This window comes from Mustelus asterias, chromosome 19 (genome assembly GCF_964213995.1).
Source record: "Mustelus asterias chromosome 19, sMusAst1.hap1.1, whole genome shotgun sequence".
Classification (NCBI taxonomy): domain Eukaryota; kingdom Metazoa; phylum Chordata; class Chondrichthyes; order Carcharhiniformes; family Triakidae; genus Mustelus; species Mustelus asterias.
This window is the reverse complement of record NC_135819.1, coordinates 64262147-64378914: the sequence shown is the minus strand read 5'-3', so window position 1 is coordinate 64378914 and position 116768 is coordinate 64262147. Positions and strand designations below refer to the sequence as shown.

The following is a 116768-nucleotide window of genomic DNA, read 5'->3' as shown; positions in this document are numbered from 1 at the left end:
AGAGATTTATTCAAATCAGAGGGCTGTGAATCTTTGAAATTTTCTAACCCACAGGGTAGTAGTGGTTGCTCAGTTGAAGTATATTCAATAAATAATTAAAGACTTGCATTTATAGAGTGCTTTTGACAACCACTGAACGATTTAAGATGCTTTACAGCCAATTAAATATTTTTTGAAGAGTAGCAAGTGTTGTAGGAAAGGAAGCAGCCAAATTCTACACACCAAGATTCCCCAAGCAGTGATGTGGTAATGACCAGATAATCTGTTTCTGTGATGTAGATTTAGGATAAATATTTACCAAACACTTGGGAGAACGGGGCGTTCAGTGGCAGACTGAACGCTCCTCTTCAGATTTCTGCCACTGAATCTTTTACGTCTAGCTGAGAGGGCAGACAGGGCCTTGTTTTAACATCTGAGCTGAAAGACAGCACTTCTGTCAATGCAGCATTCCCATAGTATTGCAATGGTCTTTTATTTTTGTGCTTGTGTCCTGGATGGGAATTGAACACAGAACCTTCTAACTCTGAGAAAAGCCCCAACTATGGCAAGTGACTCAGATCAATGGATGCTTATGCATTAAAAAAATAAAGAGATATGGGGCTAGGCAGGAAATGGAGTTGATGTAGAAGTAATGTTATGGACAGGCGAGAGAAAAATCTGAACTCCTTTACTTGCTACCTGTCCGTAAGCAGAGATATTTTTTGTTTTAAAATGGGCTGTAGCACTTATTCTAAAAACCCTTTATGAAATGAATTTTTAAAGTGCCTTGCAGCAAAACCTCTCGGGATTAAACTGAAGTTTAATTTATTCACACATTCAAACCTGGGGGATGATTGCAACTTCAGTCACACATCCGTGGATATAGTAAGGGGATAGGAAAAAGGGTTTTACAATTATGAATGACCTCACAGTAAAAAGGGCAGCAAGATGGCACAGTGGTTAGCACTGCTGCTCCACAGTGCCAGAAACTTGGATTCAATTCCAGTCTTGGGCGCCTGTCTGTGTGGAGTTTGCACGTTCTCCCTGTGTCTGTGTGTTTCCTCCAGGTGCTCTGGTTTCCTCTCATTGCAATACAATGGGAATGTTGCATTGTCAGAAGTGCTGTCTTTCAGCTGAGATGTTAAACCAAGTCCAAAGATGTGCTGGAGTTAGGCTGATTGGCTGCTTAGTGGTTACGGGCATTCAGCCTCTGATCTTCGGGTCAGCGTTCTCCAAGGTGGCCTTCACGACACATGACAGCGCAGAGTCGCTGAGCAGAAACTGATAGCCAAGTTCCGCACACATGAGGACGGCCTAAACCGGGATCTTGGGTTTATGTCACACTATCAGTAACCCCCACAGCTTGCCTCCTGGACTTGCAGAATCTCACTGGCTGTCCTGTCTGGAGACAATACACATCTCTTTAACCTGTGCTTAATGCTGTCTCCACTCACATTGTCTGTATCTTTAAGACCTGGTTGGTTGTAGAGATTCGCATTCTAATCCGTATTCTGTAACTTGGTTTTGTGTCTCTGTATGCCCTGTTTGAGAGCAGATATCCACTCCATCTGATGAAGGAGCAGCGCTCCGAAAGCTAATGGCATTTGCTACCAAATAAACCTGTTGGACTTTAACCTGGTGTTGTTAAAACTCTTACTGTGTTTACTCCAGTCCAACGCTGGCATCTCCACATCATGGCTGCTTAGTGTCAGGGAGATTAGCAGTGTAAATACGTGTGGTTAGGGGAATAGGGCCTGGGTGAGATTGTTGTCGGTGCAGGTTCGATGGGCTAAATGGCCTGCTTTTGCATTGTAGAAATTCTATGATTCTATGAAAAAGAACCACAAAAATCAACATCAGTTCACGTGGTTGCCAGAGGTCCAAATCCAGAGGGTGCTACCTCATGGAAAGGTTTGAATTCAGGTAGGTTCCTGGCTGAAGGCAGAAGTGCAGAGTTCCTTTGAAAATGACAGCGAACCAGTGAGATGAGGTTGATATTCAGAGATTTGCTCTGCTTGGCAGAGGCTTCCAGATAAACAGGCTGAGGAGGACTTGTTGCAGGCAGTTTGGTCAGCTTGGAGTACTGCTGTCAGATATTGGCAGGTTGGAGTTAAATCAACAGACTGCTCTGCTTCAGAGTTCTCAATTGTAATAGAGATTTCAAATTGGTCACTCAAGTTATGTGATGTCCTTCCTGCACAATTATTTCATAAAGGGATGTTTATCTGGTGTCTGATCTGGCATTTGTTTAGTGGCTTATAATGCCCTAGTTATTAGCCTCTGAAAGAGTCATTATCCATATTGATGATCCTGTTCCGGATAGCTATTTTAGTAGACTCTTGAACTCTGCTGGAGGGGTAAGCTTATAAAGATACAAATGACATACATTTCCTTTCAATAGTTCCTTTTTTAATAGACCTTGACAGTCCCAGGTATAAGATTCCATGGGCAACATGCCAGGGCATGTCTCCAGTGCAATCTATATAATGCCTTAGTAGTCACCTTACAATTTCAGACAGCAGGTGACTTGTGGTGGCCATCCTTTGCTTTTAAAAAAAATAATTTTGCTGAACCAAAGAATAAAGTTTATTTCCATACTTTATGAATACTTCATGTTTTAGTGACATATCAACAATCATGATCTTATTAAAAGGTTGTAATGTCTGAACTTGCTCCTATTTCTAATGTTCTTAACTTTGATCACACTGACCAGTCAACTTAGTTTTTTTCTGGTGCAGGTTGAGGGAGGAATGTGGGCCTTGACAATGAGATAACTCACTGTGATTCTTGTCATGATCTTTAAATTCCACCGGGACTATCACAGAATTTTATAGCACAGAAACAGGCCATTTGGTAAAATCCTTAAACCCTCGGGTCTGAACACATAATTCAAGACGAGGTCTGCATTGTACCACAGCAGTAAACTGAACAACTTGGTCAAAGAAACACAGGGATGGCCTATTTGAGAATTGTAAAAATCACACTATGGCTGCATTGGTGGGTACTGCAGCTTGCGTTCAGAAAGAATACATAGAATGTCATTCTGAATCTAATTGTATAGGAGCTAAGTTGGAAGGTTTTTGTACTGGCACTGTTCCGTTCTCCAGTGCTAATATCTTTCAGCTTGATGATATAAACCCACTAACATCTGAAAAGGAGCCACATGGAAGAAATTAAACCTATACATGTACATATATATGGAGGCAAGGAGTCACACTAATTTATTTTCTTCCAATTCTTTCTCTGCCCTTTTTCCTTTTCATGCTCATTTGCCATTTTTAATGACGTTATTCCAGTAGCTATTTGTGAGCTTAGGCAGTGAGTAGCAGGTTACACAACAGCCAAATCCCAGCATGATCTAACTCTTGCTTCATATAAGTATGTTTTCTAGCAGGAGTCACTAGCTTTTTTCCCTTCCCTAGCACCAGGACACATAGATCAATCTTACTGTCCTACCATGGATATCATAAACCAGCGTAGCATGGGATCCCATGCTACACTGGTTTATGATATCCGTGGTAGGACCTGACACCTTTCTGGGGTGCATGCTCAGTTCCACACTAAACAATCACTCTTACCTATGGAGTTATGAAAATGCGTTAAACCCTCAAGTATGACAAAATATTTACGGCACAAAAACAGGCAATGTTTGACTCAACAGGTTCATGCTGGTGTTTATGTTCCAGTCTCCCCAATATTTCTCATCTAACCCCATTAATGTATGCTTCCATTGGCCTTTGTTGCAAGAGGGTTGGAGTACAAAAGTAAGGAAGCCTTGCTGCAATTGCACAGAACGTTGGTGAGATCATATCTAAAGACTATTGGCTACAGTTTTGACCTATATCTAATGTGATTTGCCCAAGGGCAGCTCATCTGTTCATTTCTCTGCATCTCGTGGTCCTGCACTTTCCTCTTCTAGTGCTCATTGGAGCCTTCCAGTTTTAATTTCAGTGAGTACTATGACTAAGAAAAAGACAGTACAATGTATCTAGATACGATGTATCTAGTGTATAGCATCGGTTGAAGGTCCTGTGCGGTGAAGAAGTCTTATTTGAACCTGTGCACGAAGATGTTGGCATATTGAGGTGCGAATTTGGTCCCCATGGCTGTTCCGTGTGTCTGGATGAAGAACTGGTTGTTGAAGGTGAAGACATTGTGGTCCAGGATGAAGCGGATGAGTTGTAAAATTGCATCTGGAATACATCGATGACATTTTCTTCCTTTGGACTCATGGTGAACAATCACTGAAACAACTATATGATGACATCAACAAGTTCCAACCCACCATCAGACTCACCATGGACTACTCTCCGGAATCGATTGCATTCTTGGACACACGCATCTCCATTAAGGACGGTCACCTCAGCACCTCACTATACCGCAAGCCCACGGATAACCTCACGATGCTCCACTTCTCCAGCTTCCACCCTAAACACGTTAAAGAAGCCAACCCCTACGGACCAGCCCTCCATATACACAGGATCTGCTCGGATGAGGAGGATCGCAACAGACACCTCCAGACACTGAAAGATGCCCTCATAAGAACAGGATATGGCGCTCGACTCATCGATCGACAGTTCCGACACGCCACAGCGAAAAACCGCACCGACCTCCTCAGAAGACAAACGCGGGACTCGGTGGACAGAGTACCCTTCATCGTCCAGTACTTCCCCGGAGCGGAGAAGCTACGGCATCTCCTCCGGAGCCTTCAACATGTCATTGATGAAGACGAACATCTCGCCAAGGCCATCGCCACACCCCCACTTCTTGCCTTCAAACAACCGCACAACCTCAAACAGACCATTGTCCACAGCGAACTACCCAGCCTTCAGGAGAACAGTGACCACGACACCACACAACCCTGCCACAGCAACCGCTGCAAGACGTGCCAGATCATCAACACAGATGCCATCATCTCACGTGAGAACACCATCCACCAGGTACATGGTACCTACTCTTGCAACTCGGCCAACGTTGTCTACCTGATACGCTGCAGGAAAGGATGTCCCGAGGCATGGTACATTGGGGAAACCATGCAGACGCTGTGACAACGGATGAATGAACATCGCTCGACAATCACCAGGCAAGACTGTTCTCTTCCTGTTGGGGAGCACTTCAGCGGTCACGGGCATTCGGCCTCTGATATTTGGGTAAACGTTCTCCAAGGCGGCCTTCACGACACACGACGGCGCAGAGTCGCTGAGCAGAAACTGATAGCCAAGTTCCGTGCACACATGAGGGCGGCCTCAACCGGGATATTGGGTTCATGTCACACTATCTGTAACCCCCACAGCTTGCCTGGACCTGCAGAGTCTCACTGGCTGTCCTGTCTGGAGACAATACACATCTCTTTAACCTGTCTTAATGCTCACTCCACTCACATTGTTTGTATCTTAAAGACTTGATTAGCTGTAAGTATTCGCATTCCAACCATTATTTTGTAAATTGAGTTTGTGTCTTTATATGCCCTGTTTGTGAACAGAATTCCCACTCACCTGAAGAAGGGGCTTAAGGCTCCGAAAGCCTGTGGCTTTTGCTACCAAATAAACCTGTTGGACTTTAACCTGGTGTTGTTAAACTTCTTAATGTGTTTACCCCAGTCCAATGCCGGCATCTCCACATTAAGAAAAAGACCACGAGTGATTTCTCATTTCCTTCCTTATGTGTGATTTCTTAAGGTTGTGAGTTTCACATTCTAGGCACTTACTGAGTGAAGAAATTTCTCCTGAATGACTATCTTCTGGTTATGGTCTCAAGTCTTGGGGCTGAATAAAGTGGCGGGTTTCAGTGGGTAGGACTCTCATCCAGAAGTGGGTAGATTGCAGACTCCCACTCACTGATGTAGCATGCCATATAAATGGCAATAATCCAATTAACGACGGCAGGGTGGGTTCAGCTCATAACATCACTGCATTGTCATTCCCCCATCCAATTGGAAATGGAGGGCAGAACATCCAGCGGCCGGAATCAAAGGCCTGAAAGGATGTCACGGCCACTCATTTCAAGGGGCACCTGACAGAGTACAGTGTCAGGTGCCCAGCGATTTATCCAAAACCAGAATTTTTTTTTATTTTCAGCAAGATTCCAGGTACTGTCTGAAATATTATTATTCTGAAAAATATTTCAAATTCTGCGGAGACTTAGAATTAGCAGCAGCTTAGTTCTAATTTGTTTTCCTCCGTAGATGGCCGAGAGAAAGGAGCGATAGGAGAGTCATGGAAGAAGGTCCTGAACTTCTCCACATTTCGATCATGATTTCCTCTGCACCCTTCTCCAGGCTGTGTCCACCAGGCATGAGATCCTGATGCCAGCAGATGGAAGAAGACCTCGTGCAATCACCCAACCTGTCTGGACAGAGGCAGCTGTTCAGGTCAGGAGTGTTGGTATGGTGCCTTGAAATTGGAAGCAATGCAGGAAGAGGCTAAATGACCTCTTGAGAGCCACACGGTTAAGTACATCCTCCATGGAAGATACAGGGAAGGCTTGATAATGCTCAAGACTTGCGAGTACATCAGAATTCCAAGGCAGCATTATGCACCAATGTCACTGCTTGTGGAGGCATTGTTGTGGTTCTGGGAATGGATAGTCTTAGTCTTAACATAGGTACACACATATTGACTGCCAATCATTGTGCAGGCATTACTCACAAGAGCTTAAATTTGTGGAGAATAAACATCACAGCAACGTCAACTTTATTTCAGGCAAAGTGGGCCCACAATGTCCAGGAGTATAAACAGGACTGGAGGTGATGTATCCGATTTGGGAATCCTCACACCGCTGGAGGAGGACGTTCTGCTGTTGTCCTTCACATAATGTGTTGTAAGGTTGTATGTTGTCTCATGAAGAAGTTTGGAGGCTTGTATGGTCATTTATTAATTACACAACAGTAAAAATATATATAGGATACAGTCCTGCTCTCATCATGCTGATTTCTACTAGATTCATTATGACTCCTGGGTGACTCTACATCATAATGTGGGCGGTGCTGTTTCCCCAGAGTCACGTTAACCCTACAGTTCCAAACATCCTAATATTATATGTTTCCCCAAGTCTTTGCCCAAATGTATTTGACAGTAATAAATAAACTTTAAATTTAAACTATTTACAATGATATTTACATGCTTCCCCTTCTCCCTCCAAAGTTTCTGACTTTATAGATTCAGATCATCTGGAAGCTTTTTATGACTTTTCCAGATCTTGTTTTCGTATTTGGAGGAGCGGTAGTCTCAACAGCTTTGGGTTGACTTTGTTGGTCTGGTGTTGAAGTTATATATTTAATGTTGCAATTATTTAGGTTTCTACATCTGGGGCACTCGAATGTATAATAGGAAGTTCGCCATGGGGAATGAAAAGACGTTTCCAGTTCAATTGATTGTGCCTTCTCCTGTGCACATGTTACTGCGAGGATCTTTATTTCAATAACTGCATATCGCATCTCTATGTCTGACAGTCTCCTAGACACATTTTGTACTGGCTGGCAACCTCCATTGAAGTGCTGTTGGAACAGAACTGCCCTAATCTGATTGATGAGGATAGGGATAGGTCTGAGATACTGAGTTAGGATATCTGGCGAGAGCAGCATGTCTTTGATCTGAGAAAATTCTGGCTCTTGGTTTGTATCCAAATGCCATGCTTGCACCTTTTTGAGAAGGTGTCGCAGAGGCTCTATGACTTGCGCCAGGTTGGGCTTCATGTTCCTCAACATTCACACTGTGGACAAGGATATCATCCACATGGCAGATGACTCCTTTCAGGCCTTGTAAAGTGGCTGACATCATGCACAGTAAAATCGCAAGTGCCAAGGTAATGCCGAAGGGCAAACAATTGAAGCAGAATCTGCCAAATGGGGAGATAAAAGTTGTCAGCAACTTAGATTTCTTGTCTAATGGAACCTACTGGAAGCTACTGTTGCCATCAAGTTTCGAGAACACAGTGCTTTTTCAGAGTCTTATCAAGCTGCCATCCACTGATGATATTGGTTGGATTTCCCTCGCCACTGCCTTGTGAAATTGTGTCAGGTCAACACAGACACAAATGGACTCATTTGGCTTCAGAACTGAGACCAACCCTGAACACCGTTCTGTTGGCTGAGTGATGGGGGAGGTGACCCCCCCACCTTAGCCTTCTCATCAAGTTGCTGTTGTACTTGCTTCATAAGCGGGTGCGGTATCTTCCATGGTGTAAAGGAGCACGTGACTTTGGCATTGTTTCTCAGTGTTATACTGAAAGTAGTATTCAGTTGCCCCAGCCCAGTGAAAAGTTTTGGAAAATCTTTCTTAAAATCGGAACCAGATTCTCGCTGCTAATCTTCATTTACTTTTTAGATGAGGTTGTGGTCAATTCAGCTTTCCTGCTCAGGAGGGAAAACTCTTTGCCCTGCGCGTCTCCATTTTTGATTGTTTTCATATTGCTTGAAACAGATCTTGATGCCTTCTGGTCCATTATAGCTGTGTTGTAGGTGGCTTCAGGCATTATTTCACTACCCATGGTTCCTTATCCAACAGGGCAATCACACTGACTCCTGTGTTTAATGGAAAATTTGTGAGGTGATCATGTACAGAGATGTCAGCATTCCAAAATGTGAATGTGGAATCCATAATTTCTCCCAAGAAACATTGTTGGACGATTGTTGGCGGCACGGTAGCACAGTGGTTAGCACTGCTGCTTCACAGCTCCAGGGTCCTGGGTTCGATTCCCGGCTCAGGTCACTGTCTGTGTGGAGTTTGCACATTCTCCTCGTGTCTGCGTGGGTTTCCTCCGGGTGCTCCGGTTTCCTCCCACAGTCCAAAGATGTGCAGGTTAGGTTGATTGGCCAGGTTAAAAATTGCCCCTTAGAGTCCTGAGATGCATAGGTTAGTGGGATTAGCGGGTAAATATGTGGGGGTAGGGCCTGGGTGGGATTGTGGTCGGTGCAGACTCGATGGGCCGAATGGCCTCCTTCTGCACTGTAGGATTTCTATGATTTCTATGATGACTTCTTAGTGTAGCTCACCCATCTATGGATTCTTCTGGAATCCTCCACAGGTATCAAAGTCTTGGACTTGCACATCTTCTCAAAGTGCCCCAGGTGGTTGCAGTGAAAGCACTGCACTCTGATTGCTGGACACTACTTGTGCCTATGAGGTCTTTTGATGCCACAGCACTGATATGGTCTGGCTACCATCTTGTGTTTTGCTTGGGTATTGCTTTTCTTGCCCTGAAATCTCCTTGCCCTTTTATTGCTTTATGGGTTGTACCATGGTTTAACTTTGCCATGCCAAATAAATTAGTTTTGCTGTTGGACTTCCAATTGTCTGATGATTTTACATGGCTTTTTCCAAAGTTAGATCATCTTTAGATTGGAGTATTTTCAAAAGAGTAGCATCGGCCACTTGCACTACTCTTCAATCTCTTATGAGCTCTAACTTAACGTCACCATAGTCACAACCTTCAGCCAATTGGTGTAACTATTTTATAATGGAGTCTATGGGTACCCTGGTATTTTGGACTTTCTTGTTAAATTTTGCTTGCTCCAAAATGTTATTGCTTCTTAGGTTAAAAAGTGTATGGGGTGTCAGGGAGGGGTAGTACCTCTGGTGGGCGAACATGTCACGTCCTTTTTAGGGCGGTTCGTCCACCTTTGGTCCCCACCTGGCACTCAGCTCTCACCTCTGGCTCCCCGTAGCTGTTTGCATGCGACAGCGGCCACACCCCGAGCAACGGCTACGACAAGCCGGCTAAATCAGGTGAGGGTAGCCGATGGGTCTCAACCCTCGGTGAGATTGGGAGATGTCTATCCCAGCATATGAAGTCAGACTCCGGCGGATCGAGCGGACGAGACCAATGGAAGGTCCAACGGTCAAGAAGGCGGTCTCTGCAAGCGTCGTGGAACGCGAAGAGCAGGACAAGACACAGCAGACGTCCTGGTCACCCACTGCGCCTAGTCCCATTTCCAGCCGTCTCGACTCTTGTCTTGCCACTGGATCCAGATGGGAATTTGGAAGAGAGAGTGAGGCTGACACTGCGCAACTCTCCCTCACTTTAATCCAAATCACGCGCTAGTCTCGACACCATCATCATCATTATCATCACCGTCCTGTTCAACCTTTGAAGTCCTGTGGCGATGGGCGAGTGACGAAGCAGCAGGTGTGGATACACTGGGAGCTGTAGTCACGGACCTGCACACAGGCGGCTCAGGTCTAATGGTCGTTTTCCGCTGACTGAAGCAGCAGTGAAACTCGGCGTCTACCTGGGTGAATGAGCAGCCCTCTTCAGGAATGCACTGCTCACCTCCGAAGAATGAGGGAGGGGCTAGAGAAGGTGCCCTAAACATTGCCTGCTTCACTACACCCTGGCCAGTTTACCGCGGCTGGCGGGGATCCCATCTTGCGGTCGAACAAACAAAATAAAACACAAGGTGACACCGCTTACCATTGGCACTTGGAACGTGCGCACGCTTCTGGGCTGAAGCACAACTTAAGTGCGAGCTGCACAAGTCCAGAGCCACCAGCGCAACAACTACAGCGCCTACACAAGTTTGCCCAATATGTGCCAGGACATTCCGTGCCCGAATTGGCCTGATCAGTCATCTTCGGACACATCGCATCCAGCCTCATAATGACTAATGGTGTCGAGGTCCTCATCGACGACGATGGACGAACAACAACAACAACATCAACAGGTTAAAATAGGTGTCAAAGGACTTCATAGCCTCTTCAAAGTTATTGGAAGATTTATTTATTCTTTGTCTGGTATTATATTGTCAGTTATTGGACCTACTGAATATAATAGTGTATTCACGTACTCAGGATTTGTTTTCATACTCAAGTATAATGTTTGATTTGATTTATTATTATCACATGTATTAACATACAGTAAAAAGTATTGTTTCTTGCGCGCTACACAGACAAAACATATCGTTCATAGAGAAGGAAATGAGGGAGTGCAGAATGTAGTATTACAGTCATAGCTATGGTGCAGAGAAAGATCAACTTAATGCAAGGTAGGTCCATTCAAAAGTCTGACAGCAGCAGGAAAGAAGCTGTTCTTGAGTTGGTTGGTACGTGACCTCAGACTTTTGGTATCTTTTTCCCGAAGGAAGAAGGTGGAAGAGAGAATGTCCGGGGTGCTTGGGGTCCTGGTTGCTGGTTGCTTTGCCGAAGCAGCGGGAAGTGTAGACAGAATCAATGGATGGGAGGCTGGTTTGCGTGATGGATTGGCTACATTCACAATCTTTTGTAGTTCCTTGTGGTCTTGGGCAGAGCAGGAGCCATACCAAGCTGTGATACAACCAGAAAGAATGCTTTCTATGGTGCAACTGTAAAAGTTGGCAAGAGTCGTAGCTGACATGCCAAATTTCCTTAATCTTCTGAGAAAGTAGAGGCGTTGGTGGGCTTTCTTAACTATAGTGTCAGCATGAGGGGGGGGGGGGGTTACCAGGACAGGTGGTTGGTGATCTAGACACCTAAAAACGTGAAGCTCTTGACCCTTTCTCCTTCATCCCCATTGATGTAGACAGGGGCATGTTTTCCTTTACCTTTCCTGAAGTCGATGATCACCTCCTTTGTTTTGTTGACATTGAGGGAGAGATTATTGTTGCCGCACCAGTTCACCAGATTCTCTATCTCATTCCTGTACTCTGTCTCGTCATTGTTTGAGATCAGACCCACTACGGTGGTGTCTTCAGCAAACTTGAAAATCAAATTGGAGGGGAATTTGGCCGCACAGTCATAGGTGTATAAGGAGTATCGTAGGGGGCTGAGAACACAGCCTTGTGGGGCACCAGTGTTGAGGATGATCGTGAAGGAGGTGTTGTTGCCTATCCTTACTGATTGTGGTCTGTGAGTTAGGAAGTTCAGGATCCAGTCGCAGAGGGAGGAGCCGAGGCCCAGTTTGGAGATGAGTTTCGTGGGAATAATAGTGTTGAAGACTGAGCTATAGTCAATAAATAGGAGTCTGACATAGGTGTTCTTGTTATCTAGGTATTCCAGGGTTGAGTGCAAGGCCAGGGAAATGGACCTGCTGTGGCGGTAGGCAAACTGTAGTGGATCCAGGCAGTCCAGGAGGCTGGAATTGATTCGTGCCATGACTAACCTTTCAAAGCACTTCATAATGATGGACGTCAGCGCCACCGGCTGATAGTCATTAAGGCACGCTGTTTGGTTTTTCTTAGCTACCGGGATGATGGTCGTCTTCTTGAACCAGATAGGGACCTCAGATTGTTGTAAAGACAGGTTGAGCGTTTCTGTGAATACCTCCGCCAGCTGATCCGCGCAGGATCTGAGTGCACGTCCGGTGTTATAATGTTACCATATATCTTTAAAATATTCTTATCCATAATGCCCGGTTTTGTACCTGGTCTGGCCCTGATACCTGCAATGTTGATTTATCATCAATGGCTGTTTCCAGCATAGAGAAATACTGCTTTCAGTTTTTTTCTTCCCTCCCACTCTTGTTGGGCTCCCATTGTGGTTATGGAGTCATTTTAAACTTGTGATTCTGCAGAAAATCTTTTGAACTAATCATTTTGGTCAGCTAATTGTTTTCTTGAGCTTGGATAATGGAACTGAAGCCAATTTTTCAGTCTGACTTACCTTTAAAATTATTTTTCTCATTCGAATGCAGTTGCCATATGTTCTGGCATCAACTCTGGATCTGGGTTGCAGCATTCTTCAAGCCACACTTGTTAAACAATCAGTCTGCCAGTGCTGTCTGATTATTGCATTAAATTGAATAGCTTATTTCTGACTTTGCTTTGGAGTTTGTTTACTTACCTTGTTCACCCTTTTGAGACCTGGTAGATTCTTTGACTCTACTTTCAATTGGGTCTGGCAACAGACCTCCACATGCTCTGGTGGAGTACTTTTACACTGCACAGTGGATCTTTCTTCTACTATTCAGCCCCCATGCCTGTAATGGAGTTTCTTGGAAATTCAAAGGACGCAAAGCTTCCTGGTAGAACCTCAGTGCGTCCTTTGCAGGTGTACCTTTGTCTATTGACCTTACCAGTTCCGAGGGACTGAGTCACTGAAGAGAAAGAGGAAGCCTTGGAGGGTAGACCTTCACATTCTCTCCCTACACTAAGCACCAATGCAGATACTGGCACTCGGCAGGAATTTAGAGTGGTGGGACAAGGGGAAGAACAATGTGGTGAGGTCACTTTACATTCACACATGTTGATGCCAGAGTGTGGTGGAGCAGGTCATGAGCAGTTGGAGGAGTGTTCAAGATAATCTAGAGGTTGAGTTTGATGATGAGCTGCTGGGGCTGTCTGTGAGGTGCAGATGTTGGACATCTAGTACAAGGTGCATGGAGATTTGGCACTTATACCAGAGGGGTTGGGTGCTCTGGCCTGGACTGCAGAGGTGTCCATCCAGACCATTCATGACTCCCAGCAAAATACATCACGATGAGGAGCAAACACTACAGTGGGAGGAAGAAACTATCATCGTTAACCAAGGAAGTTAAGGGGGATATCAAGTTGAAAGCAGAAACATATAAGATAGCAAAGGTTAGTGATAGGCCAGAAGCGTCAGATGGATTCAGAATGCAGCAAAGGTGGACTAAAAAAATAATCAGTAAGGAGAAAATAAACCATGAGGGCAAGCATAAAACAGACAATAAGACCTTTCTTAAGTACACTAAAAGGAAGAGAGAAGTAAAAGAAAGCATTGGACCCTTAGAGATGAAATTTGGGGAGTAATTATGGGGAACAAGGAAATGGCAGAGGAGTTAAATAGATATTTTGCATCTGTCTTTACTGTAGAGAATATTACAAACATCCCAGGAAAAGTAAAAAAATACAGAGCAGGTATTAAATACAGTCACCATCACCAGAGAATTAGTTTTAGGCAAACTAATGGGGTTAAAGGCTGACAAGTCCCCTGGACCTGATGGCTTGCACCCCAGGATCTTAAAGGAGATAACTACAGAGATTGTGGATGCATTGGCAGTAATTTTCCAAAAATGTTTGGATTCTGGAACTGTGCCAAAGAATTGGAAAACTGCCAATGTGGTACCCTTGTTCAAAAAGGGAAGGGGGTAAAAATGCAGGAAACTACAACCCAGTTAGTCTAACTTCAGTTATTAGAAAAATATTCGAATTTTTATTAAAGAGCGAATAGCAGTGCATTTGGAAAGTCATAATCTGATCAGGTTGAGTCAACATGGTTTCATGAAGGGGAAATCATGTCTGACAAATTTACTAGATTTCTTTGAGGAGGTATCAGCCAGAGTAGATAGAGGAGAGACAGTCAGTGTTGTATATTTGGATTTTCAGAAGGCATTTGATAAGATGCCACACAACAGGCTACTACTGTACACAAGAAAGGAGCTCATGGTGTTTGAGATAATATTCTGGCATGGATAGAGGATTGGCTAACTAACAGGAAGTAAAGTAGCGAGAAGGGATCTTTCTTAGGTTGGAGGGCAGTAACCAGTGCAGTGCCACAGGAATCACTGCTGAGACTGCAGTTTTTCACAATCTATATTATAATTTGGAGAAAGGAACATGGAGGAAGGAACAGAGTGCACTGTGGCCAAGTTTGCGGATGATATAAATGTAGGAGGGAAGGCAGGTTGTAATGAGGATATAAATAGTTTACAGTGCGATATTGACAGATTAAGTGAGTGGGCAGGAAAATTGGCAAATGGAATTCAATGTGGGAAAATGTGAGATTGTTCATTTTGCAAGAAAGAATGAGAAGGTGGATTATTATTTAAAAGGGGAAAGACTGCAGAAAGCTGCAAGACAAATGGACTCGAAGGTTTTTGTTCATGAAACCCAGAAAGCCAGCATAGAGGTACAGAAGGTAATAGGGAAGGCAATTTAAAAAAAAAAAAATACTTTTCCAATTCAATCAAATCAAATCCAATTCAGAGTCTCAACAAGTTGAGACATTTCAGATCCAGGCTGACAAGACAGGGTGAGCGACCAAACCACCCTGTCCTGGGCCTGATCTACATGAGCCAAGCTGATTGGAGAAGGGGGAGGTTCCTCCTCCAAGACCTGAGCTCATTTGCATCTTAGCCAAAAGGCCGAGATGCCGCTTTAAAAAATTGCTTCATATGAAACATATGAAGCTTCAGTGCAACCTAATGACCTCAACCAAGTGCGGCCGACCATGGGCTGCCGACCATACTACACTTGATCTTAGCCAAAAGGCCGAGAAGCGAATAGGGAAGGCAAATGGGATACTGGCTTTTATTTCAAGGGGGCTAGAGTATAAAAGTAAAGAGCTGCTGCTGCATCTAAATAAGGTACTAGTGAGATCACATTTAGGAAACTGTGTACAGTTTTAGTTCCCTTATTTAATGCCATGTCCCTGCTTGTGGGTAGCACATATGTAAAGCCCGCCTGGTGAGGTTCCTGCTGGCGTGCCGGGTGAATGGTGGGAGGCTGGTGAATGGGCCGAACATACTAATGACATTCAAATTAGTAATTTGCGTAATTAATGGGTTGCCGCCCACTCTGGGTGGGAATCGGATTGGGGCCGGCGGGGTGGGTTGGCTGAATCCCGATAGCCCTCACGCCTGTTGGGAATCCTAAAGTTTGGCTGATCCCCATTCATCGGGGCATCGGGATTCCCGTCGGCCCTCTGAAGAGGTAGGAGAATTGAACCCATAATCTCTGTTCTAGTACATCATGTTGAACCTTCTCAAGTACCTCCATCTCCTTTTCACTATACAGACACTAGAACTGTGAACACAGAAGAAAAAAGACTGCCTACTGTCTTCTACATTCACTTGTGTCTAATTTTTTTGTATTAATTACACTGGCTCTATGTTAGTCGTTTGCAGCTGTTGGGGTGCTTTGTACAAGGGTGCTTCTTTTGAGTCCTTCCTTAACTAAGTTCCATGTTTTAGATTTGCTTCTTCTTATTCCTTGCCATGGTTTTTTTCTTGGGCGTTTTCTGTCATCCAGTTTGTTCTTCCTCATCCTCAATCAAAGCAGTTCCTTTTTCTTCTCCTTTTCTTTTGGCTTTATTATTGACAGTTCTGGAATTCCCCCTCAGCTACCAGTGGTGGGGAAAGGCAAAGACTTCATGAGATGACATAAGAGTCTTCCTTAGGTTTTCGTGTAGAGAATTGCACTCAAATTGTACCTTACGACAGCAATATAAAAAAGGGAAAATTTTGAAAAGTGCAAATGTTGAACTTTTTAACAAGAACAAAAGAAAATTCTAGAAATTAGAACTTTGAGGTTTATATTAGTATTCTTTATTCAAGCAATGACAGTGCTGCTGGATATTTTCAGAATTTTCTTTATTTTTGAAAATAATTTTTCTTTGGATGTTTTCATTTTTCATAAACAAAACAACACACCCTTAAAATTTGTACAATATAATAATTTCACCAAATATATATATAGATATTATATATCAGTTGGTTCATCTAACTCACATTTCACATAAAAGAAAACAAGTAACAGGATGGGGAGAATAAAGACAAATGCTACAAAGAAATGGAAAAGAGCCACACACCCTCACGTATGCTATGTTAGAGAGAGTGCGGTATGCTCTACAGACTATGCTCTATATATTTAAAATAGGGGGCCCCATACTTTTTGGAATGAGTTTGACATTGATGGGGAGCAGAGAAGAAGGTGAACTCTTTGCCCTTAAGAGTGTTTGCCAAACATCGAAGTAGCCCAATTCCACGTATACAGAACTAATGCCTTTGCCTGTTGAGTGGGTGAATTCCTAATTATGGGAAACTTGTCCATCAAAGGATTTAGATGGCAGATGAAGTCCTGGCCTGGTCTCTTCTTTCTTTGGTTGGTTGGTTGCCCACCCTCCTCATCCCTGGTCTGGAGTTTGAGAGTCACCCCTTTGCTCCCCTTGATGGATGTTGGCCAGCGCATTATCTTGGTTCTTGTCACTGGCTGACACCCCGATGTAAGGTCGATGACCTCATTGTTGTCTCAGGCTGCCGGGCCCAAATGTCAGAAACTGGCTGCTGCTTTACTGATGGAAAGCTCAGAAACTTCAGACCAGACAATCAGGAGATCCGTCTGGACTGCTGCAAGTCACACCATCTCTCAACGTCTGGGACAGTGTTTTCCCACTCTAACGGGACTCCACCAAATGTTCTTCTGCAATGACTACTGCTTATCAGCAAATTCAGAGCTACCAGACTCTGAGTGGTGCTTCCACAGCTATCTCTCAGTACGGGGACCCACACTGTTCGGGGCCCCTCACTGCAGCGCTGTATGTTTCACTGCAAGTCTGCCTCTGGCTGAACCTGTAGTCACCTTCAACCTAAGATTCTGGAATTCTCACCTCTGTCCTTTTTTCACATGTTCCTTAAAAACCAGAGTACTCCTTGAACAAGCGTTTAGTTACCTGTCCTAATATCAGTTGTACGAATGGCCTACTCCTGCTTTTAGTTTCTATGATATGTAGGCACAGTGGCAGCATTTCTACTTCTGGACTAGAAGCTCTGGGTTTGAGTCCAACTCTAAGACTTCTTGATCATGGAAGGAACATTCAATGGATTGGTAATCAGCTCGGGAATCTTTCCACCACTCACTCCCCCACTATTCTCCAAAGGGTTTAAAGAAGTCATATTGGACTTGAAGCATTAACATTGTTTCTCTCTCCACAGATGCTGCCAGCCCTGCTGAGTTTATCCAGCAGTTCCTGTTTTTATTTAATATGATCTTCTTGGGCTTGGTGTCAATTTTTGCTTGATTTACTCCTGGTAAGTGCTTGGGAACATGTTAAAAGTACGATCTAAGTGCCAATCTCTGTCCTATAAGGGTGACCCCTAATTTTAAAATTGTGTCCCCTAGTTCTGGAATCATCCATAGTGATTGTTGTAGGAGCTAATGTATGCACAGCGAGATCCCACAAAGTGTGATAATGATTAGATAAGTGGTTTTAGATTTTGGTTGAGAAATAACTATTGGGCCCAGGGCACTGGGGAGAAAACCTTGCCCTTATTCAAATAATAGGATCTTTAACATCCATCTGAGAGGGCAAATGTGGAATCAACTCACGCCTCATCCAAGAGATGGTACCTTCAACAGAACAGCGCTTCTTCACTGGAATGTGAGGCTAGATTTTGTGCTCAAGTCCCTGAAGTGGAACCTTCATCCACAACCATCTAACTCAGAGGCAAGAGTGTTACCACTGAGGCATAGTTGATGTTTACCTCCAGGTTTTAAATTTAGTCTCTTCTAATCTTCATACTTTAGTATGTGTTGTGGACAAAATTTATATTCAGTTATTTATCTCCTTGCTTGACTCCAAATATATTATTTTACCTGAGAAACTATCCTGCATATTCATTGCACTGTTACTCTATGAAGGTAAAAAAAAATGCATACCTGTATTGTCTCATACATGTTAAATTCTTGCTTTATTCATACTGTCTTGGCCATGTACTGGAATCTACCACAACAAAACCAGTAACTAAACTCAGTGAATGAGTTTATTCTACATTCAGACACATGACCATCAAAGATGTTTTCACCTCAAAAGGTGCAAGTCAGTTCATTCGAAGCAGCAATGTAACTGTATACAAGACCTAACATGCCTTTATTGGATGGTTGCCTTTTTAATCATTCCTGCAGGTTTCAACAAAACAAAATCAGCAGTTTGTACAACTTGCCTGGAGAGATGTTTTCCAACAAAAAAGAAGTTTGCTCCCTCCAATATTACAGAAAGATAAGGGACTTAGGGGTAGAAATTGGTCTTGGGCTGTGGCGCAAAATAGATCAGCACCCATTACACACAGTGCCAGACACTTAATTCCATTGACTGCAATGAACTGAATATCAGGTGCTGATCTGAAACCAAGAATTTTCTGCCGCAGGCCAAAGTGAATTTCTATCCATCAGAAGCACTCATACACTTCACTATTTCTCACAAATAAGTTCTGCAACAAGAACTCATTCTTTCCAAGATTTCCTGTTTCCAACATGTACAATCCATTTTAAAACCCAAGTTTTCACCACTTAGTGATTTACTCTTTAATTTATGCAACTGATAGAGATTGATAGCTATAATTAATCAACAATTCCATTATTGTTTTAACTTATAAACAAGACAGTAGAAAGCAAACTAGATGTCCTTAGTCTTTCTTGGGCTTGCAATTTCTATGTAGTGTCCTGGACAAAGGCCCTTTACATCTCACCAAAAAATAAAACCTGCAGCAAACTTGACGAATTAAATTTTTGGCAAAAGTTATTTGGAAACCTATCTTTTACCAGGAGAAACCTTGAAACATAGAACATAGGAGCAGAGTAGGCCATTCGGCCCTTTGACACTGTTCCACCATTCAACATGGTCATGACTGATCCTCTATCTCAACACCATATTCCAACACTCTCCCCAGTATGTGGGCAACTTTTAGAGTCTAGAAATGTATCTATATCTTTCTTAAATATATTCAGTGATTTGGCCTCCACAACCTTATCTGGTAGAGAATTCCAAGGGTTCCCCACCCTCTGGGTGAAGAAATTTCTCCTCATCTCTTCCTAAATGGCCTACCCCATATCCTGAGATTCTGACTCCTTGTTCTAGACTCTCCAGCCAAAGGAAACAACAACATTGCATCCAGTGAAACATGAGGAACCGCTGAAATTGTGACTGGCCATCAAAGTCAGACCGTTGCCCACATACTGAACTCCTACCCGGAGAAACCTATTCCTGATGGCACCAAAACCATTAATCAGCATGAGTCATTTAATCGATTGTTAACCTCAGCATCAAACTATAACTGCTTCCCCAGTCATACAAATGATATATATATATATAGATGCATAGTGTTAGTAGATGCATGATTGTTTTAAGAGTCAGTCACATAATTTGATGGTGATGTCATTAGAGTGTTGCAGGTTGCTTTTAGCTTCAGTTTGTACTCAGTACAGGGAAGACCTCCACGAATGAATCTGTTGTTAGTTTGAATCTACACGTGCAAACCATATCTTTTCTTTTTATTTAAAACCCACAATCCCCAAAATAGTTAGGACATTATAAAAAGAAAAGTATGAGAAAGCATACAAGGATGTCAAAGATGCTTTGCAGAAGTCTGAAGTATTGATTCGTTTTAACCTAAAGCTACAATTGCTGCTTGCTTGTGACACTTCACCTTATGGAGTAGGGGCAGTAGTTTCACATATTAGGCCTTCAGGAGATGAACAACCAATAGCTTTTGTTTTGCATACTCTGACAAGTGGTGAAACTTACTATGCTGAGCTAGAAAAAAAAGCATTGAGTATAATTTTTAGCATATGATAGTTTCATTACATGGTCGTCATTTCACATTATTGACTGATCATTAACCCTTTACTAACTTTGAGCCATATAAAGGCATACCTTCATGAGCTTAATATATGATAGGGCCATTCAAAAGTCTGATGGCAGCAGAGAAGAAACTGTTCTTAGAATTATAGAATTCTTACACCCCAAAAGGAGACCATTTGGACTATTGATCTGCATGACCACAATCCCACTCAGGCCCAAGAATGTACCCTGCTAGTTTCCCTGACACTAAGGGGCAATTTATCATGGCCAATCAACCTAACCCACACATCTTTGGACTGAGAGGGGAAACCGGAGCACCTGGAGGAAACCCATACAGACAAGGGGAGAACGTGCAAACTCCACACAGTCACCCAAGGCCTGAATTGAGCTGTGAGGCAGCAGTGCTAACCATTGGGACAGCATGGTGGCACAATCCTTCAGTCAGTTGATACGTGTTTTCAGACTTTTTGTATCTTTTTTCTAATGGAAGAAGGTGGAAGAGAGTACGTCCGGGGTGCGTGGGGTCCTTGATTATGCTGGCTGCTTACCTGAGGCGGCAGGAAGTGTAGACGGAGTCAATGGATGGGAGGCTGGTTTGTGCAATGGACTGGGCTATGTTCACAACTTTTGTAGTTTCTTGCAGTCTTGGTCAGAGTAGAAGCCATATCAAGCTGTGATACATCCAGAAAGGACGCTTTCTGTGGTGCATCAATAAAAATTGGTGAGAGTTGTAGTGGACATGCCGAATTTCCTGAGCCTCCTGAGAAATTAGAGGCATAGGTGGGCTTTCTTAATTATAGCATCAGCATGGACGGGCCAGGACAGATTGTTGGTGATCTGAACACCTAGAAACTTGAAGCTCTAAACCATCTCTACTTCATCACAGTTGATGTAGACAGGGGCATGTCCTCCACTATGTTTCCTGAAGTCAATGACTATCTCCTTTGTTTTCCTGAATTGAGGGAGAGATTATTGTCATCGCACCATTTCACCAGATTCTCTATCTCTTTCATGTGCTCCGTCTCATCATTGTTTGAGATCCGACCCACTACAGTGGTGTCATCAGCAAACTTGAAAATGGAATTGGAGTGGAATTTGGCCACATAGTCACAAGTGCATAAGGTGTATAGTGTGACTCAGTCATCAGTGTATAAAGGAGTATATGGGGAGGCAGTAGCCTAGTGGAATTATCGCTAGACCTTTAATCCAGAAACTCAGCTAATGTTCAGGGGACCCAGGTTCGAATCCCGCCACAGCAGATGGTGGAATTATAATTCAATATAAAAAAAAATCTGAAATTAAGAATCTACTGATGACCATGAAACCATTGTCAATTGTCAGAAAAACCCATCTGGTTCACTAATATCCTTTAGGGAAGGAAATCTGCCGTCCTTACCTGGTCTGGCCCACATGCAACTCCAGGGCCACAGCAATGTGGTTGACTCTCAACTGCCCTCAGGCAACTAGGGATGGACAATAAACGCTGGTCAGACAACGACGCCCATGTCCCACGAAATAATTTTTTAAAAAGTAAGGGGCTGAGGATACAGTCTTGCGGGGCACCAGTGTTGGGGATAATCGTGGAGAAGGTGTCGTTACCTGTCCCTGCTGATTGCTGTCTGTGGGTTAGGAAGTTGAGGATCCAGTCACAGAGGCTGGAGCCGAGCTCTAGGCCACGGAGGTTGAAGATGAGTTTTGTTGGGATAATGGTCATAGAGTTATAGAGGTTTACAGCATGGATACAGGCCCTTCAGCCCAACTTGTCCATGCCGCGCTTTTTAAAAAAACCCCTAAGCTAATCCCAATTGCCCACATTTGGCCCATATCCCTCTATACCCATCGTACCCATGTAACTATCTAAATGCTTTTTAAAAGACAAAATTGTACCCGCCTCTACTACTACCTCTCGCAGCTTGTTCCAGACACTCACCACCCTGTGTGTGAAACAATTGCCCCTCTGGACACTTTTGTATCTCTCCCCTCTCACCTTAAACCTATGCCCTCTAGTTTTAGACTTCCCTACCTTTGAGAAAAGGTATTGACTATCTAGCTGATCTGTGCCCCTCATTATTTTATAGACCTCTGTAAGATCACCCCTCAGCCTCCTACACTCCAGAGAAAAAAGGCCCAGTCTATCCAGCCTCTCCTTATAACTCAATTCATCAAGTCCTGGTAGCATCCTAGTAAATCTTTCCCGTACTCTTTCTAGTTTAATAATATCCTTTCTATAATAGGGTGACCAGAATTGCACACAGTATTCCAAGTGTGGCCTTACCAATGTCTTGTACAACTTCAACAAGACATTCCAACTCCTGTATTCAAAGTTCTGACCAATGAAACCAAGCATGCCGAATGCCTTCATCACCACTCTTTCCACCTGTGACTCCACTTTCAAGGAGCCATGAACATGTACCCCTAGATCTTTGTTCTGTAACTCTCCCCAATGCCCTACCATTAACTGAGTAAGTCCTGCCCTGGTTCAATATACCAAAATGCATTACCTCACATTTGTCTGAATTAAACTCCATCTGCCATTCGTCAGTCCACTGGCCCAATTGATCAAGATCCCGTTGCAATTGGAGATAACTTTCTTTACTGTCCACTATGCCACCAATCTCGGTGTCATCTGCAAACTTACGAACCATATTCTTATCCAAATCATAAAAAAAGCATTGGAGAGAGTGCAAAGGAGATTTACCAGGATGCTGCCTGGTTTGGAGGGTAGGTCTTATGAGGAAAGGTTGAGGGAGCTAGGGCTTTTCTCTTTAGAGCGGAGGAGGTTGAGAGGCGATTTAATAGTGGTTTATAAGATGATGAAGGAGATAGATAGAGTGGACGTTCAGAGACTATTTCCTCGGGTGGATGTAGCTGTTACTAGGGGGCATAACTATAAGGTTCATGGTGGGAGATATAGGAGGGATGTCCGAGGTAGGTTCTTTACTTAGAGAATGGTTGGGATGTGGAATGGACTGCCTGCTGTGATAGTGGAGTTGGACTCTTTAGGAACTTTCAAGCAGTTATTGGATAGGCACATGGAACACACTAGAATGATAGGGAGTGGGATAGCTTGATCTTGGTTTCGGACAAAGCTCGGCACAACATCGAGGGCCGAAGGGCCTGTACTGTGCTGTACTGTTCTATGTTCTATGCCTCCTATATTCTCATCCAAATCATTAATATAAATGACAAATAACAGTGGACCCAGCACTGGTCCCTGATGGTGTTGAAGGCTGAGCTGTACTCAATAATAGAAGTATGATACAAGTGTCCTTGTTATCCAGATGTTCCAGGGTTGAGCGTAGGGCCAGGGAGATGGCGTCTACTGTGGACATGTTGCAGTGAAAGGCAAACTGTAGTGGATCCAGGCAATCTAGGTGACCGGAGTTGATGTGTGCCGTGACTAATCTTTCAAAGCACTTCATAATGATGGATGTCCGAGCCACCGGGCGTTAGTCATTAAGGCACGCTGCCTGGCTTTTCCTTGGTACTGGGATGATGGTCATCTTCCTGAAGCAGATAGGAATCTCAGATCAGAGAAAGGAGGGGTTAAAGATGTCTGCGAATACCCTCACCAGCTGGTCCATGCAGGATTATAGTGCTTGTCTGGGTACCCCATCCGGACTAGTCACTTTACTTGGGTTAGCTTTCAAGAAGGTGGATCTGACATCTGCAATGGTGACCTCAGATACCGGTACGATTGAGGCTTCCAGAATGGATTACGTCCTCTCGCTGACCTCTTGCTCAAACCTAGCATGGAATGCATTGAGCTCATCGGGGAGGAGTGCATTGTTGCCAGTGATTCTACTCTTCTTCACTTTGTAGCCTGTTATGTCATGTAGACCTTGCCATAATCAGTGGATATTCGTGTGGCTCGCCTGGGTCTTTAGCTTGGTTAGGTATTGTCTCTTAGCATCTTTGATGGTTCTCTTTAGATCGTATCTGGATTTCTTGTAGAGGTCAGGATCACCCAATTTGAATGTCTCAGATCTGGACTTCAGTCAGCAGTGGATGTCTCTGTGCCTCCATGGTTTCCGGTTGGGAAACACTTGGATTAGCTTCTTTTGGCAAAAATTGCAAAGATTGTCACTGATCTTAACTGTACATGCACATCATATCACAACACTAATGGTTGAATGAGGGACAAACCAGGTCATGACATTATAGATTGCGGTGAAATACAATTCTGGTAATAGCCTTCAATGCCTCGTGGATGCCCAATTTGACCTGATCTGTTCTGAATCTATCCTATTTAGCACAGTGGTAGTGCCACATAACATGTCTTGGACATCTTCACCTTACCTAGATTTGTGAGGGCACGTTCAAGTATGTTTTACCCTTTACTCCTCTTATGGTGCAGGGGAGATATTATTCTTTTGTTAAAACTCAAGAAAACGTAAGTTTAAAGTTTATTTATTAGTGTCACAAGTAGGCTTACATTAACACTGCAAAGAAGTTACTGTGAAAATCCTCTAGTCGCCACGCTCCGGCGCCTGTTCGGGTACACTGAGGGAGAATTCAGCATGGCCAATGCACATCTTTCGGTCTGTGGGAGGAAACCCGAGCACCCGGAGGAAACCCGCGCAAGCATGGGGAGAATGTACAGATGCCGCACAGTGACACAAGCTGGGTCCCTGGAGCTGTGAGGCAGCAGCACTGACCATTGTGCCACCCACAAGGAAGATCACTGGCCAGTACAAGGACAGAGAGTCAGCAAAGAGCAGGTTGCCTGAATATTATTTTAGTTTAAAATAAAAAGGCACCTGGTTTCAGGGAAGTCAATGGTGAGGTGTCTTTAACCAACAATTTAAAGTACCTTGTCTTTCCCAGCAGATCGGTAGTGCAATTTGCCTGAGCGATCACTGTACACGAATACAATATCCAACTTAATTAATGGAAGATGAATCAGTGTGGAGGATGTCAGAAAGCTGCACCTGAGCTCAGAGCAGCAACTCCTGGACCAAGCAGAGTCTCCGCCTCCCCAGCCGCCGCCGCCCCCCCCCCCCGAGTCCTGATAGGCTAGCTAGGCTCCATGTGACCTCAAAGCGCTAACTCCATTGGTCATTTTGTCCAGTGATGCTGGGTGTGGGGGAGGCGCGAGCGTTTCCCTGGGCAACGGGGCAAAAGAGGCCAACGGAAGAAATAGGTTTCGAAGCGAATTGATGTCAACTTGTTGAACTCTTACACATTTTACAGTTGTAAGTAATTTATGACAGAAACGCGTCGTGTTTTAACGTTTATTATAATCGAAACGACCCTATCTTGGGAAAGAGAGACTGAGCAAAGTATAGCCAGCAACGGATGGAGACCAATTTTACTCCTCATCTGTTATTTTTAACTTAAAGTTATTTTTTTGGAGTCGGTGGTCCTTATTCCCAGACTTACTCCAGTTTGCTGTAGCCTTTCAATCAACTAAACCCGGTGCCTTTGTTTTCAGAGCCCTTTACAGAACTTGCGCCCATGAAAAAGTTTTGACTTTATTCTTAGTGGATAAATCCTCTCCATCAGTTTCGAGTCTTGCCCGTGCTAAGTTCTCAACTTGCAGTCATGTAGCACCTTTTAATGATCTAAGGACATGCCACAGGGCTTTACAGCCAATGAAGTACTTTTGAAGAGCGGTTGCAGTTTTGATGTGGGAAACAGCTCCCAGCGCTCGTACAATAAATTATGTTGACTGATCACTTGTTATGTAGACAAAGATCCTGTAAATGAGAATGGAATGGGTGAATGCTCGTTGTATTTTTGATGGTGGTGGATGAGGAAGTACTGTTGGTTAGGATATGCTTTTGCTTTCATATAATGGAATCCATAACACTACTTGACAGTACCTCTGTTTAACATTCAAGACAGAATACCTCCAACAACGCTGCACTTCCTCAATATTGCACAGAAATAACAATATTGTCCAGGCTCTCAAATCTTGGAAAGGAGGCTTGAACTCCCAAACTTCAGATTTTAAAGTGAGAATACAACTAATTGAACAAAGCTGACAATACCAGAGGTGTGAAACGCGGCAAACTGGTTGAGAATACTGTGGTTATGAATAACCCTTGAGTCATTCTGTTTAATACACATTAGTTGGTTTATTGCACTATTTTTGAGATCTGTGGCATGAGCTGCTCTTCAAAGCCCATGTTTACTTATATCTCAATCTCACTGTTGAAACTCTTAACCACACCTGTGTCACTTCTTTTTCTGGCTTCTCATAAACTCTGACTGATACTGATGCCTTGCCATCAGATTCTACTTCTTCTATGTTAACCAATTTTTAAAATCAAATATTTAAATGAAGATAAGGAACAATTAATAAGGCTGCAGGATAGGCATGTGCCTGTAAAAAGGAAAGATAGGAAAGGTAGGATTCAAGAGCCGTGGATAACCAGGGAAATTGAGGATCTGACTAAAATGAAAAGGGAGGCGTACGTTAAGTCCAGGCAACAGAAAACAGATGAAACTCTGGAGGAATACAGAGAGAGTAGGAAAGAACTCAAACTGGGAGTTAGAAGGGCAAAAAGAGGTCACGAGATGTTCTTGGCAGGCAGGATTAAGGAGGATCCTAAGGCATTCTATTCATACGTTAGGAACAAAAGAGTTGTCAGGGAGAAAATCAGACCTCTCAGGGACAAAGGAGGGGAAATATGCTTAGAACCCAAGGGAATAGGGGAGATCCTAAATGAATACTTTGCATCGGTATTCACGAAGGAGAGGGATGTGTTAACCGGGAGTGTCTCGGAGGGAGGTGGTGACCCGTTAGAGAAAATCTCCATTACAAGGGAGGAAGTGTTAGGTTTTTTAGGAAACATTAAAACTGACAAAGCCCCAGGGCCTGATAGCATCTATCCTAGACTGTTCAGGGAGACGAGAGATGAAATTGTTGGGCCTCTGACGGAAATCTTTGTCGCTTCTTTGGACACAGGTGAGGTCCCTGAGGATTGGAGGATAGCGAATGTGGTCCCGTTGTTAAAGAAGGGTAACAGGAATAACCTGGGAAACTATAGGTCGGTGAGCTTGACGTCCGTGGTAGGGAAGTTATTGGAGAGGATTCTTAGAGACAGGTGGTATGTGCATTTAGAACGGAACAATCTCATTAGTGACAGACAGCATGGTTTTGTAAGAGGGAGGTCGTGCCTTACAAATTTGGTGGAGTTTTTTGAGAAAGTGACAAAAACGGTTGACGAAGGAGGGGCCGTGGCTGTCGTCTATATGGATTTCAGTGAGGCATTTGACAAAGTCCTACGTGGCCGGTTGGTTAAGAAGGTTAAGGCTCATGGGATACAAGGAGAAGAGGCTAGATGGGTGGAGAACTGGCTTGGCCATAGGAGACAGAGGGTAGCGGTCGAAGGGTCTTTTTCCGGCTGGAGGTCTGTGACCAGTGGTGTTCCGCAAGGCTCTGTATTGGGACCTCTGCTATTTGTGATATATATAAATGATTTGGAAGAAGGTGTAACTGGTGTTATCAGCAAGTTTGCGGATGACACGAAGATGGCTGGACTTGCGGATAGCGATGAGCATTGTCAGGCAATACAGCAGGATATAGATAGGCTGGAGAATTGGGCGGAAAGGTGGCAGATGGAATTTAATCCGGATAAATGTGAAGTGATGCATTTTGGAAGAAATAATGTAGGGAGGAGTTATACAATAAATGGCAGAGTCATCAAGAGTATAGAAACACAGAGGGACCTAGGTGTGCAAGTCCACAAATCCTTGAAGGTGGCAACACAGGTGGAGAAGGTGGTGAAGAAGGCATATGGTATGCTTGCCTTTATAGGACGGGGTATAGAGTATAAAAGCTGGAGTCTGATGATGCAGCTGTATAGAACGCTGGTTAGGCCACATTTGGAGTACTGCGTCCAGTTCTGGTTGCCGCACTACCAGAAGGACGTGGAGGCGTTGGAGAGAGTGCAGAGAAGGTTTACCAGGATGTTGCCTGCTATGGAGGGTCTTAGCTATGAGGAGAGATTGGGTAAACTGGGGTTGTTCTCCCTGGAAAGATGGAGAATGAGGGGAGATCTAATAGAGGTGTACAAGCTTATGAAGGGGATAGATAGGGTGAACGGTGGGAAGCTTTTTCCCAAATCAGAAGTGACGATCACGAGGGGTCACAGGCTCAAGGTGAGAGGGGCGAAGTATAACTCAGATATTAGAGGGATGTTTTTTACACAGAGGGTGGTGGGGGCCTGGAATGCACTGCCAAGTAGGGTGGTGGAGGCAGGCACGCTGACATGGTTTAAGACTTACCTGGATAGTCACAAGAGCAGCCTGGGAATGGAGGGATACAAATTATTAGTCTAGTTGGACCGAGGAGCGGCACAGGCTTGGAGGGCCAAAGAACCTGTTTCCTGTGTTGTACTGTTCTTTGTTCTTTGTTCTTTGTTGATAATGAGTGACCCCTTAAAAGGGCACAAACTAGTAAACTTCAACAAAGTAAAATTTAAATTTTAAAGGAAACTTCAATCAAATTAAAACAATATTTCCACTGTTGATGATGCACTTTAGACCCCCCCCCCCCTCCCCCTCCCAGTGTACTGGTGGATATATCCCATATGCTTTCAAAAGTGTGTTAACCATGGTTCAGGGTAAACACATTCCTCTTAGAGTGAATGGCAAGGTTGGCAGAAGTCGGGAACTCTGGATGACTCGGGATATTGAGGCCCTGGTCAAGAAGAAGAAAGAGGCACATGATACGCATAGGCAGCTGGGATCAAGTGAATTTCTTGAAGAGTATAGGGGGTATAGTAGAGTTAAGTGAGAAGTCAGGTAGGCAAAAAGGGGACACAAAATTGTTTTGGCAGATAAGGCAAAGGAGAATCCAAAGAGCTTCTACAAATACATAAAGGGCAAAAGAGTAACAAGGGAGAGAGTAGGGCCTTTTAAGGGTCAACAAGGTCATCTATGTGCGGATCCACAAGAGATGGGTGAGATCCTAAATGAATATTTCTCATCAGTATTTACTGTTGAGAAAAGCATGGATGTTAGGGAACTTGGGGAAATAATGATGTCTTGAGGAGTGTACATATTACAGAGAAGGAGGTGCTGGAAGTCTTAACGCACATCAAGGTAGATAAATCCCCGGGACCTGATGAAGTATATCCCAGGACATTGTGGGAGGCTAGGGAGGAAATTGCGGGTCCCCTAGCCGAGACATTTGAATCATCGATAGTCACGGGTGAGGTGCCTGAAGATTGGAGAGTGGCAAATGTTGTGCCTTTGTTTAGAAAGGGCTGCAGGGAAAAGCCTGGGAACTACAGGCCAGTGAGCCTTACAGCTGTGGTGATCTATACATTTAATGATCTATACACATGTATTCCCAGGTCCCTCTGCTCCTGCACCCGCTTAAGAATTTTACCCTTTATTTTGTATTGTCCCTCCATGTTCTTGATAAGTTACCTCACATGCATCACCTCACATTTCTCCACGTTGAGGTTCATTTGCGACCTTTCCATCCACTCCACCAAGTTCTTTTCAAGTTCTACCCAGTCTTCCTTACAGTTTATAATAATTCCAAGTTTTGTATCATTCGCAAACTTTGAAACCTTCCCCTGCACACCATGATCTAGATCATTAATATATAACAGGGAAAGCATGTGTCCCAATTCAAACCCCTGGGGAGCATCATTCCAAACCTTCCTCCCCCCTGAAAAATATCCATTGACCATTACTCTCTCCTTCCTATTCCTATTATTCAGTCAATTTTGTATCCATGTTGCTACTCTACCTTTTATCCCATGAGCTATAACTTTTCTCAAGTCTGTTGTATGGCATTGCATCAAATATCTTTTGAAAGTCCATGTACACCACATCAACCACATTACTCTCATTTACCCTTTCTGTTACCCTCTTAAAAAACGCCAGTAAGTTAGTTAAACACGATTTCCCCTTTAGAAATCCATGCTGGCTCTCCCTGATCAATTCACGTTTTTCCATGTGACTACCAGTTTTATCCTTAATAATTGTTTCTAGAAGTTTGCCCACTACTGATGTTCAACTCAGTGGTCTTGTAATTGCTGGGGCTATCTTGACATCCTTCTTTGAACAGGGTATAACTTTTGCAATTTTCCAGTACTCCTTCACCTTCCTTGAGTCTAGAGAAAACTGGAACAATATGCCTAACGCCCTGCAATTTCCATTCTCACTTCAATATCTTTGGATGCATCCCAGTGCCTTGTCAACTTTAAGTACTGACAGTCTATTTACCACTTCCTCCATGTTAATTTTGAGCCCTTCTAGGAACAGTTTCCTTGTCTGTCTCCATGGCTTGGGTAGTATTTGCATCCTTGGTAAAGACCAAGCTAAGTATTCATTTAACACCTCAGCCATGCCCCCTGCCTTTGTGTGTAAATTCCCTTTTTGATTTAGAGTCAAGTTAAATACAGGAGAAATTAAGAGGGAAAGAGGAGTTAAAAGAGAGATAAAGGAAAAGTAAAAAGTAATTTAAAAATAAGCAGGAGGACATTGCAACCCCTGTTGTGTATGTTAATTGTATTGATCCTTGAGAAGTTAATGATGAGTGATGGCAGGGTAGGTCTGCGACATTTGCAAACAGTTTTGCTCTTACACTGTGTCCCAAAATTATTTTCTAAAATAAACTTATTTTGAATTTCTGAGTGATAAAAGCAACCTTGCAACCTGAAAATGGTTGCCTTCTGATACAAACAATAATATGGATGGCAAAATATACACACAAATACTGCCAGCAGAGATGAAGCAAAAAATTAACAAACCTCGAGGGACTGCTCACCACCTGTTGGACTGAGACTCCACAGTTTCATTTGTTACCTTTTTGGGTATTCCATACTTGAGTTTCAACTCAGAACCGTAAATCATATCATCATCTTTACAACAATAATTACCAGCCCTGAATGGCAGCTGCGAGATTAATTTGCAGTTATTTTGCCAATCCAACAATTTCACAACATGCAATTAATTGCAATGGGGAGCAAAAGGCTTATAGCAAGGCTGCAATTTCAGGTTTTGTCAAGGCTAATGATGGAGTGGCACAAATTTCCCAGCAATTTGTAGAAAATTGGAGCCTATAGTGTATTTCTTTGCCAAAAATTGCTTTTTTTTGGGAAACTAATAATAACAAGAGCATGATTTTTCCCATAATTCCTAGGCCTCTCATCCTCTTTAATTGTTATTGCCATTGTTCAGAAACTATAGTGAGTTGGAAGGTCTGCATTATCAACTCTAAAAGTAGAAAGCGGTTTGGGCTTGTGACTTCATTTCTGAGATTTGTTTTGCTAATGGTGAAAGTTCAAAATCTAAAATAATGAAGAGAATCAAAAGGGTAGTACTGTGAATATTGACTAAACTCCAGGGGTCTTAGACTGAGAACTCTGTACCACTAATCAGCATAATAGTTTTCAAGGATTAGGTACCTCTGAATCTTTGACTCTCAACCATGAATGTTTAGGGGGTATCCTCAAATTTGGCTGCCTTGAGAAATTTTTCGCCATCCTCTGCCTATTCCACAATGACATACAAACCTTGATCCTGACCAATGGAACCTCCACAAACTCTATCGCAGTGAAAACTCAGTTCAAACAAGGCTGTGACGTTGCACCAGCTCTCTTCATTTTCATCTTTATTGCAACATAGTGCCTCACCTCGGGAAAATTACTCACAGGGAGGGTGATAACTTATGGGACAGATGGGAAACTGTTAAACCTACACAGTCTTCAATCCAAAACCACCCCAATTTAAATCATAGAACTTCAATATGCAGATGATAACACTTGTGTAAGCGCTCATTCAGAAACTGAGCTCCAGGTCTTTGTCAAATCCTTCTCCGAAGCAGAGAAGAAAATGGGCCTTTTGATAAACACCTGGAAAACCTATTCCAACCAGCTCCCATGGCCCCTGTCGATTAAAATTGTTGGCAAGATCCTGGATAATGTGGACTATTTCCTTATCTAGGGAGCCTCCAGTTGTCAGGACATGGCATTCATATGCCTGACACCAAACTCCAAATGCAATTGATCTACTTGGAACTCAGTTGTAGCAGGAAACTCCCAGAAGGACAGTGAAAACATCCTTAAAGCATCCCTAAAGAGGTCAAATATACCTCCCAACTCATGGGAATCCACGGTTTGTGACATGAAAGCTCCTTCGGGAAGGCACCAAACATTTCAAGAGATTGCTGGAACCTGCAGAGACAAAGTTAGGCATTGGAGGGAACATCCAAACCTTCTAGCAAACCATCTATCCAGCTCTTCAGGCATCAACTGCCCCACGTACGGCAGAGTATGCAGATCACACATTGGATTTACCAGCCATCTCAGAACCTACTGATGCAGAGTGGAAGCAAGTCATTCTCCATTCTGAAGGACTGCCTAAGAAGAGAACGCCAAATCACCTCTCCGGATCGAATTAAGTCCTGGCCCATGATGTTCCCAATGAGGTTGAGGAGGTATTGAGCTGCATCTCATTGCAGATGTCAAGGAGTAGTTTAATGGAGTGGCAGGCCTGATTCAAAGGCATTCTTGCATGTAATAAAATTTATGGCTTTGAATAAAATTCTTGCCGATAAATCATTTTTCTCTACATGAAATGTGGAAGGGGAGAGAGAGGAGTACTTTGAAATAAACTTACTCCATCCAGACTTTCTTTCCCTTTTCCTAAGATATTGATGATGCCTCAGTGATAGTACTCTCATCTGAGTAAAAAGCTTATGGATTTGAGTCTTAATGACTTGAACACATGATCCAGGCTGACACTTTATTACAGTACTGAGGGGGTGCTGCATTTCTGGAGGCCCTGTCTTATTGATGAAACATTAAAGCTGAGTCCCTAATTTTCTTTTCAGGTGAACATAAAAGATCCCGTGGCACTACTTGAAGAACAACAAAGGAGTTTATCTTGGCATTCCGGCTAATATTTATTAGTATCACTAAAAAAATACTTTTCAGTTATGCATCTTATGTTTGTTGCTCCTTGTTGCACACACATTGTCTTTTGCATTTCCTGCATTATAACAGTGACTACAGCTCAATAAGTAATTAATTGGCTGTATAGTGCTTTGGGATATCTGGATTATGAAAGGCACAACACTCATACAAGTCTGTCCTCCTTTCACATTATTAAGATGAGCCTCAATACCATGATACAAGGAATGTTTTATTTTCAACTGTATTCTTCTTATAGATATGAAAACTGTATATAAAAAATAAGCTCTTAATTATTACAAATCAATTGGATTTTTACAGACAAAGCTAGATGGACAGCTCAATACTGGGTCCCTGCACAGCACTTTTTCAGACACGATGATGCATAGAGAGACAGACAGGAGCAACGTAGTCAAGAAGTTTTCCACTGTCTCTAAAATAAGTGGCCTGGTGAGTATTTACTGGACCCCTTTCTCACTTCCAGACATGTAACAAGTGGTTTCAAGAAATATATTTTTCACCCTCTGATTTTCTTCACTCCTCTACTGGTGCAATTTTGTTGGGATATGATTCCATGCGTGCTGCAAGACATTCAATATTTTGCTCTGGTGGACATTTCTTATTCTTTCATGGGATGAGGCTGTCACGGACTAGGCCAGTATTTGTTGTCCATCCCGAATAATTCTTAAGAAGGTGTTGGTGTGCCACCACCTTGGACCGCTGCAGTCCATGTGGTGAAGGTACACCCACAGTTCTGTAAGGAAGGGAGTGCCAGGATTTTGACCCAGCGAAGGAATGGTGAGCTAGTTCCAAATCAGGGTAGTGTTTGGCCTGGAGGGGAATTTACAGGTGGTGGTGTTTCCGCTACCTTTGTCCTTCTTGGTGCTAGAAATCATGGGTTTGGAAGGTGGCTTTCTTCATGTGTGCTTCTAGACAATAAATCTGGCTAGGTGTTGTGCCACAGGTTTTTGCCCTCCCCTGATATGCACATTTTACTGCAGGAATCACAGAATCTCAATCTATTGTATTTTGCTTCCACCCTTTCAAGTCCAAGACCACTGAGACCAATTGAAGTCATCCTTCTAAACTAACATAGACTGCATAAACTTCTCAACCTATTTTCAAACCCTCTATGGCCTTGCCCCTCCCTAATTCTGTAATCTTCTCCAGCCCTCCAGCACGCTGAGATATCTGTACTGCTTCAATGATAGCCTCTTGCACATCCTTCACCTTAATTGCTCCATCATTTCTGGCCATACCTTCAGCTGTCAGGGCCCTAAGCTCTAGAATTCTAATCCTCAACTTGTTCACCTCTCCACATCTCTCTTCTCCTTTATGACATTCCTTAAAATGTACCTCTTCAACCAAACTTTTGGTCTTCTGCCCAAACGCCCTTATGAATGATAAATATTGTCCAAAATATCAAGAGTAACACTAAGACCGCAAGAAACTACAAAGGGTTGTGAATGTAGCCCAGTCCTTCACGCAAACCAGCCTCCCATCCATTAACTCCATCTACACTTCCCACTGCCTCAAAAAAGCAGCCAGCGCAATCAAGGACCCCACGCACCCAAGACATACTTTCCTCCACCTTCTTTTGTCGGGAAAAAAATACAAAAGCCTAATAACATGTATCAACCGACTCGAGAACAGCTTCTTCCTGCTGCCATCAGACTTTTAATGGACCTACCATATATTAAGCTGATCTTTCTCTACACCCTGTCTGTAACTGCAGCACTATATTCTGCACCCTCTCGTTTCCTTCTCCCCTATGTACTCTATGAACGGTATGCTTTGTCAGTATAGCGCGCAAGAAACAATACTTTTCACTGTATCCCAATACATGTGACAATAAATCAAATCAAATGTCACTTGGGATGTGTCACCGTATTAAAGGTGCTATATAAATGCAAGTTGTTATTTTTGAAATATTGTTAAATTAATGGCAACATAATGGGAATTATGTTCTTCCATGTTGCCTTAATCAGAGTAAGAAGTTTAACAACACCAGGTTAAAGTCCAACAGGTTTATTTGGTAGCAAAAGCCAGTGCTACTCTCAAATGATTTTTAGTTTGTTTCTTAGCATTGTCAGGCTAAAACAACACCTTGTGATAGCTCATGCAGTTTTTGATGTGTTTTTGATGTATTTCAATGGTGCCAAAGCTTTAATTTGGAAAATATATTGCTCTTGCAACAATAAAGCTGGTGTGGACAATTTCTAATGCCCTCTCACACCCATGCCTCACAGGCACCCTCCACAAATGTTGTCCTTCCCTCATCTACATTATTGGTCACTGGAAAGCATGGCCTTGTTTTGGTTGGCTGCAAACATCAACAGCAACCTGCAGCAAAAACCTGAGCCTGTGGTGCTCAGACATGTCAGGCAAGCAGATCCTCTGCCTCCTTCTAACAGGATCTCGGTTTCTATCTGCGTATACAAAGAGGAGGAGCATGTGGCTTGGAGAAAAGCATCAGCTCCTGTTGGTGTTGCTGCTCCTGCTGCTGTTTGTGATGCTGCTTTTCCTCTCACTCTAACATAGATGCCAGGTAGCGCTACTTGGCTGCTCCTATGTCTTGGTGAAGCCTGGCAGCAGGGAAGTGCAGCTAAAAGTTTGAGGTGCTCGGTAGGTGAAGTGCTTTCCAAGAAGTTGTCAATCATTTGTCAAGCAGCAGTAGATTGTCACCTAACCTTGGCTAGAACACTTCAGTTTCATTGGTCCAAACCTTTCCAGCTTGTCAGTTTCAGTGTGCACTTGTTGCAGTTGACCCTGGCAAATTGCTGACAGGTATGAAAACGTGTACCTTGGCTGGAAAATACAGAATCTTTTTCTTTATTCTTTCATGGGATGTGGACATCACTGGCCATTCAGCATTTGTTGCCCATCCCTAATTCCCCTTAAACTTGTGACTTGCTAGGTAATTTCAGAGAGTAATTGGGAACCAATCACATTGCTGTAGGTCTAGAGTCACATGTAGGCCAGACAAGGTCAGGATTTCCTTCCGTAAAGTGAACCAGATGGGTTTTTACAACAACTGATGATGGTTTCATAGTCACCATTACTAAGACTAACTTTATCTTCCAGATTTATTAACTGAATTAAATTCCACCAGCTGTCATGGTGGGATTTGAACCCACTTGCCCAGAGCATTAGCCTGGGCCTCTGGAGACATTGCCACAATGCCACTGAGGATTATAACATAATTAATTGTTTTACATTTATTAATTACTTACCTGCCAGCTTCATGGGGCTTCCTGTTGGCCTTTAATCCTGCCCCTGGAAAATGGGAAGCATGTGAGTGAAGTTGGGATCCCAACTGGGGTGCCGCTTTTAGGGAGTTTAACTACATTTTTTTGCTCCCTATCTCCTACCTCCTCCTATTCAATTTCAGTATCAGCGAACAGTAAGATATCAAAAGGCAAGCAAATAGATAGAGTGTCACTTTTAGGGGGTTTACTTGAATGTAAGCAAGCCCACCTCCCCTTGCCTGGGACGTTTTACCCAATTTTCCAGTAACCCCAAGAGTTCAAGCTGGAGGCATGAAAAATCCAGATGATTCCTGTTGGATCTCTGAAATGGGGCAGGGCCAAAAAATAAAGTTAAAAAGGGAGAGTGGGTTCAGCGGTTGCTGATTTCCACTCCATCTGATGAAGGAGCAGCGCTAATGGCATTTGCTACCAAATAAACCTGTTGGACTTTAACCTGGTGTTGTTAATACTCTTACTGTGTTTACCCCAGTCCAACGCCGGCATCTCCACATCATGACTGCTCAAGTAGTGCAGTGGGCCGAGAAATGTCAGCTGGGGGCCTGTAGCGGACTGGCGTCCACCTGATCATAGCTTTTCCAGGCCATTTTTAAAAACGTAATCAGCCTCAACGCCAGAAATTAGTGCAAAGCTATTTACAATATGGAAATCTGAATTTCTATCTTATTAACGAGCCCCAGACGGTATACCCTTCCGGGGACCATATCACTCTATTCCCATCTTATTCATGTATTTGTCAAGACGCCCCTTAAATGTCACCATAGTATCTGCTTCCACTACCTCCCCCGGCAGCGAGTTCCAGGCACCCACCACCCTCTGTGAAAAAAACTTGCCTCATACATCTCCTTTAAACCCTGTCCTTCGCACCTTAAACCTATGCCCCCTAGTAATTGACTCTTCCACCCTGGGAAAAAGGGGACCAGGTGTGATAACCTTGCTAGTGGGGGTAAAGGCCATTGATGCCCCCCCCCTCCCCCGGAGGTCGGAAGCAGAGGACAGTGCCAATGGGGTGGGGCCTTCTGAGGGGCAGGGCCGATCGGTGGTGGTAGGGGTGGAACTGTTGCACACTCTGCATTAGGGATTGTTGGGGTGGAGGGGATGATCGGGGTCGGCGATTGAGGGGTGGGTCAGGGAAACTGGCGATTAGCGGAGGGGGTTGGGGATGATATTGGGAAGCCAGCGAGCAGGAGGCTGGCGAATGGGGGCGGTGGGGAAGCGAGGTGCGCAGTGCGTACTGACAGATTGGTGCATGCGCAGTGGCTGCTCAGCACGCTGGCCTCTCGGACAGGATTAGGCCCCGCTCCCCTGTTACCGGCGCAAATCCCCCGGTGGACTCTGTAACGTAGAGTGCCGCAAATTCATTCAACTAGGTACTCCCAAAAAATGAGTGGGAAAATCTCTCCTTCTCCCAGTGGATCTATTCCATTGAAGCAAGGTGGTTATGAATATATTTTTAAAAGAGGTTTTGATCGGTTGAATAGGGAAAGACTAATACTTCTATTTAGGGAGTTAGTCAAAAGGGAACATTAATTTTAAATTGTTGCTTAGAATTATCAGGGGAAAGTTTAGAAGAAATTTATTCAAACAAATGAGAGTTGGGCCAAGAAATGCTTTGTCACAGACAAAGTTAAAGCAGGCTTCAAAGATTTATTCAGTTTCCCTTTTAAAAAGAAGCCAAGAAAGACACAAGGCTCTGAGGAGAGAGAACAGGATAAGGAATTAGTTTCCACTTGCTTTTGCTAAGAGCCAGCACCAAATTGATGAGTTGAAAGACTCCTTTTGTGCTAGAACTTTTCTTGCTTGCATGAGGGACAGGGAGAAGAATATTCCAGAGTTTTTCCGAGATCAGATTCAATTTATTTTATATGTTTACATATCTCAGGAGATTGTGTGGTTGAATGAATCAGTAGTGGTACATTCCTGCATCATGTTTGCATGAGGTGGGTGTGATAAATCACATGTTTGTCAATTTTTGATAATTATAGAACTTTTTTTGCTTCCATACAAGGATAGTGAATTTGAAAGCAGCTCATTGGAAAGTCAAGTTTCCAGCAAACAAAACATAGTGACAATAAGTGAAAAAACGCCTGAATACCAGGTATGGAAAATTCAAGTGCTTTTTGTAGTATTTTGACTGCTTTTGACTTTTTTTATTCATTATAACCCTCTTGCAAATGAGTACAAATGGAAGAGATTGCATTTTAATAGCATCTTTCACATCTTCAGGACACCCCAAAGACTTTCACAGCCAATTAATTGTTGTGAAATGTAGCCAACTGTTATTTTGTTGGCAAAAGCGTCAGCTTGTGTATGCACATCAAGGCTCCACCAGCAGCAATGAGACAAACCAGATAATCTGTTTTGGTTGTATTTGCTGTGGAATGTAAGTTGTGATGTGGAGATGCCGGCGTTGGACTGGGGTAAACACAGTAAGAAGTTTAACAACACCAGGTTAAAGTCCAACAGGTTTATTTGGTAGCAAAAGCCACACAAGCTTTCGGAGCTCTAAGCCCCTTCTTCAGGTGAGTGGGAATTCTGTTTATGACAGAATTCCCACTCACCTGAAGAAGGGGCTTAGAGCTCCGAAAGCTTGTGTGGCTTTTGCTACCAAATAAACCTGTTGGACTTTAACCTGGTGTTGTTAAACTTCTTAGAATGTAAGTTGTACAGAGAAACACGACAGACTATTGCTATGGAAGTTTATGCATTCGCCTTGAGGCAGTTGCGGCCTCAGTTTAATATATCATCTGAAAGAGGCTGTCACTTGTAATGCAACATTACACATGCTGTATGAAACATCAGCCTATATATGCCTCTGGACTAGGACTGGAATCCATAACCTACTGACACTTTGTTTGGATGGCAACTGGAGAAACTTATGTTAATTTTTAATTATGATATATTTCTAAAAGAAATTGCTTTATTTTTGTTTCTGGGAACTAGACTTGAATTCAGCCCAGCTGGTAGAATGAAATTCACTTATATGTAGAAACTCTCTGTAAATTAAATTGAATCCATTTGCTTGTTGGCATGAGTGAACTTGACTACTCTAATTTGGTACGAAGCTTGCAGGCTAGGATTTAACATTTGGGGTCAGACCTCAATGTCAGAATCGTGTGTGTGTGCGTGCGTGCGTGCGTGCGTGCGTGTACGCGTGTGTGTGTACGCGTGTGTGTATACGCGTGTGTGTGTGTACGTGTGTGTACGTACACACTTCAGGATGGCTAACTGTTCAAATCAGGATCTTGGCAGGGAACCAGCATGCCAGCCGGTGTCAAGAAGTTTCACACCTGTCCCCTTCGTTGCCACTCCCACATTAGAACCAAACCCCTGCCTGCAGTCTCATTTAGATTAATGAGTGCAACATTACCACATTGATGTACTTCTAGTAAGGAACTACAACTATTAGGGATAGGTTTTCAATGTGTTATATGGTAGCAAAGTCATAAACCTTTGCTTACGTGAGAGTTTGATAGCATTATACATCAAATACTAAGAAATTAATCTTTTGCTGTTGGGATAAAATTGAGGGAATTTTACTCAATATTTTATAAATTTGCTATATCTGATCTGGGAATATCATTGTTGATATTTGATGGCCAAAATTGTAAGAATTCCTTAAATCTAAGATTAATCAGAAAATTAACCAGATAAAGGAATAGGGAAGTTTTGAGTTGATTAATTAACAAATATAAACAACATCTAAACAAAAACAGTTGCCATCCGGATTGAAAGGAGTAATCAGAAGGACTTTAAAATAAATTGTACTAAAATGGGATATAAACAAAAAAATGCTGGAAATACTGAGAGGTCACCTAGCATTTGTGGAAAGAAACCGAGTTAATGGCCGGAATCTCCTGGTTCCACAAGCAGCAGGAAGCGTGGTGGGAAGGGAAACTTAATTTTGTGTGAGCCCAAAATTCAGATTCCCACATTGTGATGAACTGTAGGAATTTTGTTTTTGGGAGTTTAAAGGCAGGTCAAGCTTCTCAACTAAGTCCCTCCCACCAAAATAATTTGCAATGAGCGAGAAATTAGAACATGCACTTTTATGGCTGTATATAAATGGCATGCACCGAGCGAGCTTCACTTCTTTGAAATCAGTAGATGCTGCTTTTGCCTTCTTGGGGACCCTCATAACTTCATTCAGATCAGATGACAAAAACTGCAGGGAGACAGGTGAAGACAGGAAGGAGGTTTAGTGTGGAGCAAAGCCTGGACAGGGGAGACAGGCTGGGGGCAGGGTGGAGAAGGCTGGACAGGAGAGGCAGGCGAAGCCCGGGAATAAAGTAAGACTGACTGGGGAAGTGTGGGGAGACACCCTGGGATTATCGAGTCATGGAGGTTTACAGCATGGAAACAGGCCCTTTGGCCCAACTTGCCACCCAGTTTTTACCATTAAGCAAGTCCCAATTGCCTGCATTTGGCCCATATCCTTCTGTACCAATCTTACTCATGTAAGTGTTTGAATGCTTTTTAAAAGACAAAATTGTACCCGCCTCTCCTACTACTTCTGGCAGCTTGTTTCAGACGCTCACCACCCTCTGTGTGAAAGAATTGCCCCTCTGGACCTTTTTGTATCTCTCCCCTCTCACCTTAAACCTATTCATAGAACAGTACAGCACAGAACAGGCCCTTCGGCCCACGATGTTGTGCCGAGCTTTATCTGAAACCAAGATCAAGCTATCCCACTCCCTATCATCCTGGTATGCCCTCTGGTTTTAGACTCCCCTACCTTTGGGAACAGATGTTGACTATCTACCTTATCTATGCCCCTCATTATTTTATACACCTCTATAAGATCACCCCAAAGCCTCCTTATGCTCAAGAGAAAAAAGTCCCAGTCTATCCAGCCTCTTCTTATAACTCAAACCATTAAGTCCTGGTAGCATCCTAGTAAATCTTTTCTGCACTCTTTCTAGTTTAATAATATTCCTTCTATAATAGGGTGACCAGAACTCTACAGAGCACAGTTGGGGTGGGGAAGAGATTGTCTGGGAAAGGGTGGGGTTCTAGAGGGTGGTGTCTAAAGGATGTGCGTTCTCGAGGGTGGTGTTGTGCTGTTGATGGTGGAGTCCTGGGGGTTGAATTTGGAGAACTGGTCAGAAGAGAGAGCAGTCACTGTCAGGGGGTGGGCGGGCAGTAGGGTGCTGAAGAGTGGCAGGTCCAGGTGATCATGTCATAGGTTAAAATTTCATTGTGGTGGAGCACAGACTAGACAGGTGGCTTTGATAATGGGTGGGGTATTTTCCAGTGGGCATACGGACAAAAGCAGGTGTCAGCTGTAAAGAGAGGGAAGGCAAATGGAGGTGGGTGGTAATCGAAGGTAAGGGGAGGAGGGGGACAGGTTCAAATGTGACAGAGGGGAGAGGAATGGAGATATTGGGTGGGTCAAGAGTGATAGGGGTAACAGGGGGATGGTAGTAGGCGGTGGACCAAGTTTGGATGGTGATGCACACCATTTTTCAAATCTGATCTTGACAATGCATAGAGTCATTAAGTGTGATCCCTCAAAGTAGGAGTAGGGTGTTTTCAGGTCGGTGAAGTTCAAGATCAGCACAAGTGGCTGACTAAAGGGACACTGTAATCAGCATGAGGCAACTGGTTGTCAACCATGCTTAGCTGTGTACTCCTCTCTATGCACACACGGCAGCAGGTTTTTTCCCGGCTCATGGGTCTTATAACTTCGAGATCCCATCAAGGTGTAGATCATTCTATGCCATTTGCTGTAGCCAGAAGCAGGGAGAAGGGAGGGAGGGGGGATCCTTCCAAGGAGCCCAGATGGTAGAAGCCAGCAAACTCTTGATTCCAAGCCTCCATCCTCCCGGGTGAATCATTATACCAGACTGGGGCTCATGTGGTTAGTTTTTCTATGATGCCGCAGCAATGGTCTCTCTATAGAGTCTCAAGGATCGTGGAAACAAGTGGAATAGTGTCAGAGGGAGATTTCTTGCACATGGTTCTCATCGCTCTGGTTAAAGAGCAATGTCTCCCCGTGTAGTCACATACAAATGGGAAGAACATATAGCTCTGATCCTCCAGAATGTACTTCACCTGGAAGGGATGGGTGGGGTTGCCATGTCTCGATGGAGGCCAGGAAAAGGGAAAAAGCTTGCTGGCTTTGAAATGGAAGGAAACCTGTAAAGGATATCCTCATTAAATGTAGTACTTCAATGCATTTCCAGCATCTGCATTTTTTTTTGTTTTAAGTGCTAAACTGGGAAGGAACATGCTAAACTAGGCAGGACTGGGTTTATGAGGAACCAAACTACTCATAGAAACCCTTTGTAATGGGGAAGTATTGCTTTACTTCACTGACACAATGAACCCCAGTGTATAACTAAATCACTATGATGATTAAGAATCTTATTTTAACAATAGTGAATATATTGAAAGGAATTATATGGAGGGTGTTGATTTTTCTTCTCTAAAGGTGATTAATTCATTGTTTTTTTCACTCTACAAAGTTTAGGACTGTGATGGGACTATTTATGGCATTCCTGTCTCTGATTGCTTTTAGGAAAATACTGTTGATTCAAGCCCCTGGGATAGTGAAGAAGAGGGGCTTTCTAAACCTGAGGTTAATGAGCAGAAGAGGTAAACATATTATGCAATATTTAGATGGGCTGATCAGATGCAAATAACTGTAGATAAACAGAACTGAGTAGGAAACGTGTGTATATATTTTAAATGTTGCTTCCTTCTCTTCCCCAAAGCTGTTGACACCTTCTGTGGTTGGTTCTATGGATTCTTTATTTGTGATTCTTGACTGTTGAAGTCTCAGGGTATCAAAGGGTAGGGGGAATGGGCATGAGCAAGGAGTTGAGGCAGATTAGTCATGATTGTATTGAATGACAGAGCAGGTGCAGTGGGCAATAGGTCCAGTCCTATTCCTATTATGTTCTTAATGTCTTAGTCTGTTCATTGACAAGAGGGCATCACAGCTGGGCTCAATCCTGTCCTTGCTTTGCACACTTTACTGCAAACACTGCACAGTGATCAGAAATCAAACTCTGATCATTTCATCCCCTATCCCAGCGGCACTGAGGCAAATTATATCGCACACCTTACTGCCAAATCGAGTTCAACTGCTTGAAGTGGGAACTGAACTACAGACTTTGGCCGGTATTTTACAACCTCGCTCAGGCGAGGCTCGTAAAATCCCGCCGAGGCCAACGGAGAATTCTGTTCTGTGAGCCTCACCCGCCCTGATTCCGGGGTGGGCGTGCTGGTAAAATTCCGGCCCTTGTGTTTGCTACCACATCGGACAATGCATTTAACCATAGGCCACTAGTAAGCTTATACCTACTTTTCTGAGCGCAACACCCCGAAGAGCAAAATGGAACTTCAATGTTTGGGCAAGGAGCAAATTTCAACTCAGTACTTTGATTATCATTGACACTGATAACTCTGGGGACCTATATTCATGAAACACTGAATCCCTCTCGATTAAATTGCACTGACATTTTTATATCTCTTTTTTCTAACTGGAGAATTATCATCCAAAGCAGACAATATTCAGTTTTTAACCATGATACGGTATTTTGACAACTCATGGAATGCATCAAACATAGCCTTTGTTGTTGCCGTGGTTGGATTAGTGATTTATTTATGGGTGTACTGTTTTCTATGGTGATGTGTTTTTGTTGCAACAAGCTGCCAAGCTTTTATCTTTGGGGACTGCATAGATGTACACCATGGAACCTTGAAGTTGAACAATTAAATTAAAATCCATATTCTCACTGATTTGCATGTAGCTCATTTCTGATACATATCTTGGTGTCCTGATTTAGGATTTACAGCCCGATCCAAACATCTAGTTCCACAAAACAGGTCAAACAAACAGAAGCACTAAATTACCTGAATTTCAAGGGATGGATTTCTAGGGTTAGAGCTTCATTAGCTAGATTCTTGGTTTCATCGGTCAGAACATTGAATACAGGCGTTGGGACGTCTTGTTGAAGTTGAGTCTTTGAATGAGTTTTTGAAGGGGTAACCAAGAAAGTAGATGAGGGCAGTGCAGTTGATGTTGTCTACATGGACTTTAGCAAGGCCTTTGACAAGGTACCACATGGTAGATTGTTGCATAAAGTTAAATCTCATGGGATCCAGAGTGAGGTATCTAAATGGAATCAAAATTGGCTTCTTGACGGAAGCCAGAGGGTGGTTGTAGAGGGTTGTTTTTCAAACTGAAGGCCTATAACCAGCGGTGTGCCTCAGGGATCGGTGCTGGGTCCACTGGTGTTTGTCATTTATGTTAATGATTTGGATGAGAATATAGGAGGCATGGTTAGTAAGTTTGCAGATGACACCAAGATTGGTGGCATAGTGGACAGTGAAGAAAGTTACCTCCGATTGCAATGGGATCTTGATCAATTGGGCCAGTGGGCTGATGAATGGCGGATGGAGTTTAATTTAGATAAAGGCGAGGTGATGCATTTTGGTAGATTGAACCAGGACAGGACTTACTCAATTAATGGTAGGGTGTTGGGGAGAGTTACAGAACAAAGAGGTCTAGGGGTACATGTTCATAGCTCTTTGAAAGTGGAGTCACAGGTGGACAGAGTGGTGAAGAAAGCATTCGGCATTCTTGGTTTCATCGGTCAGAACATTGAATACAGGCGTTGGGACGTCTTGTTGAAGTTGTACAAGACATTGATAAGGCCACAGTTGGAATACTGTGTACAGTTCTGGTCACCCAATTATAGAAAGGATATTATTAAACTAGAAAGAGTGCAGAAGAGATTTACTAGGATGCTACCGGGACTTGATGGTTTGAGTTATAAGGAGAGGCTGGGTTGACTGGGACTTTTTTCTCTGGAGCGTAGAAGGCTGAGGGGTGATCTTATAGAGGTCTATAAAATAATGAGGAGCACAGATCAACAAGGTAGTCAATATCTTTTCCCAAAGGTAGGGGAGTCTAAAACTAGAGGGCATAGGTTTAAGGTGAGAGGGGAGAGATACAAAAGTGTCCAGAGGAGCAATGTTTTCACAAAGAGGGTAGTGAGTGTCTGGAACAAGCTGCCACAGGTAATAGTAGTTATCTTTTATAAAGCATTTTGACAGTTAGATGGGTATAGAGGGATATGGGCCAAATGCGGGCAATTGGGATTAGTTTAGGGGTTTAAAAAAAAAGGGTGGCATGGACAAGTTGGGCTGAAAGGCCTGTTTCCATTCTGTAAACCTCTATGACTCTTATTTTGGGGAACCTGCCTTTGTATCCAGTTCAGTTTTATGGGGTATTTTGTTTTTCTCTCTTTCTTGGAACAGTCTGATGTCAGCTGTTAAGGAAATTTAAATGACACACTGGTGTTCTTCTGTGGTTAGGTTTAAGGTCCATGTTAAATAGAGTTAGAAATGTTGGCCACAATTCTCTCAAAAGTGCTGAATTGGCGGGAAATCTGTTCTAAATCCCGACTGTTCTACCAGTTCAGCTTCTCACCTGAATCTCCGCATTCTGTGCACTGAAGAGGTCCCAATCAGGAATCTCATTAAAACCCAGGTGGCAGGGCCTATTTGCACCAGAGTTTGACAGCTCTGAAGCTCTGCGCATGTGCAGTGGCCCCAAACTGTCAACTTCCTGTTTGCTGGACAGCTCAATCGCTGGCCAGTGTGGGACCCCCGCAGCGCTGCCCCTCCAGCACCCCCCCCCCATCCCCCCCATGGCCCGATCGTGGCCCCACAGCAATTTCCTGGCCAGCCCTTACACCCTCCCCCCTCCCCCCCCCCCCCCCCCCCCCCCCCCACCTCGTCTCGAGTGCCCCGATGTCCAGCCCACCCCCGCCCCAGGAGTGACGATCCCTTGGAGGCAGGACCACCCCCCCCACAGCCGGCCCCAATCACTGCCCTCCCTCCATCCCAGATCGATCCTGTCTGAAGAGTGGCAGCGGGACCCCCCCACCCCTACCGATTGCCCCTAGGCCCCACCCACAATAGGCCACACCCCCTTGGCACTGCATGATGCATTGGGCATGGCAATTTGCCGCTTGGGCAGTGCCGGGGGCACAGGCTGGCACTGCCAGGGTTCCCATGCCCAGGGGCATCAGCCCCCCCACTGCCCAACCCCCTGGGAACCCAGATTGTCCCCCCACCCCCGCATTCCAGCGGGGTCTCCTGCTTGTTCCCCGAACATGGGGAGCTAGTCTGAACCCCGCCAGAATGAAGTACATCTGGCGGGGTGGGAGATTCGATCGGGACCTGAAAGGTCCCGATAATTAACCAACGTGTGTATTTAAAATAGATTAAAAACAGATTTAAATGACTTACCTGCCTTCCCGCCGGTTTCCAGCATGGTCTGACCAGCGACTGTTTGCCGGCTCTGGGAGATACGCATGCGTTCCCAGCGCATGCGCAAATCCCTGTTCAAGGCTGCAGACTGCGCGTCTCCCACCGTGACCTGACAGAAGAATTGCGGGTCGCAATTGGAGAAACGCCGCCGTTATTCTGTATCTAATCTATGCTCTAATCTATGAACCTGGCAGCGCTTCATGGGTACTGCAAAGAGAAAGCTTTACCCTGCCTCTAATTCACACTATAACCAAGACAGATAGATGGAATTAAAATACAGATCAGTCATGATCTAATTGAATGGTGAAACAGACTTGAGAAATTGAATGGTCTATTCCTGTTCCTGTGTTCCTATTGGTGTGCTGCTGGGGCAAAGTGGAGGATGTAATATTTTGAATCTAACCCTGTGCTATACCTGACATCCTGAGACTGATTGATGGAGCAGTGCAGTGGGTTTTATTTTATCCTATGCTTGTGTCATGTTATAAACTTAAAACTCTTTAGATGTTCGTACTTCGACCTGGTCACCATGTACTCAGCAACTCTGTTGACTCACCCTGTTTCTTGGCGAAAGCCAAAACTGGAAAAAAGAGCGCTAGGGCTTGCAAAAGTATTGAGCTGATAAACAGGAATCCTTGTATTTCTTATGGGAAAGTGACTGTAACATTGGTCCTTTACGATTGACTGCATCTCAAATACCCCATTGATCCTGACTGCAATGTAGACGGAGTCTAATGGGGTACTTGGGATATCAAAAAAACACAGGTGGCTAGAGGATGATAGAAATCCCTTGATCTGACAGCTGAATCTTTTATGAGACACTGCACATTGAACTTGTTACAAATTTTCACACTAACTTCATTGCAGTATTCATGTAAGCCTACCTGTGACACTAATAAACTTTAGAAAGATCAAAGCCTTCAAGTGCAATGGAGAGGGTTTCAATGATATCTCCTTGCTGGGAAGCCTCAGCAACTTCAAATCAAAATTATGCACATAAATTGGAGCTGAGCGCACAGCTGGGCATACTGGAAACCAACCTCCACCCTCCCAGGTGAAATTGACATCTCCTCTGTCAGAGGGCTTCAAGGGTCTGCTCTCATGTGCTGCTTCTGATCGGGAGAAAGAAAAATCTCTGCTGCGGAATGGAGTGCTGCAATGATTTAAAATTCTACCAGGTGACTGGGGGGCCTTGAAGGTTAACGTTAACTGGCCACTTCAGAACTTGCACAGCTGACAGGCAGGAATGCAGTAATCGATCACAGGCCTGTCTGAAATCAGTAAGAAGTCTCACAACACCAGGTTAAAGTCCAACAGGTTTATTTGGTAGCAAATACCATAAGCTTTCAGAGCGCTGCTCCTTCGTCAGATGGAGTGGAAATGTGCTCTCAAACAGTGCGCAGAGACACAAAATCAAGTTACAGAATACTGATTAGAATGCGAATCCCTACAGCCAGCCAGGTCTTAAAGGTACAGACAATGTGGGTGGAGGGAGCATTAAACACAGGTTAAAGAGATGTGCATTGTCTCCAGACAGAACTAGTGAGCTCCAGACAGCTAGTGAGATTCTGCAAGTCCAGGAGGAAGCTGTGGGGGTTACTGATAATGTGACATAAATCCAACATCCCGGTTTAGGCCGTCCTCATGTGTGCGGAACTTGGCTATCAGTTTCTGCTCAGCGACTCTGCGCTGTCGTGTGTCGTGAAGGCCGCCTTGGAGAACGCTTACCTGAAGATCCAAGGCTGAATGCCCGTGACTGCTGAAGTGCTCCCCCACAGGAAGAGAACAGTCTTGCCTGGTGATTGTCGAGCGGTGTTCATTCATCCGTTGTCGTAGCGTCTGCATGGTTTCCCCAATGTACCATGCCTCGGGATATCCTTTCCTGCAGCGTATCAGGTAGACAATGTTGGCCGAGTTGCAAGAATAGGTACCGTGTACCTGGTAATCTAATCAGTATTCTGTAACTTGATTTTGTGTCTCTGCGCACTGTTTGAGAGCACATTTCCACTCCATCTGACGAAGGAGCAGCGCTCTGAAAGCTTATGGTGTTTGCTACCAAATAAACCTGTTGGACTTTAACCTGGTATTGTTAAAACTCTTACTGTGTTTACCCCAGTCCAACGCCGGCATCTCCACATCCTGTCTGACATCACCAGGGGTGATCTTCATGATCTTCGGGTCTGCCAGGGCTAGAGGGGGCAGTCCAGCCACCACACTCTCATCCTGATGGAGAGTGGCGAGGTCAACCCCATGCCACAGTTCAAGCTCACTCAACCCCCAGGATCCTTGAGGGACCCTTCGTGTGTAGTCTCACAGAAGCAGAGCGGCAAATGGCCACTTGACCTACCTCTTTGAGCCCCCAAGGGGCTCAAGGCGCCAGGCCAGGGAGCAGTGCACAGTCAGCACTGTCAAGATGCGTGGCATGAAGGGGTCTGAGTGAGGGGTCTGAGGGGAAGGGGGCCTGACTGGGGGGGTCTGAGGGGCATGGAGGCCTGAGTGGGCAGTCTGAGGTGTTAGGGGAACCAGTGTGTGTGGTCGGGTTGGATAGACCACATGCCTGTGTGATGTGGGGGAGAGGATGCCTCTCATTGCTGAGGGGTTGATGCTGCTTATGTGACCATCGGGATCCAACACACCAGGTCCTTGCTTGTGAGGACCTGTTCGAAAGCTTGCCACTGCAGATCCTGCTGGGGAGGCGGGGGAATAAAAAGGGCCATTTGACTCTGGGTGCAAGCCTGCTAATTACATTTAAATTTGTGGGTTTGAATATGCATCAGGTTCCTGTCCGATCAGGCCGGGAACCCAGTTGAGGCCGGCAGCACTGCTTGGGAAGGGCGCAGCGGGTTGGCACCCACTGCAAAATCTGCGATACTGTGAAGGAAAATTGTGGCAGTGACAGCTGATTATCAAGGTAGGTTCCATGCAAGAAACGTGCAAATAAAAGTCAGCTCCATAATTTTACCAAATTAAGCTGCAGAATCCAGGAAAAATAACAAAGGTTTTGTTTTCACATTTTACCCCTTCCATTTGTGCTTGGATGAGTTATGGGAGCTGATGGTTCCCTTTTACTTTGCCAAAATGCTCCCTCTTCATGTGTGAGCAAAGATCACAGGATATTTGACTTGATTTATTATTGTCACATGTATTAGGATACAGTGAGAAGTATTGTTTCTTGTGTGCTATACAGATAAAACGTACTGTACATAGAGAAGGAAAGGAGAGGGTGCAGAATCTAGTGTTACAGTCATTGCTAGGGTGTAGAGAAAGATCAACTTAATATGAGGTAGGTTCACTCAAAAGTCTGATGGCAGCAGGGAAGAAGCTGTTTTTGAGTCGATTGGTACATGACCTCAGACTTTGTATCTTTTTCTAGATGTAAGAAGATGGAAGAGAGTATTCCCAGGGTGCGTGGGTGCTTGATTATGCTGGTTGCTTTTCCAAGGCAGCGGCAAGTGCAGACAGTGTCAATGGATGGGAGGCTGGTTTGCATGATGGACTGAGCCTTGTTCACAACCCTTTGTAGTTTCTTGCGGTCTTGGTCAGAGCAGGAGCCATACCAAGCTGTGGTATAACCAGAAAGAATGCTTTCTATGGTGCATCTGTAAAAGTTGGTGACAGTCGTCATGGACATACCAAATTTCCTTAGTCTCCTGAGAAAGTAGAGGCGTTGGTGGGCTTTCTTAACTGTAGCATCGGCGTGGAGGGACCGGAACAGGTTGTTGATGATCTGGACACCTAGAAACTTGAAACTCTCGACTGTTTTCACTTCATTCCCATTGATGTAGACAGGGGCATGTCCTCCACTACATTTCCTGAAGTTGATGACTATCTCCTTCATTTTGCTGACATTGAGGGAGAGATTATTGTCGTTACACAGGTTCATCAGGTTCTCTATCTCTTTCCTGTACTCAGTCTCGTCATTGTTTGAGATCCGACCCACTATGGGAGTGTCATCAGCAGGGGAATTTGGCCACACAGTCATAGGTGTTTAAGGAGTATAGTAAAGGGCTGAGGGCTCAGCCTTGTGGAGCACCAGTGTTGAGGGTGATTGTGGAAGAGGTATTGTTACCTATCCTTACTGATTTGGTCTGTGGGTTAGGAAATTCAGGATCCAGTTGTAGAGGGTGGAGCCGAGATCCAGGCCACAGTTTGGAGATGCGTTTTGTTGGAATGATGGTGTTGAAGGCGGAGCTGTAGTCAATAAATAGGAGTCTGACGTATGTGCCCTTGTTATCCAGGGTTGAGTGTAGGGCCAAGGAAATGGCGTCTATTGTGGACCTGTTGCAGCAATAGGTGAACCGTAGTGGATCCAAGCAATCTGGGAGGCTGGAATTGATTCGTGCCATGACTAACCTTTCGAAGCACTTCATAATGATGGATGTCAGAGCCACCGCACGATAGTCATTAAGGCACACTGCCTGGCTTTTCTTTGGTACAGGAATGATTGTCGTCTTCTTGAAGCAAATAGATTGGTGTAAAGAGAGGTTAAAGATGTCTGTCAATTCCCCTGCCAGCTGATCCGTGCAGGAACTGAGTACTCGTCCAGGTACCCCATCTGGGCCAGTCGCTTTCTATGGGTTGACTTTCGAGAAGGCTGATCTGACGTCTGCAATGGTGACCTTGGATACCGGCTGAATATGAGCTGGAACTTTGTTTATAATATCGGTGTTTATACAATGGTGTTAAGACTCATGTCCAATAGAGTTGAAATGTTATTCTGTATCTAATCTATGTTCTTCTTAATCTGGCTGTACTTCATGGACACTGTAATCCGAGGGTATACGATCAGTGTTAAAATAGCTCTTGGTGTTTTGAGGCTAATTTTACTGCCTCAATTTCTGCTCAGATAAGATAGCTGACTTAACATAGAACTGAAATTGAATTAGGAACCTTTTGGCCTGTATAGCTCAGTCACGTCATGGGTGGAATTTTCTCATCCCATCCGGCACGGGAATTGTAGCGGGCGGGACAGGACCATGCAAAGGTCTGTTGACCTCTGGCAGGATTTTCCAGTCTTGGGGCGAGCGCGGATGGAAAATCCCACCCCATGTGTTTCCCACCTGGCCCATTATGACGCTAAAATATCCACCCTTGTATATCATATTTTACTATTATATTCAGCAAGAGTAATAGTAAGAATAGTAACATTTGTTCGGGACAATATTACTCAGTTGGTTTAATAATGGTGGTACCACTCTCAAATTTTCCCTTCTGTCTGTGGGGCTAAACGCACCTATTTACCCTCACTTATATTTGCCAAATCATTGTTTTTCCCTTTTCTTCTCCATTTCCCAGCAGAGATTTTTTGCTGAGTATAAGAAAAAATGCATTTGTGGTGCTCGCTGCTTCTCTTTTTCTCTGTTGCTCTTAGGCCATGTTGCAGCGTGAAGTTATCAGATCATCAGCTGCGGAAGCTACAAACATCGTCCAAAGCTGCACCCCCTACACGTGAAGTTTTCAAAGAGACTTTTAAAGGCAAGGGAGATTTTTTTATAAATTGTGAATGGTGGAAAGATGAAGTAAATGGAAAACTTTGAAAATGCACAGCAAGCGAAATAGAAGGGACGATTTTACCATCGAGTTGCGCCCGTTTTTGGACGCGACGCGGTGATAAAGTCGGTTGTAAAGTGCTTGGTGTAATTGGTGCCAGTTTTCGCACTGGCGCCATTTTATGAGCGCCGGATTTTCAGCCCGTTCAGCCTCATGCCGGAAATGGGCGGGACGTAAGTTGATATATGGAAATGTATTACAATGCTGTTTCTGGAAATGTTCACCCCGGCGAGGAATAGACATGCTCCCCATGAATGGGGAGCAGTCGACTTGGCCTCGCCGGTGGAACCAGAGGCCATTGAGGCTGCCCCCCCACACCCCCTCAGGGGAGGCCAAGGGCAAAGGAGTGTGTCCCTTGGGCAGTGCCAGACTGGCAGTGCCACCTGGCACTTGGACAATGCCAGTCTGGCACTTGGGTAATGCCCACCGGGCAATGTCAGGGGTGGAGCCAGTGGGGGTGGGGCCAGTGGGGGTGGGTCCAATGGAGGTGGGGCTAATGAGGGTGAGGGGCCCCGGTGTCACTCTGCAGCGATCGGTGGGGGAAGGGCGACGGTTCTGCGATCGGTGGGGGGAGGGGGGCTCTGTGATCAGTCTGGGCGGCAAGGGGAGTCGGCGGGGGCTATATCTCGGTTCACGAGTCCCGTGATTGCAGGGAGGGAGCTGCTTCAGGCAGTCTGCACTAGCAGAGGCTGACAGCTCTCTCTTTTTTGTCAGATCTCTGCTACTGCTAATGCGCACCTGCAGCATCAGAGGCCTGCACATGCGCACTACCTCCCTCTGCAGGCTTTCATAGAATCATACAGTGCAGAAAGAGGCCATTCGGCCCATCAAGTCTGCACCAACCACAATCCCACCAGGCCTTATCCCCATATCCCTACATATTCACCCACTAATCCCTCTAATCTATGCATCCCGGGACAGTAAGGGGCAATTTAGAATGGCCAATCAACCTAGCCTTCACATCTTTGGACTGTGGGAGGAAACGAGAGCACCCGGAGGAAACCCACGCAGACACAGGGAGAATGTGCAAACTCCACACAGACAGTGACCCGAGCCGGGATTTGAACCCATGTCCCTGGAGCTGTGAAGCAGCAGTGCTAACCACTGTGCTACCGTGCCGCCAGGTGCGTTAAGCCCTGCTCACAAGCTTCTGCAGCGAGCTGTCAGCAACAGGGTGGGGGAGCCTGAAAACAGCCCCGAAAACGGATCTGAAACACTCCCAGTTTCAAGTCCACACAGTACTTTTTTAAAATAGCTGCCATGGACTCTAAAGAAAAAAGTAATCGATTGTTCAGGCATGCCTCTATGACATAATGTTGCCTCATATAGGCAGTGATATTAAATTATTTATATATATATTACAATATATATTAATGACTTGGATGAGGGAAGTGAATGTACTTTTGCCAAGTTTGCAGATGACACAAAAATAGGTGGAAAGGCAAGTGGTGAGGATGACATAAAGAATTTTGCAGAGAGAAATAGACAGGTTAGGTTAGTGGGCAAAAACTTGGCAGATGGAATATAATGGAGGAAAATGTGAAGCAGTGCACTTTGGTAGAAAGAATAAAGGAGCTGAGTATTATTTAAATGAAGGAAAACTGCAACACGGGGATTTGGGGGTCCTCATGTATAAATCCCAAAAGGCTAGCATGTAAGTTCAACAGGTAATTGGGAAATATAAATGGAATGTTGGTCTTTATTTCAAAGAAAATGGAGCATAAAAATAGGGAAGTCTTGCTAAAACTATACAAGACACTAGTTAGACCTTATCTGGAATATTTTGAACAGTTTTGGTGCACTTACCCAAGGAAAGATATAGTGGCATTCAAGGCAGTCCAGTGAAGAGTTCACTAGTTGATCCCAGGTACGGAAGGATTTTTTTGTGAAGAGCGGTTTAGTAAGTTGGGCGTGTAGGCAAGAGGGCATAACTGCTCTGCTTGCTAATTTTAATTTAAAAATAGCCACGTTTTCTGTATATCATATCCACTTTATACTGTCAGCCTTTGTTCAGTGGTAGCACTCTTTCTGGAGAGAAAACTCAGCTATGCAACTGGGGAGTTACGTGACGGTTTTCTCACCTCAGCTAAGACTTGAGGGAAAGATTATGCCCAAGAGATGCAAAGATCCACTAGTTTGAACAAAAGCTAAAGGGCTCATCGATATTTATCTCTTTCCTAACTAAAAAGCAACAATTTGGTAATTTATGTCATTGCGTTTTGTGAAACCTGCTTGTGCATAAATTGATTGCTAAGTTTCCTATACTACCTCCGTGATTAACCTTGAAACAGTACTTCATTGTTGTGAATTGAGGATGTGGTATATAAATTCAGGTTTACTTGTCAAAAATACATTTGAACTATTGTGTTTGTTTATGTTTTTAAACTGATAACATTTATTTTCACTTATCCAACTACAGAATCCTCAGAGAAACATTTGCGAACACCAAGTATATCTCGGGCAAAGCGTTACAACCTAAACTTGCAGGTTCCTTACCTATCTTCAGTCTCCCGAAATAAAGCCGCAGCACCAGAACAAACAACCCAGCCAAGTAGGTACAATTTAGCAGTGTCTAATTATTAATTGGCCTACTTCAAACTGTTCCTATACTGCACTGCATAGTTAAATTGGGCCACAAACTATTTATATAGTACGTATGCTCTGCATGGAGGCAGGCTGTTTGCTCATTGTCTGCTGATGCCTCATCCTGAGCCATTTTCTTCGCAGTTTTTGTCAATGATGGTTTGCCATTGCATTTCACTCGGGCAAGATGAGTAAGCAAGTCCCAAGTCTATCTCAACTGGAATGGGAATCAAACCTGGTTAGTGGGAAATTAGAGGATTGGGAAATCTTTAAAGGTCAACAGAAAGCCACGAAAAAAGCTATAAAGAAAAGTAAGATAGATTATGAAAGCAAACTAGCTCAAAATATAAAAACAGATAGCAAAAGTTTCAACAAATATATAAAAAGAAAAAGAGTAGCTTGGGTAAACATTGGTCCTTTAGGGGATGAGAAGGGGTTATTTAATAATGGGAAATGAGGAAATGGCCAAGGTGTTGAACAGGTATTTTGTCACGGTCTTCACAGTGGAAGACACAAATAACATGGCAGAAATTGATGGCAAGAAGGCTATGGCAGGTGAGGACCTAGAAACGATCATTAACACCAAAGAAGCAGTGTTAGGTAAGCTAATGGGGCTAAAGGTAGACATATCTCCTGGCCCTGATGGAATGCATCCCAGGGTACTAAAGGAGATGGTGGGGGAAATAACAAATGCACTCATGATAATTTACCAAATTTTGCTGGACTCTGGGGTGGTTCCAGCAGACTAGAAAACAGCAAATGTGACACCAGTGTTTAAAAAAGGAGGTGGACAAAAGGCAGGTAACAATAGGCTGGTTCGCTTAACTTCTGTAGTGGGGAAAATGCTTGAATTAATCTTCAAGGAAGAAATAGTGAGATATCTGGATAGAAATTGTCCCATTGGGAAGACACGGCATGGTTTCATGAGAGGCAGATCATGTTTAACTAATTTAGTGGAATTCTTTGAAGACATTACGAGCATGTTGGACAATGGGGAACAGGTGGATGTGGTATGTCTGGATTTCCAGAAGGCATTTGACAAGGTGCCGCACAAAAGACTGCTGCATAAGATAAAGGTGCACGGTGTTACGGGTAATGTATTATCATGGAGAGAGGATTGGTTAACTAACAGAAAGCAAAGAGTGGGGATAAATGGGTGTTTTTCTGGTTGGCGATCAGTGACTAGTGGTGTGCCTCAGGGATCCGTGTTGGGACCGCAATTATTTACAATTTACATAGATGATTTGGAGTTGAGGACCAGGTGTAGTGTGTCAAAGTTCGTGGGTGACACTAAAATGAGTGGTAAAGCAAAGTGTGCAGAGGACACTGAATGTCTGCAAAGGGATATAGATAATTTAAGAGAGTGGGCATGGGTCTGGCAGATGGAGTTGGTAAATGTGAAGTCATCCATTTTGGTAGGAATAACATCAAAATGGACTATTATTTAAATGGTAAAAGTTGCAACATGCTGCCGTGCAGAGGGACCTGGGTGTTTTTGTGCATGAATCACAAAAGGTTGGTTTGCATGTGCAGTGGGTAATTAAGAAGGCAAATGGAATTTTGTCCTTCATTGCTAGAGGGATGGAGTTTAAAAACCGAGAGGTTATGTTGCAGCTGTATAAGGTGCTGCTGAGGCCACACCTGGAGTAGTGTGTCCAGTTTTGGTCTCCTTACTTGAGAAAGGATATAATGGTACTGGAGGGAGTGCAGAGGAGATTCATTAGGTTGATTCTGGAGTTGAGAGGGTTGGCTTATGAGGAGAGACTGAGTAGACTATACTCATTGGAATTTAGAAGAATGAGGGGATCTTAAAGAAACATGGAAGATTATGAAGGTTAAAGATAAGAAAGAAGCAGGAAGATTGTTTCCACTGGTGAGTGAAACTAAAACTAGGGGACATATCCTCAAAGTGAGGGGGAGCAGATTGAGGACTGAGTTGAGGAGGAACTTCTTCAACCAAAGGGTTGTGAACCTGTGGAATTCCCTGCCCAGTGAAGCAGTTGAGGCTACGTCGTTGAATGTTTTTAAAACAAAGATAGATAGATCTTTGAACAGTAAATGAATTAAGGGTTATTATGGGTGGCATGGTAGCACAGTGGTTAGCACTGCTGCTTCACAGCTCCAGGGACCTGGGTTCGAATCCTGGCTCGCGTCACTGTCTGTGTGGAGTTTGCACATTCTCCCTGTGTCTGCGTGGGTTTCCTCCGGGTGCTCCGGTTTCCTCCCACAGTCCAAAGATGTGCAGGCTAGGTTGATTGGCCATTCTAAATTGCCCCTTAGTGTCTCGGGATGCATAGGTTAGAGGGATTAGTGGTTAAATATATAGGGATATGTGGATAGGGCCTGGGTGGGATTGTGGTTGGTGCAGACTCGATGGGCTGAATAGCCTCTTTCCGCACTGGAGGATTCTATGATGAGCGGTAAGTGGAGCTGGTCCATGAAAAGGTCAGCCATGATCTTATTGAATGGCGGAGCCAGCTCGAGGGACCAAATGGCCTACTCCTGCTCCTAGTTCTTATATTCTCGTGTTCTTATGTTGTTGTTATTCTGACGCTGTAACTCCTGCCAAAGCAAAGATGGCCAGTTGCACGTGTGCACTGGCCCATGCATGCATGGAATGCCAATTATGTCTTTCCACTGTGCCCAGCCTGCCAATACACTTCTGTGCATGCATGAATATGTTCTGTAACTACAGAGCTGTTTGTAAAACACTGTTAATAAATAAGTGTGCAATTCAGTCTTCGCACTGTTTTACAAAATGTACTCAAACATGTTCAACTTAAAAGGTCAGGAAGAGAAAATAGATGTTTTCTGGGCAACGCTTTCTCTCTATCAAGACTGTTGTCACTTCAAGCCTGCTTTCAGTATACAGACTTTATTGAGGCTCAGTGGCTGAGAGAGCATGTTCATTAAAGTGAGTGACTATACTGTTTAGGTGCGAATGCAGAGTGGGCGGAGAATCGAGTAGACATCCCAAATTGTCATTTATTGACCCCCGCCCCCCGCCCCCCCCCCCCCCCCCCCCCCCCCCCGTGACATAATGGGATTCCTGCTATGTAATGACGAGTACACCATTATAATATATTTGAATATAATTAGTAGGCCTCTCTGTTTTAATAGCTCCCCATGCTGGAAAACACCACCCCTCCCCCAGCAGCGTGATGTCATGCCAGTGCAGTTCACGATAGGTTTTAAAAAATGGAGAACTGGGGATCAGAACCCACCACAGGGTACACAGTTAAGTACAGCCCTCGGGGAGAGGTCATGCCCAGGCACTACCCTGGCACAGCGTCCCAGCACCCTCAGTGGGGAGGTTCGGGGGAGGTGCTCTATGTCAGTGAGTGGGGAGCGTTCCTTGTCTGTGGAGTGTTTTTTTACATAGGGGCATCCTTTAAAAATGGTGCCCGATCTCTCAGGAGACTAAGATGTTGGTGGAGCATGCTCTGAGTGAACCCACTCTGCTAGCATGATATCGTTTTCAAAATGTTCAAAAAGTTGGTGAGAAAAACCGGCAGTGCAGCTGATGAGCTTCCCACTCGAGTTGACAATTTGAAGAATTTTTGAAAAACTCCACCCTATAAGTGCATTACTTAATGTTTTCATTACAACACAAAGGATACTAGAAACACACATGGGACAGCCCAAGAATTTAGAATACTTTTAAAAATACAATTCTTCAGTAAAAGCTCTTGAGGCTTTTGCTGTTCCTGTAACCAGACAACGGTTGCTCCCATTCCCAGTGATTGCTCGACGATCTCTGTGAAGCATATGCATTGTCCAATTCTGGAGAGACATCCAACATCATAGAATCCTTACAGTGCAGAAGGAGGCCATTTGGCCCATTGAGCCTGCAACAACAGCAATCACACCCAGGTTCTAACCTATAATCCCATGTATTTACCGGCTAATCCCCTTGACACTGAGAGGCAATTTAACATGGCCAATCCATCTAACTGGCACATCTTTGGACTTTGGGAGGAAACTGGAGCACCTGGAGGAAACCCATGTAGACATAGGGAGAATGTGCATACTCTGCATAGTCACCCAAGGCCAGACTTGAACCCTGTCCCTGGTGATGTAAGGCAGCAGTGCTAACCATTGTGCTATCGTTCCGCCTGTGCACTGAGGTGATTTGTTTTTTGCTTGAGAACGTGGGTTATATCAAAATGATTGCAGCATCTATATCTATATTGCTCAATATCATAACTTCAATTTACTTAGCAACCAAAATGCTTTACAAGGAAGAAGCAAAGGATAGGTTACACACAGCATGGGTGAAAAATGGACAGGTTATATTGAAGGATACAAAGTTACAAAAGAGGAGGATAATTTTGAGCAGATTTCTAATGATAGGACTGGCTTTGGCAAGTGGGAAGGGGCTAGTTAGGGATGTGCAAAGGGTTGAACAAGTGACTAGTAGTGGTGGAATGGTGAAAGCAAGGAATACAAAGTAATTAAGTGGAGCAGAAAGTGTGTTTCTAGTCTCTAATGTAAAATGGACCAATTGGTTATGAACTGATGTGAAATCAAGGATCTAAATTTTGACCTTAGAATATTGAGAAGATGGTGTAGGTTTTGACCAGTTCCAACTAAAAATAACATTGAGGTCCTAAATTTAAAAGTCTATGATAGTCATGAAACCATTGTTGATTGTTGTAAAAACCCATCTGGTTCATTAATATCCTTTAGGGAATGAAATCTGTTATGTTTACCTAGGCTGACCGACATGTGACTCCAGATCCAGAACAATCTGATTGACTCATAATTGTCCTGTAAATTGGCCTAAGCAAGCCACTCAGTCCAAGGGGATTTAGAGTGGGCAAGAAATGCTGGCCCAGCCAATGATACCCACATCCCATGAATGAATGAATTAAAAAAAAAGTAAATATTACATAGTAATTATGCTGGCATTTTTAGGTGTTAAAATTCTTCCTCGCATTTTTGAAATCTGCATATCAAAGAACATTACTCTTGATAATATCTAATGTTTAACATGAATTCATTTAGCAAATTCTCCAAGAGTATTTAAGAAATAACAATAGCACCAGAACAAAATATTGCCATTCAGGATCTAAGCTCTGAGAGGTTACTGAAAAAAACAGCTTGAAGAATTGCTTTTCACTGAACTTAACTTTTTTTTTAGTTTTACAGTTCGAACCTGTTGCTTAATAACACTAAATACCTGGTACCAAATAAAGAGCACTAATAAGGGTTAAATTAATTTTGTCAGTAATTTTTCCCCATACCTTGTTCGTCAGAGGGAATATGACTCTCTGACTGTTGAGACAGAGTGCACAACTGATAACTGGTAGAATTTTTAAAAAGTATTTTGTAAAGTCTTTTAGATGTTGTAATATATATGTAAAGAGCTCAGACCAATTTGAGATTAAGTAAGCCTCCAATGAGATTTATAAACCAGCTCGCAATCTATCGTGTTTTATGTTTGAAAATAGCAACTTAGTTTTTTTCCCGATATCTATTGATTTTTAAGAGTTTATCTTTTGATTTATGAGCTGATGGGGATGACCTATCTGCTACAGAGCGGCACTGATTAAGGCTTGTGTTAGCTTATTGTCAGCTATTTATGCCCTAAGCTGTGGAATCCCTCCCTGAACCTCTGCACCTCTTTGCCATTCTTTAAAATGGTCCTTAAAAACGACTTCTGTAGTCATTTGTTCAAACATCTCCTGATGCAGCTTGGTGTCAAAATTTCCTTGATTGCAGTTCTATGAAGCACTTTGAAATGTTTTACTACAATAAAAGCTCTATATAAATGTACATTGTTGTTTGCTTGCCCTTGGCACAAAACCATTAGAGCAATGCAGTCTTTCTTTCTGTAGGCTATTCTGGATGGAGTGATTCATCCAGTGAGACACAGCCAATATTCAGCTTTTATAATGATGACAGTCAGAAGAATAAAGGTGAAGACATAAACGTCAAAAAGGAGAAACAGAAAAAAAGAAAAGGAAGAATTAAAGGTGAGATATAAATAGCAATGATATCTAGCCAATTGACTTTGATCTTCTACTTGTTCATTGATTTACATTGCTGTAATTCTGTGTTTAAATCATAGTCACGGTGGAGATGGAAAATAGATTTTATGGTCATTTAAATGCTTTACTTAATAGTTCAAATCTTTGTGTATTTTACAAGGGTGTGCTAAGAGAATGATTTGATTTGATTTATTATTGTCACATGTCTAGTATACAATGAAAAATATTGTTTTTTGCACGCTATACAGACAAAGCATACCATACATAGAGAATGAAAGGAGAGGGTGCAGAATATAGTGTTACAGTCATAGCTAGGGTGCAGAGAAAGATCAACTTAATATGAGGTAGGTCCATTCAAAATTCTGATGGCAACAGGAAAGAAGCCGTTCTTGAGTCGGTTGGTACGTGACCTCAGACTTTTGTATCTTTTACCCAGACAGAAGAAGGTGAAAGAGAGTATGTCCGGGATGTGTGGGGTGTTTGATTATGCTGGCTGCTTTTCCGAGGCAGCGGGGAAGTGTAGACAGAGTCAATGGATGGGAGGCTGGTTTGTGTGATGGGACTGGGCTTCGTTCCTGACCCTTTGTAGTTTCTTGTAGTCTTGGACAGAGCAAGCTGTAATATGACCAGAAAGAATGCTTTCTATGGTGTATATGTAAAAGTTGGTGTGAGTCGTCATAGCGGACCAAATTTCCTTAGCCTCCTGAGAAAGTAGAGGCGTTGGTGGGCTTTCTTAACAATAGCGGGGCATGGAGGGATCAGGCCAGGTTGTTGGTGATCTGGACACCTAGGAACTTGAAGCTCTCAACCATTTCCATTTCATCCTCATTGTTGTAGACAGGAGCATGTCCTCTATTACGCTTCCTGAAGTCAATGACTATCTTCTTCATTTTGCTGACATTGAGGGACAGATTATTGTCGTCGCTTCAGTTCATCAGGCTCTCTATCTCTTTCCTGACTGGCTATCAGGTGTAAATACTACTAACAGAAGACCTCCCAGTGAGATGTTCAGGACACTCCAACTGATCCCAATTTCCCAAGTTAATGTAAAATGAAAGTAGCAACCAGGATTCCTATCTTTGATCAAAATCCACCTGATGCTGGAAAATTCCTAGAAGCTTTGAGTTGGCCACCTTTATGTACTTGACACTTACGTATGACAATTGTTTTTTGTTTTCATGAGCTGGTAACCAGAGTAAATATGTTTAGCCAGCACAGAACCAGGTACTAATTGCACGTACTCAAAATGGTTTCATAAAATGGATTCCCACATCACTTGAAACTTAACATTTCAGTTTAGCTTTAAACAACAAAACACCCTAGTTGCAGTTGCATGCTCATACTGCCGATTTAGTTCAGATCTGCTTCATGTTCACTTAATGGGAGTTATAAGCAATGAGTTATATTACTTATATAATTTAAAACAAAAGCATGACTAAGACGGAAGCAGTTACAAAATGTATTGGTGCTGCTGATTTGTGGTATTTTCATGAGGTTTTTGGAGAGGGGGGCTTCAAAGGATAAATCCGTTTCAGAAGACTAATTAAATTTTGATTGATACCATAGAGCAATTACACTGTAGCAAAACCTAACCACAGACTGAAACGCACATCTATCAGAAACAATCAAGACAAAAAACTGAAAAACTGAGTAACTTCTTGATGTACTCCTTGTTACAGTGGCCATGAAGGACATGGTTTCATTAAGAGATGGAATACAATTTTCCCTATTGAGCGAGCGGAAGCTCACCCAATGAGAGATGAGTGGCAGGAGTTTACATTCACACTCACAACCTGGACTGCAGGTTATGTAGGTCCAGAGCACAGGACTTGATTTGTTATAAGCCACGGACATGGCATTTTCTTTGTTTTAATGAAGCAGTGTTGTACTGGAGGATTGGTCTTGGCGAGGTTATGACATTGGTGACGAAGGTGAACAAGATTTTTTTTTCTTCTTCTATCATTGAGCAGAAAGCAGCATTTCCTCTCTGGTAAGGAGAAAAAACAAAAATGCCTTTCTTCGGTAACCTTGAACCTTATGACGCAAACGGAGAAGACTGGCCCAATACAAAGAGCGCATGCGCTGCTACGTTGGGAAGATAATATTGAGGGAAACGAAAAACAGAAAGTAATCTTACTCGCAGTATGTGGGCCTCAACATTCAACATAATAAAAAGCCTGACTTATCCAAACACTCCTAATTCAAAGACTTAATGAACTTGTAGTTTTGGTTAAAAAGCAAAAGATCCAAAGCCTCCTGCCATACTTCAGAGATATCAATTTAATACAACAGGAGAACCCCTCGGGGAACCCATTACAGAATTTTTGGCCAGATTACAAAAATTGGCAGAACGTTGTGAATTTGGGTCATCTCTGAATGAAATGTTGAGAGATAAATTGGTGTGTGGAGTGAACAACTTGATAATCCAAAAAACCTGATTTGAATTGAAGAGAACAATTGAAGTAGCCCTTTCACTGCAATGTGCAGATAAAGGGCTTGAGTTGCAAGGGACGTCTAAAAGCAATATTCTTCGGATAGGGAGAGGAGCAATGAGTAGTAGTGACTATTCCTCAACATAGGGCGCCTATGTAAGTAAGATGTCAAAGTTTCCACTACAATATTGAGGCCCTGCTCACCAGGCAGTCGAGGAAACGCAATGATATCCCCAAATGTGGAGAAGACCATACTTTGAAGGTTGCTAGTGCCAAAGTAAGACTGTTGCAGGCACAGCCAGGTGACAGCCAATGCACAGTTGCAGGAGTAGACAAAACACACGCTGCTCTGGAAAGAGGCTAAGGCCAGTACTGGCCCATACCATATAGGTATATTCATTGCCAAAGCAAGAAACAATGCAGCTAAATTGTATTATTACGAACAAGGTCACTCCACTAATGGTAGAACTGCTGGTAAATGGACACCCATTGGAAAAGGAGGTGGACACAGGAGCTGCAGCTTCTATTTTTGGGGAGCAGGCATATAACTATCTCCAAACCAGTACTCATAAGAACATAAGAACTAGGAGCAGGAGCAGGCCATCTGGCCCCTCGAGTCTGCTCCACCATTCAATTAGATCATGGCTGATCTTTTCGTGGACTCAGCCCACTCCCATATCCCTTAATCCCTTTACTGTTCAAAAATTTATCTATCCTTGCCTTAAAAACATTCAATGAGGTAGCCTCAACTGCTCCACTGGGCAGGGAATTCCACAGATTTACTACCCTTTGGGTGAAGAAGTTCCTCCTCAACTCAGTCCTAAATCTACTCCCCCTTATTTTGAAGCCATGTCCCCTAGTTCTGGTTTCACCTGCCAATGGAAACAACCTCCCTACTTCTATCTTTTCCCTTCATGATCTTTGTTCTATAAGATCTCCCATCATTCTTCTGAATTCCAATGAATATTGCCCCAGTCTACTCAGTCTCTCCTCATAAACCAACACTCCCAACTCCGGAATCAACCTAGTGAATCTCCTCTGCACCCCCTCCAGTGCCAGTATATCCTTTCTCAAGTAAGGAGACCAAAACTGTGCACAGTACTCCAGGTGTGACCTCACCAGCACCTTATACAGCTGCAACACGGTGGCACAACGGTTAGCACTGTTGCCCTCTAGCAATGAAGGATAAAATTCAATTTGCCTTCTTAATTACCTGCTGCACTTGCAAACCAACTTTTGTGATTCATTCACAAGGACACCCAGGTCCCTCTGTACAGCAGCATGCTGCAATTTCTTTACCATTTAAATAATAGTCCATTATGCTGTTATTTCTACCAAAATGGGTGACCTCACGTTTACCAACATTGTACTCCATCAGCCAGGCCTTTGCCCACTCACTGAGACCATCTATATCTCTTTGCAAACTTTCTGTGTCCTCTGCACACTTTGCTCTACCGCACATTTTAGTGCCATCTGTGAATTTTGACACACTACACTTGGTCCCCAACTCCAAATCATCTATGTAATTGTAAATAATTGTGGTCCCAACACTGATCCCTGGCACACCACTGGTCACTGATTGCCAACCAGAAAAACACCCATTTATCTTCACTCTTTGCTTTCTGTTAGTTAACCAATCCCCTGTCCACACTAATACATTACCCGTAACAGCGTGCAACTTTATCTTATGCAACAGCCTTTGGTGTGGCACCTTGTCAAATGCCTTCTGGAAATCCAGCTACGTCACATTCACAAGTTCCCCATTGTCCACCACGCACGTAATGTCCTCAAAGAATACCACCAAATTAGTCAAACATGACCTGTCCTTCATGAACCCATGCTTCGTCTTCCCAATGGGATAATTTTTATCCAGATGTCTCGCTCTTTCTTCCTTGATGGTCAAGTCAAGCATTTTCCCTACAACAGAAGTTAAGCTAACCAGCCTATAGTTACCTGCCTTTTGTCTACCTCCTTTTTTAAACATGTCATCATATTTGCTGTTTTCCGATCTGTGGGAACCACCCCTTATCAAACTAGTTGAGGTGTCCCAAATGTACGTAATATGAATATACACAAGGGCTTATGTGAATATACTCGCCTGCCCTTCGGGGTCTAATCAGTGTGTGCTATATTGCAGCAGACGATGGCGAGTATAATTCAGGGGTTACTTAAAGTGGCAGTAATATTGGACAATGTCCTGGTTATGGGTACCTCAGAACAAGAGCATTTAGTGAACCTGGAAGAAATGCTGAAAAGATTTTCAAGACTGGGGGTACGTCTAAAGAGAGAAAAATGTGTGTTTCAGGCAAAGGAAGTAATCTATTTGAGTTATCAGGTGGCTGCAAAAGGTTTACACTCTGTAGAAGAGAAAGTAAGGGCCATCAAAGGGGCATCAGTCCCGAAAAATACCAGAGTTACAATCCTTCTTAGACTTAGTGAACTACTATGGGAAATTCATTCTGGACTTGGCTACCTTACTGGCCCTCTTGCACGCTCTGCTGCAGAAACATCAAAGATAGCCATGAAAAGCACCCTAAACTGAGGCCTTCAACAAGGTAAAACAATTTGTGTTATCCAGCCTGTTAGCCCATTTTGGCCCTAAAAAGGTGGCAAAGGAGCTGAGAGAATGGGATGGAGTTCTTACAGGATGTGGGGTGTGAAGAGCTGTAGTTAAGGTAACTGGGAGTCAGTGGCTTGTGATGGATTCTGGTTGGACAATCTATCACCAGAAATGGAGACAGAGAAATCCTGGAAGGGAAGAGAAGTGTCAGAGATGGACCGTGTCAAGGTGATAGACGGGTGAAAATTGGAAGCGAAATTGATACATTTTTTCAGGTCCAGACGAGAATATGAAGTGGTACTGAGATAGTCATCAATGTACTGATGAAAGAGTTGTGGGAGGGGGCCGGAGAAGGACTGGAACAGGGAATGCTCACATACCCCTCAGGAGGCAGGCATAACTGGTAGCCATGCAGGTACCCATAGCCACACCTTTTATTTGAAGGAAGTGAGATGAGTTAAAGGAGAAATTATTGAGTGACAGAACGAGTTTAGCCAGATGGAGGAGAGTGGTGGTGGATGGGGATTGTTCAGGCCTCTGTTTGAGGAAGAAGTGAAGAGCTCTCGAGCCATCCTGTTGGGGAATGGAGGTGTAGAGAGATTGGACATCCATGGTGAGGAGGAGGCCGTTTGGGCTAGGGAACTGGAAATTGTTGATATGGCGTAGGACATCAGAGGAATCGTGGATGTAGGTGGGAAGGGACTGGACTAGAGGAGAGAAAATCGAGTCAAGATAGGAAGAAATGAGTTAAGTGGGGCAGGAACAAGCTGACAAGATGGGCCTACTGGGGAGGTCCTGTTGGTAAATTTTGGAAAGGAGGTAGATGCGGGCTGTATGGGATTGGGAGAACATGAGGTTGGAAGCTGTGGAAGGAAGATCTCTGGAAGAGATGAGGTCAGTGACAATCCTGGAAACAGTGGCTTTTTCATTGAGGCAGGAACAGAGTCGGAAGTCTTGGTGTTTGACAATGACACCGCCTTCACCAGTATTGAGTTACAAAACTTCATGCTTTCCAGTGGCATCAAACATATTAAAATGGCACCTCACCACCCAACCTCAAATGGGCTGGCGGAACAGGCAAACTTTTAAAACTGGCATAAAGAAACACACTGCGGCATTACAGAAACCAAATTGGCATGTTTCTTATTTAATTATAGAACGACTGTACACGCTACCACAGGAATCACTCCAGCAGAATCATTGGGCGGCACGGTAGCACAGTGGTTAGCACTGCTGCTTCACTGCTCCAGGGGCCTGGGTTCGATTCCCGGCTTGGGTCACTGTCTCTGTGGAGTTTGCACATTCTCCTTGTGTCTGCGTGGGTTTCCTCCGGGTGCTCCGGTTTCCTCCCACAGTCCAAAGATGTGCGGGTTAGATTGATTGGTCAAGCTAAAATTGCCCTTAGTGTCCTGGGATGTGTAGGTTAGAGGGATTAGTGGGTAAATATGTAGGGATATGGGGGTAGGGCCTGGGTGGGATTGTGGTCGGTGCAGACTCGATGGGCCGAATGGCCTCTTTCTGTGCTGTAGGGATTCTAAGATTTCTAAGATTCTAAGATTAATGGGAGGTTGGCTTCGTATGAGATTTCCAAACCTGGTGAGGAGGATGGAGTCTAGACAAAAGATCCATAAAAGAAATTACGACTCAGCAAGAGCAGAAAAGATGTTTGAAATAAGTGATCAAGTCTACTTGAGGAACTTCGGGGACTGGCTGAGTTCCAAGGACCATAATATAAAAGACACAACCAATGTCCTACAAGGTCAAGGCCCAGGATAAGGTCATGAAAAAACACCGAGACCACCTTAGGAGCAGGGAGTCCATCCTGGAGTGGGCTTTGCTTCCAGAGGTACAGATGGTCGCCATCAGTACAAGACAACAACTTGTGGCTAACCCAGAGCCCATTCTTCCAGATAATAATGAAACAGACTCAGAGATGGAATCTGAGGAAGCAGGCACCCAGAGCGAAATAAATGTTGATGGTACTTGGGTGTTCCCTCTGAAAACAAAAGACGTTAGGTTCACATCTCCAGATCCGGCACCACCTCCAGCTATCTTTAAACTGGTTGCCGAGCAGTGAAAAGAACTCCCTCCCAGCAGGGGTACTGGGGAAGCTGTGGACCTGGGGGGGTGGTGGGGGGGGAGGGGGGAGGTGAGGGATGTTATAGCGGCCACGAATGGCAGGGGGCGCCATTACGAGATCGTCCTGCGGGCTTCGTGGAGAACTAATTTCTCTATTGAGCAAACAGGAGTTCACCCAATGAAAGACGAGCGGCAGGAGTTAAACCCCGCACTGACAACCTGGAAAGTGGGTTATGTAGGTCCAGAGTACAGGCCCCGATTTGTTTGTAAGCCACGGACAGGGCCTTTTCTTTATTTAAATAAAGCAGTGTTGTGCCAGAGGACTGGCTTTGGCGAAGTTCTTACAGAAATGAATGTTATTTTTTATGTAAATTTTTGTCAACTATGTTATGCACATAGATATAAAAACAAGTAAAACTGTTCATTTTTCAGGCCATATCAGCCAATAATTTGACAGTTTTGATTCCCAATGTGTTCTGATTTAGTTGATGTCCATAGGGAGGATGGTCAGAACAATAGAGTTGACATCAGCACTATTTGTTCAGAAGAGAAAGCCGTGGCCTCTGTTGATATTCAACTACTTCTAGAGGAAACGCACATGAAGTGAGGGAGGTGCCTTATTGACCCCTCTGATTTTTAATTTTACACTTGCCTGTCTGAGGGCTCCTCCATGCTGAGGCACCTCCCAATCATTGAACTGTGCCCATCTCTTTTGATGGGGCTGCTGAAATTCTGGAGCTGCTGGCAAGAACATTTGTGCAGTCCAATTTCTGGCTGCTCCCAACATCCCAAAGCCCATGGTAAAGTACTGCCCTTATAGTCAATATTCAAATGTGAAGAATGGCACCTGCATGAAGCATTGGACACCTGCAGAACAAAGCCAAATAACAAATTAGTCCCCCTAGGATGAACATAAGAAATAGGAGCAGGAGTACGCCATCTTGCCCCTCAAGCCTGCTCAGCCATTCAATAAGATCATGGCTGATCTGATGGAGTAAGAAGTTTAACAACCCTTCTTCGAAGAAGGGGCTCAAGGCTCCGAAAGCTTGTGTGGCTTTTGCTACCAAATAAACCTGTTGGACTTTAACCTGGTGTTGTTAAACTTCTTACTGTGTTTACCCCAGTCCAACGCCAGCATCTCCACATCATGATCTGATAGAGACAGGGAGAATTGTGGAGAGGGAAAAATTTAATTATGATCCAATAAGTAAAATCCACATACATATAAGTTTCTTTCCTTCAAATTTTCTGCCCTCTTCTTGTAGACTCATGCTGTCGCATGATTCCGTAGATACCCATTATCCCTCCAGTTTGTTACATAAAGTTTAAAGTTTATTTATTAATGTCACAAGTAGACTTACATTCACACTGCAATGAAGTTACTGTGAAAATCCCCTAGTCGCTACACTCCGACACCTGTTCACGTATACTGAGGGAGAATTTAGCATGGCCATTGCACGTAACCAGCACGTCTTTCGGACTGTGGAAGGAAACCGGAGCACCCCGAGGAAACCCATGCAGACACAGGGAGAAAGTGCAAACTCCGCACAGTCACCCGAGGCCAGAATTAAACCTGGGTCCCTGACACTATGAGGCAGCAGTGCCAACCACTGTGCCACCATACCGCCCTAATGGAGAACTAGGGTTTATACATTTTTAAAAGAACATATTGACCAGAAGGTACAACTCCTGGAAGGTGGAGAAGGGATTTAGTGTGGGAAAGTTAGATCTGGTCCATATCTTATCAGTCGTCAAAAGGTAATTGCTGTGTTTTTAAAACAAAAATAAGTAATTGCATGTCAATCTAAAAGTTATTTTGATTGAATTGAAGAAAGTTTTATGACAGCTGATCCTTGACTTAGTTCCTCATTTTAAAATAAAATTTGTTTAGAAACCTTAAAGAAGAACCTGCAAAGCTTCAGTAACCAACACCAATCAAGCGAAACGTCCAGCCATGTTATCAGCAAGCAGAACTCCATATCCAGCCAATTGCTTGTTGGGGAATGGGAGAAAGAAAAAATGGCGACAGATGCGACTCAGTTTGAGAGAGGAGAGAATGGGACAGAGGTACTATGCTACCGTTTATGGAAATTTGTTTTTTTGTTTATCAAGTTGATGGGTGTTAGTGTTGAAAAATGGTGTTGTCATTTTAGGGACCAGTAGTGGACACCGCCAGGTTAGGTAGAGCATGGTTAAATGCAGAATAGCGTACCTTGTACTGCACCAGTGTTGACATTTTTTTCCATTTCCTAGGCTAGTCATCCTGAGTGAAGCAATCAAATGGCACTTTTTATTTTACATTCGCTGGTAACAAAATTGAGAATATATCAATCCCAATTCTCTTCCACTTCAACACCACTTTCCTGCACTATCCTGTATCCCTTGATGTTTTTAACACGCATAAATCTATCAATTTCCGTCTCGAACATACTCAACGACAAATTCCACAGCTCTCTGGGGCAGAGAATTCCAAAGATTCACCACCCTCAGAGTGAAGAAATTCCTCCTCATCACAGAGCTAAATGACCTGTCCCATGTTCCCTGCTTCTAGACATCCCCAGCTAGGGGAAACGTCTTTCCTATATTTACCATGTCGAACATTGTAAGATTTGTGTATGTTTGAATGAGATTACCGCTCATTCATCTAAACTCTGAAGAATAAAGGCTGGGATGGAGGGATTAAGAACATAAGAACATAAGAAATAGGAGCAGGAGTAGGCCATCTGGCCCTTCGAGCCTGCCCCACCATTCAACAAGATCATGGCTGATCTGAAGCGAATCAGTTCCACTTACCCGCCTGCTCCCCATATCCCCTAATTCCCTTATCGATCAGAAAACTATCTACCCATGATTTAAACATATTCAACGAGGAAGCCTCCACCACTTCAATGGGCAGAGAATTCCAGAGATTCACTACCCTCTGAGAGAAGAAGTTCCCCCTCAACTCTGTTCTGAACCGGCCCCCCCTTACTTTGAGGCTGTGCCCTCTCGTTCTGGTTTCCCTTCTAAGTGGAAAGAATCTCTCCACCTCTACCCTATCCAGCCCCTTCATTATCTTATATGTCTCTATAAGATCACCCCTCATCCTTCTAAACTCCAACGAGTACAGACCCAATCTGTTTAATCTCTCCTCATAAGCTACACCCCTCATCTCCGGTATCAACCTGGTGAACCTTCTCTGCACTCCCTCCAAGGCCAATATATCCTTTCGCAAATAAGGGGACCAAAACTGCACACAGTACTCCAGTTGTGGCCTCACCATGCCTTGTACAGTTGCAGCAAGACCTCCCTGCTTTTATATTCTATCCCCCTCGCGATAAAGGCCAACATTTCATTCGCCTTCTTGATCACCTGCTGCACCTGCAGACTGAGTTTTTGCGATTCGTGCACAAGGACCCCCAGGTCCCTCTGCACAGTCTCACGATGTAATTTTTCTCCATTTAAATAATATTCCAATTTACTATTATTTCTTCCAAAGTGGATAACCTCACATTTGCTAACGTTATATTCCATCTGCCAGATCCTCGCCCACTCGCTCAGCCTATCCAAATCTCTCTGCAGGCTTTCCGCGTCCTCCACGCAATTCGCTTTCCCACTCACCTTCGTGTCATCAGCAAACTTGAATACCCTAGATTCAGTCCCCTCCTCCAGATCATCTATGTAAATGGTAAACAATTGAGGCCCCAGCACCGATCCCTGCGGCACGCCACTGGTCACCAACTGCCAACCAGAAAAGCACCCATTTATCCCAACTCTCTGCTTCCTGTTAGATAGCCAATCCCCAATCCACGCCAACACCTTACCCCTAACTCCGTGTACCCCAATCTTCTGCAGCAACCTTTTGTGAGGCACCTTATCGAACGCCTTCTGGAAATCTAAAAACACCACATCCACCGGTTCCCCTCTGTCAACCGCACTAGTGACATCTTCATAAAAGTCCAGTAGATTCGTCAAACACGACTTTCCCTTCATGAATCCATGCTGCGTCTGCTTGATCGAACCATTCTTATTCAGGTGCTCTGTTATTTCCTCTTTAATAATGGACTCTAGCATCTTCCCAACTACGGACGTTAAGCTAACCGGCCTGTAGTTACCCGCCTTTTGTCTACTTCCTTTTTTAAACAGCGGCGTAACAGTAGCTGTTTTCCAGTCAGCCGGCACTACCCCAGAGTCCAGCGAATTTTGATAAATTACTACTAACGCATCTGCTATTACCTCAGCCATTTCTTTCAGTACCCTGGGATGCATTCCATCCGGGCCTGGGGACTTGTCTACCTTCAGTCCTATTAGTCTACCAAGCACCACCTCCTTAGTAACAGTAATTGTATTAAGGACCTCCCCTCCCACCAACTCTCGATCTCTAATATTCGGCAAACTATTTGTGTCTTCCACCGTGAAGACCGACACAAAGAACTGATTTAAAGTCTCAGCCATTTCCTCGTTTTCCACTATTAAATCCCCCCTCTCATCTTCCAAGGGTCCAACATTCACTCTAGCCACTCTATTCCTTTTTATATACTTGTAAAAACTTTTACTATCATTTTTTATATTTTGAGCTAGTTTAGTTTCATAATCTATCTTTCCTTTCTTAATCGCTTTCTTAGTCGTTCTTTGTTTTTCTTTAAAGCTTTCCCAATCCACTAATTCTCCACTATTTTTGGCCACTCTGTACGCATCTGATTTTATTTTAATACTCTCCTTTATTTCCTTCGTTATCCACGTCCGGTTATCCTTTTTCTTACAGTCCTTCTTTATCACCGGAATATATTTTTGCTGAGTACTTAAAAAAATCTCCTTAAAAATCCTCCACTGTTCCTCAGCTGTCCTACCTACCAGTCTGCTCGCCCAGTCTACATTAGCCAATTACATTAGCCGATTGTCTCAGGAATTTCATGAACCTTTGTTGAACTCCCTCAATGGCAAGTGGATCTTTGCTTAGATAAGAAGACCAAACCTGCACACAATCCAAATACGGTCTCCCCAAGACTATATAGTTTGTTAGGATACAAGATCAGAAACCCCAAGGTATTTTGAAGTTAGACTAGACCTCAACTATTTGTTATTTTGGCATTAAATGTGAGGGTATGATGTTTCACGCCAGGCACGATCCTACTGTCACCATATTAAACCTATTTGAATATTGTCTGCCCAATAATAGAACAGTAGGTTAGGTAGTCTTAGTCCATCATCTCATTTCCCTGTCTTAAGTATCGCTCTATGGGTTCTAGGAATCCTGCCTGCTCAGACAACTGTTAATATCAGCTTGTTTATCATAACAAAAATTTATTTTGGTAGAAAGATAGGGAGACATTGAAAAAGAAACAAGAACCTGGACCGAATGTTCATTTTTATAGATTGAATTCTGCCAGCTAAGGGAAGAGGCAACTTGTCCCAACGCTGTAATTTCACCTTATTTTGGTGACTAGGGGGTGATTCTGAGCCCACACTCCATCTGTGGGAATGGTGGTGAATGCTTAAATCCAGAGAGCGCGATTCGTGCCAACAAGTTTCCGAGTTCCTATCTTACCGACCCCTTGCTGTGGAGTGGTGTGAGACACGTGGGACTGCAGAAAGTTCATTTTAATACATTAGCATGTCATTAGTGAGCACTCTGTCTGGGACTTTGCCCCTCACTGGATGTTCAGCAGGCATCGATGTGACATCACACTGGCACTATTTGTCTACAAGGTCAACAAGCCTACATAAGCGTGGACCTGGTATCTTCACCTCCGAGAGAGATTTTGGAGGTGAGCGTTCAGGCAGCCAGCACACTCCACACTATGCACTGCTCAGTGGGCACCGGAAAGGACTTGGGGAGAGACAGTAAAGTTGAACTTGGGGGTGTGGGCCATTTCAGGGAGACGGGCTGGGAGTGGTCACTTGCAAGCCTTACCTTCCCTTCATGTCAGGGTGCCCCTTGCTTTCAAAATGTTGTGAAGACTGGCAATACTTCTCCCATCTACCCTTTCTGGGTTTCTTTCCATGTACAACTGAATGAGTGCTCTTCCTTAGTAGGGCTGGCATGAGGGTGGGAGGGACATGGCAGTGCCATTCTCCACTCCACAAGGATGAGGCACCGAGCGATCCCATTGGTTTTCCCAAGCTTGGTTGCATGAACAGACAGGGTGGAGGCTCTGTGGGTGAACGAAGTGAAATTTAGTGCCAAACATTCAAAACAGAATGATGACCTACCTACACTAGTGCCTCTATTCACCCGTGCCTGCTAACTGCCTACAGTTTCCTTAATCTTCTTGACCCACTACGCCTAGGTGCATCCTCAGGACGCACAGCTGAGGCTGAGGTGGCCTGCTGACTTCCATGCCCTTTTGTCTGAGGTGACTTTGGCAGGTGTAACCTGGGGGATCCAGGCCTACCTTCCGGCAGCACAAGTTTTTGACTGCTTCCATCCTCGGTCTCAGGGGCTGGAGGTGTGTCACTCAAAGGGACGAGGGTGTCAGATGGGCTGGAGTCACCCAGGGTCCCCTGCTGGAGGGCCCTGGGCTGTACTCTGCTGATTCTTTTCATTTTGGGTTCCTGGGAGCCCCTGCGCACCTCCATGGGATGGAGGGGCAGCTGGAGTGAGATCCAGCAGCCCTGTTGTCCTCTGGCTCTGATACTCATGGATTCCCAACAGTGCCTGCGCCATGTAGTCAAAGTCCTGCATCATGGAGCTCACACGCTAATCCATGGTGCAGATATCTTCTGCTATGGAGTGCCAGTCCTGCGCCATGCCACCGTCACAGTGTTGGCCTCGGTGCGCTGCTGTGACAGCACCATCTCCTCGGATAGAAGGCGATGGGACTCCTACGATCAGCCTTGCACTCCGAAGAGGGCTGCTGTCATCCTTCCCTGTTACTCACAACTCTGCCTTAACAGCTCCAGCAGCTGTGAGATGACCAGGCCCAGGGACACATCATCGGGAAAGGGCTCAGCAGAGTCCTGGGCTTCGGCATCCCTCTGTGTGCCAATTCCCTGGGATGTCCCTGCTTCCGTCTGATGTGGATCTTCAGCTGTGAGGTGCTCACCAGTGAGTGACCCAGAAGGATGCCTACTTATGGGAAAAATTTAAGAAACAACAAAGAGAGACTAAGAAAGCGATAAAGAAAGGAAGGATAGACTATGAAGCTAGGCTAGCAATTAATATAAAAAATGATAGTAAAAGTTTTTATAAATATATAAAAAGGAATAGAGTGGCTAGAGTGAATGTTGGACCCTTGGAGGACGAGAGGGGGGAGTTAATAGTGGGAAATGAGGATATGGCTGAGTCTTTAAATAAGTTTTTTGTGTCGGTCTTCATGGTGGAGGACACAAATAGTTTGCCAAATATTAACGATAGAGGGTTGGCAGCAGGAGAAATACTTAATACAATTAATGTTACCAGAGAGGCAGTGCTGGGTAGACTAATGGGACTGAAGGTAGACAAGTCCCCGGGTCCGGATGGAATGCATCCCAGGGTATTGAAAGAAATGTCAGAGGTAATAGTGGATGCGTTGTGATTATTTATCAAAACTCGTTGCATTCTGGGGTAGTGCCGGTTGATTGGAAAACGGCTAATGTTACGCCGCTGTTTAAAAAAGGAAGGAGACAAAAGGCGGGTAACTATAGGCCGGTCAGCTTAACGTCTGTAGTAGGGAAAATGCTGGAATCCCTTATTAAAGAGGAGATAGCAGGGCATCTGGATAGAAATGGTTCGATCAATCAGACGCAGCATGGATTCATGAGGGGAAAGTTGTGCTTGACGAACATGTTGGATTTTTATGAAGATGTGACTAGGGCGGTTGATGGAGGAGAACCGGTGGATGCGGTGTTTTTGGATTTCCAAAAGGCGTTTGATAAGGTGCCCCATAAAAGGCTGCTGAAGAAGATTAGGGCACACGGAGTTGGGGGTAGTGTGTTAAAGTGGATTGGGGACTGGCTATCCGACAGGAAGCAAAGAGTCGGAATAAATGGGTGTTTTTCCGGTTGGAGGAAGGTAACTAGTGGCGTGCCGCAGGGATCGGTACTCGGGCCGCAACTATTTACCATTTATATAGATGATCTGGAGGAGGGGACGGAGTGTAGGGTAACGAAGTTTGCAGACGACACAAAGATAAGTGGAAAAGTGAATCGTGTGGAGGACGGAGAAGATCTGCAGAGAGATTTGGACAGGCTGAGTGAGTGGGCGAGGATATGGCAAATGGAGTATAACGTTGATAAATGCGAGGTTATACACTTTGGAGGAAATAATAACAAATGGGATTATTATCTCAATGGAAACAAATTAAAACATGCTACCGTGCAAAGGGACCTGGGGGTCCTTGTGCATGAGACGCAAAAGCCCAGTCTGCAGGTACAACAGGTGATCAAGAAGGCAAATGGGATGTTGGCCTATATTGCGAGGGGGATAGAATATAAAAGCAGGGATGTCTTGATGCACCTGTACAGGGCATTGGTGAGGCCGCAGCTGGAATACTGTGTGCAGTATTGGTCCCCTTATATGAGGAAGGATATATTGGCATTGGAGGGAGTGCAGAGAAGGTTCACCAGGTTGATACCGGAGATGAGGGGTTTGGATTATGAGGAGAGGCTGAGGAGATTGGGTTTGTACTCGTTGGAGTTTAGAAGGATGAGGGGGGATCTTATGGAGACTTATAAGATAATGCGGGGGCTGGATAGGGTGGAGGCGGAGAGATTCTTTCCACTTAGTAAGGAAGTTAAAACTAGAGGACACAGCCTCAAAATAAAGGGGGGTTGGTTTAAGACAGAGTTGAGGAGGAACTTCTTCTCCCAGAGGGTGGTGAATCTCTGGAATTCTCTGCCCACTGAGGTGGTGGAGGCTACCTCGCTGAATATGTTTAAAGCGCGGATGGATGGATTCCTGATCGGTAAGGGAATTAAGGGTTGTGGGGATCGGGCGGGTAGGTGGTACTGATCCATGTCAGTTCAGCCATGATCTTATTGAATGGCGGGGCAGGCTCGAGGGGCTAGATGGCCTACTCCTGCTCCTATTTCTTATGTTCTTATGTTCTTATTGGACACACTGAGGTGAGAGTATCTGTGCTGGTGCCAGGTTGGGGTGATAGCTGTGACACCTCTTCCAATGGTGGGGTTGGAAAAGTCCTCCTCTGAACTGCTGGAGTCATGGGAGTCCAGGAGGCACGAAGATGGTCCGGTCTGTTCCGCTGGCCGGCCTCCACTGCTGGTCGGCCTGCAAGAGAGGGGATATGGCATCAGTGCGTTACAGAGGATACAGAAAGACTTGAGGAATGACAGCACATGTTTGAGGATTCTCATGTTTCTCTGCTTCCCCCATTTCACAAGTAGCACAGGCATGCTCTTCCTCCTCTTAGGTCAGGTTGAGTGCTTGCTCCTCACAATGTGTGAGGGTTCTCAGTTCGGGCATGACTCCAGCTTGCTGCACTCGCTTATGCCTGTTGTTGTTGGTTGACACAGAGAGCAAGAGTGTAAGTGGGAGTGTTGACATTTAAGATGGTGATGAGGTGTGGCAGGCATGAGACTTGGGTGGGAGCTGGAGTGTGGGAAGCAGAGCAGCTACTGGGGGAACATGATGATTGTGGGAGGGAGAGGAAAATCTACTGCCTAATGTTGTCAAAGGCCAAGGAGGCTGAGTGAAAGAAAGGATATTATTGCAAGGGGTTTGCGAGGGGATCCAGCAGGAGACTAGGGGGTGGTTTACCCTGTCTGTGCGAAAAAGATCATTCATCATCTTTTGACACTGCTGCCCTGTCATTTTCTGGAGTGCACTTGCACTGACCTGGGTTGCTATTGCATCCCAGGCGGGGTTGGTGACCCTGCTGGAAGGTCATCTCCTAGAGCAGGGGTAGATTGTGTCCCACCTTTGCTCCACTCCATCCAGCATCCTTGTGAGAGCCCACTCTGAAAAGCACGGTGCTGCCTTCCTGGCTGCCATCCCTTGCAGTCATTGTGGAACAAGTGCTAGGGAGCAGTTTATATGGAGTTTCCCAGTGCTTACAGCAGTTTGTGGGGTGAACAAATCAAAGGGAACACACTATTGGAGGGGCTGAAACACATGGGCATAAAAGTTATTGCTAGTCAGACATAACATTCAGCTTGAAAACACAGTGGTGCCGTTGGTGGGAAACACTCAATTTTTCTCACCAGAACCAACACTGCCATTTTTTGGTAAGATTTCACCCTCGGTTTGTAAAGTTTGTTTTATGAAGAATGTGTTATGTTCACATCCAAGTAGCGAAAACCAGGAATAGATATACAAAATGGCAAAAACTCTGGGCGAATCTGTTTGGCAATAGAGTTGATTGGAAAACATTCTCTTTTGTTGGTATTCAATTTATCAGAGAATGATCAAAAGGTGCCGAGAATATTCATTATGTCATCAGTACAGGCAATAGGGCTAGTAATATATAATAGGAGGTCATCAGCATATAAGGACACACATGTTCCACACCAGCTCTGTGGACATCCTTTCGCAGTGTTGCCGACTTTAAGACTATGGACAGGGATTCTATTGCAAGGGCAAAGAGGAGTGGAGAAAAAGGCCAGCCTTCTCGGGTTCCTCTGGATAGAGGGATGTATTTTGAGTGTAGAGTGTCACTGTGCACACTTGTGGTAGGGGAGGTGAATCCATGAAATAAATTTTAAACCAAACCCAAATTTACCCAAAATTGTAAACAAGTAATCCCACTCCATCCAGTAAAAAACCTCTCCGCATCCAGAGAGTTAATTTCAGAGTCGGTTGAGACAGTTGGAGAAAGTATAATGTCAAGAAGGCGACATATATTTGAGAATAATTGGCAGCCCTTCCCAAAGTCAGTTTGATCATCAGATATTCATGCATTCATTTGTGTGACATTGGCTGGCTGGCCAGCATTTATTACCCATCCCTAGTAGCCTTGAACTGAGTGGCCTGCTAGGCCATTTCAGAGGGTCAACCATGTTGCTGTGGATCTGGGGTCACATGTAGGCCAGAGTGGGTAAGGGCAGCAGATTTCTTCCCCTAAAGGACATTAGTGAACCAGATGTGTTTTTCTGACAATCGCCAATGGTTTCATGGTCATCAGTAAATTCTTAATTGCAGATTTTTTTTATTGATTTCAAATTCCACCATTTGCTGGGGTGGGATTCGAACCCAGAACATTAGCTGAGATTAATAATCTGGCAATAATACCACTAGGCCATCGCCTTCCCACCAGGAAGACAAGGCTCCAAACAACACACCAATACCCTAGCTAACTACTTTATGTCAGAGCTAGGCCAATATGAGCCACATTCCGCAGGGTCTCTCTTTGTGTATGTGAGATGGAAGCTTGAGTCAGTGTTGGGGACAGTGAAGTTCGAGACAATGAGTCATTAAACACATCTAGTAATTAGGCATAATTTCCAGTCATTACTCCCCTAAAATCTACCAAGGCGTCAAAGAGTTACCAGTCAAGAATTAAATATATGCTGCTGAAAGAAATAATCCATCTCACTTGGTATATCAAAGAAGTAATCTTCTCCATTAAGCGAAGACAGGCAGGGTGAATCAGCCTGAAGCTTACTCCTTTCTTGCACATCATGGACTTGATGCTGTTAAATGCTACTCGCTTGGTAAGTGACATTGTGCTGCTCGCTTGGTCTTGGTAAATGACATCATGGTGCTCCCTTGTCTATCGAAGAACAAGCTCCTTCTCTTTGTAGCGATGGAACTGTACAGCAATGGCTTGCAGGGGTCACCTGGGTGAGGTTTTGGTCAAAAGATACAGTGGGCCCTGTCTAGCTCCAAAGGTTTGGGAAAAGTCTCCTTGCCACCTGCCTGTTTGAATAAATCTGATATAAACTGTGTTGGGGTTCGGCCCTCAGTCCCCTCTGGTAGTTCAACAATGTGTAGATTTTGTTGTCCAGACTGGTTTTCTAAGTTATTAGCTTTAGCCCGCAGCGACATGCTCTCCTTAATTGCCACAGTCAGCTCGGACAGATCCTGTTGCTGTGGTCCAAGAGGGTTATCTTGATATCGGTAGGGGTGTTGACATGAGAATCAGCAGCTAGGTGAATTGTGTCGAGGATAGAAACCACAGAAACCCTACAGTACAGAAAGAGGCCATGCGGCCCATTGAGTCTGCGCCAACCACAATCCCACCCAGGCCCTACCCCCACATCCATCCACTAATCCCTCTAATCTACACATCTCAGGACACTAAGGGCAATTTTTAGCATGGCCAATCAACCTAACTTGTACATCTTTGGACCGTGGAAGGAAACCGGAGCACCTGGAGGACACCCACGCAGACACGAGGAGAATGTGCAAACTCCACACAGACAGTGACCCAAGCCGGGAATCGAACCCAGGTCCCTGGAGCTGTGAAGCAGCAATGCTAACCACTGTGCTACCGTGCCGCCCTAATGAATGGTGTTGAGGGAGGACCCTAACCCTAACCCTAATCCAGCGACTCTTTCAATGAATTTCTCAGCTCCTGAGCCAAACTTTGTTGGGATATATCGAGCTCTGCGACAAAAATTTTGCTCAGGGTTTTAGTCGTCAAAGGTGTGAGGGAGCTGGTCATCATCTTAACTGAAGCCATATCAGAAGGCATGTCCTTATCATTCAATTTTTTTTTCCTGCCCGTGTGCTTTAAATTCCCAGGCATAATTGGATAAACTTGGATATCTCAGTATTTTGGTTAGTTTTATGGTAGCAACTAAAACATATATCAGCATAGTGAAAAGTAATTTGAAAAAATCATCAGGAGAAACATGATGCATGCTTCCTCTACATCGCTCAATCAGAAGTCTGCGCAATAAGACACCTTTACTCCTATATTCAAATCCTCTTCTAATAAAGGCTGACATGCCATTTTCCTTCTCAATTGGTTGCTGTACCTGCATGTTAACTTTCAGTGACTCATGAACAAATCCCAAATCCCTGTGAAGTTCAATGCTTCCCAGTCTCTCATCATTTATGAAAGCTCAATTTCTGTTGTTCCTACCAAAGTGGATAGCCTGACATTTCTTTATCATAGAACATAGAAAGCCACAGCACAAACAGGCCCTTCGGCCCACAAGTTGCGCCGATCACATCCCCACCTCTAGGCCTATCTATAGCCCTCAATCCCATTAAATCCCATGTACTCATCCAGAAGTCTCTTAAAAGACCCCAACGAGTTTGCCTCCACCACCACCGACGTCAGCCGATTCCACTCACCCACCACCCTCTGAGTGAAAAACTTACCTCTGACATCTCCTCTGTACCTACCCCCCAGCACCTTAAACCTGTGTCCTCTCGTAGCAACCATTTCAGCCCTTGGAAATAGCCTCTGAGAGTCTACCCTATCCAGACCTCTCAACATCTTGTAAACCTCTATCAGGTCACCTCTCATCCTTCGTCTCTCCAGAGAGAAGAGACCAAGCTCCCTCAACCTATCCTCATAAGGCACGCCCCCCAATCCAGGCAACATCCTTGTAAATCTCCTCTGCACCCTTTCAATGGCTTCAACATCTTTCCTGTAATGAGGTGACCAGAACTGCGCGCAGTACTCCAAGTGGGGTCTAACCAGGGTCCTATAAAGCTGCAGCATTATCTCCCGACTCCTAAACTCAATCCCTCGATTAATGAAGGCCAGTACGCCGTACGCCTTCTTGACCGCATCCTCCACCTGCGAGGCCGATTTAAGAGTCCTATGGACCCGGACCCCAAGGTCCTTCTGATCCTCTACACTGCTAAGAATGGTACCCTTCATATTATACTGCTGCTTCATCCCATTGGATCTGCCAAAATGGATCACCACACACTTATCCGGGTTGAAGTCCATCTGCCACTTCTCCGCCCAGTCTTGCATTCTATCTATGTCTCGCTGCAACTTCTGACATCCCTCCAAACTATCCACAACACCACCTACCTTGGTGTCGTCAGCAAACTTACCAACCCATCCCTCCACTTCCTCATCCAGGTCATTTATGAAAATGACAAACAGCAAGGGTCCCAGAACAGATCCCTGGGGCACTCCACTGGTCACTGACCTCCATGCAGAGAAAGACCCCTCCACAGCCACTCTCTGCCTTCTGCAGGCAAGCCAGTTCTGGATCCACAAGGCAACAGCCCCTTGGATCCCATGCCCTCTCACTTTCTCAAGAAGTCTTGCATGGGGGACCTTATCGAACGCCTTGCTGAAGTCCATATAGACCACATCCACCGCTCTTCCTTCGTCAATGTGTTTGGTCACATTTTCAAAGAACTCAACCAGGCTCGTAAGGCACGACCTGCCCTTGACAAAGCTGTGTTGACTACTTTTGATCATACTAAACTTCTCTAGATGATCATAAATCCTGTCTCTCAGGATCCTCTCCATCAACTTACCAACCACTGAGGTTAGACTCACCGGTCGGTAATTTCCCGGGCTGTCCCTGTTCCCTTTCTTGAATATAGGGACCACATCTGCAATCCTCCAATCCTCCGGAACCTCTCCCGTCTCCATCGACGATGCAAAGATCATCGCCAAAGGCTCCGCAATCTCCTCCCTCGCCTCCCACAGTAACCTGGGGTACATCCCATCCGGTCCCGGCAACTTACCAACCTTGATGCCATTCAATAGTTCCAACACATCCTCTTTCTTTATGTCCACATGCTCGATCCTTTCTGTCCACCGCAAACCAGCAGTACAACCACCCAGATCCCTTTCCACCGTGAATACCGAGGTAAAGTATTCATTAAGCAGCTCCGCCATTTCTAACGGTTCCGCACAAACTTTTCCCCCTTCACCTTTTAAGGGTCCTATGCCTTCACATCTCATCCTTTTACTCTTGACATATTTGTAGAAAGCCTTGGGATTCTCCTTAATCTTACCCGCCAAGGCCTTCTCATGACCCCTTCTCGCTCTCCTAATTTCCTTCTTAAGCTCCTTCCTACATCCCGTATACTCCTCTAAATCCTTAACACCTCCTAGCTCTCTGAACCTTCTGTACGCCTCTCTTTTCTTATTCACCAGGTTCATCACAACCTTCGTGCACCACGGTTCCCGTACCCTACCAACACCCCCCTGTCTCATCGGAACGTTGTCATGCAGAGCTCCAGACAAACATTCCTTGAAAATCCTCCACTTTCCTTCGGTACTTTTCCCCAAGAATGCCTCCTTCCAATTTACCTGTCTAATTTCCTCCCTGATGACACTGTATTTCCCTTTACTCCAGAGAAACACTTTCCTAGCCTGCCTGATCCTATCTCTTTCCAATGCTATCGTGAAGGAGATAGAATTATGATCGCTATCCCCAAGATGCTCACCCACCGAGAGATCCTCCACCTGTCCAGGTTCATTAGCCAGCACCAGATCAAGTACAGCCTCTCCTCTAGTAGGCTTATCCACATACTGTGTCAGGAAACTCTCCTGGACACACCTAACAAACTCCTCTCCATCCAAACCCCTAGCCCTAGGGATATTCCAATCTATGTTTGGGAAATTAAAATCTCCCATCACGACAACTCTGTTATTCCTACATCTCTCCAGGATCTGTTTCCCCATCTGCTCCTCAACATCTCTGTTACTATTGGGCGGCCTATAGAAAACACCCAGCAACGTTACCGACCCCTTCCTGTTCCTAACCTCCACCCACAGAGACTCCGTAGTCAATCCCTCCACGGCGTCCACCTTCTCTACAGCCGTGACACTATCCCTGATCAACAGTGCCACTCCCCCCCCTCTCTTGCCTCCCTCCCTGTCCTTCCTGAAACAGTGCAGGAGGCCATTCGGGATTCTGCACTGACCACAATCCCATCCAGGTCTTATTCCCTTAACCCCACATATTTACCCTACTAAACCCCTGACACTAGGGTCAATTTAACATGGCCAATCAACCTAACCCGCACATCTTTGGACTGTGGAAGGAAACTGGAGCACCTGAAGGAAACCCACACAGACACGGGGAGAATGTACAAACTCCACACAGACAATGACCTGAGACCGGAATTGAACCCGGGTCCTTGGCGCTGTAAGGCAGCAGTGCTAACCACTGTGTCATCATTGCATTCCACTTGCTGAATTGTTGCCCACTCCCTGAGCCTCTCAAAATCCTCTTGAAGTATATTTGCATCTTCCTCGCAGATCACACTTCCTAGTTTTATGTCATCTGCAAACTTGAAAATAATGGAGGGATTTTGTACCCGTGTTTGCCATGAGCATAAACGACGACATGGGCCCAAAATCTTGTGAGAATCGGAAAACAAGATTCTCCCTGGCGTGATGTCATTTTCCAACTTTCCCTGCATGTCACCTTATTTCAATATATCTTAATAAATTTAATTATCTGGCTTCCCTGCCATATGTTCCCCGTCACATTTAGAATTCCTTCCCCATGACCGTGAGTTTGGAACAGGTACTTAACAATGTGAGGCAGTCAAGGGGAAATTGCCGGGGGAAGACAGGTAAGTATAGCCCCTGGGGGGAGGGGAACATGCCTGGGTAATGCTGTAGCACAGTCCCCTGGCACTGCCTGATCTCAGTGGAGTTGGCAATGCTGGCTGTAGCAGGTCATGCCCTGCTAGCATTGTGGCGTCAAAGATGCCTGCATTATTTCTTTGCCCTCAGTGCTGCATTATCTGGTGAGAAAAGCTGCTGTGCAGCCAGGGAAGCTATGTGCTGGTTTTCTTGCCAGAACCAGCAAGAGTAAAAAGTAGTAAATTTTGCCCATTACATTTAATCCACATATTCCAATCATTGATATGAATTGTGAATAGCTGGGCCCAAGCACTGATCCCTGCGGTACCCACTAGTCACAGCCTGCCGATCTGAAAACAACCCGTTTATAACTACTCTCTGGGCAGTATTTGATTGTGGGTGGCACTATAAATCTGGCAGGAGTCAAACGTTGGAAACCCGCTGGCATAAAATCCCCTTGCAGTTCTCCTAATGGCTCTTCCTACTGGCAGATGGTGCCAACCCCATTTGCATTCATTCGCATTTCATGAGTGGCAGCTCAAAGCAGTCCTCAGTTCACCAGAGACTTCAGGGTGAGTGCAACAACTTTTCTGCCAAACTGCTGCACTGCTCCTGATGCACTCTCCACCACTCTGCCGGGGCAGATGGTTACTACCTCCATCGCCATGTCAAGCTGGTCTTCATGGACAGCACTGCGCTGCTGGACCCATGGATCGTTCTGTGTTACTGACTCGGATCAGTACTGCACCTCGGATTAGGAAGGGTCTCCTTGTCCCTGGTGCCACAGAGCAATATTTATCTGGACATTACTGTGGACAGAACTGATTTTGCTACCCCAACGAATGTCTGAAGTTCGACAAGGGATGGAATGCAAGGTGAGGCCAGGGGATGGGGAGGAGGGTGGGGTCTGACATAATGAAGACATGGGGCGCCATGTAGAAGAAGGGCTGTATAAAGGTGGGGAGGAAGGACAAGGACTCACAATGCTATAGAGAAGGGCAAGGAGGTGGATGAAGATGATGAACAGTGGAAGTTAGAAGGGAGATCAAGGGGAGAGTAGCTAGACCCTGACAAGGTTGCATGAAAAGCTCACAACAAGGCAGTCAAAGGAATACCATGTCATTTACGGGAAGGGGATGCACAAAGACTCCAGATGGGGTGGATAGAGGTTTAAATAGAGTATGGGTGCCTCATCGGTGATGCACTTGTGGAGTGGGTTGTTAAATCAAGAAACAGTCTTCCTCTTGAAGCAGCTTGCCTTTTTCCTCATGGTTGCTGACATCCTGCACAGTATAGTGAAGCAGGTGGGCTGGAGAGAGTAATATGAGTGTGCTATGCTGATATTTAAATATGGCGCTGGGACATTCAAACCCAACAGCTGCGGGCAGGTGGACAAATCCACTGCCAGTCTGCCAAAATAGTCAAAGGAGAACTCACTTGTGCTTAATTAATGAGCCTCCATGCCCAGAATCTGGTGCAGGATCCCACTATTCTGGTCGGTGGGATGGGTGCTGCTGGAACTGCCCTCCACTGCACTTAGTCACAAAATGGGAGAAATCCACCCTCTTTTGCTGTCTATTAGCCAGTTATCAATCCATGCCAGCATATTCCTCCTGGGGCTGAAAGTGAGGGATGCATGGATGGGGACTGCAATGCACGGCATTGCAGAGGTGGGGTGGAGCAGGGTTTGAAATGTGTATACTTCAATGCCAGGAGTATTCGCAATAAAGTGGGTGAACTTGCAGCGTGGATCAGTACCTGGGACTTCGATGTTGTGGCTATTTCAGAGACATGGATAGAGCAGGGGCAGGAATGGATGCTGCAGGTCCCGGGGTTCAAATGTTTTAGTCGAAGTAGGGAAGGAGGTAGAAGAGGGGGAGGGGTAGCATTATTGGTCAGAGATTGTATCACAGTGTCAGAGAGGAGGTTTGATGAGGACTTATCTGTTGAGGTAGTATGGGCGGAGATTAGAAATAGGAGAGGAGAGGTCACCCTGTTGGGAGTCTTTTATAGACCTCCTAAAAGTTCTAGAGAGGTTGAGGAAAGGATTGCGGAGTCAATCCTGCTTAGGAGTGAAAGTAATAGGGCAATTGTTATGGGGGATTTTAACTTGACTAATATTGACTGGAATTGTTATAGCTCTAGCTCGTTAGAGGGGTCAGTTTTTGTTCAAAGCGTGCAGGAAGGTTTTTTGACTCAGTATGTAGACAGGCCAACTAGAGGTGAGGCTATATTGGATCTGGTGCTGGGAAATGAGCCAGACCAGGTGCTAGACTTGGAAGTTGGTGTGCATTTTGGTGATAGTGACCACAATTCGGTTACGTTCACCTTAGTGATGGAAAGGGATAGGCATGAACCTCGGGCCAGTGGTTTTAGCTGGGGGAAGGGTAATTATGAGGCTATTAGGAGAGAATTAGGAAACATAGGTTGGACTAGGAGATTACAGGGACTGGGAACGTCCGACATGTGGAGTTTTTTCAAGGAGCAGCTACTGCGAGTCTGTGATAGGTATGTCCCTGTCAGGCAAGGAGGAATTGGTAGGGCTAGGGAACCGTGGTGCACCAAAAAAGTTTCTTTGTTGGTTAAAAAGAAAAAGGAGGCTTATGTTCGGATGAGACGTGAGCACTCGGGTAGTGCACTAGAAAGCTTTAGATTGGCTAAGAGGGAGTTGAAGAGCGAGCTTAGAAGGGCTAAAAGGGGACATGAGAAGACTTTGGCGGATAGGGTTAAAGAGAATCCTAAGGCGTTCTATAGGTATGTCAAGAACAGAAGGTTGGTTAGGGCAAGTTTAGGGCCAGTTATAGATGGCAGAGGGAAGTTATGTGTGGAACCGGAGGAGATTGGTGAAGCATTGAACCAATATTTCTCTTCGGTGTTCACGCAAGGGGACATGAATATAGCTGAGGAGGACACTGGGTTGCAAGGGAGTAGAATAGACAGTATTACAGTTGATAAGGAGGATGTGCAGGATATTCTGGAGGGTCTGAAAATAGATAAATCCCCTGGTCCGGATGGGATTTATCCAAGGATTCTCTGGGAGGCAAGAGAAGTGATTGCAGAGCCTCTGGCTCTGATCTTCAGGTCGTCGTTGGCCTCTGGTATAGTACCAGAAGATTGGAGGTTAGCGAATGTTGTCCCATTGTTTAAGAAGGGGAACAGAGACTTCCCCGGGAATTATAGACCGGTGAGTCTCACTTCTGTTGTCGGCAAGATGTTGGAAAAAATTATAAGGGATAGGATTTATAGTTATTTGGAGAGTAATGAATTGATAGGTGATAGTCAGCATGGTTTTGTGGCAGGTAGGTCGTGCCTTACTAACCTTATTGAGTTTTTTGAGAAAGTGACCAAGGAGGTGGATGGGGGCAAGGCAGTGGACGTGGTATATATGGATTTTAGTAAGGCGTTTGATAAGGTTCACCATGGTAGGCTTCTGCAGAAAATGCAGATGTATGGGATTGGGGGTGATCTAGGAAATTGGATCAGGAATTGGCTAGCGGATAGGAAACCGAGGGTGGTGGTTGATAGTAAATATTCATCATGGAGTGCGGTTACAAGTGGTGTACCTCAGGGATCTGTTTTGGGGCCACTGCTGTTTGTAATATTTATTAATGATCTGGATGAGGGTATAGTTGGGTGGATTAGCAAATTTGCTGATGACACCAAAGTCGGTGGTGTGGTAGACAGTGAGGAAGGGTGTCGTAGTTTGCAGGAAGACTTAGACAGGTTGCAAAGTTGGGCCGAGAGGTGGCGGATGGAGTTTAATGCGGAGAAGTGTGAGGTAATTCACTTTGGTAGGAATAACAGATGTGTTGAGTATAGGGCTAACGGGAGGACTTTGAATAGTGTGGAGGAGCAGAGGGATCTAGGTGTATGTGTGCATAGATCCCTGAAAGTTGGGAATCAAGTAGATAAGGTTGTTAAGAAGGCATATGGTGTCTTGGCGTTTATTGGTAGGGGGATTGAATTTAGGAGTCGTAGCGTTATGTTGCAACTGTACACAACTCTGGTGCGGCCGCACTTGGAGTACTGTGTGCAGTTCTGGTCCCCACATTACAGGAAGGATGTGGAGGCTTTGGAGAGGGTGCAGAGGAGGTTTACCAGGATGTTGCCTGGTATGGAGGGGAGATCCTATGAGGAGAGGCTGAGGGATTTGGGATTGTTTTCGCTGGAAAGGCGGCGGCTAAGAGGGGATCTTATTGAAACATATAAGATGATTAGAGGTTTAGATAGGGTGGATAGTGATAGCCTTTTTCCTCTGATGGAGAAATCCAGCACGAGGGGGCATGGCTTTAAATTGAGGGGGGGTAGTTATAGAACCGATGTCAGGGGTAGGTTCTTTACCCAGAGGGTGGTGAGGGATTGGAATGCCCTGCCAGCATCAGTAGTAAATGCGCCTAGTTTGGGGGCGTTTAAGAGATCCGTAGATAGGTTCATGGACGAAAAGAAATTGGTTTAGGTTGGAGGGTCACAGTTTTTTTTTTAACTGGTCGGTGCAACATCGTGGGCCGAAGGGCCTGTTCTGCGCTGTAATGTTCTATGTTCTATGTTCTATGTTCTATTATAGATTATAGCATTTTCCATATTACAGATGTTAGGCTAATTGATCTGCAGTTCTCCATTTTGTTTCTCCCTCCTTTCTTAAATAGTGGGGTTACATTTGCCAACTCCCAATCTGTAGGAACTATTCCAAAATCTATAGAACTTTGAATAACGACCACCAATGTATCTGCCATCTCTGCAACTACCTCTTTCAACACTCCAGGATATAGATCATCAGGTCAAGTGAATCTACTTTAAGTCACATTGATTTCTCTAGTACTATTTTTTCACTGATATTGATATCTTGCAGTTTCTCATTTACACTAGTACCTTGATTCTCAATATTTCTGGAAATTATTAGAATTTTCCTCAGAGAAAACAAACACAAAAGCCGGGATTGATGATGGAATCACAAAATATTGTGAGAGGCTGAAAACATGATTTGTGCCGACGGGAATTGCCAGATTGATTGTCCCAGCAATGATGAGAACCCTATTTGCATTCATTTAAATGTCATTAGCAGACTTCCCTGCAGCAATCTATCCTCCACGTTGAAAAGTCCATCCACAGTGGCAGCATGATGCCATGTCAGTGTGCTTCACCACAACTTTAAATAAAACAGAAAATGGTAAGCTCACTTATGAGGTGAGTTCAGAGGTCATGGGGATTGGGGCATTGGGGCTGCATGGGGGAGGTGGGTGGGTTCACCAGGCAACAGAGCTCAGAGCACCAGGTGGCAATCAGCTAGGGGTTCAAAGGTTGGGGGTGGAGAGTTACTTGGGGGATTTGGAGGGTTGAGTTGGGAGGGCTGTTAACTCAGAGGGGAAGAGCTGGCAGAGGTTGGGGAAGTGGTGTGGCAGAGGCATGGGGGGGCGGGGGGGGGGGGGGGGGTGGGGGGGCGGTGGTGTGTTCAGAGGGCCAATGGCCTTTTTGAGAAAAAGGGGAATGGTTTGGCCCTGAAGGGGGCTGGACTCATCACCAACAGGGGAAGGAAGTCAGATCTGATTTGCTAAGCTTTTTCCATTGCTGTCATGTCTCTTTATTAGAGTTGACATGCTCAGGCATGAACTCACAGGGACCACCGCCACCCCCCACCTTGTCGACTGGAAACCCAATAAACCCACCAGCCAAGGCTTCCCTTCCCAGTATCAGGACCCTTCAACAAGGCAGAGACCCATCAGCTGAAGATTTCAGCCTCAGGATGCACCCATCAGCAGTTAACCTTTTGCGCGCTAACCTCCCCATTCTGTGAGTGCCATGGTTTCCCTGCACAATTCGCTGAGACGGTGAGCATATATACTCTCCCGACAAAGGCTAAAAGGCTCAGCAGAGCACCCTGCTCCATGTGGTGTGGGTGCTGCTGCATCCTTATAGATCCATCCCCTCCCCCTTTGACAGGATAGTGCACAGGGCCTTCCAGCGTCCCATGGGGCAGATTCCTGTGCCTTACATGAGAGCTCAGGAGACGGGAGTGTTTCCAACCTGTGACTGCCTGGACAGGCTGAGTGGGGAAAGGGTGGTGTGAGTTCTTGTCCATTCTGGGAGACTAAAGGAAAGTTCCTCAATGTGATGGCTAGCACAGTAGTTAGTGACTATTGAGACACTGCTCCCTGGGGTGAATGGACAAAGGATCAACCCAAGGAGGCAATGGCTCAATGTTCACTCCCTCTGTTTCTTCCTTTGCAGTGAGTAATGTGAGCGAGAGATGGAGCCTGTGGAGCTGGCTATCATTCTTCTATCAAGGAGAGGAGAGAAGATGTCAGCTGAGGCATCTGGTTTTTCAGAGGCAGAAACAGAGCCCAGAGGAGGATGGGGTGGCAGGCCTGCTCCACTGCTGCAGGGTCCCCAGAGAATGCCACTCGGAGGCATCCTCTTGGCCCAGGGTCTACAGACTGTACCTGATCTTCCTAGAAATGATCAAGAACCAGTGTCGGAGAAGACTTTGTCTGTCCAAGGACACGGTAACTCATCTGCGCAACCTCTTTTGGGAATTGGCGCCACATTGACTTGGAGGACTTCCACTGTCTGGCTTTGAAAGTCACAGCCATCTTCACCTTTTACACATCTGGCTCCTTTCAGGGCTCCACTGGTGACCTATGCGACATCTCGTAGGCCTCTGCTCATAAGTGCATCAAGGAGGTGACCGATGCACTCTTCGCAAAGGCTCACAACTACATCTATTTTATGGGTCCACCCTAACCAGGACACATGAGTTATGGGACACATCCACAAGTGCAGAGAGCCATTGACTGCACTCACATGGCTCTCAGATCCCCATGACATCAAGGAGTGCAGTTTGCCAACCACAAGGGCTTCCACTCCCTTAATGTTCATCTAGTCTGCAAACACACAAACACATCCTCCAGGTGTGTGCTAGGTTCCCAGGGAGTATTCATGATAACTTCATCCTTAGCTGCTACTCATGCTTTAGTGGAGCAGACCATTGGAATACTGAAGATGTGGACCCGGTGCCTGGACCAATCTGGCGGAGCTCTGCAATACCGTCTGCAGAGAGTATTTACATTGTGGTTGCCTGCTGCACCCTGCACAACCTGGCACTTCAACGGAGTGAGGAGCTGCCTGAGAAGGAGATGGATGAGCAGCATGTCTCCTCTGATGAAGAGGACGTCGAGATGGATGTGCGCAGAAGAAGGCCGTGGGAATGACCAGAAGGGGCAGGAGAACTTGTGGCTTCCTCAATAGCCTCGTATTTCATGGATGGTGAGGATTAGGGCCAGTGGTAATGTCCCATCATGCTGATGTCCCTTCCTTCCTGACAGCCGGCAGCACATACCCTCACTGGTATGGCTTGTGTCATGGAGAGGGAACAGTTACTCATAGTCCTGATGTTGCAGGAGGATGATGATGACTTGCAGTAGGGACAGTGCATTGTTCCTAAAGAGCTACTGTGAATGTCTGACTCCTGGTCGGCTGAAGGCAGCTCACAAACTCTCAGTAACCAGGGTAATATCAGGGCAAGGAAGCACAGACAGTTGCATCCATCCTGATGTGACTTTGAGCATACACGGTGGCACAGTGGTTAGCACTACTGCTTCATAGCACCAGGGACCTAGGTTCAATTCCCGGCTTGGGTCACTATCTGTGCGGAGTCTGTACGTTTCCCTGTGTCTGCGTGGGTTTCCTCCGGGTGCTCCGGTTTCTGAAAGACGTACTGGTTAGGTGCATTGGCCATGCTAAATTCTCCCTCAGTGTACCCAAACAGACGCCGGAGTGTGGTGACTAGGGGATTTTCACAGTAATTTCATTGCAGTGTTAATGTAAGCCTACTTGTGACACTAATAAATAAACAATAAGTAAAGATGTGCCCTGAGGTACAGTATCACGATGTGGAGATGCCGGCGTTGGACTGGGGTAAACTCAGTAAGAAGTCTCACAACACCAGGTTAAAGTCCAACAGGTTTATTTAGTAGCAAACGCCACTAGCTTTCGGAGCGCTGGTGCTTCGTCGGGTGAGTGGGAGATCTGTTCACAAACAGCAAACAGGGCATATAAAGACGCAAACTCAATTTACAGAATAATGATTGGAATGTGAGTCTTTACAGCTAATCAAGTCTTAAAGGTACAGACAATGTGAGTGGATCGCAACAGACACCTCCAGACGCTGAAAGATGCCCTCATAAGAATAGGATATGGCGCTCGACTCATCGATCGACAGTTCCGACACGCCACAGCGAAAAACCGCACCGACCTCCTCAGAAGACAAACACGGGACACGGTGGACAGAGTACCCTTCGTCATCCAGTACTTCCCCAGAGCGGAGAAGCTACGACATCTCCTCCGGAGCCTTCAACATGTCATTGATGAAGACGAACATCTCGCCAAGGCCATCCCCACACCCCCACTTCTTGCCTTTAAACAACCGCACAACCTCAAACAGACCATTGTCCGCAGCAAACTACCCAGTCTTCAGGAGAACAGTGACCACACAACCCTGCCACAGCAACCTCTGCAAGACGTGCCGGATCATCGACACGGATGCCATCATCTCACGTGAGAACACCATCCACCAAGCACATGGTACATACTCTTGCAACTTGGCCAACGTTGTCCACCTGATGCGCTGCAGGAAAGGATGTCCCGAGGCATGGTACATTGGGGAAACCATGCAGACGCTACGACAACGGATGAATGAACACCGCTCGACAATCACCAGGCAAGACTGTTCTCTTCCTGTTGGGGAACACTTCAGCGGTCACGGGCATTTGGCCTCTGATCTTCGGGTAAGCGTTCTCCAAGGCGGCCTTCATGACACACGACAACCCAGAGTCGCTGAGCAGAGAATGATAGCCAAGTTCCGTACACATGAGGACGGCCTCAACCGGGATCTTGGGTTCATGTCACACTATCTGTAACCCCCCATGACTTGCCTGGACTTGCAAAATCTCACTAACTGTCCTGTCTGGAGACAATACTCATCTCTTTAACCTGTGCTTCATGCTGTCTCCACTCATATTGTCTGTACCTTTAAGGCTTGATTAGCGGTAAAGACTCGCATTCCAATCATTATTCTGAAAATTGAGTTTGTGTCTTTATATGCCCTGTTTGCTGTTTGTGAACAGAACTCCCACTCACCTGACGAAGGAGCAGCGCTCCGAAAGCTAGTGGCGTTTGCTACTAAATAAACCTGTTGGACTTTAACCTGGTGTTGTGAGACTTCTTACTGTGTTCAGTATCACCACAGGCAGATGCACATTTTTCATAAGGGTCTAGCTGGTGGGTTCCATGTTCGCAGATCAGACATTCACAATGACTGGGTTGAGTAGTAGTCCTGACCATTGTTTGGGGTTTCCTCATTACCAAGGTGGCACTGGCATGACTAATGTATTCTGTCACTGTGAGGGAACGTCAACTAATGAGCTCTGTAGTGAGTATCTAGCCTTTCAATGGATTATGAACACAGTTATCTCAATGGCACTTCATGAAAAAATCTTATGAGAGCAGGGAGCCATAGAGAGGTTGCAATAAGTGAGATTCATTTATTTTACAGAGGTGGTTGCTGACTTACATACATGGTTGCTATCTACAAGTACCTCACACCCGTGCTCACATTGTGCAAATAGACCTTCTTAACATTTCTAACCCTACCAGAGTGAGTGGTGGTGTCCCCTGAGGTGGCAGTGAGTGAGTTCCCTGTGGATGTGTGATGAGTATGTGAGTGGAGAATGATGTGAAGACCAGAAGATCCCGCTGCCAGCTAATGATGAGCCACCCCTGTGAAACACAATGGGTTGTGCCGAAAATCCCCTCTTAAAAACAGGAAATTCTGGAAATACTCAGTAGATCAGGCAGCATCTGAGAGAAACAAGGTTAACATTTCATTAGATGGGAAAGTTAGGAAAATAATAGGTTTTAAGCAAGGCTTGGGGGGGGGGGGGGATGTTGGAAAAAAGTACAAAGGGAAGATCTGTGATAAAATGGAAGACAGGACAGATTAAATGAAAAGTGGGTTGCTTGTGCCAGATCAAAGGGAGTGTCGACAGGAGGTGTAAATGGCAGACTGATGAACAACTGCTGTCCAAAAACAAAGGATAAATGAAACTAAAACGGAAACATACAAACAAGTAGGAAACAAAATGAGGCGAGTATTTACAATCTGAAATTGTTGAATCCAGTGTTCGAAAGGTGTTCAAAAGTTGAGGTACATTTCCTCGAGCTGACATTGAGTTTTATTGGAACACTACAGGATCAGCAGGATCAGTGGCTAGCAGGTGTGGGCTTTCCTCAGGATCAAGGACCCCAGGGGTGAATATCCCCCCCCCCTCCCCCACACCCCCCTGAGAGCTACCAGCCTATCAGAGGCCAGCAGTCCTCCCCGGCAGGCAGTGCCATCAGGGAGCCTGCAGTCCACAGTGTTTGCATTTTGGACTCCTGCGTGATGAATGCCCCACCTGTTGCTGGTTGACTATGGAATCACAGAACGGAATTGTTACTGCACAAAAGGAGGCCACCCAGCTCATCATGTCTGCACAGCTCTCCAAATCCGCACTGTGACTTAGTGCCTTTCCCCATACTCTTGCATATTGTTTCTCTTCAAATAATCATCTAATGCTCGGTTGAATACCTCTAAAGAACCTGCCGCCTCCAGTCTCCCAGACAGCGCATTCTAGATCTGAACCACTCATTGTGTGAGAGAGTTTTTTTCTCACATCATATCTATTTCTTTAGCAATTCACTTATCTGTACCCTCTCATTCTTGATCCTTTTACGAGCGGGAACAGTTCCTTCATATCTACTCTGTCCAGCCCCCTCATGATTTTGAACATCTCTATCAAATCTCCTCTTAGCCTTCCTCTCTCCAAGGTGGACAGTTCCAACTTCTCTAATCTATCCTTTGGTGGCAGTGGGATGTGGCCTTTAAGTGGGCATAGGCAAGGTGGTGGCAGAATCCCAACCCTGCACTCTAACCTGATTAAATGCCCCTCCCATCTTCAAACTTACCTTGGCATTAGGTTACGCCTATTAACACTGTTCCTCTTTCCTCAGATGCTTCCTGACCTGCTGAGTATTTCTAGCATTTTCTGTTTTTCTTTCAGTTGGACTTCAGTGGCTGTAATGGAGGTTCGGCCCGTGAAACCCCTCTTTGTGGCCCCTGGAGCAATTGGTAAAATTGCTGATAAGATAGGTCAGTGAGTTTGAAAGTTTCTAGAGGGGACTTATCCTCCAATCACAGCCTGGAGCATGTGGGCATGCTTTCCTGTGGCTCTGTCCATTTTCCCCCGACTCCTGGTGCTTTGGGCACATTTCCCCGGCACTCCACATATTCCCCTGGCTCTCCTTGCATTCCTCTGGCTCTCCCCTCATTCCAAGCACTCGCCACTCCCCTCAGTGGGCACCCATGTTCAGGCGCCGCTAGGCCTCCGACCTCATTTGAGCATCCTCTTTTCTGCTCTCCAGCAGATTTATTGAGCGAGGGTCAGTGAGTGCGTGTGAGGGTTGGTGAGTGAATAAATGTGAGAGTGGGTCACTGGGTGAGTGTGTGTGAGGGTTGGTGAGTGAGTGAGGGTGGTTAAATGAGGGTGGTTGAATGACTGAGTGTTAAGGTGGGTGAGTGTATGAGGGTGACTGGGTGAGTGTGAGAGTGAGGCTGGGTGCAAAGGTGAGAATGCGTGAGGATGGGTGAGAGGCTGAGAGTGAGGGTGGATGAGTGAGTAAGCGATATAATGACTCTAAGATTATCTGTTACTGCACAATCCAATTTATCTTGGCAAAACTTGAGCATTGAATACCCATCCATTTGGATTACTGACATCATTGTAAAATCCAATCCAGACACCTGGCTGACCTAATGCTTGCTGTTATTTACTGTTATTACCCTTCCAACACAAGACTGAGCTGGTGAGTATCTGTGTCTGCTAGTGGTTATGTGTTAGTGGAGAGTGTGTGTGTGTTGAGTGTGTGCATATGTGTGAGATATGTATTTGTGTGTGAGAGACAGAAAGGTAAGTGTGTGTGTGATAGAATGGGTGAAGGGGAGGGGAGAGCTTGTGTCTGGCTCACTCCCAGTCTCAGGGTTCTCACTCACCCTCACCTGCACACACCAACAGGCACTCATACCCACTCTCACAGTGAGTGAGGGTGAATGAGTGAGCACCCTGAGACTGGGAGTGAGCTGGACACACACTCTCATCCTTTCACACTCTAATAGTCATTATTTAATACTAATTTTTAAATAATCAATTTATTGTTGATTTTGTTTTGTTCAGCCAGTTTTTATATGTCAGCTTTTTGTGAAATTCATGTTTAATGTGGCAAGTCTATCTTTCCGAAATTTGTTCATTGGCTCCCCTGAGTGTGAGAAGAATTGAAATTTGCCCCCTCCCCGCCACCCCCATGTGAAAAGATTGAACAAGTCTGCTATGAAGCTCTTTGGATGTCCTGAGGTTTTGAGAAGTGCTGTATAAATGTTTTTCATCATTTGTTTAAGAGTTCATGGACTCTTGTTTCAGCACTTCCTCTTTTTCTTTTCTGTTGAGCATCTTGAAACAACAAAAGAACAAAGAACAAAGAACAATACAGCACAGGAACAGGCCCTTCGGCCCTCCAAGCCCGCGCTGCTCCCTGGTCCAAACTAGACCATTCTTTTGTATCCCTCCATTCCCACTCCATTCATGTGGCTATCTAGATAAGTCTTAAACGTTCCAAGTGTGTCCGCCTCCACCACCTTGCCCGGCAGCACATTCCAGGCTCCCTCTGTATAAAATACGTCCTTCTGATATCCGTGTTAAACCTCCCCCCCCCTCACCTTGAACCTATGACCCCTCGTGAACGTCACCACCGATCTGGGAAAAAGCTTCCCACCGTTCACCCTATCTATGCCTTTCATAATTTTATACATCTCTATTAGGTCACCCCTCACCCTCCGTCTTTCCAGTGAGAACAACCCCAGTTTACCCAATCTCTCCTCATAACTAAGCTCTTCCATACCAGGCAACATCCTGGTAAACCTCCTTTGCACTCTCTCTAAAGCCTCCACGTCCTTCTGGTAGTGTGGCGACCAGAACTGGGTGCAGTATCCCAAATGCGGCCGAACCAACGTTCTATACAACTGCAACATCAGACCCCAACTTTTATACTCTATGCCCCGTCCTATAAAGGCAAGCATGACATATGCCTTATTCACTACCTTCTCCACCTGTGACGTCACCTTCAAAGATCTGTGGACTTGCACACCCAGGTCCCTCTGCGTATCTACACCCTTTATGGTTCTGCCATTTACTGGATAGCTCCCCCCTACGTTAGTTCTACCAAAATGCATCACTTCGCATTTATCTGGATTGAACTCCATCTGCCATTTCTTTGCCCAAATTTCCAGCCTATCTATATCCTTCTGTAGCCTCTGACAATGTTCCTCACTATCTGCAAGTCCAGCCATTTTCGTGTCGTCCGCAAACTTACTGATCACCCCAGTTACACCTTCTTCCAGATTGTTTATATAAATCACAAACAGCAAAGGTCCCAATACAGAGCCCTGCGGAACACCACTAGTCACAGGCATCCAGCTGGAAAAAGACCCTTCCACTACCACCCTCTGTCTTCTGTGACCAAGCCAGTTCTCCACCCATCTAGCCACCTCCCCCTTTATCCCATGAGATCCAACCTTTTGCACCAACCTACCATGAGGGACTTTGTCAAACGCTTTACTAAAGTTACTAATAGTCAGCATGGTTTTGTGAGAGGGAGGTCATGCCTCACTAACCTGGTGGAGTTTTTTGAAGAAGTGACCAGAATGGTTGACGAGGGAAGGGCTGTGGATGTCGTCTATATGGAGACGCTTAGCGCTAGATGGTGAAGTACTGGCAGCTACATATTTCTCGGTAATGATGGAAGTAATTTGGGGAGATGAATTTGTATTATACAAAATTAAAGTGTGCTGGGATAACACAAAATTCTACCAGGTTGACTGCAGTTTTGCGATTGCATTTGGCATTACATAAAATAAATCTGCTGACAAATCTACTTTCTTGTTCTATGAAAGGAGTTAATCTGTCCGCACATAATCCCCTTGCTTCTGCATCGCTTCTTAGAGAGGTATTGAAACGTTGTTGTTAATTGAAAGCAGCAAGAGAATAAAGCATGGACAACTTTCTCATGTTTTACTTCTTATTCTCTTACGTTTCTACTTTCTTCAAAATAATTAAAGTATATTCCAGAATTAGATGTTGTGTATAGCATGGGTAGGTGATAGGATATGGCTCATATGTTTCTGTGACAATATAAGATACCTGAGTCTCCAAGTCTCTCCCTTTAACCTGAAAATTCAGACATCCTCTCCCGACATACACTTTTCAGCAGGACTTAGTATTTTCAGCTTATTTATTTTTCCCTCTTAATTTAACAGGGTGAATTGTCATCAGTTATCACATCTTGCCACTAACTTTACCAGAATGAGCTGCAGACCATAAATTGTAGCTGTGGCTGTTCTGGTCTGTATGGCCCAGTTTATCTGAGGCAGAAACTGAATCAGTTGAAAGTCTTCATGGGCCTAAGCCCCTTGTGACCCTGGTTACTATGTTTGTAGGGTTGAAAATTTTCATGCCACACATCACCCTCCCATATTACATTGCCGAATCTTGATTGTAAATTTGTGAACTTGTTTTTGAGAAGAAGTTCTTCTGTTTTTTTGTGCACAGCTTGGACGAACAAACCCTGGTTTTACTGAGGAATCCACTAAGCCCACAAACGTGGGGATAGCCTCAGAGGAAAATGTAGTGGTCAGAATTTTAAAAGATGCTGCTAGTTATAAAGACAACAGGTGAGTAAATCGTATTGTGCTCTGCTTGTTTACATCGAGGAAAGGAACCAAGTACTGTCCAAAATGCCTTGTACTCAAGCAAAACTACTGGCCCTGTGTTCAAATAACTGAGCTAAAAAGATGAAAAACTTGAGTGATTATATACCAAACACAAGGCAATACTCTCGTGCAATCTAACTGCAGGCCACTTGTTTAGTAATCTTTGTCATAGAATCGTGGATGGTCACATCACAGAAAGAGGCAATTTGGCACATTGTGACCATGCCAGCTCTCTACAAGAACTGCTCACCTACTTGCACGACTGTAATGACTTAATCAGGCCATTGAGGTTGGTCTATTGGAATATTAACTCCCTGATTAAGAAGTCAATTGATGGGCCATCAGGGAGTCTTTTCCTTGTATTTAACCAGTTCCTCTGGCACTCCCGAAGGTAGCCTGCTGACTGATAGCACTCCGTGTACTGCTGTTGTAATTGTAAATAAAGGGATTTTGGTGAAGGGACTTCTGCCTCTGAAGACTTCTTACAACTACCCACCCCCCTCCCCTGTTTGTTTTTCTGCAACAGCCTTACTCTTCCAATAATTATCCAATTTTCTATTGAAAGCCACAATTGAATCTGCCTCAGGGAGATCCACCGTCTCAGGCACTACATTCTAGATCCTAACCACTTGCTGTATGGTTAAACTTGAAAAGTTTTTCTTCATGTTACTGTTGCATCTTTTGCCAATCATCTTGAACTGGGTGACCCTTTATTTTGCACAGTTGCATGAGTTTATTTTGTCAGCCTCAAATTTCCACAGAAATTACATCATCATTTATGTAAATTTTCACCAATTAGGAAATTTGCAGTGCTAGGTCATTTGATAATCTTGCAAGAACCAGCAAAACTTGCAAAATGAGGAGAAATAAACAGCCTATCTCAATTAAATCTGATTTTGATCTCGTAGTTGTCTAGTTGAGATTCCTGTCATTTTCCCATCAGGCCTCAGTAAGATTTTGTTTTAAATTAAGAAAATTATTAAAGTAAAGTTTATTTATTAGTTACAAGTAGTCTTACATTAACACTGCAATTAAGTTACTGTGAAAATCCCCTATTATCAAACTTAAGGAAATAAGTTATGATGATATCTATACGGTAGCACAGTGGTTAGCACTGCTGCTTCACAGCTCCAGGGACCTGGGTTCGATTCCCGGCTTGGGTCACTGTCTGTGTGGAGTTTGCACATTCTCTTCGTGTCTGCATGGGTTTCCTCCGGGTGCTCTGGTTTCCTCCCACAGTCCAAAGATGTGCGGGTTAGGTTGATTGGCCATGCTAAAATTGCCCCTTAGTGTCCTGAGATGCGTAGATTAGAGGGATTAGTGGGTAAATATGTAGGGATAGGGAGGTAGGACCTGGGTGGGATTGTGGTTGGTGCAGACTCAATGGGCCAAATGGCCTATTTCTGCACTGTAGGGTTTCTATGATATCAGGTAGGTCTTGGCCTTGCTTGCCCGTACATTTGGAAGTGGTCTATGCCAATGCGTTATTTGCATAAATCCAGGAAAATTGTGCATGCTGGCCTTTTGCATTAGAATGGACATATACAGGTGAATGCAGAGAGAAAGTGGCTGGAATTTTACTGCCCCGCCTGTCACAGAATCGGAGCGAGTGAGGGGTGGACATGGAAATGTTCATTGACCTCAGGCAGGATTTTACAGTTTCGGGACGAACGAGGCCGTAAAATCCTGTCCAGTATCTGCAAACGTATCTCGGAATCTGTGCAATGTAAATCAGTGAAGTACAAATTTCCTGCTGAACTAAAATGATCACACTGCTGTTAAATTGTAATTATGCTGAAGCTCTCCCAAGAGATTCTGGGCCATTAAAACTTTCAAATCTATTTCTTCTGAAATATTGTGGAAGTTTTGTTTCTTGGAGTATATGGAACTTGTCCCAAACACATTGCAAATAGAACAATGGCAAACTATTATGTATATATACATGGTTATTGTATAAGCAAACATGGCAGCCATTTTGTTTGCACTGGAAGACTTAAATAATCAATGAATATGTTATAGTATGATTTAATGAAGGTATATCATAGGGGTCACTGGAAGAACTCCCATTCTTCAAATACTACCAGAATTCATGAACATGTAGATGGGGCCCTAACACCTCATCCAAAAGATGGCTACTTCACTGTTGCAGTATGTCCTTAATAATGTACTTGTGTGCCTGCCTAGATTATGGGCTGAAATCCTTGAACAAGTCTTGAACCCACAAATTCTGACTAGAAGCAATAGTGCTACTAGTTCAGCCAAGCTGATGCAATGTTTTGTGTCTTTAGGAACTAGAACCAATAAAGGGGTTGACAATCTAGATGTCATTAGTTTGATCTAGATTAGAACTAAACTAAAACAATGAATGGATGATAACAAAATAGATTTTTGTTTGTGTTCAATTTTTTTACTTGGTATTTTTCTGTACTATTGGAATCAGTAGGGATGGTTCCCACAATCTTACAAAATAACTTACTGTAGAAGCTTTCAGCTCAAAATGGACAATAGTCTGGGATAGGTTCACTCATGATGTTGGCTTTGTCTAGTGTAGGTCTAAAGTTGAGATCAGGGGCTAAATTTTCCAACTGGTATCAGGCCCCATATGCAGGTCCTGACGTCGCCCATGTCATCGATGTACTCATTGTGTAACTTGCTGGGAGGTGGCATTCTAATTGGATGCCTCCATTTTCGCTGTATTATTAATGGTGGATTCCTGATGCTGTATTAGTTTGAATTAGCTCTGGATGGACGGCAGTCACATTGAGAGAGAGGGAGGTGCTGCTAAGAAAGGTGAGAGTGAAGGCACCTCAACATGGAGGCATCCTTGGCCATCTCCAGCCAAGTCAGCAGATCAAGAGGCCCAAAACTGGCAGAGCTATCAGGGTGGAGCGGAAATCATTCTACAGCATTCATTTAAGAATGGGGTTGCATCTCCATGGTCCCATCATTGGGACGCAGAGCCCTGACTTGTTTTCAACCCGGCCTTAAAAATTGCGTTGGGGCGTCGTTAAAGCACTTCTCCCCCAATATTTTCCCATTCATTTCTGCTTCCAACTCTGTCTTTATGAGGTCTGGAAAATTCAGCCCCAAGAGCTCAACATTCTGGGACTGCATGATAACACACAATGCTGCTCCAGGGCTATACCTTCCCATATTATGTTAATATTAGATCTAGCCTCAGGGAAGCCTATCTAATTTGCATCTATCTTTAATGTATCTTTCTCTTCTTCCATTTTAGATTGTTTAGACAAGTATACCACTTTGATTTTGGACATCAGTACTTCTATGAGGTCAAGAAAGAATATAATGAAAGTTGCATTAGCAAAGCAGCAGACCGGTAAGGAGATGTATTATTCTTCAATGTAGAAATAACCTGTGATAGTGCAGAGTATTTCCCAGTTAAATTTTGGGAATATTTAAGCATTGTCTTTGGACCTTCCCACAAATTCCATACCCAAGCCACCAATTCCCTCCCACACTTCAGGTTGAAGCCCATTGTTCATAGCTTTGGGATCCAATTTGACCCTGAGCCGAACTTCCAAATCTATATCCTCTTTGCATGAATACTACATACTTCCACCTCCTTAGTATCTCCCTGTATCCGTCCTCAGGCAAACAGCTTGCAAAACACTAAACCATGCCTTTGTCATCTCCAGATACAATTATTCCAATATTGTTCTGGCCAACCTTTCATTTTACACCTTGACAAACTTTAGTTCATCCAAAACCTCGCAGCCCTTATCTTAACCTACATTGTTTCTGCTCACTTATCACCTCTGTTCTGGGTTTGACTCCTATTTGCCAGTGCATCCCTTGAAAATTCTAATTCTTTCGATCAAATTTCCTTCATAACTTTGCACTCCTCTCCCCCTCTCTTAACTTTTTTCAGCTCTACAATTCACCAGAAACTCTGTGATAGTGCAACTTTTAAAAAATTAATTCATGGGATGTGGCTAGAACACCATTTATTGCCCACCCCTAATTGCCCTTGAGAAGGCAGTGGTGTGAGCTGCCTTCTTGAACCACTGCAGTCCATGTGGTGTAGGTACCCCCACAGTGCTGTTAGGGAGGAAGTTCCAGGATTTTGACCCAGTGACATTGAAGGAATGGTGATAAATTTCCAAGTCAGGATGGTGAGTGGCTTGGAGAAGAACCTCCAGGTAGTGGTATTCCCATGTGCCAGCTGCCCTTGTCCTTCTATCAAGCGCTTAGCAATAACTGATGCTCACTATTACTCAGTTTGTGTTCTGCTAGGTCACTCCACTCCTGATCCCATTATTGCCTTTGTTCAAACATGGACAAAAGAGCTAAATTCCAGAAGTGTGGTGCGTGTCACTTCCCTGGTCCCCCATGGTCGGCTTATGATGAAAGTGAGGAGGTGTGGGATAGAGGGAAAGTTGGCCGATTGGATAGGTAACTGGCTGTCTGATCGAAGACAAAGGGTGGTGATGGATTGGAAATTTTCGGATTGGAGGCAGGTTGCTAGCGGAGTGCCACAGGGATCAGTGCTTGGTCCTCTGCTTTTTGTGATTTTTATTCATGACTTAGAGGAGGGGGCTGAAGGTGGATCAGTAAATTTGCTGATGACACCAAGATTGGTGGAGTAGTGGATGAGGTGGAGGGCTGTTGTAGGCTGCAAAGAGACATAGATAGGATGCAAAGCTGGGCTGAAAAATGGCAAATGGAGTTTAACCCTGATAAGTGTGAGGTGATTCATTTTGGTAGGACTAATTTAAATGTGGATTACAGGGTCAAAGGTAGGGTTCTGAAGACTGTGGAGGAACAGAGAGATCTTGGGGTCCATATCCACAGATCTCTAAAGGTTGCCACTCAAGTGGATAGAGCTGTGAAGAAGGCCTATAGTGTGTTAGCTTTTATTAACAGGGGGTTGGAGTTTAAGAGCCGTGGGGTTATGCTGCAACTGTACAGGACCTTGGTGAGACCACATTTGGAATATTGTGTGCAGTTCTGGTCACCTCACTATAAGAAGGATGAGGAAGCGCTGGAAAGAGTGCAGAGGAGATTTACCAGGATGCTGCCTGGTTTGGAGGGTAGGTCTTATGAGGAGAGGTTGAGGGAGCTGGGGTTGTTCTCTCTGGAGCGGAGGAGGCTGAGGGGAGACTTAATAGAGGTTTATAAAATGATGAAGGGGATAGATAGAGTGAACGTTCAAAGACTATTTCCTCAGGTGGATGGAGCTATTACAAGGGGGCATAACTATAGGGTTCATGGTGGGAGATATAGGAAGGATATCAGAGGTAGGTTCTTTACGCAGAGAGTGGTTGGGGTGTGGAATGGACTGCCTGCAGTGATAGTGGAGTCAGACACTTTAGGAACATTTAAGCGGTTATTGGATAGGCACATGGAGTACACCAGGATGATAGGGAGTGGGATAGCTTGATCTTGGTTTCAGATAAAGCTCGGCACAACATCGTGGGCCAAAGGGCCTGTTCTGTGCTGTACTGTTCTATGTTCTATGTTCTTGACATAAAGGCACCATTAGGGGTGCCATGGGTGGCAAAGGGGTAGCACAATGGCACAGTGGTTAGCACTGCTGCCTCTCAGCAACAGGGACCTGGGTTTGATTCGTGGCTCGGGTGACTGTGCGAAGTCTGCAGGTTCTCCCCATGTCTGCGGGTTTGCTCCGGTTTCCTCCCACAGTCTGAAAGACATGCTGGTTAGGTGCATTGTCTATGCTAAATTCTTTCTCAGTGTACCCAAACAAGAGCCGGAGTGTTGTGACTAGAGGATTTTCACAGTAACTTCATTGCAGTGTTAATGTAAGCCTACTTGTGATGAGTAAATAAATAAATTTGATCGAGTGTGGCATCAAGGGGCCCTAGCAAAACTGGAGTCAATAGGAATCGGGGGACAACTTTCTGCTGGTTGGAGTCGTATCTAGCACAAAGGAAGATGGTTATTGTTGTTGGAAGTTAATCATCTCAATTCCTGGATATCACTGTGGAAGTTCCTTAGGGTGGCGTCCTGATTTGATTTTGATTTGGTTTATTATTGTCACATGTATTAACGTACGGTGAAAAGTATTGTATCTTGCATGCTGTGCAGGCAAAGCACACCGTTTATCGAGAAGGAAACGAGAGAATGCAGAACGTAGTGTTACAGTCATAGCTAGGGTGTGGAGAAAGATCAACTTAATGCAAGGTAAGTCCATTCAAAAGTCTGACGGCAGCAGGGAAGAAGCTGTTCTTGAATCAGTTGGTATGTGACCCCAGACTTTTGTATCTTTTTCCGACAGAGAAAGTGGAAGAGAGAATGTCCGGGGTGCGTGGGGTCCTTAATTATGCTGGCTGCTTTTCCGAGGCAGCGGGAAGCGTAGACCGAGTCAGTGGATGGGAGGCTGGTTTGCGTGATGGGTTGGGCTACATTCACGACCTTTTGTAGTTCCTTGCGGTCTGGGGCAGAGCAGGAGCCAAGCTGTGATACAACCAGAAAGAATGCTTTCTATGGTGCATCTGTAAAAGTTGGTGAGAGTCGTAGCTGACATGCCAAATTTCCTTAGTCTTCTGAGAAAGTAGAGACGTTGGTGGGCTTTCTTAACTATAGTGTTGGCATGGGGGGACCAGATCAGGTTGTTGGTGATCTGGACACCTAAAACCTTGAAGCTCTCGACCCTTTCTTCTTCATCCTCGTTGATGTAGACAGGGGCATGTTCTCCTCTACGCTTCCTGAAGTCGATGACAATCTCCTTCGTTCAGTGACAATCTCCTGGACCCAATCTACATCAGCTGCTTCATTTAACACTGACATTTGATGCTATTATTCTGTTAGCCTCACCACTGACAAATGTGTCCCTCAGCCATGAAGGTCCTAAACTCTGGAATTCCATCCCTAAACCCTTCTACCCATTGCCTGTCTTTTCCCCTTTCAAATCTTCCTTTAAAACTTACCTATTTAACCAAGTTTTAAATCACCCCTCCTAATATCTCATTCTTTCACTCGATGTGAATTTTTGCCAAGTTTTTTTTACCCATTAGACCGTGGGAAGGGTTCCTGTAAACATTTCAAAACTGAATTGTTGTGGTTTTAGCAGTGAATGAGGTGTGAAACCCTACTCAGTTTACATACACCCTCTGTTATTTAAAATCTCTTAAAACCTGTTGAAATCAAAGCTTATTGCACCATTTTCTTAGCCCCTTTGACTTCTCCAATCCGAGATCATTCTGTGTCTAATGTTGCAGATTAGAATCTACTCATTAATTTCAGATTGCAGCTCAGACGTTTGTAGCATTTTAAGATTGTTTTGCATTTGTAATGCATTATAATGTCTGAACCGCGTATATATGCCTGGAATTGTTTTGGATATTCTCCAACGCAATATTGTTGTACCATAGAATCCCTACAGTGCAGAAAGAAGCCATCCGGCCCATCGAGTCTGCACAGACTCTCCGAAAGAGCATCCCACATCGGCCCTCCCCCTACCCTATCTCTGTAATCTCGTGCATTTACCATGGCTAATCCACTTAACCTACACACCTTTGGACACTAAGGGACAATTTAGCAAGGCCAATCCAACTAATGTGCACATCTTTGTACTCTGGGAAGAAACCGGAACACCCAGATGAAACCCATGCAGACACTGGGAGAATGTGCAAACGCCACACAGACAATCACTCAAGGCTGGAATTGAACCTGGCACTGTGAAGCAGTGATGTGGAGATGCCGGCGTTGGACTGGGGTAAACACAGTAAGAAGTCTCACAACACCAGGTTAAAGTCCAATAGGTTTATTTGGCAGCAAAAGCCACTAGCTTTCGAAGCGCTGCTTCTTCATCAGGGGAGTGGGATTTCAGTTCACAAACAGGGCATATAAAGACACAAACTCAATTTACAAAATAATGGTTGGAATGCGAGTCTTTACAGGTAATCAAGTCTTAAAGGTACAGACAATGTGAGTGGAGAGAGGGTTAAGCGCAGGTTAAAGAGATGTGTATTGTCTCCAGCCAGGACAGTTAGTGAGATTTTGCAAGCCCAGGCAAGTCGTGGGGGTTACAGATAGTGTGGCATGAACCCAAGATCCCGGTCGAGGCCGTCCTCATGTGTGCGGAACTTGGCTATCAGTCTCTGCTCAGCGATTCTGCGCTGTCATGAGTCGTGAAGGCCGCCTTGGAGAACGCTTACCTGAAGATCAGAGGCCGAATGCCCGTGACCGCTGAAGTGTTCCCCGACAGGTTCTCTTCCTGTTGGCTTTTGTTACCAAATAAACCTGTTGGACTTTAATCTGGTGTTGTGAGACTTCTTACTGTGAAGCAGCACATGTAACCCTTAGCTAACATCGTACCTTTACGCTGTCTTTGCAGTGTTACCACTGAAGCACAGGGAGACATCAGCAAAATCCCACAGGCCTTCACCCCCATTCCTTTTAGTATATGAATACAGTAAGTATAGGTGGATATAAACAAGCTGCTTATAACTTGCTCTATTACTCTTTCAGGTCTGATGATGCAATTCGGCAGTGTTGGAGAAATCTGTTTGCGGCAGTAAGGATCCTGATAAACCTGGTCACTTTGTTTTTGATTGAGCTGGTGAATTTCTTCTGCCGGTCGACCTTCCAGGTCCTGTTGGTAGGACTCTTGACGGTATTTGGAGATCAGCTACTGAAGCCACTCCTGGCAGCCTTGTTCAACAGTCTGCTGCAGCCCATCATGATATTCATGCTGAACATTTTCATTGGAATAAGAAACCTCTTGAATCCTCTAATTGATATCTTCAGAAGACTGTTATTACAAATAGCTGCTGTGTTGCATGCCTTCAGGCTAGTGGAGGTGAATTTGAATCAAACTCCGTCCAGTTATCAGGAAGTGTAGTCCAGCAAGTTACCTGTCCGAGGATGAATGTGCAAAGCTTTGAAGATGAGGGTGAAGGATGGCTGAAAGTGGGAATCCCTGTGCTAGATTGCTCAGCAACTGGTAACTGTTTTCACCACTATGGTCAGTTCATAGGCAGTTTTTAGTTGGATCAGAGCCAGTTGTACCAATTATGCATTCTACCAATTTGGAGTTTTACACTTGTGTAAAGGAGTGCTCCTTCTCCCAAGTACCATTGTTATACAAAACTTAGCTAATACTTGTACTCAGTTCTCTGTTGTTCAAGCTTTGGTCACTATTTGCACTCATCCTCCTCTTCAAAGTGCTGACTGTGCTTGCTCTAATTTTCTACAACACTTTTGAGTGTTGCGCTGATGAGTCTTTGTCATTTCTTGCACTTGTGCTGCCTTGCTTACAGCTCACTAAGTGTTGGTACTCACTTTCTTATGCAACACTTATTAAGTGTTTGCACTCATGCTGTCTTCTGTAAAGCTTGCTGAGAATCTGTGCTCAATCATCATATACAAAGGTTGGCCGGTGTATAGGCTTAAATTATTCCTATTATGAAACATCGCAAGTGCAATTAAGTGAAAGTGATCTGCTGTTTTGTGTGTAGAAGTGTAACTATCATTCCTTCAAGGATTCCTCAGAATCAAGATTGGGGGCTTCCTAGTGGCTTATAAGATAAATTCACCCTCTAAATAGATACTGAACCATTAGGAACATAAGGTTACATGTTTGATTTCTGGTCTGTTTTAAATTAGCTATTTTCAGCCAGAATGCGAGCGGACGATAACAATTAATCTCAGTTTATCCATGTTTGACAGGGGATAAACTACCTTGGATTCCCATTCTTTATTGCCATTCAGTGTAATGTATGTATGTGCATGTTTGTGTGTATGCATATGCATGGGACAGGAGTTGGTGAGGACAGGTTTGAGCTTGGCTGTTTTGCACTACATATTAGTACAGCCTGCCTACACCAAGGTCAAGGTTGTGAAGTTCCTAGTGGTGTGCTCCACAACCACAGTGCAGTGGACTCCCTAGACACAGGGAATGGGGCCATTTACACAGTCAGTATGGGCACAGCACATCTGTTCCAAATTGGCAGCTGGAATGTCAGTTTGGTGCAGTAGCACTCCAATGGCAAAAAGGTCTAGCGATGTCATAAAAGAAGCTGCTGTCCTTCACCTCTCAAGCCTCATGTGAAGGAGCTGGCCTCTCTGGGAAGGTCAGAGATGGTTTTGATTATTTTTAGGACTTAGGTAAAGATTTTAGGACTTCAATGGGCCTCACACCAACCCTCAAATAATGCACATTCTATTGAAGCCTAAAGAAAACATGAAAGGTAACATTTCCGTAGTAGCCCAGAAACTCCTTCAGACACATCCCTTTGATGAGGAGAACTGCTCACAGTCCCACAACAGAATTTAAAGGATGAGCATAAAATGGGTGGAATCACAGCAAATTCTTGGTGCCTTTGTCTCTGACTGAAAATTTGACTTACTGCTCTCTCCTACCCCAGAAATGCTTGGGTCTGAGAGTTTAAACTTGCATGAGGAATGATCAACGAGGTGATGTATTGGAACCTCATGGCTAATTTTACCATCTTGATTTTTTAAGGAATATGTATATATTATGCCATTAAAATGAAAGCTGTGCTAACTTTTGTTTATGTTGAATTGTCTAAAGATTGTGAGAAACTATTATTTCAGGAAGATCTTAAAGCACTTCCCCATTAATTATTTGGATATTTAAATCTTTACTTGTACATAGCAAGATTGCAAACCAGCAATGAGATGAATGATCAATTAGGAATAAAAACAGAAACTGTGCAGATCAGGTGGCATCTGTGGCGAGAGGAAAGGTCATCAAACATGAAACTTTGGGTGGGATTTTATGGCCTTGCTTGTCCCAAAACTGTAAAGTCCTGCCTGAAGTCACCAGACCTTTCCATGCTCCGTCCCACGCCTGCTCAAATGGGCAGGTTGGTAAAATTCCGACCTTTAACTAGTTTCTCTGTCTACAGATGCTTTCTGTCTTCTTGAGTATTTCCAGTATTTTTTGTTCTTATTTCAGATAAAAGGGACTCCAAATTTATCATGAGAGTGTCACAGCAAATATTTCAGTCTTGGCACTGAAAACTATGGGCGGAATTCTCCATTTTTTAAAGTGCGGTTGCAGACAGTTCCAGCGGCACCGTTCCTGCTGGCTGGAATGGTGTGAACTCACATTTGATTCTGCGCTTAGAGCCTCATTAATTATCCACAAGTGAATATTTCTTGAATCACCTGGTGGGTTGGGAGCCAATTCGTCTGGCCACTGTCAGACAGCAGATTCGAAGGTCTGAGTGCCATATGTTAACACCAGTCCAGCACACTCATATCACTCTCTCCAGCCCATCTGTCTGTACCAGATTGTGCGGGATATCCAGAGGCCAGAGGCAAAGAAGTCTGTACTCTGATTCAACCACCATCCCCTCAAGGCCTTGATTCAAGGAGTCCAGGTACAGTGGCATGTCCTGTATCCAAGAGAAGGTTCCAGAAAGCACATCAACCTCACCTCTCTAGCCTGGGAGGCTCTTGCGCATGAGGGCAGCGTGGTTGGCGATTGCGTCATAAGCACCAAGCAGTGCAGGAAGCAGATGAATGATCTCATCCATTTTGCCAGGGTAAGGCCTCTCTCAGCTCCCTGAACTATCAAACTCTCAGCATGGCATCATGTATTGAGATGGTGACTCGCTTCTCGAATCTCACACATCCATTAACGGAGACACATCTTCTCTCATGGACGCTTTCACATCATCACCATCCCACCTGTCATGTTGCTCACACTCCAACTGAGGAGGACTCACCTCTTTGCATAGCCAGATTGTGAAGGACAAGAAAACTGTGATCATGTGGAAAACCCTCTTCGGCATTATTGCAGAGAGCTACCTGAGGGGTCCAGGCATCTGAATTACACCTTCAGAAATCCTATGGTCTGCTTTATGAGAGAACGCGTGAATCTGTGAGCACCATTGTGCCTCTCCTCGGCACAAGTCTGAGGGTGCAGTCCGACATCATCAGCCAATGCTTAGGTGGGTAGCCCTTATCCCCCAGTAACCATTCTGGATGTTCTGGATCCATTTGTTGCTGTGGTGGACATTCCCACCCCCCCCCCCCCCCGCCCCCCAAAGCCTATCACCTTCAAGTGCCCATGCCCCACCATGGATCTCTACCCACTCCATCTAGAAACTGCGTGCATCCCCTTCCAGTAAGTGATGTGGTATCCCTTTGACCCACTTGTTTGTGAGTGCTTTATGTGGTCTTTTTGGGGTCCAAATTCTGTTCCCTTAGTTTTCGCTCTGCCTTCCATTGTCATTCTCATCCACCCGCTTGCACCTCTGCTTGCCATTGTGCCCCTTCGCCCTTCTCCTGCCCACCCCACCGCACAGCCCTACTTCCACATTGCTCCTCTTATATTTGTCAGTGCCTCCGTCACCTCGCACCCCATCCCCTGTCAAATTTTGGTCTGTTGGAGTGGAGGGTCCATGAGTCCTGCAGAACAGTGCTGTCCATAAAGACCAGCTTGGCATGGAGCTAGAGGGCACAAACTGGTCTGTCCTATCAGAGTGGCAAACAGCACTACAGGAGTAGCGCAGCAATAAGGCAGGTACTCATTTTGAAGTCTCAAATGAACTGAGGTCTGCCTTGTGCATGTCACTTTTTTAAAAATGGGTTTAAGTTTATTTATCAGTGTTACAAGTAGGCTTACGTTAACACTACAATGAAGTTACTGTGAAAACCCCCTAGTTGTCACACTCCGGCACCTGTTCAGGTACACAGAGAGAATTTAGCATAGCTAATGCACCTAACCAGCCCGTCTTTTGTACCGTGGGAGGAAACCGGAGCACCTGGAGGAAACCCACGGGGAGAACATGCAGACTCCGCACAGACAGTGACCCAAGTCAGGAATCGAACCCAGGTCCCTGGTGCCGTGAGGTAGCAGTGCTAACCACTGTGCCACCATGCCACCCTTGAGCCAGCCTGATGTGATTTCCTGCTGGATTGGAAGGCCTTTGATATTTTGGCGAGCAGCTGTTTTAATTATCATTCATGAAAGGCAAATGACGCTCACGCCACCAGGCAGTGGGTGAACATACCTGCCATTGGGAGATTTCAAACTTTCCTTACGCCAGCTGGCTTCCAACTTTTTGGCTACCGCTGGATTCTCCACTCTTGCCTACCACCAAACCCGCCATGGGCAGGATGGGAGAATTCCGTCCTATGAGTCTCAGAGCCTGGGTTACTACAAAGTCTGTGATATTCAAGATTTATCATATATTCAAGGATCTTTAATGATCCAATGGAAAACCAAAAATGCAGAAGTTTCCATTATTAGTTGGACTTCCATTTAGGGGATCAATTGTTCCAGGAATAGAGCACTGGACTCCCAGTTAGCAAATTGGGAGTTCCAGCCACAAAGCACTGGACTCCCATTCAAAAGATCAGTAGATACAGCATTGGAGCACTGGAATCTCATTCAAAGAATCAGCAGACTACTAAACTCCCATTCAGGAAATAGGTAAAGCATGGGTATCCCTGCTGGAATCTATATTAAGAAAGTCTTAACGATTCACTTAAAAAATAGTCATATGATCAGACAGAGCCAACACTGTTATCTGAAAAGAAATCATGTTTGATAAATTTGCTAAGGGTTTTTTGAGGATGTAACTAATAGGGCTGATAAAGGGGAACCAGCAGATGTTGTACACTTGGATTTCAAAAAATATTTCATAATGTGCCACACAAAAAATCAATGCTCATGGAACTGAGTAATATATTAGCATGGATGGAAGTTTGATTAACAGAAAGCAGAGAATAGATAAACATGGCATTTTCAAATTAGCGGGCAGTAACTGGTGGAGTGCAGCAAGGATCAGTTCTGGGGCATCAGCTATTTACAATCTATGTTAATGACATAGAGAGTATTCTTAGTGTCTTCATCTAAGTGTGTTGACAATACAAAGGTAGGTAGAAATGTAAGCTGTGAGAATGATACCAAATGGTTGCAAAGAGATTATAGACAGGTTACATAATTGAGCAACCTGGTGGAAGATAGCAGCATAATGTGAAAGTGTGAGGTTATTCACTTTGGTCATGAGAATAGAAAAATTGAATTTTTAAAAAGGTATGAAACTTTTAAATGTTGCTGATAAGAGTGACTTGGGTGTATTTGTACAAGAAATGCAAGAAGTTACCATGCCAATCAAACAAGTAACTAGGAAGGCATTTGGCATGTCAGCTTTTGTTGAAAGGTATTGGAGTACAGGTATAAGGAAACCTTGATACAATTGTATAGGGTTTTGAGGAGACCACATCTGGAGAATTGTGTGTGGGATGAAAGAGTTGTCTACTGATGAGAGGCTGAATAAATTGGATTTTAGAAGAATGGGAGATGAAATCACTAAAACATACAAGGGGTGAAGCGCTTGACAGAAAATGTAATGAGAGGTTGTTTCTTCTGATTGGGGAATCTAGAACATAGAAGCAAAGCCCAAGGATAAGGGGTTGATCATTCAACATTAAGATGAATGTATTTTTGACCTGTCAGGGAATTAAGGGATAGGGGGAGCAGGTAGGAAAATTTAATTGAGAAAGGCGGTCAGCTATGATTATTTGAAATGGCGGAGCAGGCTCAAAAGGCCGAATGGTCTGCTTCTTTTATTTCCTTTGTTCTTATGTTTAGGGAAGAAGAGCATCAAACTCCCACTCAGGACACCACTAGATCACAGGACCAGGGCTCTCATTGAAGGGACTAGTAATTCTAGCAATAGAACACTGGGCACCTATTTGGAGGACAGTGGCATAGATTTCCCAAATAAGGAATCAGAGCTGCTGGGGAGCGTCTTGTATCTGTGGAACACTACAGCTTGATCTGGGGAGATAAAAAGAAAGATTAGGAAATGTGTCCATACCAAAGCTCTGGAGCACATTCTCCTAACAAAGGGCGAAACAAAGAGTAGTAGCCATGCCCTATGCCACCTTGTAAAAGCACACGCAAATTGTCATGAAGTTGAGTTCACAGCATCTGGTGAGAATGTTATAAATTTGGGGATGAATTTAAGGACTATGTTCATCATTGTCTTCACCAAAACTTACAAATACAGTAAACTCATTATTTGAGCGCAGCATTTGGTGTTTTATCATATTAAATTGACCAGCCCAGCAATATAGCTTTTTTTTAAACACAATTATTTACTCAACATTTTCAATTTGATTGCAAATGACATCACGCCATTCTAGACTGAACATTTAATTTACTTAAAGGGATTAATGATTTACCAAAATATTACCCATCCCTGGTCTACATATAAGGTCTACATTAGGCAATGTGTAGAAGGTGCAAGAGGGACAAAACTTCAGGATTGGCTTCATACTAAAGCTGAGAAATTACTATCGGTACATTAGTTCTATTACTATTTGTGACAGAACACGGAATATGTTTTTAGAACATTCCTGTCACATTTTAAATAAATGTATTGTTGATGCTCCTAAAAATGGACAAATGAATGTCAGAACAAACAATTTCAAACTGATTTTATTAATGACAAGAATGCATTAAGTATTTATTAATGTTGCCAGCTTCTAGTTTTAAATCATTGTGGGGTATGATTTCCAGAGATCTGTGTTTCTTTGTAAACAATTTGATGAGTTAGTTACATTTATGCATAGAGATCTTCCTCCTGTATGGTAAAATGTCCTTTGGTGATTTCTTTCAACGTTGTAAGTATATTTCTCCTACATGGTTCTACATACTCATCGCCAGCTCAATAAAATCTTGTGAATCAGTAGCTAGTTTTAATCTGAAGGCGAAACCCATCAATGATAAAATCAAAACAAAAACTGGAAATCTCAAAAATATAATAAAGTGCTTCAAACTTCACATCAAGTTGGTCAGCAAGTGAAAGAGGGAGATAAATTAATATTTCATCCAAGGCCTTTCACCAAAGCCCAAATTTCAATATGAGGAAATATGAGGATTTGATGAATCACTTGTAATACCTGGAAAATGTATTTTGTTCTGATTCTTGCAACTTTCTGCTGACTGTAGAGTTTGATCTGAAAGAAAGATGTACCATAAATATACTTGATTCAAGACATTTTTGTTTTCTCCAATCAATGGTGGTAAAGGAGAAGTCAACTGTGTGAAGAAGCCTGATAGATGCTGGAAGTCAGAGATGGGGTCAGCGATGGACTCTGTTGGACCAATCAATGGCCTGACGTCTATGTTATAAAGAAAAGAAGATTTGCATTTACATGACACTTTTCATGACTTTGCGATGTTCCAAAGCGCTTTGAAGCTCTTGTAGGAAATATCTATTTCCTCTGCCTATTTATGCACAGCCAGCAACTGAAATGTGATAATGAAAGAATCTATTTGTGTGATAGCGATTGAGATGTAAGTATTGGCCGGGATGCCAGGAAGACCTCCCTTGCATTTCCTCAAAATAGTGCCATGGAATTTTTAACCTCCATCTGAGAGGGCATTGGTTCAACGACTCATCTGAAAGACTGCACATTTTTATTCATTCATGGAATGTGGGCATCTCTGGCTAGGCCAGCATTTATTGGCCATCCCTAATTGCCCTGGAGAAGGTAATGGTGAGCTGCTTCCTTGAACTACTGCAGTCCATGGGGTGTAGTAACAGCACCCATAGTGCTATTAGAGACGGAGTTTCAGGATTTTGACCCAGCAATAGTGACAGAACAATGATATAGGAAGGAACTACACACCCAAGGTCGGAATCGAATCTGGGTCTTTGGTGCTGTAAGGCAGCAGTGCTCACCACTGTGCTACCTCTGATTTGTTCTTGTAGTCACAGTATTTATATGGCTAGTTCAGTTCAGTTTTGGTCCTCCTCCAGTGAGTTATTTAATTGTCCACCATCTGGTTCACTGAGGCCCTGATGTGGAGTGAGTTATAACTCCTCCAGTGAGTTATTTAATTGTCATTGTCACAACTGGACGTGGCAGGACTGCAGAGCTTAGATCCAATCTGTTGGTTGTGGAATTTCTTAGCTCTGTCAATCGCTTGCTGCTGATTCTGTTTGACTTGTAAGTAGTCCTGCATTGTAGCTTCACCAGGTTGACTCCCCATTTTTAGATTTACCTGATGCTGCTGGCATTTCCTGCTGCACTCTTCATTGAACCAGGGTTGATCCCCTAGCTTGGTGGTGATGGTAGAGTTGGGTATATGCCAGGCCATGAGGTTACGGATTGTGGTTGAGTACAATTCCGCTGCTGCTGATGGTCCACAGTGCCAGCTTGAGTTGCTGGATTTGTTTGAAATCTATCCCACTTAGCACTGTGGTCAAATCACATGACTTGGTGAGATCTAAGCCCCCCAATATGAAGACGTCTCCACAAGGACTGTGCGATGGTCACTCTTGCTCAGTGTATCTGTAGCAGGCAGGTTGCTGCAGACGAGGTCAAGTATATTTTTCCCTCTTGTTGGTACCCTCACCTCCTGCCACAGACCCAGTCCAGCACTACTGTTCTCAAGGACTCGGTCAGTAATGGTGTTACCGAGCTACTCTTGGTAATGGACATTGAAGTTGCCCACCTAGGAATACATTTTGACCCCTTGCCACCATCAGTACTTCCTTCAAATGGTGTTCAACATGAAGAATTCATTGGGTGGGGATTGCCCATTTTTGAGGGCAACTCCCTTCTTACTGTATACCACTGTGCCACTAGGACAGGACATACGCAGGAATGGTGATGGTGATGTATGGGAGATTATCTTTTAGGTATGATTCCGTGAGTATGACTTTGTCAGGCTGTTGCTTGACAGCTGGACTTTGCAGGGTTGGCAAGACCGAGTTTGCT

The 116768-nt window shown here is 44.5% G+C and overlaps 1 protein-coding gene and 1 pseudogene across 1 annotated transcript; one reads left to right on the top strand and one right to left on the bottom strand.

Moving 5' to 3' along the window:
• Nucleotides 1-14928: 14928 nt before the first annotated feature.
• On the bottom strand, nucleotides 14929-15133 carry LOC144508156 (U2 spliceosomal RNA; annotated as a pseudogene).
• Nucleotides 15134-35392: 20259 nt separating this feature from the next.
• LOC144507503 (uncharacterized) lies at nucleotides 35393-109557 on the top strand. The gene is made up of 10 exons (XM_078234628.1): nucleotides 35393-35593; nucleotides 38363-38452; nucleotides 42875-42951; nucleotides 52013-52116; nucleotides 54611-54742; nucleotides 60615-60752; nucleotides 69730-69905; nucleotides 98911-99032; nucleotides 102310-102408; nucleotides 107523-109557. The coding sequence occupies exons 1-10, from the start codon at nucleotides 35393-35395 to the stop codon at nucleotides 107893-107895; spliced, it is 1512 nt and encodes a 503-aa protein (XP_078090754.1). The 3' UTR covers nucleotides 107896-109557.
• Nucleotides 109558-116768: the final 7211 nt, after the last annotated feature.

What these genes read in the sequence shown, in the direction of transcription:
- LOC144507503 (XM_078234628.1), top strand. Translation starts at nt 35,393, where the DNA reads ATGGCCTTGTTTTGGTTGGCTGCAAACATCAACAGCAACCTGCAGCAA. An exon ending in GTGTTGCTGCTCCTGCTGCT is followed by an intron (nt 35,594 to 38,362) that starts GTTTGTGATGCT and finishes CTTCCATACAAG; the next exon opens with GATAGTGAATTTGAAAGCAG. An exon ending in AAGAAAAGGAAGAATTAAAG is followed by an intron (nt 60,753 to 69,729) that starts GTGAGATATAAA and finishes AAATTTGTTTAG; the next exon opens with AAACCTTAAAGAAGAACCTG.